The following is a 119967-nucleotide window of genomic DNA, read 5'->3' as shown; positions in this document are numbered from 1 at the left end:
TATAGGGGTGTAATGGGGCTAAACATATATTCCCCCATCCTTATATATAAGACTATAGGAATATCTAGTAAATATGCAGTGATCCACCCTGTTTGTTTGTAGTTCAATGTGTAGGGATTAGTAATGTAGTATTGTCTGCTGTTTATAGATGTCATTGTTGTTATAGACATACACTACCGTTCAAAAGTTTAGGGTCACTTAGAAATTGTTAATGTGGTAAATTACTATTCTAGCTGCAAACGTTTGGTTTTTAATGCAATATCTACATAGGTGTATAGAAGCCCATTTCCAGCAACCATCACTCCAGTGTTCTAATGGTACATTGTGTTTGCTAACTGTGTTAGAAGGCTAATGGATGATTAGAAAACACTTGAAAACCCTTGTGCAATTATGTTAGCACCGCTGTAAACAGTTATGCTGTTTAGAGGAGCTATAAAACTGACCTTCCTTTGAGCTAGTTGAGAATCTGGAGCATTACATTTGTGGGTTCGATTAAACTCTCCAAATTGCCAAGAAACTAAAGATTTCCCACAACGGTGTGTACTACTCCCTTCAGAGGACAGCACAAACAGAGTAGAAAGAGAAGTGGGAGGCCCCGCTGCACAACTGAGCAACAAGACAAGTACATTAGAGTCTCTAGTTTGAGAAATAGACGCCACACAGACATTGGAAGATTGGAAAAAAGTGTTATGGACAGACGAATCAAAGTTTGAGGTGTTTGGATCACACAGAAGAACATTTGTGAGACGCAGAACAACTGAAAAGATGCTGGAAGAGTGCCTGACGCCATCTGTCAAGCATGGTGGAGGTAATGTGATGGTCTGGGGTTGCTTTGGTGCTGGTAAAGTGGGAGATTTGTACAAGGTAAAAGGGAGTTTGAATAAGGAAGGCTATCACTCCATTTAGCAATGCCATGCCATACCCTGTGGACAGCGCTTGATTGGAGCCAATTTCATCCTACAACAGGACAATGACCCAAAGCACACCTCCAAATTATGCAAGAACTATTTAGGGAAGAAGCAGGCAGCTGGTAATCTATCTGTAATGGAGTGGCCAGCGCAGTCACCAGATCTCAACCCCATAGAGCTGTTGTGGGAGCAGCTTGACCGTATGGTACGCAAGAAGTGCCCATCAAGCCAATCCAACTTGTGGGAGGGGCTTCTGGAAGCATGGGGTGAAATTTCTCCCGATTACCTCAGCAAATGAGAGAGAGAGAGAGAGAGAGAGAGAATGCATATGTATGCATAGAGTATGCAGAATCTCTTGTATCTGCGCACAGTAGAGAACGCAGCCGGGGAGGCGGTCATGTGGGTAAATCACATGACGGCCGCCATGTTGACAGCTAGTAAAGGGTGCCATTTTATAAATTTTTGTAGAAAGTGGCCAACCCCTTTAAAGCGTATTTGTCAGATCTTTATGCTGCCCTTTCTCCTCCTGCCCTCCAGCTGCAGAAATGCAGAAATGTATCAACCAGCGGATGGAGGGCGGCGGGAGCGAGTATATATGGATATCATTGGACTCATGTGCTGCAGCGATGTCATCACGCCCCAAGTATAACGTGTAAGGGTATGTGCACACACACTAATTACGTCGGTAATTGACGGACGTATTTCGGCCGCAAGTCCCGGACTGAACACAGTGCAAGGAGCCGGGCTCCTAGCATCATACTTATGTACGACGCTAGGAGTCCCTGCCTTGCTGCAGGACAACTGTCCCGTAGTATAATCATGTTTACAGTACGGGACAGTTGTCCTGCAGCGAGGCAGGGACTTCTAGCATCGTACATAAGTATGATGCTAGGAGCCCGGCTCCTTGCACTGTGTTCGGTCCGGGACTTGCGGCCGAAATACGTCCGTCAATTACGGACGTAATTAGTGTGTGTGCACATACCCTAAGTTATCAGAAACTGCTCCCCATTAAAGATAAACTGACAGACCATTAAAAAATGACATGTCAGTCACTACTTTATGCTGCACTCAGACAGGGCAGCATAAAACGCAGACAGATCTGCTTTAAACTTGTATATAAAGAAAAGTTATTCTTTAGTGACAGGTTCTCTGAACACGAAAGGTATTCGTATTAGATTTCCACATATATAGGCAATAACTAATGATCACAACAAATCGACTGGTCATTATATTGATACTGTTGTTTTGCAACAACAAAGTCTCTGATGCTGCACTGTGAGACCATGAGCAGAATATAGGCTGCCATTTCAGCAGCAGCAGCGGCAGCAGTAGCAGCAGCAGGCACATCCTGTCATATTATCACCAATTTATGTTGGTAGGCTGATATGAACTCTCTGCGTCTTCCCTGATCCATCATATGATTTTTCCAACACATAGAAAGTGATTTTGATAAAAGAAATATATCAGAGAATTGACGTTCATGAAGTTACCCAGTATAAAAGTGCATATTCACGTAAGAATGTCATAGTTTGCTGCTAAGAGCCTCAGAAAGTCTCAAGCTTTATCTGCAAAGAGTTGCCAGTTTTGATAAGATTGCATGAAATCTGCAATAAAATATCGAGATATGCAGAAAGTGAGAATGCTGGGTCTAATGTTAAACATGTTTTTATCTCAACTGATTAGATGTGGCTTTACAGAAATTCTACATCATTTGTTGATACTTTTAAGATGGCCATAAATGTGAAAAATTCTTTAACAGATCCAGCCAATGTCATCGGAGTCAAATTCATGTTTGTGTGAACAGTGATCAGATTGGATTTCGCCCTTTCCAAACCTATTGTTTTCCACTAGAAAAAAAGGTGCTAGATGTATCTACAGCCATGTACTTTCTTTTAAAGCAAGACAGTTCAGCCCTGCTCAGTGGCGGATTAAGAAGACCATGGGCCCTGGGCTGTTACCCAAACTTGGGCCCCCCTTCTCCACCGCCACCCTGCCGCACCATAACTATTGCTAACACTACCTTTTTGGACAAGCATTAACAAATCGGTGCTACGATTCCCTTTTTACAGGGCTGTGTCCCTACATACTGACAGTATCACACTGTGCAGGGACACATCCTCCTGACAAGGGGATTGGTAACACCAATTTTTCTATCAGTCATGGACTGCACAAAGACGTTACGTGGAATACAAGGATTTCCTATAATAAACATGTCAGAAGAGGGGACAGATTCTCTACAAATCCAGTGACTCACAGGTGACGACGTCTCAGATGCTAGTAGTTTTTTTTTCCTCTTTCCTTCTCCATCCGGTCAAGAGCTCATGACGACTTCTCCTGGCCATGACCCATTTCTGCAGCCCTTAAATATTATATCACCATGCACTGCTCCTCTGAATATAATTGTGTCACACACTGTAAAGTAAAGCACCACATACACAGTGCCCTCTGTAGATAGCGCCAACCCCCCATGTAGACAGCACCACACACACACCCCCTGTAGATAGCGCCACACACCCCCCTAGGCCTCGTTCCCATGACAAACTGGGTTGCTCCACTACGGCATCCATGCGTAGGCCAGTGTGATACTGGAGCTCAATACAGAGTTTCCCAACCTTTTTGGACTCGAGGCACCCCTACTAAAAATTGTTTTGAGCAAGACAGAAAACGGCTAATAAGCACTACGCTCTTAGGGTATGTTTATACAGAGTTTTTTGTTAGGCAGTAATAATCTGCCTCAAAATTCCTTCAGGAATTCAGCGTTATTTGAATTTTTTAGTGCGTTTTTGTAAGCCGTTGAATCTAATGCAAAAGACGCAAGCAAAAAAGCACTGCAAACGAGTGCCGCAGGTATTTTCTGCCTCCTATTAATTTCAATTGGAGGTCAGAGGTAGAAACCACTTGAAGACCATCAGCCCCCCACTTACAGTAAAATGACCATCAGCCCCCACTTACAGTAAAATGACCATCAGCCCGCCACTCACAGTAAAATGACCATCAGCCCCCATTCACAGTAGAATGACCATCAGCCCACCGCTCACAGTAAAATGACCATCAGCCCCCCACTCACAGATTCCCCCTGTAGGTAGTGGCACACAGCCCCCTGTAGATAGTGCCACACAGCCCTCTGTAGGTAGTGCCACACAGCCCTCTGTAGGTAGTGCCACACAGCCCCTTGTAGGTAGTGCCACACAGCCCCCTTGTAGGTAGTGCCACACAGCCCCCTTGTAGGTAGTGCCACACAGCCCCCTTGTAGGTAGTGCCACACAGCCCCCTTGTAGGTAGTGCCACACAGCCCCCTTGTAGGTAGTGTCACACAGCCCCCTTGTAGGTAGTGCCACACAGCCCCCTGTAGCTAGTACCACACAGCCCCCTGTAGGTAGTGCCACACAGCCCCCTTGTAGGTAGTGCTGGACACCCCCTTCTAGGTAGTGCCACACAGCCCCCTTGTAGGTAGCGTCACACACCCCCTCGTAGGTAGTGCCACAGAGCCCCCTTGTAGATAGCACCCCCCCTTCCTGTAGATAGCACCACTGTAGCTCCCCGAAGAAGCAGAATCCCCATGTGGCCAGGGATTCTGCTCCTGGGTGGAGCGCTTGATGTCTCTGTCCATATATGGACAGTGACATCAGGGGTAACCCCTGAAGAGGAATCCCCGTCCAAATCCCCCGACGTCTCTGTCCAAACACCGGTGAAAAAGAAGTGTATGTCACTTCTTGAGTCGTTTTTGGAGCCGTTTTTCATTGACTCCATGGAAAAACAGCTCCAAAAATGGCCGTAAAAAACGCTGCAAAAAACGTGAGTTGCTTAAAAAACGGCTGAAAATCACACTTGAAAACAGCTCCGTATATTCAGACGTTTTTTATTAAGCGTGTGAACATACCCTTACAGTCATGTGCATGTCATGTAGTTGCTTTGCAAATTTCTTTCTCATGTGCATCCAAACTGCTAGAGGAGTCTAGATATATATATGTAAAAACTAAGGATAGGTAAAGAAAAATAAAATAAGTGAAAAATAAGGATTTTTTCAAAACTAGAGTTTATAAAATTATTAAAAGATCTAGAGAAAAATGGACTTCTAACAACTCTACACGACCTTCAAGACCATGAAAACGGTCATTGTCAGATAAAACAGTACCACTTATCTTTGAGAGAAAGGAGAAAATCAATCCCCACTCTTGCTACAAATGTGAAAAACAGGTGTTTATGTCCATCTTGATTAGTCTACATCTTTAGGCCTTATTCACACGAACGTGTCCGTTTTGCGCGGGCAAAAACTGATGCGTTTTGCGCGCGCAAAAGTTCCGTGTGGCATCAGTATGTGGTGCGTGATTTCCGTGCATATGGCAGCGTGATGACACTCTGTTTTTATGTTTACAAACATAAAAGCAGGAGGTGCTTTTCTTGTTTCATTAATTTATTTTACTACTGTAGCGTGAATCACGCGCGGCACACGGAAGTGCTTCCTTGTGCCGTGCGGGATGCGTGAAAAACGGCCAAGTGTAGGACATGTCGTAAGTTTTAAGCAGCGCACATACGCTGCGTGAAAATCACGGACTGTCTGAACGGCCCCATTCACTAACATAGGTCCGTGCGTAATATACGTTCATGTGAATAAGGTCTTAGGCCGGGTTCTCATGGTTCGGATACACTGCGTAAAAATCACACATTGTATCTGACCTGGAACCCGCAGTACATTCCGTCCGAAAATCCAAACCACAATGTGGTGCGGTTTTTCAGCCAGAATTTCCGTTGCAAAATGCATCGTTGGCAAAATAAATTACCCCCTCCATCTTTTCTGCGCATATTCCGGCTTCCGGACTGCAGGAAGAAGGAGAGAGTTCAGGGTAAGTATGATTTTTTTTTTTTCCTGAGTTGCGATGTTTGCTGTGGAATTGCTGCGACTCTGCCGCAAAAGTCACAACACTTGGCTTTCTGTTGCAGGTTTTGCATCCCCATTGAATTAAAAGAAAAACCTGCAACAGAAAATGAACACAACGCAGAATAAATTGACATGCTGCGGATATAAATTATGCACCGCATAATTAACATTTATGCTGCAGTTTTTTTTTCTGCAGCTTGGGCATAAGATTATCTTAATCTCATCCACTTTGCTGCTACTGTAAATGCTGTGGAATTTCCGCACAGAATTCTGTTGCGGAAATTCCCCATAGTTTTTGCTACGTGGCAACCTGGCCTAAGGCTGGGTTCACATGTCACGTTTATGTTGCGTTTTGAACTGTTGGGGAGAAAAACACAACTAAAAAAGCATGCGTTCTTTAATTACCCACGCGTTTTGTAAAGTGTTTTAGTTGTAAGTCTATGACTAGTAAATTTAAAACCAGATAACTGCTGAAACACCTTGTAAAACTCATAAGTAATTAAAAAACATATGTGTTTTTTGGATGCGTTTTTCTCCCCAACAGTTAAAAAACACAACATGCTAACCCAGCCTAAGGCCTTTTATTCACACGGCAGTATTTTGGTCAGTATTGTGCATCAGTATTTGTAAGTCAAAACCAGGAGTCCAAAATACGGAGGTACAATTTTTCCATTATACTTTTTCTGTTTATGTTTCATTCCTGGTCTTGGCTTCCAAATACTGATGCAAAATACTGACCCAAATACTTTAGTGTGAAAGTGGCCGGATAAGTTCACGCGAGTCAAATTCCACAATAAATTCTGGCCATAAATTCGCACCAAATCGTGTCTGATTTGGTGCTGTTTTTTGGACAGATTTGCTGCTGCAAATAAGAAGAGGAAAGCAGAGGCCATAAAAAAAACAAAAACTAAACTCACCTCCCCTGGTGCTGCTATAGCAAAGTGTACCTGCTCCCCCAGTTGGTCTGTGTTGAGCCGGCCTCCCAGGATGAAGTCTCATCCCATGTGACGCTGCAGCGTGTCATTGGTTAATTTCTGCACATAAGTTTTCCGCAGATTGTTAAATCTCATCTACTTTGTTGCTAGTGTAATACGCTGCATACTGCATACTCTGCCCGCAAATCCAGGCAGAATATCTGCAGTAATTACGCTATGTGTGAACATAGCCTAAGCCTACGTTCACACGAAGTGGATTTGCTACAGATTTTCTGTCTGGATTTGCGGTCGGAAAATCTGCAGCACTATATAGCTGGATAGTGGATGAGATTTAAAAAATCTCATTCACATGCTGCAGAAATTTTCCTCACAGAAATTGACCTGCATCGTGTCAATTTCTGCTGTGGAAAGTGCATGGATTTGTTATGTATTATCCCTACTGAATTCAATGGGGAAGAAAAGATCTGCAAGGAAATCTACAGCAATATCCGCAAGTCTAGATAATTTAAACGAAGTCTAAAATAAGTGTAAAATAGAAATGCACTATACTCCTCTTGAATGGCACGTCACCGCTGGAGGCCGGGATACAGAGACCAAGAGAAGAGTTGCCATGGAAACACTAGGGAAGGTGAGTATAGTGGTTTGTTTGGTTTTTTTAGACACTCACAGCCTGGATATACACAGCAAAATCTGCACGATTTGGTACAGTTTTACTACCGCGGATTTCTCTGTGGCGAAGTGTCTAAACAACAAACCGGTATGTATGAAAAAAACGAGCCCTAAACCTTTGGACGTAAAAGAAGTTTGAATATATATTGCCTAAGCAACGATTGTTTGAACCATGTCTACAACCATCATTCAATCATGGTGAGGGATCATTGCAAGTTTGGGGATCTGGATTTTATCTGATTTGACACGGATCTCACTCTTTGCATTGCAGAGGGTAAAATCTCAGTTGAAAATCCACGACGTGTGAAATCAGTCTTGTGTGCCCACTTTTATGCCAAGCAAACTTGAATTCATGTCTCTTTATACTACGAAGAAAAAGAAAGGGAGGAAACCTCCAGCTCACCAGTTCTGCGTCCTGCACTCAAACCTCGCCTGGATCTCCGGGACGGCCCACGGCAAACAGCATAGAAAATAAGAACACATCCAGGACTCTAACCTTCTAATGGGTGAACAAATCTTTTGTACACATCTGGCAATTGTTATGCCTTTGTTTTCTGTCAATTGACATGGAAAAATATTTAATACAGTTTTCTACATTTTGACACTTTTGTCTGAATTCGTGCTTATTTTCTATACGCAACGTGAGAAAAACCATGCCGATGTCGAGGCTCTTGGCAAATCAGTATTGTTGTAATATTTCTCTGTGATTTCAGGTATTCCCTAACTCTTCAAAGCCTGATTAAAAACATGTAGTGACAAGGTGGCAGCAGTAGCTCACTATAGGTTGAGGTGTTGATTGTACTTAGTGCCCTCTGATTTATAGATTTTCTTTACATGTCTGTCTTTGAGTGTGTATTTGATAAGTTTTGTCCCATGCACCATTAGTACCCAAATTTGAAAGTTTGCTTTTAAAAAAAAGTGTAAACCACTTAATTATTAAAATCTATTTGCAATCTATTTGGGTAAGGTAACTTATTATTTATTATTATGACCACCTCCTATTTTCGACGTCGGCAGCGCGTAGCTCATGAAGGGAGTGATATGTCGTGGGCTGGCTTGGTGGTTATATAAGCTGTGCGATAATAGGCTGTCTGAACACATATCACTCGTTGTTGCCATGGGTAAAAGGGGCGATTTATCAGAGTTGCAAAAAGCGATGATTATTGGTTTTCGGGCCAAGGGTTGCTGTATGTGGGAGGCACTCTAAACCGATTTGGCTATGAATCCATCGTTGGAGATCACATCCAACCATACATGCTGTTTGTCTTCCCTGGGGCAGATGAAATCTTCCAGCAAGACAATGCGACATGTCACACGGCTAGAAATGTCTGATGGTGGTTGGAAGGGCATGACCAAGACTTCCAAGTACTTCCCTGGCCCTCTAATTCGCCAGACTTGAACTGAATTGAGCATCTGTGGGACCACCTCCATCATCTTGTCAACTCTATGGATCCTTGCCCACGCACCCTCCAGCAAATGTGGGATGCACTGCAGTCAGCATGGCTCCAGATACCTGAGACAACCTACCAGCACCCTATTGAGTCACTCCCAGCTCATCTAGCTGCTGCCGGTGCAGCACAAGACTGTTACTCTGAATATTAGCTGGTGGTCATAATAATGTGACTCGATCATGTATATCACACGCTGGATAAAGCACAAATAAAAACTATTTGGATAAAGTAAGAAAAGGAGTAGATGAAAGCTTATCATAAGAAGGAATTTGTCATGATTAGAACACAACTTTTCATGTTAATGCACCCATTTCTTATAATTGAAGAAGAGTTCAGTATACAGATTTAGAGGGAGATTAACTAAGCTAAATGCACCAGAATTCTGGCTCAATTTGTACCAAAATAAAATAGAGGAAATGTCGTACGCCAGATTTATTATGTGTTTTAGAGACGTTTTTCTGTTTTTAAAAAGGTCTAGAAAAAGGGCATGGCTTAGTGAAAATGGGCGTGGTTTAAATGTGCTAAAATTGCCACAATATGTTAGCAAACCTGGGGTGGCTTAAGGAAAAGAAAAGTGTCTAACATGTGTAGCAGTGTGGCTACTAAAGGGCAGGATTTGGGCCCAGAATGTTATATTCAAAAGGAAAGTTACAAGAAAAAGTGTCCTTTTTCCTTATTTATTATCTAAGAAACCTGGAAAAAGGTCTGGGTTGCTGGAGTGGAAGAGAATAGTAAAAGTTCCACTCCATCTTCAGTACAGTCCAGGGTTTGGGCAGCCTTAGGAGTCTCTTTAGCTGCCAGCTGTGAAGGCTCCTTTAAGAAAGTCTGAAGAAGACGGCATTGCCAGCCTGTGGGAGTCAAAAGTTCTGGTAAGAACACGTGTTTGTTGTGAGGTGCTGGGCAGAAGGCCTTTCACCCTTATAGCTAGGGAAGCTGTATGTTTAGTTAGAGGCCGAGCTGTTTTGTAAAAACGCTTTTCATGTATGAAGATAATAAAGCTGGTTGCAGCCAATTTCAAATCGAATCCACTGTGTTGGAGTGAAAATTCTTAAGTGTGCCAACCATTTTACCCTGGAGATGGTGATCCTATGAGCAAACTAACCCCAAGTTGTCACATATTGTCACGTTGGGTACGTGGACCCACTGCGCAGTACCACCTTAACGATGTGGCAGCTGGCCAACAGGACACAGGTCACAGTCTATAGTTCGTACAGGTGTACCTGTGGTAGCACAGACAGTAACAAGACAGGCTCGGCTAGGACTAGGCAGCAGGCAGGCACCAAGCATGGTGTAGCAGAACAGGCGTGGTACTCAGCGCAGCACGACTCCAACTCAATACGGCACTTGGACCAGGATAGCATAGGGTACAGGTTACAGGTAGCAGGAACGGGAAACACTGGGAACTGGAAAACACTTAGAGGATCATTTGCAAAGACAGACTAGGGTAAAGACAACAAAGCTCAGGCAATGCAGGGAGGGGTAGAGCCCTTCTTATAGTCCAGGGTGATCTGGGAGCAATCAGCTTAATCTCACACATGTGTGCGCTCTGGCTCCTTAAGGCTGGACTGAGCTTGCGAGCGCACCCTAGTGGTGGCTGCGGAATAGGACGGCCGCATGTGCAGACATCTCTGGAGAGAAGGGCGTTGACAGGATGGCAGGAGTTCGTGGTCAGCGACCACTGACGTTACACATATGTTTAGCAAGAAGCACCAAATTTATCATACATCATGCACCACTGTGATAAATTTGGCGCATCTTCTGCCTGTTTGGTCTAGTTTTAACCTAAATTTAAGGCCGTAATAATAAATCTGCCCCTTAGTCTTTTCTTTCTTCACATTGGCTTCTAGCCCTGTACCATATTCTTTCGCAGAATTCCAAATCTGTTTATACAAGTAGTCACCAGTTAATGAATAATCCATGTTTCTGCTGGACACAAACAGTTGTGGGAGGCTGTCAGAGAGAGAGTCTCATTTCTACACGTAGATTTCTGAACTACAGAGGCAAAAAAGTATTTATGACGGCAACCAAGTTATATTCTTGTGTTAAAAAGGCAATTCAGGTAAGTAAAGTTGTCTATTTGGATTAACAGCTTCTTGATGTAGTTTATATATATATATATATATATATATATATATATATATATATATATATATATATATATATATAATAATACTGTATGTTTCTTAAAGTATTACTTATCATTAAAGTGACAAAAAGGAAATCACTATCGTTATATTCTTAATATCTATTTTATTTATTTTTATATATATATATATATATATATATGTATATATATATATATATATATATATATATATATATATATACATATATATTTTTTTGTGAAATCGCAGAAACTATATAACCTAACCTAACAGTAACCCATCTTTAACCCATTTTTTTCAGATGTTCCTGTTTTTTATATGCCAGCTTAATTGATATTTATTGGGTTTGCTTTTATATGCACATTACATTGCCTAATTTAAAGGCAACATGACACATTAACCCTGAGTATATAACATTTTCTTTTAAAAATTATATTTTATTTTACATTTTTAAGTTACTTTTGATGATTATTTAGTAGCATACTGTTTGCATTAAGAAGTATTTCTGTATTTCATTGAAATCCATGAAAAGATAATGTTATTGGCTATTATTATAGCGCCATTACTACTATTAATGGTATATTATTTACCATCACCATGCTGGTGGCACTCAATGAAACACTAGGTACTTGGTATTACTAGTACTAGTGACATATAACTGAACTTTAATAAACTAAATTCTGTGCGGTTCAACCTTGTTTTCTTATGGATCCAATAATATAAACTTGAGTCCAATACAATTGATCAACAGGGACATGCAGCTAGGACAACTTACCTGATGCTTTTGGTTTGCCCAGTTATGATATGGCAATCAAGCAGTTAATCTTGTTGTATGGATCAAGCCTACAGACAAAGACTTTGCTTCTGCTATACTGTGCCGCTGTGTAGGTTAAAGGGTTTTCCCAGAATTGACAGCTGTCACCTATCCACAGACTAGGTAATAATTGTCTGATCACTGGGGCCCCCACTGATTGTGAGATCAGGGGTCCCGAACCTCCAGTTGCTCTTCACTACACCCCTTGCAGTGAGCAGGAGCTAGAATGGAGCGGTGATCAAGCATGCGCCCGCCTCTCCATTCAATCTCTTTGGGACTGACGGGAACAGCCAAGAGCTGTATAGTGTCTTGAATAAACAGAGATCCCTAATTTAATCTAGATACATAAAATGCAATTTACAGTTTTTGGATCCACTACAGTTTGAGATTATTGTTTTCCTGCCTGTTTTTTTTATCATATGAATTTTTGGGGGAATTAGTTCAGTTTAGTTTAGTAAGTTGAACGTGGAGTTGCTGCACTGTGTTCGTGTGTGTGTGTGTATATGACAATGTGTAGAATGCTGACCTTGAACTATACCTTAGAATTCTATGCTAGCAATCTACATATATTCTAGGACTTGGTTATGTGAGAAGATTCCTAGCTCAAACAATAAATAGGGAATCCCAATCCTATACCCCCCTAATAAACAAAAACAACATTATCTATGAGCTATTATAACTATAAATAAACTATATATTAACTATCATTGCAGTTGGTTAGAGTGGTCTTGCTTCAGTCTGATTTTTGGCCTTACACATAAGACAACTATCTTTCCTGAGTCTCCAATAAATATATACATTGTTTTCCAATGGGGGCATAAGAGGAAAACAGTAATATCTGGTGCCACTTTTCTACCAGGCAAACAAAGAACCGGACTGGTAAAATCCAACCTGTCTGAGCTTTATTGCCCTGATGGGAGATATTGGGTGACAGAAACGTTAGATTGTTGAAATGATGGGGAATTTACTGACAAAAGTCTAATGTGTATGACCTGCCTTCATTTGATTTTAACCTAACACTGCAAGTGTTCTCATATCAAATAGCTAAATAAGAAGAAATCCCATAATACATGTCAGACAGAGCTTGTCAACATACAGACAGATGAGAAAAGGTCCAACTAAAATTGCTTTATGTGAGTTTTACTAGTGCTATAACATTAATGCATTACTGTGTCCAGAAGACTTTCACCTTCAATATTCGACATAAGAAAAGATAATACTGTTTGGCATTCCCTGTAATTTTTCCCTAAAACTGCTCTCTGGGGAGAATGCATGTAAGGGTATGTGCACACATAGTGTTTTCAGGCGTATTTCGGGGAGTTTACGCCTCAAAAAAAGCCTGAAAAAAAGGAAGCAGAACGCTTACAAACATCTGCCCATTGATTTCAATGGGAAATACGGTGTTCTGTTCCGTATTTCAAAACTGGCACGTAAAAAGGCGCCCGCGAAAAAGAAGTGCATGTCACTTCTTGGGACGTTTTTGGAGCTGTTTTTCATTGACTCTATAGAAAACAGCTCCAAAAACGGCCGTAAATAACGCTGCAAAAATCACGAGTGGCTTAAAAAACGGCTGAAAATCGGGAGCTGTTTTCCTGTGTAAACATACCATAATAGAAAAATAATGATGGCTGTTTCATATTCTACATGTGGTCAGACTGGATAATAAACATGCAGGAGAGGATATGTGCATATTATGACATAGTTTCTATGTATCATATTCTTTTTTTTCCCATGCAACGTTGTTCTCTAAGACCTCGGCCATCCAAATTTCACATGCAAGTTCTTGTGTAGTCAATTGATTTTTCTTGTCAACATTTTCCTCCCACACATTTTCAATATATTTTCTTGCCAAGATAAGAAACATTGAGGGAGATTTGGCCATTTGCAGTATTATTCTGGTGAAAAATTTTGGGGTCTGCCTTTTTTGTGCAAACATATGTGATTTTCATTTTATTTCATTTTGACACCACTCTTGCTACTTAAAAAAAAGTGGGTGGGGCTTATCAGAATGGAATGGGGCCCCCTGGGGCCTGAAAAAAGTTCTAGAATTTACTACAGAAATTGGCATTGTTTCTTTATATTTCTCTATGGTTTATTTTCCGTTTCATTAAGAAGATTTCAAGATTTCTTACCTCTTAATAGACGACGCAGTAAAACTATATTTTTTAAACCAATTCATCATAACCACCTTGTGAGGATTATGTTAATAATTCCATATGAATAGGTTACAGCTAAGGCTAAGTTCACACTAACATTAGTATACATTTACCTCTCTTCCGTCAGAGGAATAGAGGATCGAAACATTAAATGGAAAGCAATAGTTCCATTCGAATTACCATCAATTTCAATGGTATTTCTTTTGTTTTTAGTTGCTTTCCGTTTGTCTCTATTCGCTAGGTTTCTGTTTTTTTGAACGGAAACAAAAGTGCAGTCTGCAGAACTTTTGTTTCTGTTCACAAAAACGCAAACCTAGCGAACGGAGACAAATGGAAAGCAGCTGAAACAAAAGAATTGCCATTGAAATAGATGGTAATTCTAATGGAACCGTTGCTTTCTATTTAATGTTTCGATCCTCTCTTCCTCTGACGGAAGAGAGGTAAATGTATACTAACGCTAGTGTGAACTTAGCTTTAAATAGACCAAAGAAATGTTGCTCTATTGAATCACGAGACGTTATAGCAATTTCACACAAGCATTTGTGCTGCTAGTAATTGCTAGATGTTTAAACTGTTATGCAGGATACCAAACACATTATAATCCCCATATATAGGGGGCTTGTTAATAAAATTCCTAGTATCTAGATGGTTAATATATAAAATCCCTTATGTCTAGTGGGCTAATGCAAATAAACTCCCTGAGGTTTAATCAGTTAACCTGACTAATCATGAGTAGTACCGGTACCAGCTTCTGGGGAATAATAATTGCAGGTTTGACAGCAACTTGTTTCTTGTGATTTGCATTAACTTTTTTAAGGAACCACTGTACTAAAACTAGTCAGATACCTTCCCCAGGCTCTTGGTCTAGGCACCAAATGAACCACCTGAGTGTGCCAATACCACTGGGTAATTCATGTTGGACATCGTAAGGGTGGGGTACGGCCCTTTGAATTGTTACATACTGGCCTTGTTATGTCTTAACTTTTGTGTAGATTGAGCGTCTTCTGTGGTCCCCATTTCCCCGTTGTCTTTATGTGGGCTGTCTACGTCTGTATCTTCCCCATATCTGTTTGGTCCAGGCTCTCCTTCCCTCCCACTTATGTCTAATAGGACATGGTACTGGTAGCTAGGGGAATGGAGAGCAGGAAGGTGAGGCTGGGGTGAGGGCAGGGACTGCTAACAGTTAAGAGAAGAAGAGACTGTATGCCCTGAAACTGGAAGGCTGGAGGTGGTTTGTGCCCAGAGTCGGGCTGAACCAAGAGAGAGAGACTGGCTGACTAGAGGCCCACTGAGATGCCTAATCCTCCGGCCATAAAGAGTAAATGGATTGTTGGAGCATAATGGGAACCAGTGACTAGTCCTACCTACAAGTGCAAGTAACCGGTTTAAGATCAAGAGTAGTGCGTCTCCTCCTTCCAAGAGTGGATGTATAGAAATAAGTTGTTCTGCAGACATCAAGCGTTTATCACCATTATTGCAAACTGTTTAGAGCAGTCATTTTAAAGAAACGGCACCCCCTTTTTAAAAAGGACTTGGACCACTATGTGTTTGTGCCACCCTATGGCTTGTGGACCGTGCTCCTGGTTGCATTTAATACTTTAGAAATTTACTTTAATAAATCTGTTGAAACTGCATTACTCTGTGATTATTAACCCGTTGCAGTCACACCAATTTTTTGTTTTTCACTCCCCGCCTCCCGTTAATAGAGCAGTGTGAAGGCTTATTTTTTGCGGTATTTATTGTACCTTGTAATGTACTGGGAAACTGAAAAAAATGTCTTTGTGGGGTGAAAACTTTTTGGGATTAGTTCTTACGAGTTAAATAATGTTATATTGTAATATTTCGGACTTTTACGAACGTGGCGATAACAATTCTGTTTATTTGTTATTTTTTTACATTACTTTAGAGGAAAAATGGAAAAGAAGGATTTTTTGAACAGTACTGAATAATGTATTTAACAATTCTTTACACTTTTTATTAGTCCCCCCTAGGGGATTTGAATGTATTGCAGTGTATTGTAAATTGTACAGGCTCCTGTTAAACTCTGACTTAACAGGAGAAGAAGGAAGGCAGACCTGGGGGCCTTCATTAAGCCATCGGGCCAACATGACAACTATCGGCACCCTGTGATTGCGTCGCAATGGGCTGTCGGAGGGGGCCGCCTCCCTCTTTCTCACAGCTTTGATGCTGTTGTTTCTATTGACCGCAGCATCTAAGTGGTTAAACGGCCAAGCACGGAACGATCTCTATTCCTGGCCGTTATTGCAAGGTGTCAGCTGGGCAGGTCGGCACCCACCTACGATTCACAAGGCTGTGCGGCTGACATTGTATTTGGACTTCTATCTATCTATCTATCTATCTATCTATCTATCTATCTATCTATCTATCTATCTATCTATCTATCTATCTATCTATCTATCTATCTATCTATCTATCTATCTATCTATCTATCTATCTATCTATCTATCTGTCTGCCCATCTGTCTAATAAATATACATCTAAGATAAATTACAGACATAATAGTTTTTTGTTTTTTTATACCGGTCACGGTTACTTCAAATATTAGGGGCCCAGGAACTCAGATTTGTCCCTGATGTATACAGCACATTGTATTACTGAAGATTTCAGAGTACTGAAGATGAAACGACAAAGTATTTTCACATTCAGCAGCTGGGAATAGTGGGAATTTGTGTTGACATCACATTAACATTACTGCCAACTTCCTATGTGGGAAAGGCCAAGTTGTCATACTGATACTGTCACAAATATGAATAGATCCAGAGTTGTATGAATCTTGTAAACAGAGATAAGAAAATCTTTATCAATTCTATTATCAATATACTCTATCAATTACCCTGCTTCACTGAAAATCTCACACCTGGCGATGTAGGTGGTTGTTCTCATATACTCTGATAACTTACTATGTGGGTAATGTTCTATAATAGTGATTCTCGGGTGGACAAAATATTTTTATTATATTGAAATATCTCGGCATATAAATCCATTCTATAACTGCATTACATACATTTTCCATGACAATTTTGACCAGACATCTTTGTCATTAGACATCATGGAGGCCTGAAATCAGATGACCATCCTCATAAACTGATTGCTAATATATTTGGAGTATTCTGGCCCCATTAAACCTTTTCTTATTAACAAGATTCCCAATTTATAGTTTTGAGGATCTGCTGTTCTCCCATTTCTTTCCATCTAATGTCAGTTAGGGCTTGCTGTAACAGTTGGGATCAGAGAAGCCTCCAATTCTGATTGTTTAATCCTTTGATTGGCACAGTCTATAGGGTCTCCATTATAATCGGGTCACCAGGCTTTTGGGTAACGTTATCAGATTCTGAGGAACACAATACAGTTAGCCTTAGGACCTAGAAAGGATCCCAGGACTGTAAGTACTTACACATAGCTTGTTGTTAGGGCACACTAGATGTTAGCACTGCTCGGCTGTTTCCGTTACTCACACAGAATAGACTGAAGAGAGAGTGGTGCATGTGTGGCCACCTCTCCACTTAGTCCCTGCCTTGAATCGGCGTCCAGCAGGTGAACCCCTTTCTCCATATAGCTGTAGGTCCCAGAGCTGAGAGTCACATCTATGGATATGCCATAAATGTCTTAGATGGGAATAACCTTGTCTTAGATAGGAATAGCGCAATGCAAGTTGGAAAACGATAAAATGTCACAGATAATCTGGTCCCGCTAATGGGGTGGTCTTCTCATAAAGGAGGGATATGGGATAAGCCTTAAACTATGATTAAGATATGCCATCACTTTTTGATTGGTAGGGTCTGACCACTGGAAGCCCATTTGATTTAGAGAAAAAGGGGGAAGAGCCCTTTAGCAGTTTCTTTACAAAGTGTGGGTGCTATCCACCTGCTATGCAGGGAACTGCCACACAGTTCAAGTGAATAGGTCTGTATGGCATTTCCCTGCACAATGGGTGGACAGCAGGAGTGCAGTGCAGGGAAAAACTGAAAGAGCCATAGGGACTAGAATTGCGGTACTTTCAATCTGTGGATCAGTGGGGGTTCCTGCAGTCGGACTGCCCCAGATCAGGAATGATGACATATGCTAGTGATATACCAACACTTTCTAATGGTGGGAAAACCTTCACTTGATGCTTTGCTCTGGTATGACATATGAAAAAAAATAGATGCTTAGACCAAACTAGGGGCATGTGGACATCCCACTGTGACTTTCACCAAACCATAACCAACCTCCATCTGTCGTTTTATCATTAACAACCGACTACACACTTTCTGTAAAATGAATTTTTACACAAAATAAAGCAATTTAATGACTTGGAAGAACTTTTCTTCATGACTCATTAAAATGCTAAATTCTGTGTTCTCCCAGCTTATTATAGGAATAATGATGTTAAAGAATGTTTTAATTGCAAGACTTGATTTGGGTTTTGAAGTTTAAGTAAAAATAAACATTTGATAATAATAGTTGTAAATGTTATCAAGTTTCCTGCAGGATTTACAATAACAACCAGATAAATGGTTGCATGTCATAATGTGAATCATTACTGTTACAAAAACCATATATATTTTAAGAACAGTATATCATCCGTCATTAAGACTATGTAAATATATATGGTCCCTGGTAAAGAAATTTCATGTAAGACTGGCTAAATGTAGAAAGTAGCTGTATATAAATGATAGCTTCATGGTTTTATCAATTTCACACGAATTGGTTTCCTCTAGTTACATTTTTCACACATATCTTGCTGTATATTCTTTAATATGATGCTCTTTATATCTGCTTTAGAGGGAAGTGTGTGCATAGCTGTTTTCAGTTCAACCATAAAAGCAAAACTCCAACTTAACTTTCTTGTAGCATATATTAGTAAATGCTATAACTAGGAATCCAATGTTAGGACAGTGATAACATCCCGTAGCAGTGCAAGATCCAAAACTACTGATCTGTGTGCCCCTCCGTTCCATTTTCCTTTCTGTGAAAAGGCTAGTCTTATTCCTGGTAGTTTGTAATCAAAATCCCATATACACACTACCAGTACAATTTTATTATCAAATTGCTATTTAAAGGGGTTGTCCAGTTTAGAAAACCTACTTATACCCTACTAGGGAATTTGGTGTTAATAGGGGGGGGGGGGTCCCCTGTTCAGGATCCTCATGTCTAGGCTACAGTGGAAAGAGGTTACAAAGAGTGTATCTTGCTCTGAAGGACATGTCCTGTATCAGACAGTGTAATGCTTAATTTACCCTTTGGTGGCGCTGCAGAGAAATCGAACACTTACTGACAAATTTCCCAACAGATTATTGCTGAGGTCCTAGCTGGGGGACATATTTGTGATCAGCTTATTGTCAAGAGACCCTTCTAACCAGTAGGGATTGTCCAACCCCTTTATATAGTCATACTGTCGGAAGGCAGAACAGCTTTTCATACCACAGGCGAACGAACGATCAGTGGCTTGAAAAACTGTTCCCCAGGAGCATCATTTTCATCCGTATGATTCGTTCTGCTGAACCAGGAGTGTTATTGCTGCTCAGGGACAGATCTCACAAGAGCCATAAACTATGCAGCAATGCCTATTATAAATGTAACTACGAGCAGCGTTTACAATTACCTTTCGTGTTGTCATTAGCAATTATTCTTATGGCGGCATGATCGATGAAGATCAACAATAGTTTTACCATTTATCATAATCTTTTCGATAAACACTGGCTAGTTATTTTTACGATCGCTCAGAAATTAGTAAATCGGAACTATATGCGGCAGGTGTAAAAGGCCCTTAAAACATCACTGGTGATCTACTGTTGAAGAAAATACGCAAGGAATAATAATGGGCTTTCAAAGTAGCAGTCTATTGGTTTCACCGCTACTATTGGTAAGCTTGCCATACATCATATGATTTGCCCTGCAACCGATGAGCTTCCCAATATTTTTCACTATATAGATGCTGTTTGTATCTAGTTTATCAGTGCAGAACCATTGTCAATGTTTGTGATCAAAGGTCACACAGATATGCTCCATCAAAGCATGCCGTGACCTTAACAGGGAACATTTCAGTTTGGTGCTCTATGTGAAAATAAATTGCAAAAATGTAGTCCAGAAATATAGGGCCTCATGCATATAAACTAGTGCAGTCAAAAACTTTGGCTGTGGCTCATATATGAGATAATTTCTTTGATTTTCTGGAATGTACTGGAAAACACAAAAATCTGATATAATATTGGTTGCTATGGCAACTGTGCCACATTTTGTGCACTAATCTTTATACATGGGGCCAATAGATCCTTTAGTTATTGTTGCTGTATACTGATGTTTAGTGGAGTTTACGATAAAATGTTAAACTCTACTAAATTTCTATTGCTTTTATTTCCTAATCTGCACTAGAAAAAAATGAACGCTGGCGTGTAAGGTAGAATGTCAGTTTAAAAAAAATATAAAAAAATTACATTTTGTTCCAAAATCGCCATAAATGCCAGTTCAAAATGGAGCAGGTGATATATAATATCAACCAGGGCTATTTCCATTTTTCAAAGCACTAACTTAATTTCACCTGAAATTAGACAGTTATACTTAAAAAACAACAGTGGTATTTAATGGACTAATGAAAGAAAGAGATAACATATGAACATCAGATGTTTTTATCACCTTTAACCTTCCGCTTTATGTGTTTAGGACTGTCTGAAATCTATCTGAAGAGAAGAAAAAAACCCAGACAATTTAAAAAATCTGGATGGAATCTGAAATTGATATTGCGGGGTACTGCCATCATCCAGTGGACACAGGAATTTCTCTTTTAGACAGCCAGCAATTTGTTGGTAAGTAGAAATCGATAATAATAGAAGTATTTTTCTTAATGTAAGGGACCCTTGATTTCTAATGTGTTGAATATAATGGTTGGTTTTCGTTTGCTCTACTATCGCAGTTAGAACAGGCAGCATTACTTCGGTAACACTATGATTGTACAAGAGCCTCAGTGATGAGACAAAACATCAATGTTTTAAGTGGACCGCTCATTGCTTGCAACGAAATACAATTCTGCGGTGTAGATAAACAAACCAAAAATAATGCCATCTGATTTCACCACTATAACATAAGCTGTAGGGTTCTGCCATGGTCCATCTGCATTTCACTTGCACATCGAAGCTCCGAGCCACCAGCTATGAAGGGAACTGCTGGGTAGCCAGGAGCATCACTGTGCAGGGAAAAGCTGTGAAGGGGCCTTCTTACTCCCCTTCATTCTGATGATAGTGTGGGTCCTTGAGATCGGACCTTCGGGACCCACAATCCTAGAAATATGTTATCAGTTTGTTGGGAAAACACCTTTAATCTCTATCTTTATTGCTGGTGGAACTGTTGCAAAGATATGTTAAGTATTTTGCACCAAAATAGTCTGGTCATCAAAGATCTTGTTACACTACCAAATTTCATCAAAATATTCCAGAGCATCATTGAACATTTTTGAATGGTGGAAATAAATGTTTTCCTTCTATAAGAAATAAAGAACAAGTACATGGCAACTCTACCAGCTCCCCTATGACTTTGTTGGTTTAAGGTATTGATACCTGTATATTAAAGAGGTTTTCCAGGACGATAAAACAAACAAACTTTCTATAATATTTGATTGGTTGGGGTCCATCCTCCAAGACCCCCACCGATCAGCACAATAAAAGAGCCACAGCGCTCCTAGAAGAGCTATGTCCTACTTCGTTGTTTACCTAGGTACACACTCATCTGTACTGCAGCTTGTCATATTAAATTGAGTGGGATAAGCTGCAGGATCCAGCACAGCACTCATACAGATGTATGTAGGGGGACCTGGTGCTCGCTGGCTTGCCACAGTCCCTTCATTGGGCTGAACGGTGGGGGTCCCAGAGGTCGGCACCCCACAGTTCAATGTTATAGTCCTAGAGAAGCTCTTTAACCCCTTCCCGACATTTGACGTATCCATACGCCAAAGTCGGGTAGGAGAAGTATAGAACGGGCTCACAGAGTGAACCCGCTCCAAAAGATGTGACCGCAGCATTTAAATCGTTAGAAAGAGGGGGGCGACCCCCTCTAACAGCTCGTCGCGCCCCTCTATGCAATCGCGGGGTGGCGATGGTTGCTATGGCTGCCTGGGGGCCTAATGAAGGCCCCCAGGTCTGCCATCTTTGTTCTCCTATTAATTATTGTGCTTAATAGAAGCCTGTCAGAATCACGATATACTGCAATACATTAGTATTGCAGTATATAGTGCAAGCGATCTAACGATCGCTGGTTGAAGTCCCCTAGGGGGACTAATAAAAAAAGTAAAAATTATTAAAATAAAGGTTTTTTTATGTAAAAAAAAAAATTTACAAATTAAAAGTTCAAAAAACCACCCTTTTCCCATTTTCCCCCTAGAGCATAGTAAAAAAATAAATAAATAAACATAATTGGTATCGCCGCGTCCGTAAAAGTCTGAACTATTACAATATATCATTATTTAACCCGCATGGTGAACGCCGTAAAACAAATTGTAAACGCCAGAATCTCTATTTATTGGTCACCTCATATCCAATAAAAAATGAAATAAAAAGTGATCAAAACGTCGCATGTACCCCAAAATGGTATCATTAACAACTACAGCTTATCCTACAAAAAATAAGCTCTCGTACCACTTAATCGACGGAAAAATAAAAAAGTATTGGCTCTCGGAATTTGGCGACACAAAAGAAATAAACATTTTTACACTTAGGTTTTTACTTGTAAAAATCGTAAAATATAGAAAAAACTATATATATTTGGTATCGCCGTAGTCGTATTGACCTGCAGAATAAAGTTAACATGTTGTTTTAATTGCACAGTGAATTCCGTAAAAACTAAGGGCAAAAAACCATGGAGGAATCGCTGTTTTTTTCATTTTCTACCCCACAAATAATTTTTTCCCCATTTCCTAGTACATTATGTGGCACAATAAATGATGCTATGAAAAACTACAACTCGTCCCGCAAAAATCAAGCCCTCATAGTACTATATCTACAGAAAAATAAAAAAGTTATGGCTTTTGGAAAGTAGGAAGGAAAAAAGGCAATGAAATCAGATTATATATAACCAGGGTTGCCAACCTCTATTTTTTACTATAATTTTTTTGGTGGACAAATTAGCCAAAATCACGGACAGCCAGAAAAAAAACAAAAATGAATAATAAAAACTACAAGTGACAGACGACTTAAGCTTAGGCATTAATATGAACACATTAGAAGAATTTACTGTAAGCTGTAAAATAAACACCAGCTTCAAAACAATCATGGATACATCCAGTGCTTGTTACAAACGCTGACCAAAAGTTCCCTACCATACCAAACTGGCTGTAAATTAACGGATGTTTGGCAAGCTATCATATCATATGAAATATAAAAAAGAATTAAAAAAAAAAAAAAAAGCAATGTGCGTGACCCATGTACTGGCTGCATATAAAACAAGTTTTATATAGTGATGATTTTTTTTATAGTTTATAGATGACTTCTATTCAAGTTACTTTTTACCAATATACTTATGCCAATGTTTAATTACTAAATGCAAGTATCAAAAACACATTACAAATAACAAAGTATTGCAACACAAGCAAGCAACAGGAAATGACACTGGAAAATGTCACAAACTCAAATATGTGCAGGCCATTATAAAACAGTTCTTCATTTACAAAAGACCAATGAGTCATGATGCTGAATCTCCTGCAAAGTCCTTATAATTTAATATTACTGCTACTGACAGAGTGACTGACACTTTTTTTTGTACATAATGACAGTTTCTATCTACATGTGCACAGAAAGTCATACATAGAGAAGCCACCAGGCACAAGTGAGAGAGTTCATGTGTGATTGATTGTTACTGTTATCTTACTTATCTGAAGAAATGTTTCTGTCTCCCATACTGTAAGCTTTGGGAGTAAAAACTTGGCTTCATACACATGGCACCTGCCTAATATTGTGTATGTCCCCCTCTTGCTGCCAAAACTGCTCTGACACGTGAAGGCATAGACTCAACAGAACTCTGAAGATGTCCTGTGTTATGTGGCACCAAGACCATAGAATTAGACCCTTTAAGTCCTGTGAGTTGCGAGGAACGGCCTCCATGGATCGAACTTGTTTCTCCAGCACATCCCACAGATGCTCAGATCTCAATCAAAATTGAGATCTGGGGAATTTAGAGGCCAAGTCAACACCGTGAACTCTTTGTCATGTTCCTCAAACTATTCCTGAACAATTTTTGCAGTGTGGCATGGCGCATTATTCTGCTGAAAGAGACCACTGTGATTAGGGAATACTGTTGCCATGAAGGGGTGTACATGGTCTGCAACAATGTTTAGGTAGTTGGTAGGTGTAAAAGTAACATTCACGTCAACGCCTAGACACAAGGTTTACCGGCAAAACAATGCCCAGACCATCACACTGCCTCTGCCGTCTTGTTTTCTTCCCATAATGCATCCTGAGGCCATTTTCTCCCCAGTCAAGTTACTTTCTCCCACAATCCATGGTCTAGTTCTGATGCTCACGTGACCATTGTAGGCGCTTTCAGTGGTGGATAAGTGTCAGCATGGGTACTCTGACCTGTCTGACACCTAGCCATCATTAACTTTTCAGCAATTTGTTCTGCAATAGCTCTTCTGTGGGATTAGATCACATAGGCTAGCCTTCGCTTCACGTGGATCAATGAGCCAGTTGTTGTTCCTGGAACAACTTCTGGGAGGTACAAACCACTGCATACAGGGAACACCCAAAAAGATGTGCCATTTTAGAGATTATTTAACCCAGGCGTCTAGCCATCACAATTTGGATGCGTCCACTTCATAATATTAGCACTTAGGGTATGTTCACACAGTGTTTTCGGCCATTTTTCAGGCTGTAAACGCTCGAAAAATGGCCTAAAAATCGGAAGCAGAACGCCTCCAAACATCTGCCCATTGAAATCAATGGAAAAAACGGCGTTCTGTTGCGATGGGCCGTTTTTTTATGCGGCCGTTTTGAAAAATGGCCGCGTAAAAAAACGGCCGTGAAAAAGAAGTGCAGGACACTTCTTGGGACGTTTTTGGAGCTGTTTTTCATAGACTCTATTGAAAAAAAGCTCCAAAAACGGCCGTAAAAAACACATCGAAAATCGCGAGTGGTTTCAAAAACGTCTGAAAATCAGGAGCTGTTTTCCCTTGTGTGAACATACCCTTACCAGGAAGCTGCAACCTGTCTGTGTGTTTCTTTTTCACTCTGCTCTTGCTTCCCCTCCCCTCGTCATAGACTTGTATGGGCAACATGTCTGTGTCTGACTCACTCTGCTCCTGCTCCTTCTTCTGACCCATAGACTTGTATAGGCAGGCAGTAAAGAGACATCCCCCACTTTCTGCAGTCCATATATTCTGCTCTGTTACTAGGGATGGAGTTTGCTTGACAACAGGGGGTGGATATCAGATATCAGGAAGAGAGACACCTAGTGGCAGTAACTTCATAAAGAATTTGCATTGATTAAAAACGAAATTTTAGCAGTAAGTAAATGACAAAATTGATCTACACTACCGTTCAAAAGTTTAGGGTCACTTAGAAATTTCCATATTTTTGAAAGAAAAGCACAGTTTTTTTCAATGTAGATAACATTAAATTAATCAGAAATACACTCTATACATTGTTAATGTGCTAAATGACTATTCTAGCTGCAAACGTCTGGTTTTAATGCAATATCTACATAGGTGTATAGCGGCCCATTTCCAGCAACCATCACTCCAGTGTTCTAATGGTACATTGTGTTTGCTAACTGTGTTAGAAGGCTTATGGATGATTAGAAAACACTTGAAAACCCTTGTGCAATTATGTTAGCACCGCTGTAAACTGTTTTGCTGTTTAGAGGAGCTATAAAACTGACCTTCCTTTGAACTAGTTGAGAATCTGGAGCATTACATTTGTGGGTTCGATTAAACTCTCAAAATGGCTAGAAAAAGAGAGCTTTCATGTGAAGCTCGACAGTCTATTCTTGTTCTTAGAAATGAAGGCTATTCCATGCGAGAAATTGCCAAGAAACTGAAGATTTCCTACAACAGTGTTGTACTACTCCCTTCAGAGGACAGCCCAAACAGGCTCTAACCAGAGTAGAAAGAGAAGTGGGAGGCCCCGCTGCACAACTGAGTAACAAGACAAGTACATTAGAGTCTCTAGTTTGAGAAATAGACGCCTCACAGGTCCTCAACTGGCAGCTTCATTAAATAGTACCCGCAAAACGCCAGTGTCAACGTCTACAGTGAAGAGGCGACTCTGGGATGCTGGCCTTCAGGGCAGAGTGGCAAAGAAAAAGCCATATCTGAGACTGGCTAATAAAAGGAAAAGATTAATATGGGCAAAAGCACACAGACATTGGACAGAGGAAGATTGGAAAAAACTGTTATGGACAGACGAATCGAAGTTTGAGGTGTTTGGATCACACAGAAGAACATTTGTGAGACGCAGAACAACTGAAAAGATGCTGGAAGAGTGCCTGACGCCATCTGTCAAGCATGGTGGAGGTTATGTGATGGTCTGGGGTTGCTTTGGTGCTGGTAAAGTGGGATATTTGTACAAGGTAAAAGGGATTTTGAATAAGGAAGGCTATCACTCCATTTTGCAACGCCATGCCATACCCTGTGGACAGCGCTTGATTGGAGCCAATTTCATCCTACAACAGGACAATGACCCAAAGCACACCACCAAATTCTGCAAGAACTATTTAGGGAAGAAGCAGGCAGCTGGTATTCTATCTGTAATGGAGTGGCCAGCGCAGTCACCAGATCTCAACCCCATAGAGCTGTTGTGGGAGCAGCTTGACCGTATGGTACGCAAGAAGTGCCCATCAAGCCAATCCAACTTGTGGGAGGGCCTTCTGGAAGCATGGGGTGAAATTTCACCCGATTACCTCAGCAAATTAACAGCTAGAATGCCAATGGTTTGCAATGCTGTAATTGCTGCAAATGGAGCATTCTTTGATGAAAGCAAAGTTTGAAGGAGAAAATTATTATTTGAAATAAAAATCATTATTTCTAACCTTGTCAATGTCTTGACTATATTTTCTAGTCATTTTGCAACTCATTTGATAAATATAAGTTTGAGTTTTCATGGAAAACACAAAATTGTCTGGGTGACCCCAAACTTTTGAACGGTAGTGTGTGTGAGGTATACTATCAGATTAGCATAAAGTGTTCAAAAAATTTGTGTCTATATAAGGCAGCTGCCTGCTATACCATCCCTTATTCCCTTACTCCTTGCTAGTTACTGATTTGGCTCGACAACTCTAATATGTTCTGTGGCAGAACAAAATTATTTATCTTTGAAGGGGGAATTTAGTTAAAACAACAAAAATAAAGTCCTGAACATTCTGCTACTTTAAATCAGTAGACAAAAGCATTTATGATTTGCTTTAGTTCAAGTGGGTTAATAAGTAATCTACATTCAACCTCTGTTCTGTCACACCTTAGCCTGTGAGATATAGAAGGAAACAGTCATTTTCAGTGTAATATAGAATGCAAGGGCAACTATCTAGAAGACCTGTACTGTAAACGAAAATATTTCAAGGGGAACATTAGTCTTCTGCATCTACGATGGAAACATTGAGAATAAGCAAGACAAAAGGTAGGTCTCATTTCATATCCATTTTTATAGGCTTTGCTGGTTACACTACAACTTAGGACACTATGTACAGTGGCAGACATTATGACGTGACAGTGACAACAGTAGGAAATGGTCTTATAAAACAATGAGGGACACACACAGTATATACTACTAATATTCTACTATTTGTGTGTGGACAAATTCTCGTATTACAAGTATGATGCATATAGAGAATCAGAACTCTTAACACTTCTTCTACTTGATTCCCAACATTGAGCAGAAAGTTAGTTAAAGGTAGTTGACAGTCTTTTAATATGTGCTAGATAAAAACCAGTGTCATTTTTTGTGGGCAACAACCAAACTAAGGGCACATAGACCCCTCATTGTTGTTTTCCCCATTAACCAAGACCTAAGTAGGTTGTCTCCAGTCTTTGGTACTCTTCATATTGACTTTAACGTAACCAAATAAGCGTGAGGCATTTACACAATCCTTATAGCAGGTTATTGTGTCATTGCTGACATAGTATGTGAACTTTGTGAACTCATCTTACATGTCATCAGGTCTCACAGTATGTGTATAGCCCAGACATTGTAAATGTAATAGAGATTTTCTAAAACGTTACCAAAAAGGTAATATAACTTCTGTCTGCTTAAGACAAAAAAAAGCAAGGTAAGGTGAGTTTGGGGGCTACAGCATCACCCCTGTTCCAACCCTTGACCCATGCCATTCCTATTCGAAGGTTGCCCTGAAAGAAGGCATATTGTCTACTTTACCTGTCTTGTATATTAGGTCTGTTATGATGAGATATATTACACCATTCCACACTTTTCTTTAAAATCCAAGACAACTTGTACTAATATAAACTCAACAGCTGGTCGGTCTATCTTGTGTCAACCAATTTGTTCATATATTTCATCATTTAATCCTCAAAAATACAATCCAATGTGATTATATATTAGAAATAGTTTTGTCCTTGTAGATTTCTTAGTTATTATTTTTGCAAGCTGTAATATAATAGTAAAACACTATGGAGAGTAGGGAAAATATGCCCTACCCCAAGAGATAGTAATGGCAGATACTATGACAGCATTTATAGAAAGGCTAGATGATTATTTACTGACAAATAACATTGAGGGTAATAAATAATTTAGCAATGAATGATGTATAATTGATCGATAAAGGTTGAACTTGATGGACCTGTGTATTTTTTATAACCTTTGTAACTAGTACAGTATGTGATGTAGTAATTCATGTTTAGATAATTAGACAATATTGTGCCATTAAAACCTACCACAGTGGTCTCTAACGTGTGACTCTCCACTTGTTTCACTACAACTCCCATCATGCTGTGATATTCAGAGCATACTGAGAACTGTACTTTTATAACAGCTGGAGTGCCACAGGTTTGTGACCAGTACACTACCATATATCAGGAAAAGATTGCGTATTACCATTGTTTAATGGGGCACACAATGTATACTGAATAAAATATAATATAATATACAGTTCAACTCTCTCTATTGGGTAACACTAACAGTACATTTACACAGGAAGTTGTTCCTTGTGATGCCACTATGATGTCAATATACTGTTAAATCACAAGTGTGTATCTTTTTTAGCCAAATTACCTGTTTTTCTCTTTTTCTTCTATTTTTCATCTGTTCAGTGTCTGGTGTGTAGTACATAAAAGGTAGACACCAGCGTAAAGCATTAGGCCAATAAACAAAATGAATAGATTGGATGTCAATCAATCTCTACAATATTCAGAATTGTTTTCCATTTGGACACATCAGACACTTGATTTAGTAGGTGCTGTTTTTTCTACCATGGTCGGCACATTCATACCATTTTGCCAAAATTGTTTCAGTGATCCCCTTGGACCACTCGAATACAAGTTACAAGTCTTGTCAGTGGTGCTAGACCTGAACCATTAAGCTTTATTGCACTAAAGCCATAATAGTATGGATGAAATGCAGCTTATGCTTTGGGCACTAGTTTTGGTACAGACTTGCCTCAAAGTAATCTCATTCATTTAAATGTAACATATATAGCGAAGCATATTTTCATCTTGCCAACCACTGATATTTTGTATTCATTTTCCATATTTTCTGTTTTGCTAGGGCTACATTCAGTGCACGCTCGTTCACCGGACCATGACCCACAAGGACCTTCATATACTTCTCCCTACATCCACATGCAATTTCCTACAGTTCATCAACCACTCACATCTTCACCATACCATATTAATTCTGGATATTACCCACAACAAGCTGAAGACTGGGGCTCTAATGGAATTTATGAGCTAAAACGGATACCGTCTGACAGCCTGTTTTCTATTGACACTGAAATTGTGGATTTGCCTCCTACTAAGAAGACCAGGGTTAGTCCTTATGGTTGTAGGGTAAAAGGAGATGAATTGTGTGTTGTTTGTGGAGACAAAGCCTCGGGCTATCATTACAATGCCCTAACTTGTGAAGGATGTAAAGGTAAGAAAAACCAAATATATATAATGTACAATATAATAACCTGCTGTGGGGGAGAATCATTAACCAGTGGAATAATGGTGAGATCCTCTGTTGTCCAATGCATTTTAGAAGAACCGTTGATTTATATCAATCTGGCGGTATTTGATATAAAAAGTTATGTCATAAGAAGTCCAATTTTTACTCCTTAATCATATGAAGTACACGGACTTCGCTGTCACTGTGCTGTCTTTTTCCCATTATAGCATTTTATGTACATGCATTACTTTCCACTCATATTCTTGTATCTTTCTTCTGGGGCAAAGGTTTCTCCTGGAGATTACTTACAGTATGTCAGAGCAATCATTATCAGAGCCGTGGTTGTTTAAATCTATAAATAAGGCATGCAAAAAAAATACACTTTCAGTATAACTTCTCTCAATTCAAGGACCATAACGCTTTGAACAGATATGACCCTGACTATAAGATATTTTCACACCCATCGGTGACCTTGGTTGTAGTAATGCATTACACAAAACATGAGACTTAGGTATCTGGTTGAAAAAAGTCTTGCCAAACTCTATGTGGACACAAATGTATTACTTTCCAACAAGATTACTGAATTAAAATGAATATATTTAACTGTATAAGTAACTTTGTTCTTTGCATGCTGTTATTTCATTTGGTTTATTTTTATCAATAAAACATTTGGTTTGAGGGGGAAACAATTAAGTATATCTTATATTAAAGGCGATTTTCAAGGAAATACCATTTCTGGTCTATACTTAGGATAGACCATCAATACATGATTAGTGCAGGTCCCCGTAAACCAGTGGGGGTCCCAGCAAATCAGCAAAATAAAGGGGCCATGGCACTAGTCAATACCTAACACAGAGCCAGAGAGTGTGAGACTGATCAACAGATGGCTATGTGGAGTTCTTACTTGTAACTCAAGCATATAATGGATGGATTTTAATGTTTTTATTTATTTTATTTTTTGGGGATCATCCATCTTCTGAATTTGTAACAGAAACTATTTTTATCCCTTAAAGCTTATGTGGAAGCATTATGCTTTTATGATGACAGCGTGAGGGTAAAACATCATTATTATTATTATTATTATAATTGCTTACTTATATGAAAATGTTGGTGTTCTATAAAACGTTTAAGTATGAATTTCTAATTTTTTCCTAATTGCTTGAGATGTTGATTATACTTTGTCTTCAGATTTTTTTGTAGACAGCAGGCTTAAAGAGGCAGGTTGTATATATAAAAGTGAGTCTTTGACAGGACATATAGAGGTGTCTTTAGACAGATGACCTGCTTCCTTTAAACCTGCCATATATAATGCAACAATGCAGTTCTATGTGATTATGAGGCCAATTATTTTATTATGTATGGAGTGCTATTGAGCGTTTTGGAAAATTGCTTTTCTCTTATAAAAGTGGTGCCACCAAAATAAAATGTATCAGAAAACAAAGATATGTATTACTGACTATGACTATTATACTAGAATGTATTGCAAACTCATAAAGTCTAACTGTTCCCAGAAGGGAAAATCCAGTCAAAACAATCTTTTGATATGCCCTAGATACACGTGAGTGGATCACTTAGATGAGGTCTGTGATTTTAGACCACCACTGACTTCCACAATTAGGGCTCTATAGACTGTTTAAACACCATTGAAACCTATGGCAGTGTGCTTAAAATATTGTGTCAAATTTCAGTAACAGAAATTTTTGACCAGTGCCAAAGGGGTTTGCTCTGAAGAGGCCCTTCATTCAAGTGGTGGTCTAAACTTCACCAATCTTATCTTCTCACATTTACCTATCAGAAGATTATTTTGACTGGATTTCAGTCCTTAACGGGTTAAAAGATGCTGCCTTTTTTGATACCTTTTAAATGTTCTTCCATTCATCCTTCAATTTATTAGGTTCCATAACTTTATTACAAAGTCTTGTCTGAGATGTCATGCTCAGCATACCTATATACAGTGAAGGAAATAAGTATTTGATCCCTTGCTGATTTTGTAAGTTTGCCCACTGTCAAAGAAATGAACAGTCTAGAATTTTTAGGCTAGGTTAATTTTACCAGTGAGAGATAGATTATATATTAAAAAAAAAAAATAGAAAATCACATTGTCAAAATTATATATATTTATTTGCATTGTGCACAGAGAAATAAGTATTTGATCCCTTTGGCAAACAAGACTTAATACTTGGTGGCAAAACCCTTGTTGGCAAGCACAGCAGTCAGACATTTTTTGTAGTTGATGATGAGGTTTGCACACATGTTAGATGGAATTTTGGCCCACTCCTCTTTGCAGATCATCTGTAAATCATTAAGATTTCGAGGCTGTCGCTTGGCAACTCAGATCTTCAGCTTCCTCCATAAGTTTTCAATGGGAATAAGGTCTGGAGACTGGCTAGGCCACTCCATGACCTCAATGTGCTTCTTTTTGAGCCACTCCTTTGTTGCCTTGGCTGTATGTTTCGGGTCATTGTCGTGCTGGAAGACCCAGCCACGAGCCATTTTTAATGTCCTGGTGGAGGGAAGGAGGTTGTCACTCAGGATTTGACGGTACATGGCTCCATCTATTCTCCCATTGATGCGGTGAAGTAGTCCTGTGCCCTTAGCAGAGAAACACCCCCAAAACATAATGTTTCCACCTCCATGCTTGACAGTGGGGACGGTTTTCTTTGGGTCATAGGCAGCATTTCTCTTCCTCCAAACACGGCGAGTTGAGTTAATGCCAAAGAGCTCAATTTTAGTCTCATCTGACCACAGCACCTTCTCCCAATCACTCTCAGAATCATCCAGATGTTCATTTGCAAACTTCAGACGGGCCTGTACATGTGCCTTCTTGAGCAGGGGGACCTTGCGGGCACTGCAGGATTTTAATCCATTACGGTGTAACGTGTTACCAATGGTTTTCTTGGTGACTGTGGTCCCAGCTGCCTTGAGATCATTAACAAGTTCCTCCCGTGTAGTTTTCGGCTGAGCTCTCACCTTCCTCAGGATCAAGGATACCCCACGAGGTGAGATTTTGCATGGAGCCCCAGATCGATGTCGATTGACAGTCATTTTGTATGTCTTCCATTTTCTTACTATTGCAACAGTTATCTCCTTCTCACCCAGCGTCTTACTTATGGTTTTGTAGCCCATTCCAGCCTTGTGCAGGTCTATGATCTTGTCCCTGACATCCTTAGAAAGCTCTTTGGTCTTGCCCATGTTGTAGAGGTTAGAGTCAGACTGATTAATTGAGTCTGTGGACAGGAGTCTTTTATACAGGTGACCATGTAAGACAGCTGTCTTTAATGCAGGCACCAAGTTGATTTTGAGCGTGTAACTGGTCTGGAGGAGGCTGAACTCTTAATGGTTGGTAGGGGATCAAATACTTATTTCTCTGTGCACAATGCAAATAAATATATATAATTTTGACTATGTGATTTTATGTTTTTTTTTTTAGATAATCTATCTCTCACTGGTAAAATTAACCTAGCCTAAAAATTCTAGACTGTTCATGTCTTTGACAGTGGGCAAACTTACAAAATCAGCAAGGGATCAAATACTTATTTCCTTCACTGTACAAGCATCAAGTGAACGTGTATAGTGAATGTGTGTATAACGTTACCACCTTTATTTTTATGGGTAGAGTAGAATCCATAACTAGAAGAATTGCAGATGGGTCCCAAGGTAAATGAGCATCTGTAACTTGTGGGATAGGAAATAAACATCGTAAAAGTACATTACATTCTAGCTTAGTGTGAATTTACAGTATATATCATGCATGCTACATGTACATTTATGTATAATTGGTCATTATACAGGATGTCCTGTTGGGTCTTGCATTTCACATTTAAACACTGCATTTAGTGAACTGAAATATATGCGGCTGTATTGGTGAATCCATCTTAATGCATTAAACATTTTTTCCTGGACTAGTAAAAAAGCTGTTTCTGTGCACCTTTGGCTTTATGTTTGGTGTTTGCAGACTGCAGCAGGTTTCCCTCTAGGATTAAACGTTTTTTTAATGTATTTTACTTCATTTTACCTTCTGTTTTCGTAAACCCTCCAGTGCCTCATGCAGAGCATGATCCCCACACAATGATAAATGTTTAAAGGTTTGTGTTGTTTGGCCAGTTTTGGTCTCATCTGATCATAAACCATATTTTTCCATTTGACTACAAAGTCTTACAACTGACATACGGCCATTTTTCTATCAAGTTAAGCAGTTGCGCTACAGGAAATGCGCAGGGTGTGTCCATGAATTAGATCCGGAGTGGAAGGGGCCTGCACGGCTGAGGAACAAACTGATTGCTCAGACACCAGAGCACATACAGTTAATAAGGGAGAGGTCCATAAGTGGCGACATAATGTGTTTGGGTATAGTGGGGCAGGGAGTGCAAAATTTTCCCTGGGCCCCATAGGACTCTAGCAACACCACTGAAGTTAAGCCAAACATTCTCTATAAATTAGGGTTATACTCTCATTTGGTAAGTCCATTAACATTGCTGATTCTAAGTAATTCCTGTGTATCTCTGGCTCTATGTTGGGAGTCATTGGGCATCATTTTTCAAAATTGTCTAACAGAAACACTGGCAATGTTATCCATAGAAGCACTGTGCAACTTTCACTTTTCCTGAGCAATTTAAACGGGTTGTCTGTTTTTAGATGGCAGCTGACACAGCAGTAAGCCCATTGCCATGTGTCCATCTTCTCTAGCCACCTGTGATCAGCATGGACACACTAGCACAGCATGGACACACTAGCACAGGTCAGGTTTGCAAAAGCGACAGGCCCTCTTACAGAGTGTCTCTCCGTTCTGGCTCATAGAGGGGGTTCCCAAGCGAGGAACCCCTGTATGACATCCATGTGCTGTAATAGAACATATGGCAAATTTAAGATGAGCTATAATAGGTTTCTCTGGGCAACAAGGCCAGTTTTTTTCCCTATTGCTGTCCTCTTGCAGACTGCAGCAGGTTTCCACGTATTTTTCTGCATTCATTTACACTCTAGTTTGACAAGTCTTAAAATGCCATCTTTACAGCGCCTTCCTCATAGTAATACTTTACAGTGGAAATTATGTGTTATTAGCAGTGTTCAGTTTGGCTTGCAACAAGCATACATTTTGGTTTTGAAGACCAAAATGCTCATTTAGTCTCATCTAACCATCTAACATAAATTTATTCACCTGATTTCAAAGTCTTCTAAATGCCTTTTGTAAAATCGTGAGATACTGTATGAGTTTTTTCAACAGTGATTTTATTTTTGTTTCTTCAATGACGTTACAACTTTATTAACAAGAGCTTTCTTGTATTGAGCATTTGAGCATGACCTCCCCTAGACAGATTTCAGTTTCTTCAGACTGATATAACTGTACTACATGGTATATACATCAACAAAATGTTCTTGTATACATTCCCTTGCTGAAACTTTACAGTAACCTTTGAGTATCATTTTGTGTTCAGAATGCCATTTTGCCAATAATCCTGAATTTGCCTTTGATTTTTTTGGTCAGCATCTATTGGTTCTGTAGGACTAAATCCTAAAGGGGTGGTAGAGCATAAATGCAGACAGCCATGTAGTTAGAGTACACTAGTCAACATGATCTATTCAGCTCATACTCCGCCCAGTACCAGGGAGAAGAAGTGAGAACGCTAGCTGAACATTTACCTCCCCCTGCACTGTGCCTGCCCACATTACTGAGCATGGTTGGTGTGCTGGGCATGTGGAAAATTAAAGTTGACTGCCTTGAGTTGGATGCCAGTTTGAATTCTCCCTATAGCAGGGTGGAGGGAGGCATCTTGCTGCCTTTCAGACAATATTCTTCCTGGTAACACAATAAGAATTCAGGCTCTGTTTCCACCATGTCATGATTTATGAAAGGGATACAATCAAGGAAAGGATGGGCATCTAATTCAATCCTTTTGTAACTGACTGCAGGAATAAGAGGAGAAATGCAAAATCTAAGATTTTGAAAAGGAAAAAATATCAGAATATGTTGCACAATACTGGCCATAAAAAACCACTTGGAAGGGTAAGGGAAATTCTCCTTGAGTAGGGTGACTTGTAAAGCTGTGGTCCTAGCTGTATCATTAGATATTTCAGCTTGATGCAGCAGCGAAGCTGATAATTAGACCTTTTTTTCTGAGCTATCGCGTGCTTCTGATGATACAGGCACTGGACGTTGAACAAGGCACCATAAATCGATTATACTATGAGGGATATTATCACCCCAAAGTATTGAACTTTCACACATAAGGAGCATCACACATAACACCTCTTGCACACCGTGAAAAACGGTTCGATTGTCGGCTGGATTTCCTGGCCCGACCTGAGTACAGGTGAACAGGACTCCTGGCATCATAGGCATTTTATAATGTTAGGCGTCCCTGTCTCCCCGTGGAACTGCTGTTCTGAACTGAACAAAATGATACAGTACAAACAGCATTTCCGTGGGGAGGCAGAGACTCCTAGCATCATAAAATGTCTATGATGCCAGGAGTCTTGTTCACCTATACCGCGTTCGGGCCAGGAAGTGCGGCCAACAAACAGACCGTTTTTCATGGTCCGAACTCGGTCGTGTGCAAGAGGTGTAAGGAGCACTGGAGGATTTAAGGGTATTATGTAGAGAATAAAATAAATTATTGAAATTTTAGAAGGTAGACATAATAACCTTAATAAAATCAGAAATAGTACTAAAACAGGGTAACTGCAGGGCTCTTCTAATGTCTCAGAGATTGAATGTAAAATATTCAGTATCTAAGGGTCCTATGAGATAACCAGATCTTCTTTCATCAATGAGCGACGAGTGATGATTTAGCGCGTTGTTTGCGTTTGAAAAACGGTCTAGTACATGTGACAATAATTGCTAGAGGTTTCACTGTTCAGATGTTACTGCGATCGTTGATCGTTCGCCCACATTTCATCTCTGACCTGCTAACAACTGGAAGATTTCTGATTAGACGAAGGGATCTATCTGAATCTTTCATTCAGTTAGATTTGGCCAATCCACGGAAACCCAACGATTTAACATTTGTCGTTCAATCATTGCACGCTAGTACACATGGCGATTATCTCTTACATTCGAATGATTATACAAAAATTCGTAAGATAATCGCTCTGTCTAATAGGGCCTTCACTCCAGTTTCCACAGTCTATAACATATCTAATTTTTGTTTCCACTGTCTCTACCTTGTTTTCTTACATTAGTAAATCTTTGAACTATGAAATAGTTTTTTTGATTGGTATATTTGTTTAGTACTATGTGCAAAATGTTCCTGTAAAGCAGATAACAGATAGGTTGGATCCTTCTGGCTGCTTAACAAGGCGCCTACGGTTAGAAGAAATGTGCAATGGGGTTATAATCTTGGTGTGGCCCCTATAGCATACATGCTGAACCAGAACGTCACTGTATGATCAAACTGCAATTCAATTGGTCTACTACAAACACCACAAAGTTGGATGGAGTTCACTAGCCAAACATGCAGAAACATAAATGAAATAATATATCTCCAAGACAAATATTTATTACATTTTGTTTTAGTACTATAGACAGGGCGAGATGGACAATGGAGCTGATGGAGCTACAGCTCCCCCCAAAAATAGGCCCATGGGCTGAGCAGCTGTATTTTTTAAATATTATATGGATGCCTGATACTTAGGGGCACACCATTAATCACTGCTCTTTCCTGACTGCAGGGGGTGGTACATCTGCAAAGATGCTGTCAGCCCTGCAGTATCAGTGTAGCTTCTCTGGCTAGTACAGGTGAAGGATCTGCTGTGACAACATGGTCACATGACATTAAGTGCACAGGTCCACAACAGAGCGGCAGTGTGGAGACTAGAGAGGCACCGCAGAGGAGGTAAGAGAGAAGCTTGGAGCTCTCCTGACACTCTCGTCCAACCTCCAACATCACCTTCCTACTGTAATGACAGGGTAGGGAGACAGACAGGTGCAGGAGCGTAGCTAAAGGCTCATGGGCCCCGATGCAAAAGTTCTTATTGGGCCCCCCCCCCCCGCAAACTTCTCATGGCCGACGGTCCGCAGCATTCAGCTGCATCGCTGGGTCTCCTAAGTGACCCAACAATGCACACTAGCAGCCAGGGGCGTCACTAAGGGCTTAAAATGTCAGGGGAAATAGCCCCAATACATATGTGTCCCCCCCCCAAAAAAAAAGTATGTGTGTATATGAGACAGCATAGCATATCTATAGCACTACGACCCTATCAACTATAGATAGGATTAGATACAGTGGCTCAGCAGACAGTATCACACATGATAGGATTAGATACAGTGGCTCAGCAGACAGTATCACACATGATAGGATTAGATACAATGGCTCAGCAGACAGTATAACACATGATAGGATTAGATACAATGGCTCAGCAGACAGTATCACACATGATAGGATTAGATACAATGGCTCAGCAGAGAGTATCACACATGATAGGATTAGATATAGGGCCCAGCAGATAGTATCACACATGATAGGATTAGATATAGGGCCCAGCAGATAGTATCACACATGATAAGATTAGATACAGTGGCTCAGCAGACAGTATCACACATGATAGGATTAGATACAGTGGCTCAGCAGACAGTATCAAACATGATTGGATTAGATATAGGGCCCAGCAGACAGTATCACACATGATAGGATTAGATACAGGAATCAGCTCGCTGACATTGCGGCTCCAGCGCTGGACCCAGGAAAGGTAAGAATAATAATTTTGCTTCTTTGTGTTACTGATTATTTTTGTGTATTTGTGTTTTTTTACAGGTTCGGTTGTTGGACTTCGGATTCGAGGACTTCAATGACAGCGTTTTTTTATTGTCAATAAAATGGTTAATGGGGGTTGTGTTTTTTTATTTCAATAAAATATTTTTTCTATGTGCTTGTATCTTTTTAAACTTTATTATCACCGCCTTAGTAATGGCCGTTGGCTGATTGACAACCTCCATTACTAAGGCGGGGCTTAATGTTAGCCGATGCAAAGGCCAACACTAACCCCCATTATTACCCCGGTACCCACTGCCACCAGGGGTAAGGGGAAGAGCCGGGTACGAACCAGTACCTGACCATCTGTAGTGACGGGCAGGCACCGGGGCGGCCGCAGGCTGGTAGTATTAGGCTGGGGAAGGCCAAAAACAGTGGCAACTACCACCCTGGTAATGCTGCCTGCTGCTGCTGTGTTGTATCTGGCTGGTTATGAAAATTGGGGGGGGGGACCACACATCGTTCTTTCCAATTATTATTATTTTTTTTTTTTTTTAAATAGTGTGGGGTTTCCCCCATTTTTCATAACCAGCCAGATACAATAAAGCAGCAGCAGCCTAGCATCACCATGGTGGGAAAGGCCACTGTTTTTGGCCCTTCCCCTCCTGATAATACCAGCCTGCAACCACTCCAGTGCCCGACCATGACTACAGATCAAGTACTGGATGGTACCCGGCTCTTCCAAGCACCCCTGGTGGCGGTGGGTACCGGGGTAATAAAGGGGGTTAGTGTTAGCCTCTGCACCGGCTAACACTAAGCCCCGCCTTAGCAATGGATGCTGTCAATCAACCGGCGGCCAATACTAAGGCGGTAGTAATATAGTTTAAAAAAAACACAAAGACATAGATTTTTTTATTTATTAAAAAAAAACAAAAAAACACACAACCCTCATTAACCATTTTATTGATAATAAAAAAAGCCGTCATCGAAGTAATCCTGGAATCCGACGTAGTCCAATGACCGAACCTGTAAGAAAACACACAAAAAAACCTGATTAGTAACACATGTGTTAGGCTTAGATACAGGGCCCATGTGTGATATGGTCTGTGGGATCCTGTATCTAAGCCTACCACAAGGTAGGCTTAGATACAGGGTCCAGCTGACAGTAATCTTATACAGTATACGATTACTGTGTGCTGGGGCCCTGTATCTAAACCTACAGTGTGGTAGGCTTATATACAGGGCACATCAGACAGGCTCACACATGGGCCATGTATCTAAGCCTACCATGTGATTGGCTTAGATACAGGGCCCAGCAGACAGCATCACACAATCTGTGATCCTGTCTCATGGGTCCTCTAAGCCTGCCACATCACAGGATTAAAGGGGTTGTCCAGTCCCTAAACATTGATGGCCTATCGTCAGGATAGGCCATCAATAGCTGATGTGTCGGGGTCCGTCTCCCGGGACCCACCAATCAGCTGTTTTGAAGGGGCCGCAGCACTCGTACGAGAGCTGCTTCCCCTTCATTTCACTTACTCGCTCACACTGTGAATCGCCGACACAGTGTGACCGGAATGAAGTGACCGGAATGAAGGGGAAGCAGCTCTCGCACAAGTGCTGCGGCCCCTTCAAAACAGCTGATTGGCGGGTCCCGGGAGTCGGACCCCGCCAGTCAGCTTTAGCAGTCAGGGCTACTAATCTTAACTTCCTCTTCAGCCGCGGCAGAGGTCCTGTCCTCTCGATGTTGTGCGCACATCGCTTGACGTCAGGACCTCCGCTGCGATCCTGAACCAGGAAGGTAAGTACAGTCTGTTACTATAGTAACAGGGGCCCGCGGCCCGAGTTACTATAGTAACTTTTTATTGATGTGGTGCGAGGGGCCGTGGGCCCCCCTGGCTTTGGGGCCCGGTCGCAATTGCGACCGCTGCGACCCCTATAGCTACGCCACTGGACAGGTGAGCCCTAATCTACCTGCCACTCAGTCCCTGCCTACTTGCACGGCACGTCCTAGGCGACGGCGTACAACTGGGCGACGGTCCCTATGCTCAATATGTGTACGACAGACAAACAGACAAGGGTACACAGAAGCTAAGGGAAATGGGGCAGTTGCCCACGGCAACACCGTGAGCAACAGGAGTAGAGAACGAGCCGAGTCAAACCAGGAGTGTACGAGGTACCAAGCGCAGAGCAGGAGCGTAGTCAGTAAAGCCAGGGTCAAAATGAAGCAAGGTCAATAATAATAGCAGGAGCAGCAGAGCAAGGAAACAGGAAAAAATCACAGGCAAAGACAAGCAGGAAATGAAGGTATAAATAGGCCGAGGGCGGGAGCTAGAACCGTCTGGCCAGGCTGTGATAGGTTCTCCCACTCCTGAGCCTACCAGCCTGAGTGGTAGCAGATCGAGTCACTCTATCATACCTAGGAGCAGGTGCAGACTGTTTAACCACAGGCATCGACACAGAAGCTGTGTCTGGCAGATCCTTTACAGTACCCCCCCCTTTTATGAGGGGCCACTGGACCCTTTCTAGGCGCACCTGGCTTATTGGGGAACCGAAGATGGAACCTTCTGAGCAATACCCCAGCGTGAACATCCCGGGCGGGTGCTCAAGTCCTCTCCTCAGGCCCATATTCTCTCCAATGGACCAGGTACTGGAGGGAGCCTTGGACCATCCTGCTGTCCACAATCTTGGCCACCTCGAATTCAGGGGTGAGAACAGGAACCGGAGGTTTCGTCGAGGTAGCCAAGGACGGGGAGCAGCGTTTCAGGAGGAAGGCATGAAACACGTTGTGTATTCGAAAAGATGGGGGTAACTTCAGTCGGAAGGAGACAGGGTTAAGGACCTCAATGACCTTGTACGGCCCTATATACCGGGGAGAAAATTTTTTGGACGGGACTGTAAGGCGCAAATTTTTTAAAGACAGCCACACCAGATCCCCGACCACAAACAAGGGGTTAGCAGAACGTCTTCTATCTGCCTGAGTCTTTTGTATGCTCTGGGACGCCTCTAGGTTCTTTTGAACCTGGGCCCAGACTGTGCACAGTTCCCGATGAACGACATCTACCTCGGGTTTGTTGGAACCACCAGGTGAAACGGAAGAGAACCGTGGATTAAACCCAAAATTACAGAAAAAGGGGGAGACCCCTGACGAGTTACTGACCCGGTTATTAAGGGAAAATTCGGCGAGGGGAATGAAGGAGACCCAATCATATTGACAGTCAGTCTCTAGAACAATATTTAAGGTGTTTTATCTCTGATTAGTCCTCTCAGTTTGGCCATTAGTTTCAGGATGGAAGGCCGAGGAGAAGGACAGATCAATCTCCATCTTTTTACAGAAAGCTCTCCAAAACAATGAAACAAATTGTACCCCTCTGTCAGAAACAATATTGACAGGAACCCCATGGAGACACAGGATGTGTTTGACAAACAAGATAGCTAACGTCTTAGCATTGGGTAGTTTCTTGAGGGGCAAAAAGTGGCACATCTTACTGAAGCGGTCTACTACAACCCACACCACCGACTTGCCTTGAGATGGAGGCAGATCGGTGATAAAATCCATGGAGATATGGGTTCAAGGTCTCTGGGGAATGGGCAAAGAACATAGTAAGTCCGCAGGTCGGGACCTGGGAGTCTTAGACCTAGCACAAATTTCACAAGCGGCGACCTAGGCCTTAACGTCTTTAGGCAACCCAGGCCACCAATAGTTTCTGGCAATGAGGTGCTTGGTAGCCAGGATGCCTGGATAACCAGATAGTGCAGAGTCATGATTTTCCCTGAGTACCCTTAGCCGGAATTGCAGGGGAACAAACAGCTTGTTCTCAGGAAGGTTCCCGGATTCCTTGATCAGCCGAAATTTCGGAGACTAAGTCCGAATCAACAGAGGAAATGATTATACCTGGGGGCAAAATACAAGCAGGATCTTCCTCCGAAGGAGGGCTGGCCATGAATCTATGCGACAGTGCATCAGCTTTAATATTTTTAGACCTATAGGTAACCAAAAAGTTGAATCTAGTAAAAAACAACGCCCATCGAGCTTGTCTCGGGTTCAGCCTCCTGGCAGATTCTAGGAAAACCAGATTCTGGTGGTCGGTAAGGACCGTTACCTGGTGCCTAGCCCCCTCCAGGAAGTGGCGCCACTCTTCTAATGCCCATTTATTGGCTAAGAGTTCGCGGTTGCCAATGTCATAGTTACTCTCAGTGGGCGAGAACTTCCTAAAGAAGTAGGCACAGGGACGGAGATGGGTGAGGGACCTGGTACCCTGGGACAAGACAGCACCCACTCCCACCTCAGAGGCGTCAACCTCCACGATGAATGGCTCCATTTTCTTAGGCTGAATCAGCACTGAGGCCGAGATAAAGCACTTCTTAAGGACCTCAAAAGCCTGGACCGCCTCCGGAGGCCAGTGGAGGAGATCAACACCTTTGCGAGTAAGATCCGTAAGGGGCTTAGCGATGACCGAGAAGTTAGCAATAAATCTCCTGTAATAATTAGCAAACCCCAGGAAGCACTGTAACGCCTTTAGGGAGGCAGGTTGGACCCATTCAGCCACAGCCTGAACCTTGGCAGGGTCCATGCGGAATTCATTAGGAGTGAGGATTTGACACAAAAATTGTATCTCCTGCACCCCAAACACACATTTTTCGGTTTTAGCTAAGAGTTTGTTTTCCCGAAGGGCCTGGAGCACCTTCCTGATATGCTCAATGTGGGAGGACCAGTCCTTGGAAAACACAAGTATGTCATCAATGTACACTACAAGAAATACCCCCAGGTAGTCTCTTAAAATCTCATTTATGCAATTCTGGAAGACCGCGGGAGCATTACACACCCAAAGGGCATGACGAGGTATTCGAAATGATCTTCGGGCGTGTTAAACGCTGTCTTCCACTCATCCCCTTCTCTGATGCGGATAAGGTTATAAGCCCCCCGAAGATCAAACTTAGAGAACCATTGGGCCCCCTGAACCTGATTGAAGAGATTAGGAATCAAAGGAAGGGGATACTGGTTCCTTACACTGATCTTATTCAAGTTTCGGTAATCGATGCACGGTCTAAGACCACCATCCTTCTTCCCTACGAAGAAGAAGCCAGCACCTACCGGAGACGTAGAGGGGCGAATGTAACCCTTGACAAGGCATTCCTGGATATACTCTCTCATGGCTTCACGTTCGGGACAAGAGAGATTAAATATCCTACCCTTAGGGAGCTTAGCTCCTGGTACCAAATCGATAGCGCAATCGTATTCTCTATGAGGAGGTAACACTTCGGAGGCCTTTTTTAGAAAAAACATCAGCGAAGTCCTGAATAAACGCAGGTAGAGTGTTCACCTCCTCAGGGAGAGAAATAAAATTAACAGAAAAACATGACGTCATGCATTCATTACCCCATTTGGTAAGATCCCCAGTATTCCAGTTAAACGTGGGATTATGCATCTGCAACCAGGGAAGGCCTAAAACCAAATCGGATGATAATCCCTGCATCACCAGTACAGAGCACTGCTCCAAATGCATGGAGCCAACAATGAGTTCAAAAACAGGGGTATGCTGCGTAAAATAACCATTAGCAAGTGGAGTGGAGTCGATACCCACTACCGGGACAGGTTTAGGCAAATCAATCAATGGCATAGCTAGAGACATAGCAAATTCCACATACATAATATTAGCAGAAGACCCTGAATCCACGAAGGCACTTCCGGTAGCAGACCTACCCTCAAAAGAGACCTGAAAGGGAAGTAAGAACTTATTAGGTTTCATATTTACGGGAAATACCTGTGGGCCCAAGTGACCTCCCCGATTGTCACTTAGGCGCGGAAGTTCTTCCGGCTGCTTATTCTTACGCCTAGGACAGTTGTTCACTTGATGCTTGTCATCCCCACAGTAGAAGCAGAGACCATTCTTCCTGCGAAGCTCTCTACGTTGTTGGGGAGACACGGAGGCCCCGAGTTGCATTGGTTCATCCGAGTTTTCCGTGGAAGAACGAAGCAACGGAACCTCGGGAGCCATCATGGGGGAGCCAGAGGAGAAAGCACAAAAACGTTCAAGTCGTCATTCCCTGAGACGTCGGTCAAGACGTACCGCTAAAGCCATAACCTGATCTAGAGAGTCTGAAGAGAGATAGCTAACTAACAGGTCTTTCAGGGCGTTCGACAGACCCAATCTAAACTGGCACCTCAAGGCAGGGTCATTCCAACGAGAAGCTACACACCACTTCCTAAAGTCAGAACAGTACTCCTCAACGGGTCTCTTACCCTGACTTAAGGTCACCAGCTGACTCTCGGCAAAGGCAGTCTTGTCAGTCTCGTCATATATGAGCCCGAGAGCAGAAAAAAAAAGATCAACAGAGGAAAGTTCAGGGGCGTCAGGAGCCAAGGAGAAGGCCCCTTCTTGGGGCCCGTCCTGGAGCCGGGACATAATTATACCCACTCGCTGGCTGTCAGAACCTGAGGAGTGGGGCCTTAGACGGAAATAGAGCCTACAACTCTCCCGAAAGGAGAAAACAGTCTTCCGGTCCCCTGAGAACCGATCAGGCAACTTGAGGTGGGGTTCAAGAGGTGAGGTAGGGGGCACTACCAGGGTAGCATCACGCTGGTTGCCCCTCTGAGCCAGGGCTTGGACCTGTAGGGAGAAGCCCTGCATTTGATGAGCCAGGGTCTCAAGGGGGTCCATAGTTGTGTCAGGGACCAGTGTAGAAAAGGTATATGGGCCTGTGATTATGTAATGACGGGGTAGGGAGACAGACAGGTGAGCCCTAATCTATCCGCCACTCAGCCCCTGCCTACTTGCACGGCCCATCCTAGGCGACGGCGTACAACTGTGCGACGGTCCCTACGCTCAATATGTGTACGACAGACAAACAGACAAGGGTACACAGAAGCTAAGGGAAATGGGGCAGTTGCCCACGGCAACACCGTGAGCAACAGGAGTAGAGAACGAGCCGAGTCAAACCAGGAGTGTACGAGGTACCAAACGCAGAGCAGGAGCGTAGTCAGTAAAGCCAGGGTCAAAATGAAGCAAGGTCAATAATAATAGCAGGAGCAGCAGAGCCAGGAAATAGGCCGAGGTGCGGGTGCTAGAACCGTCTGGCCAGGCTGTGATAGGTTCTCCCACTCCTGAGCCTACCAGCCTGAGTGGTAGCGGATCGAGTCACTCTATCAGACCTAGGAGCAGGTGCAGACTGATTAACCACGGGCGTCAACACAGAACCTGTATCTGGCAGATCCTTTACACCTACCTTCTGCAGCCTCTGCTCTTGGGAGGGAATGCTGCTGCAGGTAAGGGAGGGGTGGGTATGGGGAAAAACTGATGCTGTCATTGGGGTGTTAATGGATTGAAAACTGCTGGTAGTGGGGAGGGGGAGTAAAGAAAGCTGTTGCCAGTGGAGGGGGGGGGGGCGTGAAGAAAACAGTGAAGGGGGAGATGTGGCGAAAAATGCTGCCAGTGGAGTGTGGGGGATGTGGGGGAGAGGGGTGTGGAAAAAATTGCTACCAGTGGAGGGGGGTTGTGAAGAAAGCTGGCACTAGTAGAGGGGGTTATAGAGAAAGCTGCTGCCAGTGGAGGAGGGGCTATAGAGAAGGCTGCTACCAGTGGTGGAGGGGGATGGTGGGAAAGCTGCTGCCGGTGGAGGAGAGGGATGTGGAAAAAGCTGCTGCCAGTGGAGGTGGGGGATGTGGAGAAAGCTGCTGCCAGTGGAGGAGGGGGATATAGAGAAAGCTGCTGCCAGTGGAAGACGGGGATGTAGAAAAAGCTGCTGTGTTATGTCTATGGCCGCGGCTCGTCGTTCTGACTTACCCTCCGCCGGCCGCGGCCATGGACACGTGATTTCTCTGAGGCGTCTCCCACCTGTGAGACGCCGGCGCTCACTTCCTGGATTTGAGACAGTCTCCCGCAGGGCGTGCGCGCCCGCGCGTTCATGGCCTTAAAGGGCGAGTGCGTGTAAAATTGCAGGACGTCTGCAATCAGTCCAGAATGCTGCTGGACTATAAAAAGGGCTCTGCCCTCTTGATCATTGCCTGAGCTTTGTTGTGTACCTAAAGTTTGTCTTGCAAATGGTCTCCTAGTGTTTTCCAATTCCCAGTGTTACCTGTTCCTGCTGCCTGTACCCTGTATCCCGTGCTACTGTGCCTCTGTGCCGTCCAGAGTTGAAGTCGAGTTGTGTCTTCCGCTGCATCTACTGTGTCACACCCTGCCGGGTGTCCGTCTACTGCCGGAGCCTTATCTTCAGGCTGAATCACCGCTACTGTCTACACTGCCTCATGTACCCTTTCTGGACTATAGAGTTTGTACTGTACCTGTTTGGCCAGCTGCTATCCGCCTATGCGGTACTGCCCAGAGGGAGAGGTGCGTGTTTGAGAAAAAGTCTCTACCCTTCCTGTGCTATATCATCTCCGATCAGGGTCTCAAAATGGACCCTGGGAAGGTAAAGGGTGTCCTGGAATGGCCACGCCCCCAAGGCTTAAGGGCCATACAACGCTTCCTGGGATTCGCCAACTTCTACCGGCTGTTCATGCCCAACTTCTCTTCATTGACATCTCCCATCTCTACCCTCACTAAAAAGGGCATGAATGCCAAGGTGTGGACTCTGGAGGCAGAAGCCGCATTTAAAACCTTAAAAAAGGCCTTCACGTCAGCCTCTATTCTTCATCACCCTGATGTATTCCTACAGTTTTCGTTAGAGGTGGACACTTCCTCTGTTAGTGCTGGTGCACTTTTGTTCCAGAGAGGTTCAAAAGGCAAGACTGTGGTATGTGGCTAGTATTCTAAGCTGCTTTCTTCCGTAGAGCGCAACTACTCGATTGGGGATCGGAAGTTACTGGCCATCAAGCTGGCCCTGCAGGAGTGGAGCCAGCTACTGGAAGGCGCAGCTCATCCTATCCTGGTCTTTACGGACCACAAGAACCTGACCTATCTTCAGACGGCTCAACGGCTGAATCCTAGTCAAGCCAGGTGGTCAGTGTTCTTTGCCCAATTCCGGTTCGAACCCCAGTACCGACCTGCCGACAAGAATGTGAGGGTTGATGCCTTGTCTAGGTCATTTGAGACAGAGGACACTGTGGCGTCCCCACAGGATATTATTGATCCTTCCTGCATCTTCTCTGTTAACCCTCTGCAAGTTAGAGACATTCCTCCGGGAAGGACTTTTATACGTCTGGCAGACAGAGGAAGAATCCTTCGCTGGGGTCACAGTTCCAAGCTGGCAGGTTACGTGGGCGCCCGTAAGACCCGAGACCTAATTGCCCGTCAGTTCTGGTGGCCCACGCTGCCCAAAGACGTCATGGACTTTGTCTCCTCCTGTACGGTATGCGCAACAAATAAAGTTGCCCACTCCAGACCAGCTGGTCTGCTTCAGCTGCTGCCTGTGCCCGATGCCTCCTGGCAGCATGTTGCGATGGACTTTGTCATGGATCTGCCTCCCTCTGCTGGATGCAGTGTGATCTGGGTGGTGGTGGATCGATTTTCCAAAATGGCTAATTTTGTTCCCCTGACTGGCCAGCCTCTTCGTTCAACACATCTTCCGTCTGCACGGCTTGCCCTTGCATATTGTTTCGGATCGAGGGGTCCAGTTCACTTTGAAGTTCTGAGGAGCACTCTGCGGCCTCCTTGGTGTAAAGTTGGACTACTCCTCAGCCTATCATCCCCAGTCCAATGGCCAAGTCGAGAGGCTTAACCAGATTTTGGAGAACTATCTGTGGCATTTTGTCTCCAGGCGGCATGATGACTGGCTGCAGCTGCTCCCGTGGGCTGTGTTCTCCTATAATAACCATACTAGTGAGTCCACCACCTCCAGTCTGTTCTTCATCGTCTACGGCCAACAACCTCGAATACCTCTTCCTGTCTCTACTATGTCCCAGAGGCCTGCAGCTGACTCCTTCTGGGACATTCTGCAGATATGGCAACAGACCCGATCTTCTATTCTGCTGGCGGTGGACCGCATGAAGAAAAAGGCAGACACTAGAAGACGAGAGCCTCCTCGGTTTCTTCCACGTACGAAGGTCTGGCTGTCTTTACAGGAATATTCGGCTGAGGGTGCTATCTTGCAAATTTGCTCCCAGGTTCCTCGGACCCTTTAAGATTCTGCTACAAATTAACCCTGTGTCCTACACCCTACCCTCAAGATCCCTAACTCCTTCGATGTCTCCCTGCTGAAGCCCTTGGTCCTGAACTGCTACTCCAGGACTCCTAGTTCCGCAGTGGCTCCTGGCGGCTCGTCAGGGACTTTCGAAGTAAGGGAGATCCTGGCCACCAAGAAAGTGGGAGGAAGGATGTTTTATTTGGTGGATTGGAGGGGATTTGGTCCAGAAGAGAGGTCTTGGGAGCCAGAGGAGAACATCGATGCTCCTGTCCTCTTGAAGAAGTTTCTTTCCCACTTTGGCCCCAAGAGGAGGGGGCGTAAGAGGGGGGATAATGTTACGTCTATGGCCACGGCCCGTCGTTCTGACTTACCCTCCGACGGCCGCGGCCATGGACACTTGAGTTCTCTGCGGCGTCTCCCTCCTGGGAGACACCGGCACTCACTTCCTGGATCTAAGACTGTCTCCCGCAAGCTTAAAGGGCCAGTGCGTGCACAATTGCAGGAAGTCTGCAATCAGTCCAGAATGCTGCTGGACTATAAAAAGTGCTCTGCCCTCTTGATCAATGCCTGAGCTTTGTTGTGTACCTAAAGTTTGTCTTGCAAATGGTCTCCTAGTGTTTTCCAGTTCCCAATGTTAACCGTTCCTGCTGCCTGTACCCTGTATCCCGTGCTACCGTGCCTCTGTGCCATCTAGAGTTGAAGTCGAGTTGTGTCTTCCGCTGCATCTACTGTGTCACACCCCGCCGGGTGTCTGTCTATTGCCAGAGCCTTATCTTCAGCCTGAATCACCGCTACTGTCTACACTGCATCAGGTACCCTTTCTGGACTATAGACTTTGTACTGTACCTGTTTGGCCAGCTGCTATTCCGCTACGCGGTACGGCCCAGTGGGTCCACACCCCGCGTCGTGACATGCTGCCTGTGGAGGAGGGGGATGTAGAGAAAGCTGCTGCCGGTGTAAGAGGGGGATATAGAGAAAGCTGCTACCAGTGGAGGAGGGGGATGTGGAAAAAGCTGCTGCCAGTGGAGGAGGGGGGATATTGAGAAAGCTGCTGCCAGTGATGGAGGGGGGGGGGGGGTGGTGAAAGCTGCTGCCAGTGGGGGATGTGCAAATAGCTTCCTGCCATTTGGGCAGGGTTGGGAATGGGGAGAGTGCTGCTGCTGGTGGGGGAGGTGATGAGAAATGTCCCACCAGGGAAAAGGCATATGTTGGGTTATTCAAAGATGTCCATGGATGAGAACACAGAGGACATGTCGACTGTGAGCCATTTGACTCAATTGCTCTTTAGACACTGTATTGCGGTACTATTTGGGCAAATTGTGTATAATAAGATTTAATGGGGCAGGGACATTGGCGGCTTTGTACAAAAGTCCTTATGTAACAGGCCAGTAAGCAGTCAATTAATATTTGTGCCTGACTGTTTTATACTGAAGTCGTCCAGTGGTCCTGCGCTGGCACCTAAATAGGAGAGTTGAATTAATCAAGTATGTACAAACCCCTTTGTTTCACTGACAACACTCCCTTCTCTTCCCCACGTAGTATTCGCATGCCCCCTGGGTTTCCTGCGTATACCAGCATTGGTGCTCCTACTTGGCTAATGGATATATATATATATATATATATATATATATATCTATATATATATATATATATATATATATTTATATATATATATATATATATATATTCGTCCAATAAGAGACAGCACTCCAATTTGTGTTAGAAAAAACGGCTTTTTATTAGCCCCTGTGACGTCACCCACAGGTCCTTCAACCTTGGCGTCGGAAGAGAGAAGACACATCGGCTCCAGGCGTCCGAGAGAGTACAGTTGAATCTGCAGCAGCATCACCGTGTGCAGATAAGCATAGTAAACTCCCTAGAGACGAGCATATTACCCTCTCGGACGGCTAGAGCACATGTATCTTTTCTGTCCGACGCCAAGGTTGAAGGACCTGTGGGTGATGTCACGCTGTGTGTCTGCAGTGAAAGAAGCTGGGTGGGAACGATGAGAAGTGTATGATGCTGATTTGTCAGCGTCATACACTTCTATTCACAACGTCCAGTTGGTAAAAACACAATACACGCCCAGTTGGTAAAAACACAATACACGCCCAGTTGGTAAAACTAGTAAACACGCCCAGTTGTCCATTGAAAAGCTCATTTGCATAAATATAAAATTGCTCATAACTTGGGCAAAAATTATCGTTTAAAAAAAACAAAAAACAACTGTGCTGTTATCTACATTGCAGCGCCGATCACATTCAATAGGAGATAGGGATTTGATAATCTGGTGACAGAGCCTCTTTAAGTGTTTTCATTTTTCTTTTAACATAACCTGTAAGATATATAAAAACAAGTAAAAACATAGTATAACATAGTTAACATATTAACAATAAGTCCTTGACAACATCCAATATAAATAAAGCAATACCCTTAAACCACTAGCAGTGACCATGCTAAAACACCATGCTTCCCAGGGTCCGCCCCTTAGATAAGCCCAAATCCACCGCCATCATAACTTTTAAAATAAAATCAATATATTGTGTCCAAGACAGCAATATATAAACATAACATACTGTTGCCAAGGACCCGCAACACCAATAAAACCAGAATAAAACAAAATAGTCCAAAATCTGGAAAACAAAATGCATGTACAGATGAAATAAAGTAATTGTATTCCTCCTCCACAGAAACCTGCACTTGTGAACCCTAATATAAAATAAATACTAACGGGAGGGTGGGCAGGACACATTTTTACAAGCCATAAAATGGCTTCCCTACCTAGCTACCTGCCTGCTCTAAGCCCCCTAGCAACATTCCTATCTTAAACTCACCCACCAATCTATAATCACAATACCCCTCTAGATTATCCCTTGCAGGCCCAGACCCGTCATGACCGCCCTCTGCCCAGCTTTGCTTAGATCCGGGCTCACAGACCCATGTGGCCTTTAGTCTGGCATTGACTATACACCTCCGACGATGCTGTCTGAAACTGTTCATAAACATTGTATGTACAATCGTCATCAGTGTTAAAGCTCTCCTTGCCATATGCTTACTAGAACTAACTAGTAAATTTAGTTTCTCCCACAGCACAAGCAAAAATCTCCAGGGATTTTTTTAGAGCATTTAAATGAGGTAACAAAAGCCCCATTTACATGCATTGGAGCTGGAATGTTACCAAAATTTGATGATGATTTCGGCACGGAATCTACGCAGAAGTCCTCGTCAAATTAAAAACGTGTGAACATGGCCTTTCAGTTCAGTATTCAATCAAACTAGCAAAAAACGAGTAAAACAGGTTGGCACAAGTACCCATTGCCATGTGAAAAAAGTCAGTGGAAAGACTTTTGATAAAAATTTGTTCAACTGTTGAAAAGGAACACATCAGACACTAAAACCAGATATCTAACCAAATATAATTGGACTGGTTTAAATTTTTTAGATAGTCCTCTTTTGGGTGTCACAGTGTAAGGCCAGGGCTGCACCTAGAATTTTTGTAACGCTACTGATTGATTTTAACTATTGAGCTAATGAGTATATTGCGTTTCATGCAATCTTGTGGACTGCAGCTGTCACTCAATAGTTAAAATCTATTATGTGGTACTACAAAAAGTTTAGGTGTAGCCCTGGCCTAAATGCCAAGTAATACACCACTGTGTATTCTACGCTTTGATGACCATTATTAAAGAGGACCTGCCAGCTATCCTGACATGTATGTTAAGTAAATTGTTGTGTTCCCCAAGACATAACAATTTTGCAGCCTCTCTGTTATGCTGTTCCTCTGTTATTCCTCCTGGAATTCTATGAGTAAATTGACAATTGGTTGTTACCATTTCTCTCTAATGGGGCATGTCTCTTCATACTCTTAGGGCGGGTTCACACATGGCGGAATTTCACTTAAATTCCGCTGCGGACACTCCGCAGCGTTAATCCGCAGCGGAGCCGTTTCTCCATTGACTTTCACTTTAATTTAGCAGTGTTCGTTTACACGATGCGTACAATTCCGCTGCGGAGCATAGGCTGCGGAGCGGAATTTGGTGTCCGCAGCATGCTCTGTCTGTTGCGGACCAGTGGCGGACTCATGGCGGAATTTCTCCATTGACTTCAATGGAGATTCAAAGTTCCGCAATGAAGTCCGCAGCTGTCATGCACATGTCATGTGTGCTGCGGATGCGTCTTGCTTTTTTAACTTGACATTTCTTCATTCTGGCTGGACCTATGTATTTCTAGGTCTACAGCCAGACTGAGGAAGTCAATGGGGCTCCCGTAATTACGGGAGCGTTGCTAGGAGACGTCTGTAAATAGTCACTGTCCAGGGTGCTGAAAGAGTTAAGCGATCGGCAGTAACTGTTTCTGCACCCGGGACAGTGACTACCGATCTCAATATACATGTATCTGTAAAAAAATATATAAGTTCATACTTACCGAGAACTCCCTGCGTCTGTCTCCAGTCCGGCCTCCCAGGATGACGATTCAGTGTAAGTGACGGCTGCAGCCAATCACAGGCCAAGCACAGGCTGCAGCGGTCACATGGACTGGCGCGTCATCCAGGGAGGTCGGGCTGGATGCCGAAAGAGGGACGCGTCACCAAGACAACGGCCGGTAAGTATGAAAGTCGTTTACTTTCACTAGGGAAAGTGCTGTCCCTTCTCTCTATCCTGCACTGATAGGGAGAAGGGAAGCACTTTTCCCGCAGTCCGCAGCAGCTAGTCCGCATCAATGTACTGCACATTTTGTGCAGATCCGCAGCAGAATCTGCAACGCAGATTCTGTGCGGCATGGATGCGGACAGTTGCGGAGGAATTCCGCCATGTGTGGTCATGCCCTTACTCTGCCCAATCAGTACTGACAATGTCAGACTATGCAGAGAGACACAATATTCGCAATGGGAATGGAATCCCCAGATGTCAATTTATTCATATATTTCCAGGAGGGATAACAGAGGAAAAGTACAATGCAGATGTCTTAGAAAAGATACTCCGGAATTCTTATATCATGGGGGGAGTACAAGTATTAACTAAAACAGACATGTTAGGAGAGCTGACACATTCCATGTCAGGAGAGCTGACAGGTGCTCTTTAGGGATCATTTCCTACAGTAATTGACAAATTATTGTGCATGTGTGCAGAAGTATGTTGATATAGATATATTATCTCATATGTTTTGTATTAACAGCTGTGGAAAAATGTGTCTGAATGAACTTTGTTATTGCATAAGGCCTCATGCACACGACCGTAGCCGTGTGCACGGCCGTGATTTTCGGGTCGGCCGGCTGCGGACTGTCAGCCGCAGGCCGCCCGCAATCGCGGGACATGCACATGGCCGCCGCCATTGATTTCAATGAGCCCGGACCGCAGAACCGGGCCGTAATAGGACATGCCCGCTCTTTCTGCGGTCCGGGCTCCCGGGCCGTGCACGGACCGCAAAAACTACGGTCGTGTGCACGGCCCCATAGAAAAGAATGGGGCCACAATTCTCCCGTGGATTTTCGGGAGAATTGCGGCCGCAAAAACACGGTCGTGTGCATGAGGCCTTAAGTAAATGCGCTTCTAATATGATCAACACTTACCATATAGTTATAAATATTTGTACATAGTTGATAAGGTTTAAAAGACAGGCGGCAGAGGTTCAACACAATAAACGTAGCTATAAGTCAGGGCAGGTGTCAGAGGTTTGTCACGGTAAACGTAGCAATAGGTCAAGGCAAGGTCGGTACACAGAAAATTAAACTAGACAGCAGGGATAACTTTGGAACTCTAGGAACACAAAGAAACCAAATTGTTCTAGCAATAGAAAATTCAGGTGATGACTTTCTAATTTGTCGTGCGCTGGCCCTTTAAGAATACAAGGGTGAGCGCGGTCGTGCTAGGCGTCAGTGGAGCGCATCGACGGCTAGAGCAGCCGCCATGGGCTGAGCAGCGAGGACTGGAGCGGTATGGGACAGAAGGACGACGGACCGAGGTAAATGCACGGCGAGGAGCGGGGGACGTAACAAAATGCCTCATTAGTGGAAAATTCCTCCCCGACTCCAAATATGACAAACAAAATAAATCCCTGGATCAACATTCCATCTCCAGAATCTAGTAACCATAACTGGTAATATTATATTTTTCAATAAAGGTCCTTCTTGAACTTGCTGAATGAATCAACCATCACAACATACGGTGGCACAGAGTTCCAAAGTCTTAATGCTCTTACGGTAAAGAATCCATGTTAATAATTATGCGGGCAAACAAGTCTGGACAGCATCAAAAACCAAAGTCAAAACAGTATGCGTGGTGCAAGTCCTCTCAGGAGTTCCGTCCATCTGACCGCAAAATAATAGGGGAAACCTTTTTTCCCCTAGACGTAGTGGATACCTCTTTATTATTGTTACAGGAATAGGTTTAACCCCTTGCGTACCTTCGCCGTAATAGTACGTCGCTGGCCGCTTATGCCAGCGTACCTTCGACGTACTATTACGGCGCAGGAATAAACTGTCACTATGTGAAATCACATAGTCACAGAACAGCGGCGGCAGCTGTCATTGACAGCTAACCGTCTCTGCTACCGGCCTGGGGATCAATTAGCAGTCCCCAATACCGGCGATTGCTGTGATTGGTCAGTCTCTGAAGACTGACCAATCACAGCCGTCTGTGACGTCGTCTGCAGGAGAAAGCTCCTGTCACTTTCTCTGATCTCCTCACTTCTGTGAGATACGTGAGGAGATCAGAGAAAGCGGTGTAAAAAAACAAAAACACTATTTTTATTAACCCCTTCCCGAAAATGGGCGTATAGTAACGCCCTGAGGATGAAGCGGGCACAGGAGCTGTGCTCGCTCCATCTTCATCGGATGTCGGCTGTAATATACAGCCGACATCCCACTGCAACTACAGCGATCACTGTCCTCTCCGATCGCTGTAGTTTAACCCCTTAAATGCCGCTGTCAATAGCGACAGCGGCATTTAAGTGATTGATACAGAGGGAGGGGGCTCCCTCTGCACCGAATTGCCCCCCCCCGCGAAAAATCGCGGGGTTCTGATGGTTGCAATGGCAACCAGGAAGCCTAGCAACGGCTTCCTGGTTGCCAGGTACGGGAGCCTATTAGATCCTGCCCAAGGCAGGACGTAATAGGCTCAACTGTCAGTTGTAAAGTGACAGTTACAATACACTGCACTACATCAGTACATACAGAAGTAGTGCAGTGTATTGTGCAGGGGATCAGAAGATCAGATCTTCCAGTCCCCTAGTAAGTGTAAAATAAAAAGTGAAAAAAAAGTTAAAAAAAAGTTTTCGATAAATAAATAAATACAAGTTTTACGTAATAAAAACAATAATCGCCTTGTTTCCCTGATCAAGCCCTTTATAATTAGAAAAAAAATGAAAAAAAAAGACAAAAACTAGACATAATAGGTATCGCCGCGCTCGTATTGGCCTGACCTAAAAAAATATCATATTATTTATCCCGCACGGTGAACACCGTAAAAAAAATACCATAAAAAAGAATGGCAGAATTTCCTTTTTTGGTCACGTTGTTTCCAAAAAAATGGAATAAAAAGTGATCAAAAAGTCGCGCGTAGCCAAACATGGTACCAATAAAAACTACAGTGTGTCACGCAAAAAACAAGCCCTCACAAAGCTCCGTCGACAAAAAAATAAAAAAGTTATGGCTCTCAGGACATGGTGACACTAAAACATTTTATTTAGAAAAAAGTATTTTTATTTTTGTAAAAGTAGTAAAACATATAAAAACTATATAAATTTGGTATTGCCATAATCGTATCAAACCGCAGAATAAAGTAAACATGTTGTTTATACTGCACAGAGAACGCCGGTAAAAAATTATAAAAAAAATAGTGAAAGAATTTCTGGTATTTGGTCTCCTCACCTCACAAAAAATGGAATAAAAACTGATCAAATTATCGCATGTACCCCAAAATGATACTAATAATAACTACAGCTCGACCCATGAAAATCAAGCACTCACATAGCTCGTCAACGGAAAAATAAAAAGTTCTGACTCGTGGAACGCAATAATGCAAAACGACGGCCCAGACTAATTTATGTGTGCAGCAGTTCTTCACCTAAAACCCCACGTCATCATTTGCAGCCCCCATTGGTAGACTCTGTAAATCCAGCGAAAACGATGACGTTTTGGGGTCTGTGCTATATATGGGGCTAGTGAAGAAGTCAAAGATTAGGCAATACTGGAGTGCGGATATTTTGTACAACACCACAAACACCCTTTAGAAGTGCGACTCCTTCACCCAATAATCCGGCCTGTGCATGAAGGATTGGTTCAAAGCGTACGTCATTATCCATGGATCATTAATTTTATTATTCATTCTCCCCATTATTACATCATCCTATTATGACCTGTTGCACTCCGCCCAGATTACATATACCCTGATGTACTCCACATAGCTTACATATACCCTGATGTACTCCGCACAGTTTACATATACCCTGATGTACTCCGCACAGCTTACATATACCCTGATGAACTCTGCCCAGCTTACATATACCCTGATGTACTCCGCCCAGCTTACATATACCCTGATGTACTCCGCCCAGCTTACATATGCCCTGATGTACTCCGCCCAGCTTACATATACTCTGATGTACTCCGCCCAGCTTACATATACCCTGATGTACTCCGCCCAGCTTACATATGCCCTGATGTACTCCGCCCAGCTTACATATACTCTGATGTACTCCGCCCAGCTTACATATGCCCTGATGTACTCCGCCCAGCTTACATATACCCTGATGTACTCCGCCCAGTTTACATATACCCTGATGTACTCCGCCCAGTTTACATATACCCTGATGTACTCCGCACAGCTTACATTTACCCTGATGTACTCTGCACAGCTTACATATGCCCCGATGTACTCTGCACAGCTTACATATACCCTGATGTTCTCTGCACAGCTTACATATACCCTGATGTACTCCGTCCAGCTTACATATACTCTGATGGACTCCTCACATATTACATATACCCTGATGTACTCCGCACATATTACATATACCCTGATGTACTCTGCACAGCTTACATATACCCTGATGTACTCCGTCCAGCTTACATATACTCTGATGGACTCCTCACATATTACATATACCCTGATGTACTCTGCACAGCTTACATATACCCTGATGTACTCCGCACAGCTTACATATACCCTGATGTACTCCACCCAGCTTACATATACCCTGATGTACTCCGCCCAGCTTACATATACCCTGATGTACTCCGCACAGTTTACATATACCCTGATACACTCCGCCCAGCAAACATATACCCTGATGAACTCCGCCCAGTTTACATATACCCTGATGTACTTCGCCCAGCTTACATATACCCTGATGTACTCCGCCCAGCTTACATATGCCCTGATGTACTCCGCCCAGCTTACATATACCCTGATGTACTCTGCACAGCTTACATATACCCTGATGTACTCCGCGCATCTTACATATACCCTGATGTACTCCGCACAGCTTACATATACCCTGATGTACTCCTCACATATTACATATATCCTGATGTACTCTGCCCAACTTACATATACCCTGATGTACTCCGCACAGATTACATATGCCCCCACATTATAAACTGAAACACCAGTAAAACACTAAACAAAACTACTACCAAGCAAAATCTGCGCTCCAAAAGCCAAATGGCGCTCCTTCTGGGCCTGGCAGTGTGCCCAAACAGCGGTTTATGACCACATATGGGGTATTACCGTACTCTGGAGAACCGCTTAATAATTTATGGGGTGTGTGTCTCCAACACATTGGGCACTGAAATAGCATATATGTGGAAAATGTCAATTTTCAATCTGCAACATCCACTGTGCACTAATTTCTGCAAAACCTTTGGGGGTCAAAATGCTCACTACACTTCTAGATGAATTCCTTGAGGGGTGTAGTTTCCTAAATGGGTTCACTTCTCGGGAGTTTTCACTGTACTCGTACCTCAGCGCAATGCAACATGGCGTCAAAAACAAATTTTGTAAAATCTCCACTCCAAAAACGAAATTGCACTTTTTCCGTTTAGACTCTTGCCGTATGTCCAAATAGCCGTTTACAACCACATATGGGGTATTTCCGTAATCAGGAGAAATTGTGTAACACATTTTGGGGTGTCTTTTCTCCTGTATTCCTTGTGGAAATGAAAAATTCTGAGCTAAAGCTACAGGTTATTGGAAAAAAAAAATGTTTTCATTTTCACGAACCAATTCTAATAAAATCTATAAAACACCTGAGGGCTCAAAATGCTCACTACACCTCTAATTTAATTCTTTCAGGGGTATAGTCTCCAAATTGGGATCACATCTGGGGAATTTCTACTGTACTGGTACTTCAGGGACTCTGCAAATGCGACATGGCCCCCAGAAACCAATTCAGCAAAATCTGAGCTGCAAAATCCAAATGGTTCTCCGTCCCTTCTGAGCCCTGCCATGGGTCCAAACAGCAGTTTATTACCACATAACGGGGTATTTCCGTAATCAGGAGAAATTGCTTTACAAATGTTGAGGTGCTTTTTCTCCTTTATTCCTTATAAAAATTAGAAAATTCTGTGTTTTTTCCAAAAAAAAGTCTCTTTTCATCTTCACAGACTAATTCCAATAAATTCAGCAAAAAACCTGTGGGGTCAAAATGCTAACTATACCACTAGAAAAATTCCTTGAGGGGTATAGTTTCCAAAATGGGGTAACTTTTGGGGGGATTCCACTGTTTAGGTCCCTCCAGGGCGTTGCAAACGTGACATGGCACTGAAAACCATTCCAGTAAAATCAGAGCTCCAAAATCCAAATGGCGTTCCTTCCCTTCTGAGCCCTGCTGTGGGTCCAAACAGCAGTTTATTACCACATATGGGGTATTTCCGTAATCGCGAGAAATTGCTTTACAAATGTTGGGGTGCTTTCTCTCCTTTATTTCTTGCAAAAATTAGAAATTTTTACGTTTTTCCAGAAAAAAAGTAGATTTTCATTTTCACAGACTAACTCCAGAAAATATAGCAAAATACCTGTGGGGTCAAAATGCTAACTATACCCCTAGATAAATTCCCTGAGGGGTGTAGTTTAAAAAATGGGGGTCACTTTTGGGGGTTTCCACTGTTTTGGCACCACAAGACCTCTTCAAACCTGACATGGTGCCTAAAATATATTCTGAAAAAAGGAGGCCCCAAAATCCAAGAGGTGCTCCTTTGCTTCTGAGGCCTGTGTTTCAGTCCATTAGCGCACTAGGGCCACATGTGGGATATTTCTAAAAACTGCAGAATCTGGGCAATAAATATTGAGTTGCGTTTCTCAGGTAAAACCTTCTGTAGTACAGAAGAAAATGTATTACATATGAATTTTGTAAAAAAAAAAGAAATTTGAAAATTTCAGCTCTACTTTCCTTCAATTCCTGTAAAACGCCTAAAGGGTTGAAACACTTTCTGAATGCTGTTTTGGATACTTTGAGGGGTGCAGTTTTCAAAATGGGGTGTTTTATGGGGGTTTCCAATATATAAGGCCCTCAAAACCACTTCAGAACTGAACTCGTCCCTGAAAAAATCGCTTTTTGAAATTTTCTTAAAAATATGAGAAATTGCTGCTAAAGTTCTAAGCCTTGTAACGTCCTAGAAAAATAAAAGGATGTTCAAAAAACAATGCAAACATAAAGTAGACATATGGGAGATGTTAATTGGTAACTATTTTGTGTGGTATTACCATCTGGTTTACAAGCAGATACATTTAAAATTGGAAAAATCATAATTTCTTCATATTTTCGCTAAATGTTGGTGTTTTTCACAAATAAGCAATGAATTTATCGACCAAATTTTTGCATTAAACTAAAGTACAATATGTCACGAGAAAACAATCTCAGAATCAATTGGATAGGTAAAAGCATTCCGGAGTTATTACCACATAAAGTGATACATGTCAGATTTGAAAAAATGGGTCTGGTCCTCAAGGCCAAAATGAGCTGGGTACTCAAGGGGTTAAAGAGGCTCTGTCACCACATTATAAGTGCCCTATCTTGTATATAATGTGATCGGCGCTGTAATGCAGATTACAGCAGTGTCTTTTATTTAGAAAAACTATGATTTTTGACAGAGTTATGACCTATATTAGCTTTATGCTAATGAGTTTCTCAATTGACAACTGGGCGTGTTTTACTTTTTGACCAAGTGGGCGTTGTGGAGAAAAGTGTATGACGCTGACCAATCAGTGACCAATCAGCGTCATACACTTCTCTCCATTCATTTACTCTGCACACAGCGATATAGCTATATCGCTATGTGCAGCCACATAAACACACTATAACATTACTGCAGTGTCCTGACAATGAATATACATTACCTCCAGCCAGGACGGGATGTGTATTCAGAATCATGACCACTTCTCTGCACGTCTCTGTGATTTACAGCATAGCAGGCGTAGTCTCGCGAGATTTCGCTGTAAACTGTCATTTACAGCGAGATCTCGCTGTGCTGTGCTGTAAATCACAGAGACGCGCAGAGAAGTGGTCAGGATTCTGAATACACATCCCGTCCTGGCTGGAGGTAATGTGTATTCAATATCAGGACACTGCAGTAATGTTAGTGTTTGTGTATGTGGCTGCACATAACGATATAGCTATATCGCTGTGTGCAGAGTAAATGAATGGAGAGAAGTGTATGACGCTGATTTCTTCACTGATTGGTCAGCGTCATACACTTCTCTCCACAACGCCCACTTGGTCAAAAAGTAAAACACGCCCAGTTGGTCATTGAGAAAGTCATTAGCATGAAGCTAAAATAGGTCATAACTCTGTCAAAAATGATCCTTTTTCTAAATAAAAAACACAATGTAGATTACAGCGCCGATCACATCATGTACAAGACAGGGCACTTATACTGTGGTGACAGAGCCTCTTTAAAATGTTTATTGTACAAATCTCTGTACTGTTTATTCATATATTTGTACATTTTAATTTGATCGCCCCATAGCTGTCTTTTTTTCTAAACTGAATAGCCCACATTTGATAGCCTTCCTTGGTACTGCAATCCAACCTTTCACTTATATACCTTGGTCACCTTCGATTGCACCCATCTCTAGTGCAGCTATTTTCTTCTTATACACAGGTGGCCAAATTTGAACACAATATTCCATGTGTAGTCTGATTATTGATTTGCATAGAGGCAAAACTATTTTCTTGGCAGCAGCCATCTGGCACTGGTTGCTAGAGTTAAGTTTACTGTCCACCGACACCAAGTGTTTTACCATTTAATGCATAATTATAGAATTTGTTTTCTCAGTACAAGTGCATAACCTTACATTTATCCATATTAAAGGGGTTTTCCCATCAGAGACATTTATGACATATCCACAGGATATCCAAAGAAGTAGTAGGACAACAGCACACGTCTTCAAATCATCAAAGTGGTTTTATTGTCAAGACATCCACAAACGACAAGCAACGTTTCAACCCATAGTGAGTGAAGGGTCTTTGTCAAGGCTTGACAAAGACCCTTCACTCACTATGGGTTGAAACGTTGCTTGTCGTTTGTGGATGTCTTGACAATAAAACCACTTTGATGATTTGAAGACGTGTGCTGTTGTCCTACTACTTCTTTGGATATACATCGTGCTGGAGTTGGTTTGCCTGGCTTGACAGCGTGCACCGCACCATACTCGGGACTAGTGCTGCTTCAAAAATCTCCTTTTTTCTGATATCCACAGGATATGTGATAAATATCAGATAGATGCAGGTCCCACCTCTGGGACCCGCACCTATATCTAGAACTGTACCCCTAGACCCCGTTCTACTGCTCTGTGCTGTGACTGAATTACCACTCTGTGTGATTCCCGACCATGAATTACGGAAACGGCGTAGTTAGCTGAGTTACGCTATTTCCGTAAGTCCCATAGAATAGAATGTCTCTGATGGGAAAACACCTTTAACCTCTTAATGACCAGGCCTTTTTGCGCGTTATTGACCAAGGATTATTTGGAGTTTTTTTCACTGTCGCATTCCAAGAGTTGTAACTTTTTTTTATTTCGTCGAAATAGGCGTATAAGGGCTTGTATTTTGCGGGACGAGATGTTTTTTTAATTGCATCATTTTTGGGTGCATATAATATATTGATTAACTTTTATTAATTTTATTTTAGGAAAGAATTGAAAATAAACACAAGCTTTAATCTTCGCATTATAAATTGACGCCGTTCATTATGCGGCATAAATAACATGCTACCTTTATTCTATGGGTCGGCACGATTATGGGGATACCAAATATGTAAAGGTTTTATGTTTTCATACGTTTGCAAAATAAAAACCCTTGAAGAAAATGCATCGCCGCATTCCAAGAGCCGTAAATTTTTTATTTTTCCGTCGATATAGCCATTTGTGGCCTTTTTTTTTTGCAGGACAAGATGTCATTTTCATTGGTGGTATTTTGGGGTACATGGGACTTATTGATTAATTTTTATTTTATTTTTCATGGTGGGAATGGGAGGAAAAAAGGAATTTTGCAGTTGTTTTTTTTGGAAGCCGTTCACCTGGTGGTTTAATTAATGTGTTAACTGTATTGTTTGATTCGTTACGATCGCGGCGATACCATATATGTGTATGGGTTTGTTTGTTATTTACACTTTTACTAAATAAAACCACTTTTTGGGGAAAAAAGTGGATTTTATTTTTACTGTAATCTTTATTAACTTAAAGAGGCTCTGTCACCAGATTTTGCAACCCCTATCTGCTATTGCAGCAGATAGGCGCTGCAATGTAGATTACAGTAACGTTTTTATTTTTTAAAAAACTAGCATTTTTGGCCAAGTTATGACCATTTTTGTAGTTATGCAAATGAGGCTTGCAAAAGTCCAAGTGGGTGTGTTTAAAAGTAAAAGTCCAAGTGGGTGTGTATTATGTGCGTACATCGGGGCGTTTTTAATACTTTCACTAGCTGGGCGCTCTGAAGAGAAGTAACATCCTCTTCTCTTCAGAACGCCCAGCTTCTGACAGTGCAGATCTGTGACGTCACTCACAGGTCCTGCATCGTGACGGCCACATCGGCACCAGAGGCTACAGTTGATTCTGCAGCAGCATCAGCGTTTGCAGGTAAGTCGATCTTAATATGTGACCATATTATGGTCTTCTGAAATTGGTTTTTGTCTTTATTTAGGGCGGGTTCACACATGGCGGAATTCCACTTAAATTCCGCTGCGGACACTCCGCAGCGTTAATCCGCAGCGGAGCCGTTTCTCCATTGACTTTCACTTTAAATTAGCAGTGTTCGTTTACACGATGCGTACAATTCCGCTGCGGAGCATAGGCTGCGGAGCGGAATTTGGTGTCCGCAGCATGCTCTGTCTGTTGCGGAGCAGTGGCGGACTCATGGCGGAATTTCTCCATTGACTTCAATGGAGATTCAAAGTTCCGCAATGAAGTCCGCAGCTGTCATGCACATGTCATGTGTGCTGCGGATACGTCTTGCTTTTTTAACTTGACATTTCTTCATTCTGGCTGGACCTATGTATTTCTAGGTCTACAGCCAGACTGAGGAAGTCAATGGGGCTCCCGTAATGACGGGAGCGTTGCTAGGAGACGTCTGTAAATAGTCACTGTCCAGGGTGCTGAAAGAGTTAAGCGATCGGCAGTAACTGTTTCTGCACCCGGGACAGTGACTACCGATCCCAATATACATGTATCTGTAAAAAAACATATAAGTTCATACTTACCGAGAACTCCCTGCGTCTGTCTCCAGTCCGGCCTCCCAGGATGACGTTTCAGTGTAAGTGACGGCTGCAGCCAATCACAGGCAAAGCACAGCGGTCACATGGACTGGCGCGTCATCCAGGGAGGTCGGGCTGGATGCCGAAAGAGGGACGCGTCACCAAGACAACGGCCGGTAAGTATGAAAATCGTTTCCTTTCACTAGGGAAAGTGCTGTCCCTTCTCTCTATCCTGCACTGATAGGGAGAAGGGAAGCACTTTTCCCGCAGTCTGCAGCAGCTAGTCCGCATCAATGTACTGCACATTTTGTGCAGATCCGCTGCAGAATCTGCAACGCAGATTCTGTGCGGCATCGATGCGGACAGTTGCGGAGGAATTCCGCCATGTGTGGTCATGCCCTTATACGCGTAGATTATAGACTAATCATACCAATCAAAATTAGTTTTTCAAGGCTATGGAAACCTTTGGTGATATTTTTTTACTGAAATTTATGTATTTTAGCATAAAAAACTTTTGTCATTTGCTTCTATTCAAAATATTGTACCATTTCACTGCTGCAGCTTCTATATATCACTGTACGTAAAAGCTGCAGAACGCAGTTGTCAGACGAATCTGTCAGTGAGCTGGTTTTATGTTCTCTTGAGCCACCATCTAAGCTTACTACTGATCAAATGAAAGTTGATCAAATTACAAAAGTGCTTTTTATGCTAAAATGCATACCCATTTCAGTAAAAAAAAATGTCACAAAAGGTGTCCACAGCCTTTTATATCTTTTCAGATCGCGTTACGGGGTATAATTTAGTGTAGTGATGACTGTTAGACCAAAATGTTTCATAATCTCAGATAAATTTTATGATTCGTGAGACCATTTCCACACACAATTCAGATTGATATTGGTTTGATTGCTTAAAAATTAGTCAGAAACCTGAGTGCAAATCTGGCCATAGATAGCAAGATTTCACCTAATGATCGGCATCACATTACGATTTTTAACTAATATGATGATAAAAATCACATCCGAATGATGGAAAATTGCTCTATTGGTCCATACACTTAATGTTATGCTTTAAAATTTGTATTGAATACATTATTATCTGCAGAGAAGACTACATGTGGGGTTATAAAACCAGGCAATGTTTACCACGATGTGAACGATTTTCTAATGTAAGTATCTTTTTACAACAGTTAGGCCTTATTCACACGAGCGTATTTCACGTCCGTGTTACGCGCGTTAAAACAACGGACGTCACATGGACCTATGCAATTCAAAGGGGCCATTCAGACATTAAGTATTTTTCAAGTAGCGTGTGTCCGCTGCGTGAAACTCACTGCATGTCCTATACTTGTGCGTTTTTTGCGCATCACGCACCCATTGAAGTCAATGGGTGCGTGAAAAAAACAGACAGCACACGGACATCATCCGTGTGCTGTCCATGTTTTTCACGCACCAGTTGCTAAAGAAATGATGAGGAAAAAATAGAACACCTCCTTCAGTTTTTTTTTGCTGTGACATACGCGCGTAAAAAGCGCAGACACGCACCGTACACGGATGCCACACAGAACTGCAATGCAGGAAAAACGCTGCGTTTTTTACACACGCAAAATAGACACGTTGTTGTCTAGGATATATAAAATTATAAGCATGAGCGAGGACCAGGATATCATAGACCAAAGTTTTAGAAAGTATAAAAGGAGTAATCATGTGACTATTGGACAGTGGGGGAATTTTCGAAAATTATTTCAAGAACAACACAGAATAAGGGTCCTTCTAAACCGGCCAGTTTTGGCTGCAACAACGACCGCTGATAAATGAGCCAGCTCGTTGATCGGCGCTCGTTTGCTCCTTTCACAAAGACCTATGTATGAAGACGAGTGCTCGTCACTACGATCGCTCATCCCCATACTTTTCTGTCATGTCGGTAGCATATCTCCCTGTTTACACAGGGAGATGTGCTGCCATTAACGATAATATTTAATACTGAAGAAACTATACAATCAGCTGATGAACGAGCGTTCTGCCCTGTTGCCGCATAATTGGCCCGTGTAAAAGGGCCCTGAATCTTATACTGTTTCACAGCTGTTTATTATGCACATGATCTATTGCACTCCAACATTTTTAAACAAATAAAATATTCAAGGTGGAAAATTGTTAATGCTGATCTGATACCCATCATATGGAAATATGCAGATTATACTGCTACTCGGACAATATCATGCACAAAATAGAATTGGTGTTCAAGATAAAAGTACGATGGGATCCTATAAATTGTAATTTGGGATGTAAATTGGGACTGAGATGGCCATATGAAAATCACATGCTCTCCCTTAAAGGGGTATTTCAGCCTTCAGCATTTTCCACCTAGGCACTGGATAGCTAATAAATGCTAGATCGTGGGAGTCCAATCGCTGATCGAAACAGCTGAGCGCTGTGTTCGACTATTTCCGTCAGACTTTAAATGGAGCGGCACCACGTATGCCTGGCCTCCGCTCTATTAAAACTTCTCCTTAGTCACCGTCTTGCAGTTGGGAAGAGCAGGAGATCGAGGTCCCCCGTTCTGGCCATCGGTTGGGGACATAGCAATTGGACCCCTGCCAATCTAGCATCTTTCACCTATTCACTGGATAGGTGAAAAATGCTGGCGGCTGGAATACCCCTTTATGGGTCTGATGGTGGTCAAATAATTTTAATACTAAACTGGAAAGATGAAAGTCTGCTCGCGCTGCAATCTCGGAAGCATCAGATAAATAATCTAATATGTGCAGGAAGGACCCTTGGAATATCCATGGGCAGGTGGAGGAATAAGAAACAAAGTTTTTGTGGAAAACAGGGTGCCTTGGGACAAAGATGATTTTTTATTTTTTGCGATCCTGATAGGGTGGTGGGCTTAGGGGGTGGTTACAATTATATTATGTACTGTGTATTATTCTGAATGAGTTATATTAATTGGATTGTTATTAAGGTTTAGAAAATAAATGAAGATGGAGTAAAAAAAAAGAACTTGATGGTTAAAGTTATGGGTTGCACAAACCTGCATTAAGTGCACCCACTCTGCTTTGAATCTGCAGGATTTTTCAGAAGAAGTATTACTAAAAATGCTGTATACAAATGTAAGAATGGAGGCAACTGTGAAATGGATATGTATATGAGGAGGAAATGCCAGGAATGTCGCCTGCGGAAATGTAAAGAGAAGGGCATGCTGGCTGAATGTAAGTAAATTAGTAATATGTCTTCTAATTATTAGGTTTATAAATTATTGTCATTTTTAATTATTGTAATTTATGTATCTGGATTACATGTTTACATATTTAAAGACTAACCTCTTAATTCTCGCGAGAGATCGCACAGCCTTGTCCTTGTCTGCTGAGAGCGCACAGCTCCGAGCTTCTGTGTGCGCGTGCACACTCTCTCCAGCTCTTGCTGTGGCACTGTCCATAGCTGATTGGACAGTGTCACCTGCCATAGTAACACCCCCCTTGAAATGACACGCCCCATTGACAGTTCAGGGGGTTATTTAAGGAGAGTATGACATTTTTTTAAAGTGCCCCAGAGTTTGTGCAGCCCTGCCCATTACATGCTGCACTCACCTGTATGGGCAGGTCAAAGGTTCTCTTTAAGGTAAATAAATACAAATGGAGAATTTACATCACACATTTTCTATTAAAGGTGTTGTCTGCTTTGGACAACCCCTTTCTTGTTAGGAGGCTCTCCCAAATATAAGCTGATCACAGGGTGTTCCGGTGCTGTGACCCCAGTGACCTGGTGTAATCTGTGGAACAATTCTTCAGCAAATGTTCAATTCTCTTGAAGTGCCATGGCAGCTGAAATTAAAGATATGCTTGGTCCTTCAGAGCGTGAGACACTCTTTGTAGCCACTCTCCACTCTGAACTCTGATTAATACATGAGGGTCTTGAGCAATGGAACAACCTTTGTTAACCAGGAATTCCCTAACAGTGCATATGAAATTGGGTTTTGTAAACTAGATAACCCATTACTTATCATATTCAAAGAGAGATAGGAAGGGGCTGGCACTGTCAATTCAGATACGGTGCTGCACCGGCATGGAGTTTCTAACGGCAATATATTTATGTATGGGGTCGGATGATACACTTGCCCATGGGGTGCTCATCTAATAGCAAAGTACGATATCTTGAAATTCCAAAAAGTTAAAAAAATCGAGTCACTCACCGACTGTAGCAATAAACTTATTTTATTTGAGATCTTGGTCTGTTAGGTGAGGAGCAAGCCCTCATCTAACAGACCAAGATCTAGAATAAAAGAAGTTTATTTAGTCGGTGAGTGCCTCAATTTTTTTCTACTTTTTGAATTTCCATTTTTTTATTATGTTTCTATTAAGTATTTTAGAAAAAATGTAGAAACTTCTAAAAGATGGGAAGTAAAAGGTGGGAAAGGGTTAAGGTGGGGAAGGTGGAGTCCCCGGCTTTTAAACAATGCTGTAAAAAAAGGTTACAATTCTATTATAATAAAGCTATTACAGTTAACACATTCATTTAGCCAAGACCAAAGGCTGCTAAATTTTCTCGAAATTTTGCATTTAATCGGGTATTTCTTAAAAGTAATATAGATCATATGGTCTTGTTCTTCATGCATTCATTTTTATCTAGTAGGAAATTATCCAGTAAAATAGGGTATTATGGGTGACACTACCTATATTGGTCTCACCTTTACCTCTCTTAATCATGAGTTTTGGAAGACCTGAAGCAGAGGGTTTTTTTTTCATTGCAGTAATGATAATCTGGCCCAGACCCCTTCCCCATTCAGCTAAACAATTCACCTTTTATTGTATGTCTTTGATGTTCTGGTGCTCCTCTAATGCCAGTAATATCCACATAACTATGCAAATTTGTAAATAACCATGTAGATCTCTGATCAGAGACTTTGTTTTCATTTTAAACAGTGAAAACAACCTCTGTATATCCAAAGAGTCATGGAAAACAAAATTATAAATATAAAAAATAACTATAATAAAATATAAATAACGGCACTTGGTGTCTCCACTTATTACTGCAGTTTTAAAGGTACACTCTAGGGAAGACTTACACTGTTATGTTTAATGCAAGGCCTATGGGGGTGGGGAATTAAACAGGTATTCCCTATTTTGTGTTCTTTGAATCCTTGTGTCAAGCACAACCCCTCGGGTCCTGCACTAGACTTGAGTTTTGCCCAGAGAATTCCTTTTTATCAATATGACTTAAATAAATCAGAAATACACAGCACCTTATTTGTAGCTGAACATTTTTCTATTCAACATCAGGTTTACTCACAGAGATACAGTGCAAGTCAAAACGGCTACGAAAAAATGTTAAGCTCCCGTCTGAAAAATCATTTGGTGAAGATAATGACGGCATTGAGATAAAACAAGTGACATCTACCACAAAGACAAATCGGGTATGTGCACTGCTTTTTAACAGCCATATATATGTTAATATATTGCACTGTTGTTGCTTCCTGCGGCTCTGGTTGGAAAGACTAGAATTTTGTTTAGTACTAACACAAACACAAAATAATTACCATGAGCAGTAGAGATGAGCAAATTTCCTAAAATTAATTTCAGTTGAATCAGCCGTCTGATTTGGTCCCAATAAATTTGCCACAAATCAAAAGTCATCCCCCCTCCCAATTGCCCAAAAATTAATGTTTCATTCTCAGATATCTTCTAGGACTCCAACTTCTTTCGAGCCTTTAATGCCAAGCCAGTATTAGTAATGACAGCAACATATATGTATAGCGAGAGGGATAACTGCAGTGATTTTGGGAAGGCTGTCTGCAACGCATTATAGGAAAGCCCACCTGAGGTCATGTAATACTTTGTCTAATCTGTAAAATGGTGGCTAACGGCTGATTTGTTTGCCGCAAACCCCAAAAGTTTAGTAATTCACTGAATCCGAAATGTTTGGGAAACATGGACCGAAATTTATTTGTGCAGAATTTATTCGCTCATCTCTAATGGGCAGTCTGTGCATCTGCTGAACAGACAGATATCCTCTGACTTTGCTATAAAGACTGTGTTCATACAAATTATACAAAACCCGGCTTAGGGTGCTTTCACATCAGCATTAGGTTACGTTGATGGGTTCTGTTGGACCTTTCCGTTGGAGGATCCTATCAACGGAAAGGCAAACGGAAACCATAGCTTCCGTTTGCATTAACATCAATTTTAATGGTAATGCTACCATTGCAAATGGTTTCCGTTTATCTCTGTTCCGTAAGGTTTCATTTTTTTTTAAACAATAGCGCAGTCGACTGTGAAAAGAGGTGGAAAGTGTAATTGAACACTAACGTATGCACCATAGTTGTACCAAATGCACGTTTAAATGGAATGTGTCAACAGAAAATTACCTATTGTTTAAATCAAGTTTTTATATTAAACTTATTTTTTTAAGAACTTTGGGTGATGTTCATTAAATTTTCATGTCATTATCTATATTACAAATTATCCTGAAATCTTGGCGTTTCCACTCTGGCAATGGACCTCAATACTTCCTGTTCTGTAAGAGATCGCTTTTCAGCAGTTATCCCATTATCATCACAGGCAGCATTATAGAGAAAGGTAACATCTCTATTATAAAACTGGAGGCAAATAACACAGGATCCACCGTTGAAAATAGGTGACAGACACAGCTCTCCTCCTCCCTGCATAGTGACCTACCTCTGCACAGATCACAGAGAATGTGTAAAGGATCTGCCAGACACAGCTTCTGTGTCGACGCCCGTGGTTAGTCAGTCTGCTCCTAAGTCTGATCGAGTGACCCCTCCTTCTACCAATCAGGCTGAGAGGCTGAGGAGTGGGAGAGCCTATCACAGCCTGGCCAGACGGAGCTAGCTCCCGCCCTCTGTCTATTTATACCTTCACTTCCTGCTCCTCCTTTGCCTGTGATTCTCCTGTTTCCTGGCTCTGCTACTGCTGCTTGAACTATTTGACCCTGCTCCATACTGACCCTGGCTTACTGACTACTCTCCTACTCTGCGTTTGGTACCTCGTACACTCCTGGTTTGACTCTTCTCGTTCACTACTCTCCTGTTCTGCGTTTGGTAGCTCGTACACTCCTGGTTTGACTCGGCTCGTTCACTACTCTTGTTGCTCACGGTGTTGCCGTGGGCAACTGCCCCATTTCTCTTAGCTTCTGTGTACCCTTGTCTGTTTGTCTGTCGTGCACTTATTGAGCGTAGGGACCGTCGCCCAGTTGTACGCCGTCGCCTAGGACAGGCTGATGCAAGTAGGCAGGGACTGAGTGGCGGGTAGATTAGGGCTCACCTGTCTGTCTCCCTTCCCCGTCATTACAGAATGCCTAGAAGACAATGGGCCTCATTTATCAAAACTGTCTAAAAGTAAAACTGGTCTTGTTGCCCATAGGAACCAATCACAGCACAACTTACATTTTTCCAGAGCAGCTTAAGGAATGAAAGCACAGCTCTGATTGGTTGCTATGGGCAGTTAGACAGTTTTTATAAATCTTATAAATAAGTACAAGACAGTGTGACTGTGTGATCTCTCGCAACAGATCAGTCTTGTCCTTGTCCGCTGAGAGCTGGAGTGTGAGCGTGCTCGTGCACACGCTCTCCTCTCTCCAGCTCTTGCTGTGATACTGTCCGTAGCTGATTGGACAGTGTCACAGCCATGTTACCTGCCCCCTTGCCATTACACGCTCTATTGACAGTTCAGGGGGTTATTTAAATATTGGGTGCCAAATATAACGGCACCGATATCTAAATAACGGAGGAGGGTAGATTTTTTTTTTAAAGTGCCTCAGGGTTTTTGCAGCGCTGCCCATTACATGCTGCACTCAGCTGCACATGTATGGGGAGGTGAAAGGTTCTCTTTAAGAGTAGAGCTCTCAGACCAGTATATTCTATATGGTTGTATACTTTGTGACATATAACCTTTATATATGATTGATGCCATTTCACAAAGTCAGTATAAATACAGGTTTTCCAGCTACTCTGCATATTTGTTCTACTTAATAAGAGAGAGGTTCTGTAAAATGTTGTTCATGGCCCTAAAGTCAATAATAAATACCATGTGGCTTGGTTAAAAGATTTTTTAAAAAGCCATTTAAAACAGTCCTTAAATATGTTGTTATGTAGGTTTATGTAACATGCTATGCGATAAGAAGACAAATATGGCATTTATGAATCTACATTCACAGAGCACACATCCATTAAAGACTGTGACCATGGGACTATTCTTTATCATATTCTTCTTCCATTTATTATATTCTGTAAAAAGGGGGTTTCAGGTTTTATATAAATGAGCTTAATCATTCTTTATTGAAAAGTTATACAACTTTCTTATAGGCTATGTTCAGACCTTACATTGCGGTGCAGCTGCAAAGGAAAATTAGCATTACACTGCGTTCCTTGAAATCAATGGTCAACTATGTAATGACTGTTATAAGGAACATCTATAAGATTGTTATGACGAACATCTGAGCAGACACTATTAAGGGTGTATCTGTCTAAGAGACTGTTACGGAAATCTTTGGCTGACACTTTTATGGGTGTATCTGTGTCTGACACTGTTATGGGGGTATCTGTGTCTGACATTGTTGTAAAATACAACTGTAATGCAGCAAGTGCATCCTGTGGACCGTGGGCCCTATCACTGATTTCAGACTACAAAAAGTAGCTTGCATACCATAAAAGTCTGACCACACCTGCTGAGGGGTCATGCGCAATGAATGACAAACAGGTCCCTTTTTCTCCACAACAGCTGAATGGTTAAGAGTTAGGGCACGTTCAGACGTGGCGGAATTTTTCTGCTGCAAATGTTGCTGCAAATTTGCAGCAAATATGCAATGAATTTGCAGGAACATTTGTATATTTGACAGGTAATTCAGACGTTGCGGATATCACAGCGGACTTGCAGCAGATTTCAGCCTTTGCATTGCAAAGGCTGAAATCTGCAGTGAAAATACGCTGCTTCTCCGCAACATAATGTGGATGCTGCGCAGTGAAAATTCTGCACCGCAGCCTAAATTCCGCACTGTTATTTTCCGCAACGTCTGACCTAAGTTACCTAAAAAGGTATAGAAACCAATGAAAAAAATGGCTGCTGAAGGTTTCTACTGGATGTCTGCAGCGGAATTCAATAGCAATTCCGCTACGTCTGAATGTGCCCTTAGGGGCTCATCATAAAGTGCCTTCTTCATGGGAGTTAAGAATATCATTAGTGGACCAATTACACTGATGGATCGCGATCAACTAGTAATTTTCAAGTATGGGAAACAATAGCACAATTATTAGCACTATAATTTTCCTTCTAACAAGACAGTGAGTGAGCCCCTAAGCTTACAGGGCCCCTGTGTTCTGCATAACTTGTGTAATGGGCTCTCAGATGAATTTCCTTTGGTGAGCCCAGGGTTCCACTATCCAACACTGAGTTTATACGTAATTCATCAACTAAACATGCATAGATAGATAATACAATTGCATTATATAAATACATGATATTCTCTTTACAATATGATTTAGACCTTTAATGCTTGAGCAAATATGAGGGTCAAACTTTCCATGTTCTCATCAGAACTAATATTTGTCATTTGTCTACTTTGCTTCCGATTTCAAAGCTAATATTATGTTATCATCCGTGACTTACAGTACACTGTTTGGTCTTCTAATTCAGTGTATGTCAATACATTGTGTCAACCCACAATATTCCAAAGGTAACACACAATAATCCATTCATAACAACATAATGTTCGAATATATAAAAAAAAATCTTTAGGGTGTCTTCATATCAGCGTCATTCTTCCGTTCATGGGTTAGACCTTTCTGTCAGAGGAACCCATGAACGGAAAGCCCAACTACTCTATTATTTCTGCAAAAAAATCCAGAAACATTACGGAACGGAAACAAACGCAAACCATTTGCAACAGAAGCATCACCATTTAAATCAATGGTAATGCAAACGGAAGCTATGGTTTCCATTTGGCTTTCCGTTCATGGGTTCCTCCGACGGAAAGGTCTAACTGAACCCATGAACGGAAGGGTGACGCTGATCTGAACAGGCCCTTATTGAAATACCAAATTGCAGTCGCCTCAAAATTATTGTCAATACATTATAATTTAGACTTATTGAATGTTGCCAATGAGTAAAGTTAATCCTTTGTGCTACAACAATTCTTTAAAATGAATCAATTCTTAGATGTGCCATAGATTACAGTTAAGTGGAACTCTAGGGCTATGTTCACGTGTGGCCGATTTGATGCATAAATATCTGTTCCATACATCTGAATGGGGTTGTTTCTGCAGCATGTGCATTGATTTCTGCAAGTCTGATTCGAATGAATGATACATTCGCAGGAAATTTTAACAACAAATCTACCACATTTGAACATAACCTGAAAGGGGTTTTCCATGTCCTGACAACTGATGACCTATCCACCGGATAAGTCATCAGTATATGATCGGAGCAGTCGGCTCTGATCAAAGAATAGCGTCTGAGCTGCAGCTCTACTCCTATTCAAGGTCATCAGTTGTCAGAACATGGAAAACCTTTTTAATGTGTCACATACAGGCGCTGTATACTTTTATCTTAATTGACTTCTTATATTTGTCATAGATTAATGTCATGTTGTCCTCCAAATGCTGCAAATAAAGGTATAGTAAACATTAAAGAGGTCCTTCCATCAGATAATGTGATATTAAGTTGTCACTCTAAAACATAGTGCTTTGATGTTAGCAATGTAAAGCAAAAGAAAAACGTTCTTAGTTTAAATTCCCAGAGTTACCCCTTTCCGTCACTCTTAAAATTACCTTTCAGTATTGGGACTTTTATGTCTGTCATATGGTGTTCTAGTCCAGAGAAGTATACATCCAAATGTCGGGTCATCGCTATCACCGGACATCTGGACTTTTGGGTGCCTGCCGGTATCAAGTGCATTTGCGTTCCCAGGACGCAGATACAGTTCAATACTATGGCAGGGCAGGAAGCTGTCAGCTACCTGCTTTGACATTCACTCTTAGAGGCCACATGCCACTTTAGGCCTGCAGCCTATAAGACGTCGGAACGGTACTTCTGGGCAGGCCGTTGCGATGAATCACGTGAACCTGAGCTTGGATCTCCTCCCAGCGTCTCATAGGCTGCAAGCCTAAGACTGGATTCACACATTGCGTTTTTGTTATATTTTTATAATGTTTTTTTTTTTCGTGGTAGATAAATTCCTATGTCTCTCAATAGGAGTTCATTAACCAATATAAAAAAACACATGCCAAAAACAGGCTGGATAAAGTAGAGCAAGAAAGTGAATGACTCCAATCAGAGAAGACATTACCTATGAATCACTGTATATATAACTATGCGTATTCACTTATATAAGGTCTATAGCGTGAAAATATCCTGCAGAGCGCTAGTGTAGAATTGGTATCCGACCACTATATGGCCACTGGTTAGTGATATTATTGGTTGCTTTGGTCTTTGTGGTAATTACATGTAATGGTGTTGAGGTGTTTGTTTGGGTAAGTGCATGACTGTATTATTTAGAAATATGCTATTATATATGTGTTTATGACAGGGAAAATTGTTTGGGGACAAGTATGAGGAATCTATGGGTACAGGTTGGGGAGTAAGGAGCAGGCTCACGGGCTCACGCGACACTTCAGAGTCTCGAGCGGAATCCCGTTCGTATAACCCCTTAGATGCTTAGACGCCCCCTGTGGCGTTGCATCAGACCCCCCCCCCACACGACGTGATTGTGGGGGTCGGGGGTTGGCATGGCAGCCTGGGGGCCTGATGAAGGCCCCCAGGTCTGCCATCTTTGTACTCCTATGAAGCCTCCGACAGGGCTTTATAGAAAACTGTTTTCATTTTAACAATATACTGCAATAATTTAGTATTGCAGTATATCATGCTGGTTCAAGTCCCTAGGGGGACAAGCAAAAAAAAGTTAAGTACAGTTAAATAAAGTTTATATATATATATATATATATATATATATATATATATATAATGTGTATATAAAAACATTAAAAGTTAAAAAAAACCTTATCCTATTTTCCACCAAGCACAATGGAAAAAAAAAATTAACATAACTGGTATCGCTGTTCAAGTTCAAACTATTACAATATAACATTAATTAAGCCACTCGGTGAGCGCCATAAAAAAAAACAAAAAACAGCCAGAATCACAGTTTTTTTCGGTCTCTTCATCTCCCACAAAAAATTTAAGAATTGATCAAAAAGTCTCATGCACCCCAAAATGGTACCAATGAAACTACAGCGCGCCCCACAAAAACAAGCTCTCATTCTGCTCAATCAACAGAAAAAAAGTTATGGCTCTCTGAATATGGCAACAAAACATAAATTGTATTTTTAACAATCAGTTTTTTCCTTGTAAAAGTAGTAAAATATAAAAGAAACTATATAAATTTGGTATCACCGTAATTCTATTCACCCGCAGAATAAAGTTAACTTTAGGCTTTTACCACACGGTGAATGCCTTAAAAAATCGAGGAATCGCTGTTTCTTTTCCTATTCCACCCCACAAATATTTTTTCTCCAGTATCCCACTAGATTATATGGTACAATAAATGGCGCGGTGAAAAATCCACAACTTGTCGAGCAAAAAACAAGCCCTCATAATAGCTATATCGACGAGGAGGAAAAAACTAAAATCGGAAAAATGGCTGCGGTGGGAAGGGGTTAATACTAGAAGAATAAACAATAAATAGGCAGTTGTTAAATGTTGTGCTTATATTTCAGTATTTCTTTATTGTGGTTCGGAATGTTTGAGAATTTCTAAGTTTTAATACTGCCTTATCATGTTGGAACAGGTCAAAGCAGAACTTACGCAGGATGAGATGCAACAGCTCCAGTATGTGATGGATGCATATAGCAAGCATCGACTGCCTCAGGACCTGGCTTCGAAAGTGGTAGTGAGTATAGTCATGTGATATCGTTTAGTCATACGTGATTGAAACAGAGTAATTTGCATAATCTTAATATTGGTCTCTCTAAAAAGAATGCAGTATATAACGTTCATATACTTTTATACATAAAGATAATAAATATGTTTGGACTGTACCTGATATATAATTATATTCAATATGGGCAAGAAAATAAGCAGCGGTTATTCCTTTCTTCCTTTCTCATCTTTACTAAAAGTGCGATGATAATTTCTTGTATTTGTCGCATAGATGTTAAAACTTTTGCTATTAGACAGATATTTGCAAAAACTGTAAATACCCCCCATATTATTGAAATTGACATTATTTAGATCCATTAATCATTATATTATATGTACCCTAATTGAGAATGTATCTAATCACAAAATTGACAATATTCCCCAAAAGAAACAAATACGCTAGAAAGTTTCTTAGATACCCACAGTCCTTATAGTATAAAGTTGACAATAGGCAGCCTAATGAGAAGTCCTGACAAATGGGTTAAAACATTTATAATGTTCAATCTTAGGATGCCCTCTCAGAAATACATACCGATTTTTGAACATGCTGTGCCCTTTCACCTAGTATCTCCAGAGATCCAACGCAAAATCGGTTATGTGCTATTTGTAGTCATGCTGTCCCCTGAGGTGATGGAAAGGTCCTTGGGGCCCTCATACTTCAGGATCTAGGTGTGCCTACAACTGCTACCACCCCTATAGCTATGTCGGTGTCATTATTCATAGTAAACGGAAGGATCACTTTTTACCACTTATGTGCAACTGTAAAGTTCTTTGAGATCTTAGTGGTGGGATATATTGACAGATGTTGGGGAGACGTCTGCTCTTGTATGACCAGGTTGACAGCTTTCACAAACGTGCACATTATCCCTTCAACACCTGTCTTTTCTCCATTCCCATATCATAAAAAGAAATAGACCTGAGTAGGAATAAAACAATATGTAACGTGTTATTTCCTTTGTCATTCATCTCTGTAAGCGTCATCATAGAAATGAATAACCTCATTCTATTGAAACAAGGAAACAGAAGGAAGGTAGACATAAAAAACAATTATGTGTACAACTTGGTAGGTCAGAATACATGTCAACAATTGTTTTGTAATGGGAATGTTTGCTTATGGAATTATATTATTGGCCCGCACAGAAAAAAACGACACGTCAAAGGTTAGGTTTACATTTTCCATAAATTGCACAAAAGAGATCTATGTGTAACACAATGCAAGTAGAGAGAAAAAAGTCGCACTCACCCGGTCTGACGTAGAAAATTCTTTAATGCTTGTAAATAGGTGTGGGGGAAGACGAAAACAGCCGTTTTCACGTACAACGCTTTCTCAAGCCCCAAGATCTATGTGTAAATATGCAATACAGCAAACAGCTATCACTTTTATTACATTAAATAAATTTCAATAAAATCCTGACTCTATAGTCACACATACTAATATTGTATATTAAAAGATTTATTTATAAATCATATAAAGAAGTTGTTTTTTTTGCATGGAAGGTATCATCAAAAATCTTTTAGAGATTAAAACATCCTATAAAGAATTTGAATGATATCATAAACAGATAATCCCGTGCTTAGATTCTGGTGATAATCACTATTTACTTCCTTGAGGTTTAAGCGCTTTTCCATGGTGACTTTAATAATCTTGGCCTGAGTATAAAGCCTTATCTTATGGCTATATATGCTGATTCACTGCATTTTATTCAATGCTATTTTAGTTTTATTTCTTTTCATGTCAACCATTGTTAAGGCTACTACAACTTTGCTGTTATCCAGTGTCTTTTCGGTTGCTCTGATCATGGGTTGAATAGGATGACAGTTGCTTTACCAAGTCACATAGAACATTGATTATGTTGAAACCACAAGGTTATCAAGAATTCTTAACATTAGTAATTATAATGTTAGTGCTGACCAACCATGAAGAGCTTACAGGCCCAATGTTTGTCTTACAACTTTCCAGAACAGCTCGGTTACTCCATAGTTGCACGCACCTTTTTCAAGTACTAGAAGTTGGGAAAGAAGAAACAAGTGACATTGCAAATATTTTACACACACACACACACACACACACACACACATACATATATATATATATATATATATATATATATATATAAAATACGTGTGTATGTGTGTGTGTGTGTGTGTGTGTGTGTGTGTGTGTGACACACCTCCTTTAAATTCCACAAGTTGATGTGCTTTTTAGGGTGTGTTGCAGCATTTCATGGAGGTCACAAAGATAATGATCAAAGATAAGTCCATAAACTAGATTCATATCAGACACGCTGTACTTAGGTTAGGGACATTATAAATGTGTAATTTAGGCATGAATGACAGTCTGTGATAAGATCTGTAATCATAGTGCGATCTACAGATATATTATCCTCCAAGCAATCCCATTTCAAGGTTTCCAAAGCTAAAGAAGCAAAAATTATTTAAACAAAAATATGATATATTGACAGATAATGCTACCTTTTTTTATTTCTTTGTTCAAAATAATGTGTAAGCTCCTAAAGTAAACATTTCCTTTCCTTTTAGGACAACCTCAGCACTGATGACAACTTTGTGTTCCTGACAACAATGGCTACAAGTCATGTCCAGATCTTAGTAGAGTTTACGAAAAAGATACCAGGTATTTAATTTAAGTTTAGACTAAAAGAGTCCCTATCACTACCTGGGAAACCTCATAAAGTAATGTGAGACTAAAATATAATATGTTTCTCAAATATGTTTAATTAGGAAAATAAAAAAATGTCCATTCTAATTTAGTGATAAAAGCTCTGCCCCTTTAAGAAAGGCAGATGATTTCCGCTGACGTTGACAGCAGTGAGCAGCATGATTTCCTTCTTCTGAGCTGGGAGAAGTCCACTGTGTGGGGGGAGACTGTGAGTGTACAGCAAGAAAACATAAGAGACATTTCTGCTGCTATCTTACTTCATGCTGGATGGTCTATTACCATCAATGTAAGATCGATTCCTGTGTATTATGGAGCAGGAGGAGGCTGAACAAGTGGCAGAGGTAAATCCTGTCAGAGCTTTCACCTCAGTGTGTGGCTGCTGATGGCTCTGTGTGTAGATAAGGTAGCATAGCAACACTATACACTATATACACACAGATAAGGCTCTGTATGCTTTTCCCCTGTGGGAGGGCTGTACTCCATCACTTCTTGGTGACTACAAAAATAAGATTTCTCTGTCATTTCACTCCGGTTAAATTTCAGCTGCCATAAAGCGCACACACCTTGCTGTACTGACTACACAGGAAGTACAGGAAGGAAGTGTGTGTGTCTCCACTATGGCCGCCCCCAGGGAAGGTTTTCTTAATTAAAAAATAAATGTTTACAACATCAAAAAAAGACCTAACACATTGCTTATTGTCTTTTTATACTTAAATCAAGTAAATTAAACTAAAAGTAAATATATGACACATACTCTTTCAAAGAGCAACTCATACTATTCACAAAATTCTCAGAGTTGGGGATATTAAAGGTAAAGTAATTATCATGTCAAACACTTTTCTGTATTTCCTGACAGTAATCTACTTGAAGAACAATCTAGTTCGCTGCACTTCAATTAAGACTGTCTTAAAGAGACTCTGTCACCACATTATAAGTGCCCTATCTCCTACATAAGGAGATGGGCGCTATAATGTAGGTGACAGTAATACTTTTTATTTAAAAAAACGATCTGTTTTCACCACTTTATTAGCGATTTTAGATTTACGCTAATGAGTTTCTTAATGCCCAAGTGGGCGTGTTTTTACTTTAGACCAAGTGGGCGTTGCACAGAGGAGTGTATGACGCTGACCAATCAGTGAACAATCAGCGTCATGCACTCCTCTCCATTCATTTAGTCAGCGCATAGGGATCCTTTTAGATAGCTATGTGCTGTCTTATACTAACACATTAACGATACTGAAGTGTTTAGACAGTGAATAGACATTCCACGGGATGTCTATTCACAATCTCTGCACTTCGTTACACTGTCTGTGGTAGTTACAGCAGAGGAAGCGTAATCTCGCAAGATTACGCTGTAGATGACAGGTTACAACGAGATTACGCTTCCTCTGCTGTAACTACCACAGAAACAGTAACGAAGTGCAGAGATTGTGAATAGACATCCCGTGGAATGTCTATTCACTGTCTAAACACTTCAGTATCGTTAATGTGTTAGTATAAGACAGCACATAGCGATCTAACAGGATCCCTATGCACTGACTAAATGAATGGAGAGGAGTGCATGACGCTGATTGGTCACTGATTGGTCAGCATCATACACTCCTCTGTACAACGCCCACTTGGTCTAAAGTAAAAACACGCCCACTTGGGCATTAAGAAACTCATTAGCATAAATCTAAAATCGCTAATAACGTGGTGAAGACAGATCGTTTTTTTAAATAAAAAGCACTGCTGTCACCTACATTATAGCGCCCATCTCCTTATGTAGGAGATAGGGCACTTATAATGTGGTGACAGAGCCTCTTTAAGTAACTACCATGTACATAGCATTTCCCAATCGACTACTCTTCTCAATGAGATTATTTTTATTTTGTCCTCTGGAGTTCCAATAAACTTCTATCAGGTACGCTGCTGTGACATCACAAGTGGGTTTACTGTATGTCAGAAAATCCACTGTGTTCTACAAAAGCTTACCTGATACAAACATGTTTATGATGTCACAGCAACTTACTTAAACTGAAATTCACTTGTGATGTCACAGCAGCTTACCTAATGGAAACCTGATAATAAACAATTATTCCTTGAATTTACCTTGATCGGTGTCTCCTTCCTGGTTGTGCACACTAATGTTTCGAGAGTGTAAAGCCATTCCCCCAGAATTCAATATAACCAAAATCAACACAAAAATTAAGGCAAAGTTGAAAAGCATGCACACCCAGACTATAAAAGGAAATTCACATTTTATTACAACCAAAACATAATTAAAAACATGGCATACAGAAAAATAAAACTGTGATCCATGATAAGATACACCATTAATGTGTGTATAAGCCTTCAAATATACTCAACTGCTGGAATATATATAAGACAAATTATTTAAATCAGTGCATGGAAATAGCGCTTAATTATATGAAAAACGATGCAGTAATATGACATCCAATACAAACAGACACATATCTAACCAAGATACAAATAGCACGAAAAAAACATCCAGACATCCAGCAGGAGGGTTGACACAAAAGGAACCCTGCCCTACGCGTATCAGCGACAAAAACCCGGCTTCATCGGGGTCAGAGTTACACATTTGTAATGTCACAGTAACTTACCCGACTGAAACTAACTTTTGATGTCCCAGTAGCTATCCTGACTAAAACCCATTTGTGATGTTGCAGCAGCTTAGGGCCTGTTCACATCAACGTTGCCCTTCCGTTCGGCTTTCCGGAAACAATATAATAGTGTGCTGTGCTATTGTTTACGTGAATTAAACGGAAACCTAGTGGAATGGAGGCAAACTGAAACAAACTGAAACCCAAAAAATACCATTGAGATCAATGGTATTGTAAACGGAAACGATAATTTCCATTTGTCTTTCCGTTCATCTGTTCCTCTGACTTAACAGATGAACAGAAAGCCGAATGGAAGGCGCTGATGTAAACAGGCCCTTACCTGATGTAAACACATTTGTGATGTCACAGTAGCTTACCTGACGGGAACAAAATTGTAATCTCGCAGCAACTCCACAGTGTCCCCTGTAGATAATGATCATATGGTGCCACAGTGCCCATGTGGAAAGTGCCACACAAACCTTAGAGATAGTGCTACTCCCCAGTCCTGTAGACAGCGGCATTGGGGCTCCCTCTAGGAGTGATATCCCCAGCCATAGAATCAGCCACGCTGTAGCCAGTGATTCCGCTCCAGGAAGAGTCCCTGACGTCACTTTCCATATATGGATAGTGATGTCAGGGGCTTCCTCTAGAAGCGGAATCCCTGGCCGGGGCATTGGCAATCCTCTGGCTGGGGATTCCGCTCCTGAATGAGCCACTGACGTCACTGTCCATATATGAAAAACAATAGAAGAAGAGGCAGCATTCCACTTGGAGTGCTGCCTCTTCTTCTATTTTTTGTCTACATTTGGGGATTTACAAGTTGGATCTCTGGAGGCCTGCACCCCTTACCCTGGTGGTCTTGTTCTACTGTGCTGCTCATATTCTCCTTGGATACTGTCTGTCACGTTGGGTGCATGGACCCACTGGGCCATCCCGCCTTGATGGTATAGCAGCTGGTCAACAGGGTACAAGTCAAAGTCAATAGTTCGGATAGGTGTACCTGTGGTAAACTCTGACAATAGCGAAGACAGGCTCGGATGGGACCTTGGCAGCAGATGGACACCAGGCGTGGTGTAACCAGAAAGGCGTAGTACACAGCATGACACGACTCCAACTCTAAACGACACTTGATCCAGGATAGTACGGGACACAGGATACAGGTAGCATGAATGGGAATGCTGGGAACTAGGAAACACTTAAGGGACCATTTGCAGAGACGAACATAGGTGAATGACAACAATGCTCAGACAATGCAGGAAGGGGCAGGGCCCTCCTTACAGTCCAGGGTGCTCATGGACTAATTTGGTTCTCTAATTCAGGTGCGTGCTGGCCCTCTAAGAGCAGGCACGAGCGTGTGCACGCACCCTATGGGACACCGCAGAGTGAAGCGGAAGTGAGCGCTGGCAGGCCAGCGCTCACTGATACATGGCTGCGGCTGTCAGGAGGTGAGTAAACCTGACGGCTCACGGTCATGTTATTACACTCTCCATATATGGTCAGTGACGTCAAGGGCTTCCCTGGGCTCAGTGCTTAAGGTAGCACTCTGTCCAGGGAGTCCTTGACTAGTGGACAGTGAATGCTGAAGCAGGGAGCTGACAGTTCCTTGCTACAGCATAGGGTTCAACTGTATCTACGTTCTGAGGACGTAGATACAGTTGACACTGGGATATACCACTGGCCACCCGGGATGCGGGACTGTTCCGCTGAATCTGAGATGGTTGAGAGGTATGGCTATGGTTATGGAAAAAAAAAACTGCTTTAAAAGCAAGCTGAGAAAGCAAGTGAGGGCGTGTGTTTTGAACTAATGTGTGTTTTATCTTAAAGGGGTTTTCCACAGAGCGGCTGAACGGCGTTTAGGGAGCCCCGTTCTGGATATAGGTGCTTGTCCCAGGGATGGGACCTGCATCTATCTGACATTTATGACATATCCTGTGGATGTGTCATAAATGTCTCTTGTGGGAAAACCCCTTTAAAGAGAACCTTTCACCTCCCCATACATGTGCAGCTGAGTGCAGCATGTAATGGGGAGGGCTGCACAAACCCTGGGGCACTTTACATTTTTTTTCTACCTCCCACCGTTATTTCGATATCAGTGCCATTATATTTGGTGCCCGATATTTAAATAACCCCCTGAACAGTCAACGGGGCGTGTACTGGCAAGGGGGCGTGTTACTATGGCTGTGACACTGTCCAATCAGATATGGACAGTGCCACAGCATGAGAGAGTGTGCGATTGCAGTCTTTTCATCTGAACAATCCAAAACTTATAAACTGTATGCTGACCAATGCTAGAAAATGGACTAATAAAATTGGTCAACTAGAATTAATAATGTCAGAGGAAAAGTATGACATAGTGTTAAGGATCTGCCAGGCACAGCTTCTGTATCCACGCCCATAGGTAATCAGTCTGCACCTGCTTCTATGTCTGTGAGACTGACTCCATCTTCCACCACTCAGGATGGTAGGCTTAGGAGTGGGAGAGCCTATCACAGCCTGGCCAGACGGAGCTAGCTCCCGCCCTCTGTCTATTTATACCTGCCTTTCCTGTTCCTCCTTGCTTGTGATTCTTCTCTGTTGGTTTCCTGGCCCTGCTGCAGCTTCTTGTACTACTTGTCCCTGCTTCGTATTGACCCTGGCTTACTGACTACTCTTCTGCTCTGCGTTTGGTACCTCGTACTCTCCTGGTTTGACTCGGCTTGTTCACTACTCTCCTTCTCTATGTTCGGCACCTCGTACTCTCCTGGTTTGACTCGGCTCATTTACTACTCTTGTTGCTCACGGTGTTGCCGTGGGCAACTGCCCCGTTTCCCTTTTTTCTGTGTTTCCTTGTCTGGTTGTCTGTCGTGCACTTATTGAGTGTAGGGACCGTTGCCCAGTTGTACCCCGTCGCCTAGGGCGGGTCGTTGCAAGTAGGCAGGGACTGAGTGGTGGGTAGATTAGGGCTCACTTGTCTGTTTCCCCATCCCTGTCATTACACATAGTGGGGATAACTGAGACATGGCTGGATGATAATTATGACTGGGTGGTTAACTTATAGCTTTTTAGTTGATTCAGCAGTAGCAGCTAGGCCCTGGTGCCTAAAGGGGGCCCAAAGGACCCTCTGGCCCATAGGGTAGATGGCAGTATTATAAATGGCAAATTGTAGGTGAGGGGCCCTGTCTCAGATTTTGCATTGGGACCCAGGATCTTCAAGATAATCCTCTGGGGTTATAGTTGATCACAGAGAATCGTAAAAAAAACAGAAAGGGAGAGGGATTTACCCTTATGTAAAGTCCTTTCTAAAGCCCAAACTACAGGAAGATTTATGTGAAGGAACTGAACATGTGGAGTATCTATGGGTAGAAATACATGCAGAAAAAAACAATAATAAAATACTGACAGAGGTTTGCAATTAGCCGCCAAATATACCGGAATCCACAGAAAGTCTACTACTAAGGAAAATAGATGCGGCAGCAAATCAAAATGAGGTAGTTATTATGAATACACATGTATAACTAACTATATGTGTGGTCAATACAAAGAACTAGCATATAATCTGCTTTTTTCATGGACTCTACAAAGAACCAGGGGACATTCATTGTGTGTGGAAGAAAGACGTTTCAGACACCAATATAGGAAAGTGTTCTTTACAGTTAGAGTAGTCAAACTATGGACTGCCCTTGTAAAGGGTTTGCCAGACACAGGTTCTGTGTCGACGCCCGTCGTTAATCAGCCTTCATCAGCTCCAAGGTCTGCTAGAGTGACGCGATCTGTTACCACTCAGGCTGGCAGGCTGGGGAGAGGGAGAACCTATCACAGCCTGGCCTGACGTTGCTGCTCCCGCCCTTGGTCTATTTATACCCTCACTTGCAGTTTGTTCCTTGCCTGTGATTGTCTTGTTTCCTGGCTCTGCGATTCCTGCTATTTACCTGATTGACCGCTGTTTCATATTGACCCTGGCTTGACTGACGATTCTCCTGCTCTGATTTTGCTACTACGTACTCTCCTGGTTTGACTCGGCTCGTTCACTACTGCCTGTTGCTCACGGTGTTGCCATGGGCAACTGCCCCAACTTCCCCCTTTGCTTCTGTGTGCCCTTGTCTTGTGTTGTCTGTCTTGCACTTACTGAGCGTAGGGACCGTCGCCCAGTTGTACGCCGTCGCTTAGGACGGCCATGCAAGTAGGCAGGGACTAAGTTGCGGGTAGATTAGGGCTCACCTGTCCGTCTCCCTACCCAGATTCATTACAGCCCTACCCCAAACGGCTAGATGATTATTTACTGACAAATAGCATTAAGGGTTATAAATAATCTAGAAATGAAGGACGTGTAATTTATTGAGAAAGGTTGAACCTGATGGACCTATGTCTTTTTTCAACCTATGTAACTATGTATTATGGGGTACTTGAACTACCCAGATATAAATTAGGAAGCTAAAACCTGTGGAACTCATAAAGAAAACAGGTTTCCGTCAATAACTTAAGATAATTACTTTTCCCATGTGGTGCAGGACCCAACTAGAGGGAAGGCCCTTTTGCAATTAATTTTAACCAATAGACCTGACAAAATAACAGAGGTGCAGACTAGGCGGCATCTAGGAAATATAGACCATAATATAATAAACTTTCACTTGTCTTTCAATAGGATGCATTGTTGAGAAGCCACTATGAACTTTGGAAAGGCAAAATTTGATCAGCTTAGAAATGACCTGAAACTTATTGACTGGGACAATGACCTCAAAAATTAGAGTACAGTTACTCAATTGGATATTTTTAAAAGCATTTTACAATTTGATTTTGAGAAGTATATACCTCTTAGGAATAGAATGGTTACAAACAGGAGAAAACCAATGTGGATGAATAAAAATATAAAGTGGGCAATAAAAACAAAACATAACGAAAGTATTTCAACTAGTTAAACATGAAGGCAGTGAAAAAGAACTAAAAATCTGTAAGGGAAAAAAATTAATTATGTGAAAAACAGATAAAGGCAGCATAGCTGAAGACAGAGAGTAAAACTAACAGTAAAATGTTCTTCAATTATATCAATACTAAACAGGTTAAAACGTGTTGGCCCTTTGAAAAGTAATGAGGGTGACTTATTAAATATTTTCTTCTCTACTGTATTCACAAAGGAAAATTAAATGTTAGGTGAAATTCAGATTCCTAAAGTGAATTTGCAATTAAATGTCACCTGTCTAACCCAGGAAGAAGTGCAGAGCCGCCTTAAAAAAAATTAAAATAGCCAATTTACCAGGTCCAGATGGCATACACCCCGTGTTCTAAAGGAATTAAGTGCAGTAATAAACAGACCCTTATTTCTAACATTTCAGGATTCTATCATGACAGGGTCTGTTCCACAGGACTGGTGAATTTCTAATGTGGATCCAATATATTTAAAAAAGGGGTCAACAAGTGAGTCCAGAAACTATAGGCCTGTAAGTTTAACCTCTATTGTGGGTAAAATGTTAAAAGGTTTTCTAAGAGATGCTATCCTGGAGTAGCTCATTGAAAATAAACATATAACTCCATATCAACGAGGGTCCTGTCAAACTAATCCGATCAGCTTCTATGAGTTCTAAAGCATTTGATACTATGTCACATAAAACGTTGGTACATAAAATGGGAATGCTGGGACTACATGAAAATGTGTGTAAGCGGGTAAGTAACTGGCTCAGTGATAAATAAAACCCAGAGGGTGGTTTCTAATGGTATTTACTCAGATTGGGTCACTGTTACTAGTGGGGCACCACAGGTGGTCAGTATTGGGCCCTATGCTGTTTAATATATTTATTTATGACCTTGTAGAGGGATTGCACAGTATATTTTGATTTTTGCAGATATGCAATATTAAATACTTGTGTCAAAAGAGACAAAAGGTACGATACAAAAAAATGACTTAGAATAGAGCACAACATTTAAAGAGGTTACACAAAGACAATTTGTACATGAGGTGATACATCATTAAGATAAGCCGGGGCAATACAATTTTTTGCAGATGATACTAAACTATGTAAAGTAATTAACACAAAGGAGGACAGTATTATATTACAAATGGATCCGGAAAAGTTGTAGACTTGGACAGAGAAGTGGCAAATGAGGTTTAAAGGCTATGTACACCTTTTAAATAGTTTTCTTTTAAATAAAAATGTTTATCAGTGTGTTTTGTGCAACTTTCTAAATACTTTTTATTAAAAATATTTTTTGCTTTTTGAGATACATCTGCTTTGTATCCTGTATACAGAGCAGCTGCATCTTGTGCTGAGACCTGAATCTGTCATGTCAGCAGCACTGGCAAGTTCAGTGTCAGCGGGTCCTCCGTGTCTCCGACATGCAGGATCAAGCTGTTACCGATCACATCTAAGTCCATAATTGAGATGTGATCGATAACAAGTGGCTCCTGTGTGTCAGAGACACGTAGGACCTGCTGTTACTGAATCTGTCAGTCTCAGCCTTTAACACTGATAAATGTAAGGTAATGCACTTGGGAAAGGAAAATACATGTCACCATTACATACGAAATGGGAAAATACTGGGTAAAACTGACATGGAGAAGGAATTTTAGTTGACAGTAAACATAACTGTAGCAACCAGTTTCCGTCAGCTACTGTCAAGGCAAATAAGATCATGAGGTGCATCAAAAGGGGCATAGATGAACATGACTAGAACAAAGTTCTACCCCTTTATAAATCTCTAGCAAGACCGCACACTAGCAAGACTACACATGGAATTAAATTTCGCATGGACATAAGTATTCAGACCATTTGCTGTGGCACTTGAAACTTAGCTCTGGGGGCCTCCTGTTTCTCTAGATCATCTTTGAAATGTTTCTACACCTTGATTGAAGTCCACCGGTGGTAAATTCATTTGATTGGACATGATTTGGAAAGACACACCCTTGTCTATATAAGGTCTCACAGCTGACATTGCATATCAGAGCGGAAACCAGGCCATGAGGAGGAAAGAACTGCCCGTAGAACTCAGAGATAGGATTGTGTGGAGGCATAGATCTGGAGAAGGGTACAAAAAAAATTCTGCTGCACTGAAAGTTCCCAAGAGCACAGTGACTTCCATAATTCTTAAATGGAAGAAGTTTGGAACAACCAGGACTCTTCCTAGAGCTGGCCGCCCCACCAAACTAAGTAAACGAGGGAGAAGGGCCTTGGTAAGAGATGTGACCAAAACCCAATGGTCACTCTGGCTGAGCTTCAAAGATCCTGTGTGCAGATGGAAGAAACTTTCTGAAGGTCAATCATCACTGCTCTTCACCTGCCCAATACCATCCCTAAAGTGAAGCATGGTGGTGACAGCATCATGCTGTGGGGGTGTTTTTCAGTGGCTGGGACAGGGAGACTGGTCAGGGTTGAGGAAAAGATGAATGGAGCAAAGTACAGAGATATTCTTAATGAAAACCTGATCCAGAGTGCTCTGGTCCTCAGACTGGGCTGAAGGTTCTCCTTTCAACAAGACAATGACCGTAAGCACAGACCCAAGACAACACAGGAGTGGCTTAGGGACAACTCTGTGAATGTCCTTGAGTGGCCCAGCCAGAGCCCTGATTTGAACCCAATCAAACATCTTCAGGAGAGACCTGAAAATGGCTGTCCACCGACGGTCCAAATCCAAACTGACAGAACTTGAGAGGATCTGCAGAGAAGAATGGCAGAAAATACCCAAATCCAAGTGTGAAAGCCTTGTGGCATCATACCCAAGGAGACTGGAGGCTGTTATCACTGCCGACGGTGCTTCAACTAAGTACTGAGTAAAGGGTCTGAATACTTATGTCAGTGCAATATTTTAGTTTAACATTTTCAATAAATTAGCAAAAAATACTAAAATTCTGTTTTCACTTTGTCATTATGGGGTACTAAGTGCAGAATGATGGGGGGGAAATTATTATTATTTTTTTTCGTTTTAGTAAAAGGCCTCAACATAACAAAATGGTAAAAAATTGAAAGGGTCTGAAGATTTTCCGAATGCGTTGTATATTAAAGCTCAATATTGAGCTGTCCATCATGATCTACTTATACCCCCTGACTATAACATGGGGGACCTTCAAATAGCAGGCTTCTACACAAACATAGAAGGAGATTCTTTACTGTAAGAGCAGTGAGAACATGGAACCCTCTGCCAGACAAATTTGTCATGATGAATTAATAAAAAAAATTAACAAGTGGGCATGGATGCCTTACTTGAGTGTAATGATATTACAAGTTCTAATTACTAGATTACTATGGAAGGGTCGTTGATCCAGTGATTTAGTCTACATGCCATATTTGGTGTCGGGAAATATTTTTTTTTAATAGGATGAAAATTAACTCTTGTCTCTCGATCAACATAATAGGATATTAATCTGAACTGGATGGACTTATGTCTTTTATCAGCCTTACATACTATGTTACTATTTTGGGTGTGCCAGTTATAGATGACCACATACGGGGCATGCCAGAAAATCCCTCCCTGTTGTATGAATCCACAAGTAATTTTGAGACAGATAGGATGGCCCATTGCCCCTTACATGTGATCTAATAGACAGTAACCACTGTTATATTTTTTTTAAGGTAGCAGTAGGCCCCTTTGCCTGCTGGGCCCCTTGGCAGCTGAACAGGTTGAACATATGTTTGCCACTGAATGAAGCCGCCCCAGTGATCATTTGATTACCAGATGTCTGGCCTCTCTAACCCGCTGAGATTAGCCATTATTGCCCCTAAAACAGCTGCTGAAAAGGAAATGTAAATTACAGGGTGCCCATTAAAATAAATTTGCGACCGTCCAATGCATGATAGCTTCAAGTCTGCCAAAGTGGGAGCCAATTTTTTCAGTAGGTCTCCACTTTCACATTTATGTATCCCATTAACAGGGCATAAAGCAAGGGATTGTCTAAATAACGGCCACATTAATATAACAAGAGCCATGGGAGAATCAATGACTCAGTATTGTCACCCTTTTTCTTTTAGGTTTTCAAACAATAGATCACGAAGATCAGATCGCTCTGCTGAAAGGCTCTGCAGTTGAAGCAATGTTCCTCCGCTCAGCTGAGCTTTTTAACAAGAAGCTTCTTGATGGACACACAGACATCCTTGAAGAGAAAATTCGAAATAGTGGTAAGTTCAGCCTAGAAAAGATGTCTCTACTCATGAACAATTCTCAATGTTCTGCTCCATTCACTGGTGCGGTACTTTTGTTTGTATTGACACAGTGGATTGGTTTACCTGTTCTGATAAATGCAATGAGCACATCAAGCAATCTGTTATGTTTGTCATCTGTATATTTAGAGCTGATATTATTGTTTTTGTTGCTATTCCTGTGTATTTGCATGTATTCTTTGTGAAGCATACATTGCTCTTTGTATAACAATACACTGGAATATGAGCTTCAGATCCTTTCAAATTCAAATGCTTTCATTTATTTAGTAATAAATCTAATTTTATTTTTGAGGATAGGCTGTTGAATTAAAATGAATGAATTACATTAAGATAACTGGGTATGTTTAGTAGAAAGAAGCACTACTATTTAATTCTTCAGTTTATAGGGAATCCGTCCTCAGAATATGTCCCACTGTCATAAATCCAGGTTTTATGGTAAATATATCTTGTTTTGGTAAGTCCCCTTTGTTATTTGATAACCTGACCCGTTACATAATTCTCAGCTAAACCAGTCCAACCCTGATGCTATACAGTATGAGACAAAACATAAACATGGCTAAATATTTTACATATAAGACCAAAATTTGGCTAAAAACTGGGTTAAACTAAACAAAATAATAGGTGGAATAAGGAAGAGAAAAGTGTCTAGCATGTTTAGCAAGATGTGCCAAATTTATCATACAGCATGCAACCCTTTGATAAATTTGGCGCATTTTCTGACTGCCTGGTCTAAGTTTACGCTGTCTAAATCTTAGACAGTATTAGTAGATCTGCTCCATTAAGTTTTATGTGGTTGATTGGTGAGCTATTTTTTTAAAATTAGTAATGAGTGTTAATAAATAACAAAAATCAATTAACAAAAAACAGACATTAAATATTGGTAGATAGAAGTACCCATTGTCTTTAATATACACATGTTGGATGCCCTATAGCTAATGACTTGTCGGACACAGGGGGCTCTGGGGCTTTATAAAGTTGGGCAAATTTAATTTTTTAGCGTATTTACTTGTGTAAATATATTGATTAATCTGCCCCATTGTATTTTACCTTCATGGTTTATACCTGAAATGTAAACTGTGGCTTAATCTTTGGTAAACCAACACAGAATGGCATAAACGGCAATTCTGTAAAATACTCTTATCAGAGTCATTCTGTGTACAAACAGGAATGATCCAATAACTAAAGGCCCTTTTACACAATAGGCGCTCGTTTGCTCCTGTCACATGAGGCTATGGATGGGGACGAGCGGTCGTTACTCCGATCGCTCGTCCCCATACATTATTATCAAGTCGGCAGCACATCTCCGTGTTTACACATGGAGATGTTTAGCCAACAATGATAATATTTTACTTTTTTAAAATGATACGACCAGCGGTTGATCGAGGGTTTGTGCTAGTTTATCTGCTGATCGCTGCCATGTTTACACAGGGCAATTATCGGAAACGAGCGTTCTATGTACGCTTGCCTGCCCGATAATTGCCCAGTGTAAAAACCCCTTTAGTCTATGAGCCCATGATCTGAAGGCTATTGGCTGCTGACCCTAGCTCCAAAGGATCTATACACAGAATATAGGTTGATATAAATTTTGTTTGTAGTCTGCTGACAGATTGGCATGGTGATAAAGGCAAACTTGAATTGCCCTCTATGCATCAAGCTTATTATCAGAACAGTTCTTCTTGTGAAGGTAAAATGGTTATGCAATAAAGGGGTATTCCCATCTAAGGACGTTATGGCATGTGGCTAGGATAAGCCATAACATTCTGATCTGAAACATCTGAGACCCCCCGCCGATGGGGAGAATGAAGGGAAAACCCCTTTAAAGAGGCTCTGTCACCAGTTTAAAACTTCCCTATCTCCTACCTTATATAATAGGTGCTTTGATGTAGATAACTACTGTTTTTTGTTTGTTTTTTTAAAAAACAAACGTTTATTATTGACCAAGTTATGAGCATTTTTCAATTTATGCAAATTTTCACCTCAAGCCGCTGCAGATTCGGAAACACGTCCTGGCACGGCTGGAGGCGAAGTCTGTTCAGTCTTCCGTTGCTCCGGTGAAGGACCTGCAGGAGGCAGTCACGTCACAGCATGATCTCGCGAGATCACGCTGTGAAATGCATCAAGCTGGGCTGGAATGAAGAGAAGTGTATGACATTGATTGGTCAGAGTCATACACTTTTCTATACAACGCCCACTTCGTAAATAGAAAACAAACGCCCAGATGGGCATTTAGAAAAAACTTTGCATAAACCCAAAAACATTCATAACTTGGTCAATAATAAACATTGTTTTTTAAAAAACAAAAACAAACAGTAGTTATCTACATCAAAGTGCCTATTAGATTAGGTAGGAGATAGGGAAGTTCTAAACTGGTGACAGAGCCTCTTTAAGCATTCCATACAGTGGCATAAATACCACTGTAGCAGCAATAGCGGCTTCTACAGGGCCCGTGGCATGAGGGGGCCTGTGCCGCTAGCAGGCACGGCCCACCCATGCCCGGAGGTGCCACTAGCAGCTGCTAGCGACGCCACATTCAATAGGGTCTGCGTCAGAACTATTGAAAACTATGACAAAGCACGGAGGTATCTCCCTGCTGTGCCATAGGCTACTGTAAACAGTGGCGTAGCTCTAAGGGGCGCAACAGTCGCTGACTGCGCTGGTCCCGCTTCCTGAATGCTGGAGCAATTGTTCCTTGCTCCAGCATTTACTCTGCCGTGAGCGGTTCGGCGCAGGCAGGCGCGATGTAGTCACTCACAGCACTGACCGGAGGAGAAGGGTCCTCCACCCGTCGTGGGAACGGGGATAGATAGATAATTATGTTATTATTTTTCTATTAGGCACTATGGGGCATTATATTGGGTAGGGAAGGGGGGCTGATATGGTGGCAGCTATGTGGGGGCATTATACTGTGTGGGGGAGCTATGGGGGGACATTATACTGCGTGGAGCATTATACTGTGGGGGCTGCTATGGGGGACAATATACTGTGGGGCAGCTATGGGAGGCATTATACTGTGTAGAGGCAGCTATGGGATGCATTATTCTGTGTGGGGGCAACTATGGGGAGCATTATACAGTGTGGGGGCAGCTATGGGGGGCATTATTCTGTGTGGGGCAGCTATGGGGAGCATTATACTGTAGGGGCAGCTATGGGGGTATTATGCTGCATAGGGGCAGCTATGGGGCATTATGCTGTATGGGGGTATTTGTTTGGGCATTGTACTGCATGAGGGCATCTGTGTGGGCATTAAGGGTATGTGCACACGGTAGCAGGCTTTTACGTCTGAAAAGACAGACTGTTTTCAGGAGAAAACAGCTGCCTCGTTTCAGACGTAAAAGCTCCTCCTCGCATTTTGCGAGGCTTCTCTGACAGCCGTAAATTTTGAGCTGTGCTTCATTGAGTTCAATGAAGAACGGCTCAAATTACGTCTGAAAGAAGTGTCCTGCACTTCTTTTGACGAGGCTGTATTTTTACGCGTCGTCGTTTGACAGCTGTCAAACGACGACGCGTAAATGACAGGTTGTCTGTCTGCACAGTACGTTGGCAAACCCATTCAAATGAATGGGCAGATGTTTGCCGACGTATTGTAGCCTTATTTTCAGGCGTAAATCGAGGCATAATACACCTCGTTTACGCCTGAAAATAGGTCGTGTGAACCCAGCCTAAACTGTATGGGGGCATCTGTGTGGGCATTATACTGTATGTGGCATCTGTGTGGACATTAAACTGTATTGGGACTTCTGTGTGGGCATTATACTGTATGGGATATCTGTGTGGGCTTTACACTGTATGAGGCATCTGTGTGGGCATTAAACTGTATGGGGGCATTATACTGTATGGTGGCAGCTATGGGGGCATTATACTGTGTGGTGGGCACTATGGGTGCATGATACTGTGTGGGCTGAATCTGGTGTGTATGGGCGGGGATTGGATGGGATTAGAGGCGTGGCTTATAAGAAAAAATTGCAGCTGCGCGCCGCATCAATTGCCTTTTTTTGTGATACTTGAAAGTATAGCACTGTCTACAGGGGGGGCTGTATAGCACTGTATGGGGAGGCTGTATAGCCCTGTCTACAGGGGGGCTGTATAGCACTGTCTACAAGGGGGGCTGTATAGCACTGTCTACAGGGGGGCTGTATAGCACTGTCTACAGAGGGGGCTGTATGGCACTATTTACAGAGGGAGCACTATCTCCAAGGGCGGGCTGGGTGTAGCACCCAGGGGAGGGGGCCCCAGTCAAAAGTTTACTATGGGGCCCAGTGTTTCCTGGTTACGCCCCTAATTCCATATAAACTTTTTCAAATGCTAAGGATATACAGGAAAGAACATATTATTGTATTGCTCTTTAATTAATGGGAACCTGTCACTACGTTCATGCTGCCCTATCGGAGTCTATGTAGCATTAGTTAATGGCAGCATAGGCAGATTGGTTTAAAAAAAAAAAAATATTGCAGCCATACTTAAGAGAAATTATACTTTATATACTGGGCCCTGTGCCGGGCTCAGGGAGATGTGTTTCGATGTGCAGCTCCCTAACACCTTTCCCTAACCTCCAGCCTGTGACTTTTTCCTTATCCAATCCACGGGTTATATTATATTATAGAATGATTTGCTTCTGTTTATAAACTACAGATAACTGAGCTAGAGTAGTAAATTGTCTGTGTATGTACTGCCACCTTGTGGATTATCATGACATGACTCAGATTGTAATTACTTTATTAAAGTTTACATGACATTCTTGTCCAGAGTAGATCCTTCTTATATTGTCATAACATAAATCACCATTTCATACACAGATCATTGGAGACCCTAAGTATTCAAAATAAGTGTATTGTATTTGCTATAATGTCATGCCATTGTGATATTCAGGGTACCTTTTAAAAATGGAAGAATTCTTATGCTACTTCTTGACACAATGACTTTGTCATTCTACTAAGACATGCAGCTGTATATATTAAAATAAGTGAGATATGACCCCCCCCCCCACTCATCAGCTGTGATTGGCAGTTAAATTTGACCAGTCAATCGCAGTGATTTTCAGAAGTAAAACAATCATTGTGCCACAGGGAAATGGTAGTGATTGGTGCTGCTTAGAAACGCACCAATCGCTACCAAATGCCAAAAGGGAGGTGGCAGTAGTCCCACCTTGGCAATCTTCCTGTGTGCTGCCTGCTCCTAAGTACTGATCAGTGAGATATCACAGATTAGCCCCCTTTATACGGTGCAGGTATATATATATATATATATATATATATATATATATATATATATATATATATATATATATATATATATATATATATAGAAAGTGTTAAAAAATAGTAGCAGTCCAACATCATTAGCCTGATAAATCAATGTTTTTGGTAGAAGTGATATTTCTGCATAGCAATGATCACCTCCAGAAAGATGAAAGAGGATCTGAAGTTACCAGTGAGCACTGCTACAATCAGAAGACGCTTAAGTGAAGCCGAGTTACCAGCAAGAACTCTCTGCAAAGTCCCGTTGTTGAAAAAAAGACGTGTCCTGAATAGGTTAAAATTTGCCAAGGAATACATTGACTGCCCCAAAGAGAAATGACGCAACATTTTGTGGACTGATGAAAGCAAAATTGTTCTGTTTGTGTCTAGTGGCTACAGACAGTATGTCAGACGACCCCCGTGCAGTGAATTCAAGCCACAGTACACTGTGAAGACAGTAAAGCATGGTGCTGCAAAAATCATGATATGGGGATGTTTCTCATACCACGGTGTGGAGACTATTTATCGCATACAAGGGATCATGGATCAGTTTGAATATATCAAAATACTTGAGGAGATCATGTTGCCTTATGGTGAAGAAGAAATGCCCTTGAAATGGGTGTTTCATCACAACAATGACCCAAAACACAACAGTAAGCGAACAACATCTTATTTACAGACAAACAGGATTGAGTTAATGGAGTGTCCAGCCCAATCCCCTGACCTCAAACCCATAGAGAACTTGTGGGGTGACATTAAAAACGAGGTTTATGAGGCAAAACCCAAAAATGCAGAAGAACTGTGGAATGTCGTCTAATTGTTCTGGACTGGAATAAATGTTCGGAGGTGACAGAAGTTGGTAGACTCCACGCAACACAGATGTCAATCAGTTCTCAGAAACAATGGTTATGCCACTAAATATTAGTTCCGAAAAGTGAAATCTGAAACGTTTTTTCAGTTTATAAATTACATTTCTGAGATTTTAGAGAAAAATACTGCCACTGCTATTTTTTTCAACAGCCTAATATTCATTTTTCTTACTCTCTGTAAAGGATTAAAGGGGTTGTCTGAGATAAAATGACTTTGTGTTAATGCTTGTAATTTATAAATGTAAATACATTTGTAATATACTTACATTTTCCAAAGTGGCCCCGTTTCCAGATCCTGCCGTGGGGCACTTGATGGATGACATCACTCTATGCAGTGGCTCTGGCCGCTGTGTTGATCTTCAATTCTTTTTCAGGTATACGACACGTCACTTGTTATGTGCCGTGTAAGGGGCTGTTCTGCTGCAAAGCCCGTAACGCGCATGTGTGGTTCCTGCTGTTCTCGCAGTCCCTGCTGTTCTCGAGATAACAGCAGGGACCACGCATGCGCGTTACAACAGAACAGCATATACGGGCATGTCACAAGTGACGTGTCGTATACCCGGAAAAGAATTGAAGATCAACACAGCGGCCAGAGCCAGTGCAGAGAGTGACGTCACCCGTCAAGTACCCCACGGCAGGATCTGGAAACGGGGCCACTTTGGAAAATATAAGTATATTACAAATGTATTTACATTTATAAATTACAAGCATTAACATATAGTCATTTTATCTCAGACAACCCCTTTAACACAAACTGGATAAATGTTGTTATTGTTTTGATTTGGAATTGAATGCGTAGTTTTTCCGTTGAATTTGCATTTAGGCAAATCAAAGTTATTAGAATGATTTTGCGCTTTAGTAAACTCACTGCTATTATTTAGAACATTACTGTGTATCCCCCAAGTCCCACCTGATTGCCCTGCTCCACCTGTCCCATTTACCTACACTATCCACCTGTCTGTGCTGCTGCCTGTCAGTGATGATAAGTGACATACTTCTTCTCTGATTAGCATCTCTGTTGTTTTATTTAGGACCCCCTCCAGTACTTTTCTTGCTGAGATTTACAACACGTGCAGTGGCGTAACTACCGCTGTAGCAGCCGTATTGGCTGCTACGGGGCCCGCAGCTTGAGGGGGCTCGTGCCGCCCGCCAACACGGCCCCCCATATGCCTGGTGGCACCACTAGCAGCCATTATGGCTGCTACAGCAGTAGAGACGCTACTACGGGGCCCGTGCTGCCGAGCCTCTAACATTTAGGGGCCGGGCGGCACGGGCCCTCTTATGCCGGGGGGCGTCGCTAGCACTGGAGGGGGTACCGGTGCTAGCGATAGCCATTGCCTCTTGCAATTGTAATTGTACCTGCGTCTATAGCACGCAGGTACAAATACATGCATTAGCGCTGAATGGCCGGGCACGTTTCGTGCCCGACCATTCAGCGCCTTACAATGATGCTGATTGGCAAGGCAAAATGACTTGCCCTGCCAATCTGCTCCTTTCAACAACGCGCCGCTTGTGTCGTTCAAGTCCAGCAGACCTGCTCAGAAGAGAGCAGATCCGCATTGGGAATGGCATCAGGGTGAGTATGTAATTTTTAATAACATTTTCTACTAAAACTGTGAGTGGCATTATCTATAGTGGGGGCTCTATCTACAGGGGGGTCTATATGTGGGGATGTGGGGCACATATATACAGGGGGAGCTATATGTAGGGCACTATCTACAGGGGTGGGCTATATGTGGGACATTATATACAGGAGTGGGATATATGTAGAGCACTATCTATAGGGGAGCTATTTGTAGGGCACAATCTATAGGGATGGGCTATATGTGGGACTCTATATACAGGGGTGGTTTACCTGTGGGGCACGATCTACAGGGGGCTATATGTAGGGCACTGTCTACAGTGGTGGGCTATATGTGAGGCACTATCTACAGAGGTGGGCTATATGTGGAGCACTATCTGTAGGGGAAGCTATATGTAGGGCAGCACGGTGGCTCAGTGGTTAGCACTATTGCCTTGCAGCTCTGGAGTCCATATGTGGGCACTATCTACAGAGGGCTGTATGTGGGGCACTATCTCCAGGGGCTTCTATGTGGAGCACTATCTACAGAGGCTCTATGGGGGTCACTATCTACAGGGGGCTATGGGGGCACTATCTACAGGGGGCACGGTGTGTGTGTGGGACACAGTGTATGGTACTATTATAATCCCTGACACAGTGTATGGCGCTATTATAGTTAGTGGTGCAGTGTATGGCACTTTATTATATTTAGAGGTGTTGAGAATTTTATCTTCGTTTATAGGTGCAGAAATGTTTTAAATGTGAGAAGCTGAAGAAATCAGAGCGGAAAACTGCAGAAATGGGTCATGACCGGGAGAAATCACAGAGGTCTGGACCAGAGGGAGAAGAAAAGAACTAGAATCTGAGACGTCACTGGTGAGTCACTTAATGTAAATGTGTATTCTGCGTAATCCGTACTGTAGTCACTGTATGATCTGCAGCATTATGATGGGTGGTATGATTTTTTTGTGAAACTGCATCTCCCAGCACCGTTGTTCAGGCTATGCTGGGAGCTGTAGTTTTACGCCGTACAAACCTAGGGGTTGCACTAAACTGAGCTGTATTTGTTCTGTTGTTGTATATATGTACTGAACTTGGTTCTGGGGCCATATATGTGTATTGAGCTTGGTTCTGGGGCTGTATTTAAGTACTGAGCTTTGTTCTGTTGCTGTATATATGTATGAGCTTGGTTCTGGTACAGTATATATGTACTGAGCTTGGTTCTGGGGCGGTATTTATATATTGAGCTTGGTTCTGGTGTTGTATATATGTCAGAGCTTGGGTCTAGTGCTGTATTTATGTACTGAGGTTGGTTCTGGTGCTGCATAAATGTATGAGCTTGGCTCTCATGCCGTATATATGTATGAGCTTGGTTCTAGTGCTGTATTTATGTACTGGGCTTGGTTGTGGTACTGTATGTATGTATGTATGAGCTTGGTTCTGGAGCTGTAATTATATAGGATATATTTATAATAACAAAATTGCAGGGCAAATGGAATTGTTCTCAATTCATTGTATATTTCATTGGAACCTGTCTGGTAGTTTTAACCCCTTGAACCGCCACCCTGCGGTAATACATGACCTGACAATTTTTTACAGCAAAATCTTTAAAATCAACTTTTAAAATGGCGCACACTATATGCTAATTACTCATTAAAGGGTCATGGGGTGGGGGGTGAGGTTGGCTTCCGCCATGAGCAGTTGCATGCTGTGAGAGCTCCGTCCCAGCTTCAGCGTCTTCCCCTATAATCCTGCCGAAACACTCCTGCAAATATTTCCTGGAACAGGTACACACGACGGAGGAAACGAGGAGTTGCTACCATGAGTAAAACTCGCCACTAGACCGCTACAGACCGGCTCTGGGAGGTCGCACGGCGGGGAGGCCAACATGGCGCCGATGGTCCTGTGGTGCAGCATGAGTAAAGTGAAGGTGAGGGGGATGGGGAGAAGGAGCATACACTAAAAGAAGTTACCGCACAACTCCTGACGGCTATACGGAAGTCGACTACATCCCTAACGACTAAAATTGAGAAAGTAATCTTGGTTTGATGCGCCAGGATATTCATAAACTCTGAGATCGAGTGAGGGATACGGAAACTCACATCTCTCAGATTGAAGATGTCACTGCCACTGTTGCGAGACAGATTGGTGCCCTGGAAAAGGCGGCAGAAATATGGTCACAACGATCTGATGATCTTGAGAACCGGCTACGCCGGAATAATGTGCGTGTATTGGGTTTACGGAGTGTACTGAAGGGAACGGATCCCAGTTCATTTATGGAGCAGTGGCTCAAGGACATTTTACCCGCTGCTAAATTGTCTACGGCCTATGCTGTTGAACAAGCTCATCAGGTTCCTGCCGGATGCTGCACGGAGACCTATGCTGGTTAAACTACTTATCAGTAAGGATAGAGATGACAACTTGAGAGCTGCGTGCCAAAAAGGCCAAATCACTTACAATACGGCCTCGATTGTGCTTTTCCCTGATTTTTCTGCTGTGCTCCAGAAAGCTCGTGCCACGTTTGTGGGGATTAAAAAATGTCTGAGAGATCTTCAAATTCCATATTCCATGGTCTTTCCTGCAAGACTTCGGGTTGTCCATCATGAGAGCCCACTTTTCTTCAACACCCCGGCGGAGGCCAAAGATTGGCTGAATAGTCGGAATGTTGCTGCGCCATGAGGATGTAATTTGTTTTTGTTTTTGCTGAGTGATTGTTCCTGGATCCTGGCATGGGATTTACAGTAGGACTGACGGAGCTGAGTATCACTTATGTTGCACCTGTTCTATTTATACATTTACGTAATGCTATGATATGCGATGTTATCTGCAATTTTACATGATTAGGACAGGTTCTCACCCTGCCTACCCCTTTCCTTGACATTTGCTGGAGAACGTGGTTGTGAGACTCGTTTGCAATAACAATCGGATATGCTGTTCTTATTTCTGTCCGTGATATTTACGAAATTCGACTATATTGCATTGACACCCATATAAGAAATATGTTGTCCCTTTTTGCTAGACTACATCATAATAATGGGGGACGGTGAGATGTCCCTGGTTGGATTTGTTGGTTCGACCTGGGACGATGTGTTGACTCTACACATTATATATTTGTAATTGCGGGTCCTTTTCAGTTATACTATACTTACTTGTACTGTACAGATTAGGAGACGCTGATTGGACGGGGAAATAGTCTGTGTACAGTTTCTAGTTTATCACACACTACCCCCGTGACATTATATACATTCGAATCTACTTCAGTTAGACATAACATCTGGTCTCTGAGGAGATTCCTAAGTTTTGTTACTTGTTTTATTGTTTCTTTTGTTTTTTTCTTTTCTCTCTATCTCTTAGTTGACAGTGTATGTTATCCCTGAGTGTACTGTCGTGGAATTGGGAGACTCACGTAAACATGATCAGATTTTTTCTCAGATCTGTGCGAGTGGGCCACAAGTGATAGGTCTACAGGAAACACATTTTTTGTCCTGATACGGTTCGATTTCTGCAAAGACCATGGATACAGTGGTCAGAACATGCCACTTACTCCTCCTACTCCAGAGGTGTATCCCTTCTTATTCATAGGTCCCTTAGAAGGGAGCCAGGGATCTTGAAGAAAGATCCGGACGGTCGTTATATTTTTATTCATGCTTGGATTGAGTGCCATGCTTATGTTTTATTGTGTGTATATATATATATATATATATATATACCCCCCACACAGTCCATAGCGGTCTTATCTGAAGCGGCCGGTTTTGCCTCAGATTATCCTTTAGCTAGGGTTATATGTATTGGAGATTATAACACCATAGCTAACCCTCTACTTGATAAATTTAGGATAGGAATGATGACTGACCCTCAGTCATTGCTCAGGCCTTCTCCCCTAATGTTATTCTTGGAGGAATTTGGATGGCATGACATTTGGAGAAATCTGTGGCCTGATGTCAGGGAGTTTACCTGCTTTACCCCAGGTAGGAACTCATTGTCCCGTATAGATTATATTTGTGGGAATGTGCAGACCTGTTCAGCGCTTCAATCAGTTGAACACTTGCCCCGTAAGTTCTCTGACCACTCACCCATTCTGGTACGCATGAGGGTAGATCAGGGAGGGTATCGTGCAATGGGTAGAAAGATCCATCCGTTTTAGTTGACACAGTTTACCCATCAGGATCGTATCCCAGATCAGTTACAGATATATGCTAGGGAAAACTCAATAGACTCTAATCACTCTGTCTATTGGGATGCACAGAAAGCATACCGTAGGGGTATTTTCCAGTCCTTTATTTCCTACATTAAACAAGAATAGGTTAAAAAAAATAGAACGATTTAGCTGAATCCTGTAAAATTTTAGAAGCTACCTACATTTCTGATCCGTCAGACAGTTATAGAATCACTTGGTTACAAGCTGGTAGACAGCATTTACTTTATCTAACTGAAAAGAGTAAGCGTAGAATGTTTTTCAATAATCAGAAGTATTTTGAACAGGGTAACCAATCCAGTAGTCTGCTGGCACATATTATCCATCAGAATAATGCATCTCCAGCAATATTAAAACTCAAAACTTCTGGTGGCTCTGTTTTGACTTCTACATCTGATATACCCTCTGAGTTGTCTGATTTCTATAAAGATTTATATGTTTCTAAATTTGATAAATTAACTGATGACTTGTTTAGTTATTGTGACCAGGTATCTTGCCCTACTATTACTGGCGATCAATGTCTTAAATTTGATATTCCTATTACGGTGGCGCAGATAGCTGAGACACTGTCGGACATGTCCAGGGGGAGGGCCTCGGGTCTGGATGGCATACCATTAGAGGTATATTTGAAATACCAGGACCAGTTGGTTCCTGAATTACTTAAAACTCATCAAGCATCTTTACTAGTGAAGTTCTTACCGGACTCGTTTTATGACGCTATAATAGTAGTTATATTAAAACCAGATCAGGATCCTTTGGATTGCATGTCATATAGACCAATAGCATTACTCAATGTTGACTATAAAATATTAACAAAGGTTTTAACCAATAGGCTCAATGACATTATGACATCTATCATACACTCTGACCAGACTGGATTTATTAAAGGGAGGAGTACATCAGATAACTTACGTAGAGCCCAAATTGTTTCCCAGATTGCATCAAGACAGGGTGAGGACTGGGCCTTGGCCTCTTTGGATGCGGCTAAGGCATTTGTTTCCATTGAATGGCCATATTTACTTTGTATTCTTTCTAAATTTGGATTTGGGCCTGTGTTTATACAATGGATTGCCCTTTTATATCATCATCACAGAGCGGTCATTTCTTTGAATGGACAACTTTCTCCATATTTTATTCTGGCACGGGGCACTAGGCAGGGTTGTCCGATATCGCCATTATTTGCTATTGCTGTAGAGCCCCTTGCTATTTTGATACGACAGGATGAATTATTTAGAGGCACACCCCTTAGTTCTGGAGAAGAACGTATAGCCTTATATGTAGACGATATGCTATTGTTCACGTCTGGTCCGGATGCGTCATTGATCTGTTTGGAGAATATTCTGGTCTACGCATTAACTGGGACACGTCCTGTATGATGTTCTTCAACCCACTCAGGATACCTTTATTCAGAGATAAATTTAAGATATGGTCGGCTTTGCCCCTTACGGCAGCGGGTCGTATAAATCTTATTAAGATGGTTTTTCAACCTAAGTGTTTATATGTCTTACATGTATTTGTACATATTCCCATGTCGCTCTTTAAAGCTATGGATTCTCAAATTATTGCATTTATATGGGGATCTTCTAGATCTAAATTGCAATTAGCACAACTACAAAGGCCTAGGGATCTGCCGGGAATACCTATCTCGGATCTCTATGTATACTATCTGGCTGGTCACCTAAAACATCTGGGATCCTGGGTGTCCCCTGGGGAACCAGTGGGTTTGGAGAAATGTCTGGCGAATTACATGGGAATGACTACGTTTGGCCTGTGCTTGACCCTTTAGTACCACTTGGAAGACTATCCTTACAGATCCATAAAGTGGCACGAAAAGTTTGGGAAGCCACGTTAAAGTTATCTTGGCAAGTTCAGATTATGGCTGAGACTCCCCTATGGCACAATGATACGATGAGTCAGTTGAGTTCCTCACAAGATGATGTTTTTTGGTCACATCTAGAAGTAAACATTATTGGGGACATATCTGACAACAATGTTCTGTTATCTTTTACTCAGATTGCGGAGACTTATCGAGTTCCGAGACATGCCTTTTATAAATATTTACAATTGCGTCACTCGATATAGGGCCAATTTAGTGGTAGAGTTATTGCCATCTCCTCCTATCCTCTAATAGGTATTATTAGATCACAGGAACCTGGGGGTTTAATCTCTTCGATCTACTCCTTTCTCATTCATGCAAAGGCAAATAAGGCCGCTTTTCCAGCACTAGATAGATGGCAGGAGCTGATTCCATCCATGGATGAGGAATCTAGAAAAAACCTTCTGGAATCACATAGATATGTTTCTCCTGCTATCAACAATAAACTTATACAGTTGTATATCATACATCAGAGTTATCTTACACCAATTCGCCTTCATAAAATGGGTCGACGGTCCAACCCCCAATGTCATAGATATTCCTTATGCCCTGCAGGATTTCAACATATGATATGGGACTGCCCAGTGGTTCGAGACTTCTGGACTGAAGTTACTTCTCTGCTTACACAGATACTGCATGTTCCAGTGATGTTAGAGCCGGGAATATGTTCGTTTGGATTGTTTGAGGAGGAGATGGGATCTCCACACATTCATACGTGCCTTAGAGAGACGCTGTTTATGGCTAGGAAGCCATTAGATGGATGAATACTCGCTCCCCTACCAGATCTATGTGGATTCAACTAGTGAATTCGATCATACCGTATGAACGAATAGTCTATATTCACAGGAACCATCCTGAAAAATGTCACTGGGTGTGGGACTGTTGGTGTAACTCTGACCTTACATCTTATTCTGGTCCAGAACTTTCAGCGGCTATTGGGGTAATCAATAATTAAGGAAATATATATTGCATCGGCCCCAGCTGGAAGTCTGGGGATGGTGGCTGAGACTCCTTCTTCATATCTCTTACCTGATTACTATATATTGTACATATGTTTTGATCTTCTGAGATGCTGTCTTCCCCGATATTTTTTTATGAAGTTTAGTGTATTACTGGTGATTACCTGACACTGCTTGTTACTTTGGTTGAGAAATGCATCTTATTGTTATGTATTGATACTTAATGATCAGTGTAAACACGTATAATCTTGTATTATTATTGGGCATGTCCACTGAGCGGGGGCCCAGCAGTTTAATGTGCTTATGTGTTTATATGTATCCTTCAATAAACTGAGTTTTAAAAAAAAGAGTCATGGGGCGGTGCCGCTATCCTGAAGAGTCACATAGTCCTGCCTCCAAACCCACCTTTCCATGTTTGATTGACATCCGCCTGGCTGATACAACTGTTTTGGATGCGCCATTGCCTTGAACTACTTGGGGGGCTGTGTGGCACTATACACAAAGGGGGACTGTGTGGCACTATACACAAGGGGGGCTGTGTGGCACTATACACAAGGGGGAGCTGTGTGGCACTATACACATGAGGGAGCTGTGTGGCTCTATATACAAGGGGCTGTGTGGCACTACTAAGGGGGCTGTGTGGCACTATCTATTAAGGGGGAGCTATGTGGCACGATATACAATGGAGGGGGCCTGTGGGGCACTATATACAGTGGGAGCTGTATAGCGCTATATACAGGGGGCTTTATGGCGATATCTACAGGGGGGCTGTATGGCACTATCTAGAAGGGGGAGGTGGGGGCGCTATCTACAAGTGGGGTGTGACACTGTCTACAGGCGGGGCTGTATAGCACTCTCTACAGGGGGACTGTATGGCACAATCTACAGGGGGCACTATCTATAAGGGGGCTGCGTGTGGCACCTGGGGGGAGCCCAGTCAAGAGTTTGCTATGGGGCCCAGTCTTTCCTAGTTATGCCCCTGAACACGTGTAAAAATGTTAAAACACGATACAAACCCATGTTAAAAATAAAATGTCCCAAAGGGTCTATTAAGCCGAGGAGACATATGTCCTCATTGCCTCTGACACGGATACGCCCAGCAAGGTAGAAGAGTAATACACCCTTGAATGAACTCCCGAGAAAGTGTTTCAGTTCAACAGCTGAGGAAATTCCCTAACATAAGTGATCCCATGTGGATCCCACCTCCTGAGAATTATGAGCCTCAGATTCCTGATTACATGGGAAGCTCGAGAAATCAGTTTGAGACTGCAGGCCTCACAGAATTTACTTTTAATCTGCGGATTTTGTACATTTAATGGTGGTCCAAACTATTTTATATGCCTTGCATATATTGCCCAAAATCCCATGTCATCATATGCTTGGTGAACCCGTGTAAATGCAGCAAAAATGATGATGTTTTGGCCTCTGCCCAGCAAATATGGAATTAAAAGATGTAATAATGCAAAATCTTTGCAAAAAAAATACTTGATTTAAAAAGTATGGAATTAAAATGCATAAGCTATGCAAGAGAACGTACACCCACAGGTTTAGAGTTTTCGAATGGAAGGACACCAGGATTGAACCCGCAGAATGCCCTCCCTTCCTGAGAATTAGTGGATGGTTTATGTGGAATTTGGTGCACCCACTGCTGGAACATGGTTACCACATCTACATGGATAACTTCTATAACGGCATCCTACTCTTTAAGTGCCTCACTTCCAGAAGTACTGCATGTTGCACCTTGCGTAAAATAGAGAAGCTTCCCTATAACACTTATTGGAAGAAGGGGTGAGAGCAAGACAATATGCAATGAGAACATGTTGTTGGTCAAGTAAAAGGACAAGATGAATGACCACAATACTCGGTCACGGCATTAACCCTGTCCCTGTAAATTTCATATTCGACATGGGAGGTGTTGATATCTCGGATCAAGTGCTGAAGTCATATAATACCATGCAAAAATTGAAGGTGTGGTACAAAAAGCTGGCCAAGCAGATCGTACATGTGCAGGCCAGATGGGAACATTCCTTCAGTTTCAAGAGGTGGTAATCAAGGCCCCTAATTATTTTTATACCCCTAGATGAATACCTTAAGGGGTGTAGTTTACAAAAGCCAAATGTCGCTCATTCCCTTCTAAACCCTGCAGTGTGATCAAACAGCAATTTACACCCACATGCATGGAATTGCAGCATCAGGGAAAACCCACTTAACAATTTATGGGGTGTGTGTGTCTCCAGTGGCACAAGCTGGGCACAACACATTGGGCACTAAAATTATATACATGTGGTAAAAATAAAAATTTCTACTTTGCACCATTCGCTTTGCATTAATTTCTGAAAAATGAATTCTATGAAACCCCTGTAAGGTCAAAATGCTCACTACAGCCCTTGATAGCTGCCTTGAGGGGTTTAGCGTCTCTGTAATTTTTTATTTTGTTTTAACAATTTCACTTCAGAGCTTTTGCAATTGTAAACCAAAATTTGTATATTACCAAATTAGGCCTCAATTTCGCATGGTCCTCTTTCACTCCTGAGCCCTGTTGCATGTCAAGGCAAAAAATTAGGGCCACATGTAGGGTGTTTCTAAAACGAAGAAATACAGCATTATAAATAGAGGGTTGTGTTTTTACAATGGCACATGCTGTGCACAACGTTTTGGGCACTGAAATGACATATCTGAAAACATTGCATCAGGCCCCATGCACACGACCGTAAAAAACCTCAGTTTTTGCGGACCGCAATTGCGGTCCGCAAAAACGGACCCATTCACATTCATTGAACGCGGGCACCTTTCCGTAGCACTACGGAAGGGTGTCTGTGCCGTGGAAATGTTCCGGGAATTATGGAACATGTCCGTTCTTTTGCATTTTGCGGGCCGTGCTCCCATCCGAAAATGCGGCTATCAGTCGGCGGCTGGCCGTGCCCGCATTCGCGGGCCGTGATTGCGGGCACGGTCGTGTGCATGGGGTCTTACTTTCACTTTGCACCATCCACTGTGCATTGATATCTGCAAAACACATGTGGGGTTAAAATGCTTACTACATCCCTTGAAACATGCCTTGAGGGGTGTAGTTTCTAAAATCGCGTCACTATTATGGGTTTCGATTATACTGGTACATCAGGGGCTTTGTAAATGTGACATGGCGTCCCAAACCCATTCAAGCAAATTCTGAGCTCCAAAAGTCAAATGGTTATCTTTCCCTTCTGAGCCCTACTGTGTGCCCAAAAAGTAGTTTATGACCACATATGGGGTAATGCCGTACTCTGAAGAAATTGTGTAACAAATTTTGGGGTGCCTTTTCCCCTGTATTTTTAGTGAAAATAAAAAATGTTGAGCTGAACTACATATTACTCAAAAAATATTACTTTTCAAGGCCCAATTCTAATAAATCCTATAAAACGCCTGTGGGGTAGAAATGCTGACTACACCTCTAGTCAAATTCCTTCAGGTGTTATTGTCCTAATAAAAAGGAGTCCCCAAACATCTCAAAGTGCTATTTAATTTCTAAGGCATGTGTTTGAGTCAAGTAACATCTTACGGCCCCATATGAGATATTTCTAACCAGGGAAATAAATATTGAGTTGCATTTCTTTGTTAACACCTCCTGTGTAACAGAAAAAAAAATGGATTCAAATGAAATATCTGCAAAAAATAAATCAATTAAATAGTTACATTTCATCTTTACTTTAATTTAATCTCTGCTTTGATTCCTGTGAAACTCCTAAAGGTTTAACAAACTTACTAAATGCTGTTGTGACTACTTTAAGGGTGAAGTTTTTAAAATGGGGATAATAATATATAAATTAATATATAGAAACCTCAAAGCCACTGAACTGAATTAGTCCCTAAAAAATTGGTCAATCACTGCTGGGCTCCTGCAGTTGATCGCAAGTGCACAGTCCCTGTGCAATCATCCTAACCTAAATGTATGTCATAGGGCCTCTAAGTTAAGGCAATCCATGTCCTAAAATTATGTCATAGTAATTAAGGGGTTAAAAGGAGTCTGTCAGCAGTTTTGACCCTGCAAAACTACAGACAGGGCTAGATAGGAGTCCTGGAAAGCTAAAGGAAAAAATTTGAAAAAGCAATAAACTGTGAATTATACTTGTAACATCACAACTTATCTTGATATGATATCCCCCAATGTGCAAATAAAAAGTCACGTCCATACGATGGAAGATGGCGGTGGGTCATGTGGATAAACTGCATGAACGCGTCCAGTACATATGCAGGAGAACCTGATCCCTATATCTTTGATGAACGCACTTAGCTACAGTCAGTGCCTGCGCAGAAGTGGAGACAGCTAAGGAAGTGGTCACGTGATTTATCCACATGACCGACGCCATCTTTCTAATTTTTTTCTATAAAGTGTCCAACCCATACGCTGAAAGTAGATGAGAAACGTTATGTGAAAAGAGCCTAAGATAGGTGCAGCATTTAATTTTGTTTTTGTTATTTTAACCTTAACCGAGACTAGATCCAAAACAGAATAAAAGTATAAAAGGACATATTTATACTTTTATCTTTGTTTTTATTAAAAAAGCACATAAACTGTGAACTGTATGGAGAAGGCCCAAAAGAATGCTTATGCCCCATTACCCGCAGCAAATCTATAGAAAACAAACAAACAAACAAACAAACAAACCGCAGGGCACAGGTATTAAAATTGCTTTGTTGTTTTGTAGTAAATCTGATGCTGAAAATAGTGCACAAACGTATGAATTCATAAAGCGTCTGTCCACCAGTTTTGCAGGTTTTTAGTTCGGGTTTAATATGTCTGAAATTTTAAGAATCAAAAAACAGTTGGACATTGATCTTTGCTCTGAAGCCGTCTGAAGAAACAGCTGTAATATTAGAAATCCATAAAATAAAAACTAAGTCTGTATTCATAAAAGACTGCCAATTGTGATTATTCTTGAGAAATGGGCAATTTGTTATACTTTTCTTGATTTCTAATGTCATTTGTAAGGTTATTATGATCATAAGGGTATGTGCACACGTAGTGTTTTCAGACGTTTTACGGGCCGCAAACGTCCTGAAAAATGGCTGAAAAACAGAAGCAGAACGCCTACAAATATCTGCCCATTGATTTCAATGGGAAATACAGTGTTCTGATCCGACGGGGCGTTTTTTACACGGCCGTTTTTCAAAACGCCCACGAAAAAGAAGTGCATATCACTTCTTGAGCTGTTTTTGTAGCCGTTTTTCATTGACTCTGTAGAAAAACAGCTCCAAAAACGGCCGTAAGAAACGCAGCGGAAAACGTGAGTATAATTTAAAAACGGCTGAAAATCAGGAGTGGTTTTCCCTTGAAAACAGCTCCGTATTTTCAGACATTTTTAATTTTGTGTGTGCGCATACCCTAAGAGGAAAAGTAGCTAAGCTACAAAACAGGTAACAGGTTCTTCTCCCCAACTGATCAAGACTGTGCTCTCTTCTAGGCATATCACATGACTACATTATACCAATGTTTCATTTTTATAAAAGTCTTGGAGAACTAAAAATGATTGAGGAAGAATATGCTCTTATGTCGGCAATAGTGATTCTTACACCAGGTATGTTGTCAGTATATAGAAACAAAATATATAATTGTAACAAATTAGGAATACTGCATTAATATCAATTGCATATTGTCATGATCACACATACTCCCTTAGGCCTCGTTCACATCAGCGTTGGGTTCCATTCATTGGTCCCGTTAGACCTTTTTCCGCCGGAGGAACCAATGAACGGAAAGACAAACGGAAACCATAGCTTCCGTTTGCATTACCATTGATTTCAATGCTAATGTTTTTGTTGCAGCTGGTTTCCTTTCCGTAAAGTTTTTTTTAGCGGAAACAATAGCGCAGTCGACTACGCTATTCTTTCCGCTAAAAACCTGAAACCTTGCGGAACGGAGACAAACGGAAACCATTAGCAACGGAAGCATTACCAGTGAAATCAATGGTAATGCAAAAGGAAAGCTATGGTTTCCGTTTGTCTTTCCGTTCATGGGTTCCTCCGACAGAAAAAGGTCTAATGGAACCCATGAACGGAACTCGACGATGATGTCAACGAGTCCTTATAGCAGCAGTAGTGATCCAATAAGACACAAGAACATGCCCAACAGCCCAACATGATATTACTGGATTACCCTTTTTAAGCAGATATTCAATACCTGGCACTAGCCAACATGGACCTGCCCTGCAATGCCAGTTTGTGGCAGGGATGTGACATGAAATGTATTATGTAATGTACAATTGTAGTTTTGTTCTGCTCAGCATTTTTGAGGTTACATTCTCCACCAAATATTAGAACAGTTCTTTTTATTATTTCATTATATGCTTCTGCTATCAGATGCTCTGTTTCGGTAATGGAGATTTATATTGTCTGCAATGCGCAAGCACTTGATGAAATTCAATATTTCTATGGCAGCCAGCCTTCTCTGACTACAGACACTGCCAACTGTATGGCAGTCTAGTTGAAGGACTATTAGAATCCAGCATACCGTGAACCACTGCTGGGGTATGGCAGCTACGAGAGCTTTGAATTCCTTGGCTCACATTAGACATATTGCTCTCTTACTGAATTCGAACATATCTACTAACAGAAGTAAGTTTATGAAACTGGGTTTTGCTATTTTTGATGGCAAGAATAGTGCTGCAGGCGACATTTATTGATTCTCCGTGCTGTGGCCAGTATTAACAAGAGTTCAGAAGAAGGCCAAATGACTCGATGCAACACATTTCTAACATTCCAGTTATCTGTTTGGTGACATTTCCATTTTTATTTTTTCACCATTCACTGCAGATCGACAATATATCAAAGACAAGGAGTCTGTGGAAAAACTTCAAGAGTGTTTCCTGCATATTCTAGAAAAGCTGTGCAAGCAACATCACCCTAACAACCCCCAACACTTTGCACGCCTCTTGGGGCGTCTCACTGAGTTAAGGACATTTAGCCACCACCATACAGACATGGTAATGGCATGGAGAGTTAGAGATCACAAATTTACACCCCTCCTGTGTGAAATCTGGGATGTCCAATAATGAAGATGGAAAAAAAAACCTGCAATTTCATCAGGATTTTTTGATGTCACATATCTCATCTATAAACTAGACCGGATCATCATTCTAATGGGATATAAATATATTTAAATACTTAAGATTAATTAACATTTATGTTGTATGTATTTGTATATATATATTTGTACAACTGTTTTTTGTCAAAACAATATTTGAAGTGATGAAATAGAATATATGGACTCATTCACCCAGGCGCTATCATTTACATAATATATAATTACTTTAGGTTTCTTTCTTGGAAATGGACAAATTATGAGTTCATCTGTCTACAAGGATTATATTAATGACAGAGGCACCATCAGAAAAATCTTGGCCTAATACAGGCAAAACGGTCATTAAACTGCCTATTATGTCCATTAACCTCCATCTACTGCATACATTTTGTGGGTAGCTGTTATGCTTCTTCTCAAGCACAGTGACCCACTGAATTGAAATGATGGGGAATAACATGATTTTTATATAGCCTCTCAGGCCCATACAATATATTTAGTGGGCCGATGGGGGAGTGGAAAAGAGAATACTTATTGAGACATGTGCATTTACATTCATGTGACATGAAGGGCACCATGTTAGGAAACAATTTTGCTCCAAAGCAATGACTAGTGGGTAGTGAGTGGGTGGTTGGCAGCCCACAGGTGAATTTGGATACCTGGGTCCCTGTCAGCATTACCACTTGTATCTCCATGATGGTGGCCCTTCTAACAAAGCATGTTGTTGGTTCCTTGAATTGATCAGTATTTTTTTAATAGGGAATCCTAATCCTCATTGGCTATATAAGCATCGGGGAGAGTAAAGGTAAAAAAACAAAATACACCCCTAAACATCTTCCAAGGAGTATGTGTCCTCAACTTCATAAGATAAATAAATTATGAGGTAAAGTGACACAGGCTTGTATGTCTAGAAAATTTTTAGAGGAGGTTTGTTACAATGATACATTATAATATGGAATACACAAACCTTTAAACCTATTTATATTTAAGGGGTTGTCCCACAAAGGACATTTAGCCATAGGATAGGTGATAAATGTCTTATGGCTGGGGATCCCTCTGCTGGGTCTCCCTCTCATCACTAGAATGGGGTCCTCAGCCCACTTCCTCTTTACTGCACAACCGGAGTGAGGAGGGATTTGAATAGAGCGGTGGAAACACATGCGCCCTGCCGCTCCAGTAACTGTCTGTGGGCTGTCCGAAATACTGCGGTGGGGGCCCAGCGATCAGACATCTATTACCCATTATGTGGGTTTGTGATAAACGTTCCTCATGGGACAACTCCTAAACAAATAGGAATTAAAAGAGATTTTTATTTCTGAAATAAATGTTGATAAGGTTGTGAAGCTAGAATAAACTTATCTACTCAGTCATTACTAAGAACTTTTCCCCTCCTCACATCCAGACCTTATACTGTGATCTCTGAATGGAATGGTCACATTTCCTCAAAAAATAACACATCAGCAGTTGCTTATAAATTGTGTCGTAGGGTGCATGAATTTAGGTCGGCGAAAATGGCGCATGCTCTAAAATGTATCTGTGGCAACTTGCTAGTCATGTTCTATTTCTTATGTCACCTCAGGGCTACCATATACGTACATTAATATTTTACAGAGGATTTAAGAAATTGTTGAGGTAGGCGCAAAAAGTCTTAGACACATTATACATTTCCCTCATACTATGTATTCAATTCAGTTTGGAATATAATTCTGCCTCATTTTGCTTGGTAAGCCTTCTTCACTTTTTACTGCTGCTGTTATATCCTGTTGACTAATAACTATGTAGCACAAAATAAATAATTTTAAAAGGGGCTGTCCATTAGGTCAACCACTTTCCATATACCTTATTAGGGCTCAAGGACATTATAGGAGAGGGTTCCCCTCTATTAGCCAGAGCAAAGAGCCACTGAGTGCAAAGCGAGACCATGTATTACATTGAATGAATACCATGTAACACTCAGGGTAAATGTGTGGTCGCCCGCACACTGTGCGACAGTTTCAGTGGCAATTTAATTCAATAATATTTATTCCCTTGATGGCAGTTCTCTGTAACGTCTATGGCCGGGCGCCGTCGTTCAGACTTACCATCTGACGGCCCCGGCCATCTGTCTTCGCGGTGTCAGCTCCCTCCAGGTAGACGCCGGCACTCACTTCTGGGTCCTCGGACTGTTTCCCGCAGGGCGCGCGCCTGCGCGTGCACAGCCTTAAAGGGCCAGTACGCGTCCAGCTATCACCCATCAATAATTAGCCCAAATGGCTGTTGGACTATAAAAAGGGGCTCTGCCCACTTGTTCCTCATCTGAGCGTTGTTGTATACCTAAGTTTGTCTTGCAAATGGTCTCCCAGTGTTTTCCAGTTCCCAGTGTTACCCGTTCCTGCTGCCTGTACCCTGTATCCCGTGCTATCGTATCTACTGAGAAAGTCAAGTCGTGTCTTCCGCTGCACCCACAGTGCCACCTGCTGTGAAAGTCAAGTCGTGCCTCCGCTACTGTCTACATTGCCTCAAGTACCCGTTCCGAACTATAGACATTATTTTGTACCTTGTTGGCCAGTTGCTACCCCAATACGCGGTACGGCCCAGAGGGTCCACACCCCACGCCGTGACAGTCTCATTCTATGACAACTTGTATGTGAAGCCCAACCTTTACTTCTTTACCTCTTGTTTTTATGGATTTTAAAATTTTCTTATATGTACGTCATTGTGCTATTATTGCCTCACCGTATGTTTTTATAGTCTATGAATTCTGATGCATTATATACACTTCTGAGCTACCCACAGTCACAGCCGGGCCCAGGAATATTTGGACTGTGACACAATTTTGATTATCTCACCTGTGTAAACCACCACAATGGATTTGAAACAAAGCAATAAAGATGTTATTGCAGTGTAGATTTTCAGCTTTAATGGGTTTTACAAAAAAAAATTATTAACGGTTTAGGAATTCCAGCCTTTTTTTTATTTTTTCATAGTCCCTCCATTTTCACAGGCTCAAAAGTAATTGGACAAACTAGCATTATAATAAATATAAGGATTATTTCTCATACTTGGATGAAAATCCTTTGCAGTTAATGACTGGAAATGTCTGGAACCCATGGAGATCACCAAATACGGAGTGTCCTCCCTTTAGATGACTTGCAATGCCTTTACAGCAGCAGTCTTCACTGCTTGTTTGTGGATCTTTTTGCCTGCAGTTTTGTCTTCAGTAAGTGAAAAGCATGCTCAATCCGGCTGGGGTCAGAACAATATTTCCCTTCTTTGCCTTCAGAAGTTCTTGGATTGGTTTTACCGTATGTTTTGGGTCATAATCCATCTGTAGTGTAAAGCCCCTCCTATTAGTTTTTCAGCATCTGATTGAATCTGTGTAGAAAGTCTCGCTCTATACACTTCAGAATTGATCCTGCTCCTTCTATTCGCAGTCACATCATCAATAAACACCAGTGACCCAGTTCCATTGGAAGCCATACAGTACATGCCCATGCTATAAACAGAGCCTCCACCATGTTTGAGATGACGTGGTACAGTAGGGATTCTCAATCCTCTTGGCCTATGTTTTGGAGGGTCGGGGAATGGTTATGCGGGGCCTCCCTCCTTTAGAAAGAGTAGGGCTGCAAAAGACCACATCCTTTGTGCATTTTTTTGTGTGGCACCTCTGCATGTTTTTTGCACTTTGGGTGACAGAAAGCACGACTCAGACTTAAAAAAAAATGACGTGGTACAGTAGGCTTTGGATCATGAGCCCTTGAATTAAAGCTCAAAGTCTACACTTCAATCACATCTTCATTGCTTTGTTTCAAGTCCACTGTAGTGGTGTACAGAGGCTAAATGATGAGAATTGTGTGACTGTCCAAATATTTCTGGACCCAAATTGTATGTCCAGTCAGGAACAATATAGATTTACAGACAATGAAACAAACATCTTCCCTATAATGTTCAATTGTACTTGTGTTTATAAAGGTACTTTTACACCGGCCAAGTTTGGCACCAGCTCGTTGATCACCGCTTATTTGCTCCTTTCAGAAGGCGCTAGCATGGGGACGAGCGATCGTTACTCCGATCGCTCGTCCCCATACATTTGTAGCATGTCGGCGGCACGTCAGGGAGATGTGCTGTCGAGAATGATAATATTTTACACCTTCTTTGAACGCTCGTTTGCCCAATAATTGGCCAGTGTAGAAGGGCCTTTAGCCTCCAGTAAAAAGCTCATTGTCATGAATAGATAACATTGATGTTTTTTTTTAAATCAAATACCACATGGCAATATTCTGTACTATTAAAGCGGATCTATCATCAGACCTACGTAAGGGAAGCATAGTGTGAGAACAGATCTGCACTTAAAAGAATACAGCGGATTCATAGTTATGTTCCACTGTATTCATGAGGGGAGCGCTCCACCTGCCCCTCTCAGTTCATGGCTGGCTGCTGTGTATGCAGATCACTACTGATAGGGGCGGTGGGAGGTGGGGGAAGCACTACACCGGACTATAACTATAAGAGTCATACATTGCGTAAATACTGCGGTTCTTCCGGAACGGAATTAGTTGCGGGAAATCTGCAAATACAGTAGCAGCAAAGTGGATGAGATTAAACAAATGTCATCCACACGCTGCATAAATACTGACCTGCGGTGCAGAATTTTATTCCGTAGCATGTCAATTGTATTTGTGTAAACGCTGCTTATTTGTTGCGTGTTTTCCCCATTGAATTCAATAGGGAGGCAAATAGCAGTTGTTGCGTTTATTGCGGTGGGTTCGCAGTGATTCCGCTGGAAAAAACGCAACTTAAAATAATAAATCTAATACCCAGAAGTCGGTGTTCCTCCCTTCAGCACGGACTCCTCGGATGACATTTCATCCCATGTGGCCGCTGCAGCCAATCACAGGCTGTAGTGGCGGTCACATGGGATGAAACATCATCCCAGAAGGCCGGCCCAGATGACATCAGAGGGCCGGCCTCCTGGGGTGATGCTTCATCCCATGTGAACGACGCTGCAGCCAATCACAGGCTGCAGCGGTCTTCTGGGATGGAACGTCATCCTAGAAGGCCGGCCTGCTAGCACTGTTTTCCGCAGCGGATATTCCGGGCGAAAACCTGCACCAGTTTTACGCAGCGTATATACACCCCGTGTGAACTCAGCCTGAGTCCACTGTATTATTTCATAGATCCTAGTAGCCAAAACGGTATACTATTTTTTGTACTGTTTGGGCCAATAGTAGAGTGGACCTGTGCTCACACTATGCTGCACTTACATAGGACAGCATTGTTAGGGATCTGCCAGGTACTTCATCTAGCTATACTCCTGGGATTAATCAATCCACACCTGAGGCCAGACCTGCTCGACTGACACCATCTCCCACCAACCAGGGTGGCAGGCTCAGGAGTGGGAGAGCCTATCGCGGCCTGGTCTCTCGGAGTTAGCTCCGCCCCCTGCCCTTTATTACCTGCCCTGTGCTCTCCCTCAGTGCTTGTAATTCTTTTGGATTCCTGGCCCCACTGCTGCTTGCTCCAGCCTGCTTCTGCCGTGCTTCTGCCTTGCTGCAGTTCTGCTTGACCTGCTTGCTTGACCTGGCTTGCTTCTGTCTCCGTGCCTGCTCGGGTGTACTCACTTCGTCCTGGTCCTGACTGTTCGTTCGCCGCCCCGTTTCCTCGTGGCGTTCCGTGGCTACTGCCCCTTCCCTTGCGTGTTCCCTGTTTGTCTTCCTGTGCACTTAGCCAGCGTAGGGACCGCCGCCCAGTTGTACCTCGTCGCCTAGGGCGGGTCGTTGCAAGTAGGCAGGGACAGGGCGGTGGGTAGATTAGGGCTCACTTTCCCTTCACCTCCTTCCTGCCATTACATAATTACAAGCCCTTACCTAGTCTACCATTTCTCCTACGCTGACGCTATCATGGACCCCCTTGAGACCCTGACCCAGCAGATGCAGGGCCTCTCCCTACAGGTCCAGGCCCTGGCCCAAAGGGTCAATCAGGGTGACGCTGCTTTAGTAGTACCCCTCACCTCACCTCTAGAACCCGACCTCAAGTTACCTGACCGGTTTTCAGGGGACCGTAAGACGTTTCTCTCCTTCCGGGAGAGTTGCAGACTGTATTTCCGCCTAAAGCCCCACTCCTCAGGTTCCGAGAACCAGCGGGTGGGTATCATCATATCCCGACTCCAGGAAGGGCCCCAAGAGTGGGCCTTCTCCTTGGCTCCTGACGCCCCTGAACTTTCCTCTGTTGATCGTTTTTTCTCTGCCCTCGGACTCATTTACGACGAGACTGACAGGACTGCTTTAGCCGGGAGTCAGCTGGTGACCTTACGTCAGGGTAGGAGACCGGTTGAGGAATACTGTTCTGATTTTAGGAAGTGGTGCGTAGCTTCTCAGTGGAACGATCCGGCCCTAAGGTGCCAGTTTAGGTTAGGATTATCTGACGCCCTGAAGGATCTGCTGGTTAGCTACCCCTCGCCTGACTCCCTTGACCAGGTTATGG

The 119967-nt window shown here is 42.0% G+C and overlaps 1 protein-coding gene across 1 annotated transcript; it reads left to right on the top strand.

Moving 5' to 3' along the window:
- Positions 1-10805: 10805 nt before the first annotated feature.
- Positions 10806-116164, top strand: NR1H4 (nuclear receptor subfamily 1 group H member 4). The gene is made up of 10 exons (XM_075856702.1): positions 10806-10901; positions 20581-20723; positions 29613-29978; positions 67498-67638; positions 69706-69839; positions 77222-77323; positions 79891-79984; positions 91569-91715; positions 111893-112006; positions 113241-116164. The coding sequence occupies exons 2-10, from the start codon at positions 20639-20641 to the stop codon at positions 113477-113479; spliced, it is 1422 nt and encodes a 473-aa protein (XP_075712817.1). The 5' UTR covers positions 10806-10901; positions 20581-20638; the 3' UTR covers positions 113480-116164.
- Positions 116165-119967: the final 3803 nt, after the last annotated feature.

The sequence above is a fragment of the Rhinoderma darwinii genome, chromosome 3 (assembly GCF_050947455.1).
Source record: "Rhinoderma darwinii isolate aRhiDar2 chromosome 3, aRhiDar2.hap1, whole genome shotgun sequence".
NCBI lineage: Eukaryota > Metazoa > Chordata > Amphibia > Anura > Rhinodermatidae > Rhinoderma > Rhinoderma darwinii.
The sequence above is the reverse complement of the archived record's forward strand: the minus strand, read 5'-3'. Positions and strand labels throughout refer to the sequence as shown.

What these genes read in the sequence shown, in the direction of transcription:
- NR1H4 (XM_075856702.1), top strand. Translation starts at nt 20,639, where the DNA reads ATGGAATCTGAAATTGATATTGCGGGGTACTGCCATCATCCAGTGGAC. An exon ending in AGACAGCCAGCAATTTGTTG is followed by an intron (nt 20,724 to 29,612) that starts GTAAGTAGAAAT and finishes CTGTTTTGCTAG; the next exon opens with GGCTACATTCAGTGCACGCT. An exon ending in AGAGAAAATTCGAAATAGTG is followed by an intron (nt 91,716 to 111,892) that starts GTAAGTTCAGCC and finishes GCTCTCTTCTAG; the next exon opens with GCATATCACATGACTACATT.